The sequence below is a fragment of the Prionailurus viverrinus genome, chromosome B1 (genome assembly GCF_022837055.1).
Source record: "Prionailurus viverrinus isolate Anna chromosome B1, UM_Priviv_1.0, whole genome shotgun sequence".
NCBI classification, from domain to species: domain Eukaryota; kingdom Metazoa; phylum Chordata; class Mammalia; order Carnivora; family Felidae; genus Prionailurus; species Prionailurus viverrinus.
The window spans coordinates 185,668,912-185,813,090 of NC_062564.1; the positions used below are offsets into that span (position 1 = coordinate 185,668,912).

General features: G+C 45.6%; 1 protein-coding gene, 1 long non-coding RNA gene and 1 pseudogene across 5 annotated transcripts; 1 reads left to right on the forward strand and 2 right to left on the reverse strand.

The window, feature by feature from the left end:
• Window positions 1-1,314: 1,314 nt before the first annotated feature.
• LOC125163261 (putative annexin A2-like protein) lies at window positions 1,315-16,189 on the forward strand (annotated as a pseudogene).
• Window positions 16,190-19,639: 3,450 nt separating this feature from the next.
• LOC125164427 (uncharacterized) lies at window positions 19,640-31,301 on the reverse strand. The gene is made up of 4 exons (XR_007151760.1): window positions 31,182-31,301; window positions 29,852-29,918; window positions 28,956-29,097; window positions 19,640-20,192 (listed from the first exon to the last, which is right to left on the reverse strand). It is a non-coding gene; the product is annotated as an uncharacterized LOC125164427 (long non-coding RNA).
• Window positions 31,302-32,273: 972 nt separating this feature from the next.
• SLC34A2 (solute carrier family 34 member 2) lies at window positions 32,274-78,730 on the reverse strand. 4 transcript variants are annotated; one of them, XR_007151759.1, is made up of 14 exons: window positions 65,853-66,203; window positions 49,654-49,768; window positions 49,430-49,564; window positions 47,776-47,904; window positions 46,157-46,300; window positions 44,897-45,008; window positions 42,304-42,499; window positions 41,423-41,518; window positions 40,875-40,995; window positions 39,567-39,734; window positions 38,010-38,126; window positions 37,800-37,924; window positions 33,299-35,881; window positions 32,274-32,632 (listed from the first exon to the last, which is right to left on the reverse strand). XR_007151759.1 is itself a non-coding variant. In XM_047857135.1 (13 exons), the coding sequence occupies exons 2-13, from the start codon at window positions 49,763-49,765 to the stop codon at window positions 35,255-35,257; spliced, it is 2,082 nt and encodes a 693-aa protein (XP_047713091.1). In that variant the 5' UTR covers window positions 49,766-49,768; window positions 78,611-78,730; the 3' UTR covers window positions 32,902-35,254. The 4 variants fall into 4 exon arrangements, 3 of the variants coding, with proteins under 3 accessions (XP_047713091.1, XP_047713089.1, XP_047713090.1); XM_047857135.1 differs by lacking the exons at window positions 32,274-32,632; window positions 65,853-66,203 and adding an exon at window positions 78,611-78,730 and having other exon boundaries at window positions 32,902-35,881; XM_047857133.1 differs by lacking the exon at window positions 32,274-32,632 and having other exon boundaries at window positions 32,902-35,881.
• Window positions 78,731-144,179: the final 65,449 nt, after the last annotated feature.

Below are 144,179 nucleotides of genomic sequence, written 5' to 3' on the forward strand. Positions count from 1 at the left end.
TTTGAAAGAGGAAACCAGATGCCATGGTTGTCCCTTCCCACATCCTCTCAATATCCTCTGTGCTCCCGCCCCTACACATTCCTAGTCCTCACAAGGACTGACTCTCAAGCTCAGACACAGGGAAGCCCTGGGGCATGGGGACTTCTATCTTCCTTCCATTGGAAGATGCCAGTCTTGCAGACCCTCCGCCCATACGTGAGGTTCAACCAGTGTCTCTGTTTGCCGTAGCCAAGAGGAAGAGCCTGAGGATTCCCTGAATCTTCCCAGCTTTCCGTGTGGTTTGAAGGTGTCCAGAAACACGTGTGTGCCCTGAGGGAGAAATGTGGAAGGAAGCTGAGGGTGCTGGCTGCCTTCTCTAGCAGGGGCTGCCGCTATGGGAATCTTTAAACATCAATGAAAGCAAGAGTGGAGTTCATTGGTGAGTGGTTGTTGGAGAGGATGTCCCTGAAGCACTGCCCAGGCCAAGGGAAGGGACCACAAGTTTGCTGACAGCAGATATTTGCTTCAGAGGCTGGCTCAATGACTAGACAGTCTGAAGACTTTATACCCGTACCACAAGGATCCTGCATGTCCCACCATTACACCATCTTACGAGGGAATTTTGGGGGTGAGGGTGGGGGGTGAATCTGGAAGAGGAGACATTTTACATAATGAATCTGAACATCATCCAAAGACACTGTATTAGTTTATTACTTTGGGCTAAATAGTTCCCTCACTCCACTTCCCACCCATCCCCACCAATACCCATGGGATGCACACTCAAAAGTAAGTCTAGATTATAGACAAACTAAAGAAAATATATTTCCAATGCACATCTGAGTGTAATGTACATACCCTTACAACCCATTACCAAGAAAACGCAAGATGTTCAAGGCATTCTATGATGGAGAGCAACAGTGGTAGTTAGGAAGTGAGGGATGGTCACAGAGGTGGGGACTGAGTCCTGCCAGCTGGGCAGGATTTTGGCCAGGCAGATTAGAGAAGCATATCTGATGGGGAGAGCTGCCTGAACAAGGGTCTGGAGGAGAGGATGTGCACAGTGGGGGAGAGAGTGGAGCAGAGAGCTCCTGTTGACGGAGGAACTCTGATGCCCCACTTTGTTAGCATGACCAAGGAACTCAGCAGTGAGTGAGCTCAGAAAATGTCAGCTTTCAGCAGGCATGGGCTTGTCTTCTGGAAACTTTGCAGAGAGAAAGCCAGAGAACGTGGCCACCCAAATGTCAGTTGGTCTCTCAATAGGTCAAGAAGCTGAACGTGGCTATCTGATGGTTCCTGGTGCTCACAGAGTGACAAACTGCTTCAACATGTCACTTAGAGAGACTGAGGTAATTGTTTTTTTTTTTAATTTTTTTTTAATGTTTATTCGTTTTTGAGAGAGACAGAGCGTGAGGAGGGGAGGGGCAGAGAGAGAGGGAGACACAGAATCCGAAGCAGGCTCCAGGCTCTGAGCTGTCAGCACAGAGCCCGACACGGGGCTTGAACTCATGAACCGCAAGATCATGACCTGAGCTGAAGTTGGATGCTTAACCGACTGAGCCACCCAGGTGCCCCAGAGACTAGGATGATTCTTTACAGGGCAAGTCTAAAGCACTAGAAACACCAAGGGTCATCCTCCTGGTAAGTCGACCTACGGACACCAGGGAGTCAGAATGAAGGCTGGCTGATACCTAGTAAGAAGAGCTCTTATTTTCTAGTTTTAATTCAGTCCATGAAGAATATGTGCTGGATCGATCACTGAGAACTGGCCTGGTTCATATTTCATGTCACTTCCTGTAGCCAGGCTGCTCAGCCAGGCAGAACTTGCTGAGAGGTCATGGAGTAGGAAGGGTGTTATTGTATGAAGCTCTGATGGCTGGACACAGCTTACCCCCACATACACCTCCAACTCCCTGCCTAATGTGTTTTTAATTAATTGTCACTCTCAAGCACCCTTGTCCCTTTCCTTCTCTGACCTTGGCTTCCTGCAGCAGGACATGTTGTCATGGGACCCACACCAGGCCTCCTGTCTGCACCTGGAGTGCCCACATGCCTCAGGTGAGTGCTGGTTTGAGAAGCCCACCTACTGCTTCCCTCCACGTGGCATGAAAAAGAGATTGTATCTGGAGTGGCTCACGGCTCTGGACAGGAAGAACAGAGTTGTTTGGGCAAGACCACAGGCGAGGTTGGTCGGGACAGACCCAGGGGACTGTCGGGTGGTTCCCAAACTGATTGTATATAAGGGACCCACATTGACTCCAAAATAAAAGAAAGCAATAGAAAGCTTATACCTATTAGACAGGCCCCAACCGGGAACACCGACCACACTAAACACTGGCAAAGGTGAGGAGCAACAGGAACTCTCGTTCACTGCCGATGGGAACGCAAAATGGGACCGCCATGTTGGAAGACATTTTGGTGGTTTCTCACAAAACTGAACGTACTCTTAACATACGCTCCAGCAATTGCACTCCTTGGTATTTACCAAATGAGTTGAGAACTTCTGTCTACACAAAAAAACGTGCACGTGGATGTTTATGGCAGCTTTATTAGTAATTACCAAAATATGGACGCAAGATGCCCTTCAGTAGGTGAATAGATAAATAATAAGCTGTAGTACTTCCAGACAGTGGAATATTATTCAGAGTGAAAAAGAAATGCACTGTCAAGCCATGAGAAAACATGGAAGAAAATTAAATGCATATTACTGAGTGAAAGAAACCAATCTGAAAAGGTCACATACTATATGATTGCAGCTATATGACAGTCTGGAAAAGACAAAGCTATGGAGACCGTAAAAAGTTCAGTGGTTGCCAGAGTGTGTGACGGGTAAGGACAGAGATGAATAGTGGATCATGGAAGATTTTTAGGGCAGCGAAAATACTCTTCATGATACCATAATGATGGATACGTGTCTTTATACATTTGTCCCAACCCACAGACCATACGGCACCATGAGTAAGCCATAATGTAAACTATGGTCTTAGAGTGATAATGACATGTCAATACAGGTTCTTCAAATGTAGCAAATATACCACTCTGGTGTTGTTGATGATGGGAAAGTCTACTCAGTGTGGGGGCAAGGGGTAAATGGGAAATCTCTGTATCTTTGCTTGAATTTTACTGTGAACCTCAAACTGCTCTAAAAAACGAAAGTCTTAGTGAAAAAAAAATTAAAAAATAAAGCTAATAGGGGATTAGTAACCATTTTAAATAAATAATGTTCACATTTGAAGAAGAGTCACAAGTGTAAGAAAAATAGTGCTCATTAGGACTTTAGGAAATATTTATAGCATTTCTGGGAGGCCTTATAATAATCTCACCGCCAAAAGGGTGTCTGGGACCCACAGGTCTGCAATCACCCAGAGCAGGCACACCTGGTGAGTATTACTTGCTAATGACCCTGAGTAATCAGAGACCACCTGGGCTCAGTTCACTGGTCTCATTCTGTCATCTTGGAGCTGACTCCAAGGTCTGATATTTGAGGACTGGACTTTTTTACTCCTCCCGGGCACCCTTCTTTTTTTATTCCAACTATTCGACAAACCAGCTCACGTTTCTAGTCCTCCAGGAAGTGGAAGAGAATGAACCCTTCTTGGCTACTGACCATTTACTTGGTACTTTCTGTCCATTATATCTGTAAGCAGGGATCCTCGCAGCACCTGATCTATCCATCGAGAGCAGACGAAGGGTACCCCACCTCTCAAGAAACTGTTTGCATGCTCGGATTTGCATGGAGGCCAGAATGTCTCCTGGGAGTGTATCTTGATTGCTGTTCGTGGTTGAGGTTCAGACAAGCCTGACAGACTCGAGGGCCACGGATTGGCAAAGTCTTACAGAGGGCAGGGAGGAAATTGACCCTAGGGACTCAGACTCAGCAACGGGCCCCAAGGGCTGTGCGGGAGAACTGAACTGGGTTTACTGTGGTACCTGTCAGAGGGTGTCTCCTGAACCCTGCCATTCTGGAAGCATTTCCACATTTGAAAGAGCTGTTTCACTAAATTCTGACCAGGCTGTGGAGTTCACCAGCTGATTATAAATGAGGGAGAGCATGTTTTCTATCCGCATTTCCCTCTTCCAAGCAATTACCCCAAGTCATGAATCTAGCCCAGGGTACCACTGACATAGATATTTGTTAAGCGAGGGAGTCAGGCTGCCCGGCATCACGATGTTCAAGCCCTCTGCTGTTTGTGAGTGAATCTCTATTGCAGCCCCACCAAATGGCCAGCTGATCAGACGTAGGGGGACCGGGGGCTGGTGGGTGGAGGGGAACACCCAACACTGGGAAACATCAGGACTATTTATAGCCTGTTTTCCAAGAGGGGAATTTCTTCATGAGAAGAGGAGCTATTGTAAATCAGGTATCAATATTAATGTCAGCTCAGCGGGATTCTCAGGGTGTTGAAATCTGAGACATTTGGTTTATATGGCACTCAATTCTCACAATACCTCTGAAAGTAAATACATATTTTCCCCACTTTACAGATGAACAAACTACTGTTGCAGGCATACTGAGTCACAAACCACTATAAAATCTCAGTGGCACATAGCCAGAGGCATTTATTTCTCGCTCAGGCACCTGTAGGTTGGCTGTGGTTCAGCTGATCTAGGCTGGACTCAGCTGGACCTGTTTGCAGGCTCTGGGGCACGTCCGGGCATGCTCAACTTGTCAATCTCATGGCAAAAGGCTCAAAAATCCAACTGTGCCAGCATAGTTAAGGCTTTCATTCACATCATTTCTCCTAACTTCCCATTGGCTAAAGCAAGTCACATGGGTAAGCCATGTGGGCAGAGAAGCCAATGCTTCCTGTGGAGGAGGGTGGGGCATTACTTTGAACTTCTATTTGTCTGCTGCCAAAGCTAGAGAAGCTTTCTTGCAGCCTTTGTTAACCGCTCCGTCCTATGAGTTCCTAGGTTTGTTGTCTTTACCACTCAACAAAGCAATTAATTGCATACTTTTGTCCTATCGTTCGGGTCTTTGTTCTTTGACATTTGCCTTTGTCTCCCCAGGGGGATTGTTGAGGGGACCCAGGGACGCTTCTGGGTCGCCCCAGCCCTGCACAATGCTGATATATAGAAGGACCACGGTAAGTAATTACACAAGAACCGGTCAGGTATATCATTGTACCAAGAAGCCTGCAGTGAATACCACTTTGAGTATTCTGGCAGATTACATGAAAACAAGCCCAAAAGAGCCCGGTGTGTAACTGCAAACCCCCAGTGCTGGGAGAATTTGACAACCCTTTGCTATTTCCGGGGATCTGCCATCAACAGGTACCGCGGGATTAATCAGCACTGTGTCCTCCTTGCAGACTTAATTAGCAGCTCTTGTCGAAACCCAGCTTCTTGTTAAAACCAGACTTTAAAAAAGAAACTGTTCCAAGCTTATATCCTTACTTTCAGTTACGTGTCATCCAGATATGAGACTAAAATCTCGCTTTTTTAAAACTGAGTTATAATTGACATGTAACGGTGTGAAGTTTAAAGTATACAACGTGTTGATTTGATACACTTCTATGTTGCTATGTGATAGCTACCACAGCGTTAGCTAACACTTCCATCACATCACATAATTATCATTTCTTTTCTGTGGTGAGAACAAGTAAGATCTATTCTCTTAGTCACTTCCAAGTATGTAATACAGTATTACTGAAAATTAACAATACAGTATAGTTTAAAATTAAAAACAGACCTACCATATGATCCAGCAATCTCACTTCTGGGTATATATCCAAAGGAAGTGGAAATAGGATATAGAAAAGATGTCTGAACTCCCATGTTTATTGTAGCATTATTCACAATAACCAAGATATAGAAACAATTTAAGTGTCCCTCAATGGGATGGATGAAGACATTGTGTGTGTGTGTGTGTGTGTGTGTGTGTGTGTATACATTCATAATGGAATATTATTCAGCCATGAGAAAGAAGGACATACAGCCATTTGCATCAGTATGGATAGACCTTGCAGGCATTATGCTGAGTGAACTACATCAGATAGAAAAAAACAAATAGTGTGTGATATCACTTATATGTAGAATCTAAAAAGCCTGAACTCCGGGGCACCTGGGTGGCTCAGTTGGTTAAGCATCCAACTCTTGGTTTCAACTCAGGTCATGATCTTACAGTTCGTGAGTTTGAGCCCCACATTGGGCTCTGCGCTGAGAGTGCAGAGCCTGCTTGGGATTCGCTCTCTCTGCCCCCCCTCCACGCCCCCTCAAAATAAATAAATAAACTTAAAAAAAAAAAAGACAACTTCTAGAAAAAAAGAGTAGAATAGTGATTACCAGGTACTTGCAGGTGGAGGAATTTGGGATGTGGGTCAAAGGACACAAATCTGCAGTTCAAAAATGTATATGTTCTGGGAATCTAATGCACACAATCTCATTTTCTTTTTTTAACATTTTTTTTTTAATTTTATAAAGAGAGAGAGAGAGAGAGAGAGCACAATTGGGGGAGGGGGCAGAGGGAGAGAGAGAATCTTAAGCAGGCTCCATGATCATCGTGGATCCCATAACTGTGAGATCATGACCTGTGTGGAAATCAGGAGTTGGGTGTTTAACCAACCGAGCCACCCAGGCACCCCTACAAAATTTCATTTTCAAAAGAGAGTCAGTTATTCAAGAATGCCCTTGCCCTAGTCAAATGGAGATGGTGATAATGTGAGTAAACACTTAACTAAGCACTTACTATGTACAAGGATCACGTATTTATCCCCTTGTTCAATCTTCATCTTACTTAATCTAATAGCTATTGTAATTATCCCTTATAGCTATCGTAATTATCCCTTATAACTATTATAATTATATAATTATTATACTTATCCCCCATTTTGCAGCTGGGTGAAACGAAGTTTAAAGAGATAATGGGACTTTCCCAGGGTCCCAGTGCTTACAAACAGTAGTGCTGGGAAATAAAACACTGACCAGAAAAAAAAATCTGTGTTCTTTCATACTCACCACTAAATCCCTACTGCATTCTTGTTTATGTTAATGAATTATTTCAAACATTATAAAAGTATAGGAAATAATACTAGTATACCTACCAACCAGTTTTGTAAAATGTTACCTTTTTCTTTTTTCTTTCAGTGATTTTTTTAAGTTTATTTATTTTGAAAGAGAGACAGAGAGCAGGGCTCCTGGGTGGCTCCGTCGGTTAAGCGTCCAACTTCGGCTCAGGTCATGATCTCACAGTTCGTGGGTTCGAGCCCCATGTGGAGCTCTGTGCTGACAGCTCAGAGCCTGGAGCCTGCTTGAAATTCTGTGTCTCGCTCTCTCTCTGCCCCTCACCTGCTCATTCTCTGTCTCTGTCTCTCAAAAATAAATAAACATTAAAAAATATTTTTTAAATAAAAAGAGAGAGAGGGAAAGAGCACGTGAATAGGGGAGGAGTAGAGAGAAAGGGAGAGAGACAGAATCCCAAGCAGGCTCTGCACTGTCAGCACAGAGCCCAATGCAGGGCTAGAACCCATGAACTGTGAGATCATGACCTGAGCCTAAATTAAGAGCCAGAATATGACCTACAAGCATCCCTCCTCTATACTCAGGGGTAACCATTACTTGAATTTAGTATTTCTAATTCCAGTGTATTTTTAATGTTTACTATATATATAAATAAACACAAACATTATATAGAATTACTGTGAATTTTTAAAATTTTATTTACATAATATCCTTCCAAAATTTGCTTTTCATCCCACCTGATGTGTTAGAGCTTTATCCGTGTTGATACACATAGGAATATTGCAATATATTTTATTGTGTAATTATACCATTAGTTATTCATTTCCCTGTTAATTTTTGTTAGTACAAACAGTACATCAATGGATATTTTCTGCCCATGTTTCTTCATGCACATTTGCCAGAACTTTTCTGTGAAAAGTACCGAAAAGTGCGACTACTGTGTCGAAGGGTGTGCGTATTTTCTGTGTTGATTGCTGTGCGGTTCTCCAGTGTGGTGATACCCACTTAAACTGCCACCAGCGGGAGATGAGAGTTCCCCATATCTTATATTCTCACCCACACTTGGGATTGGTAGAATTTTCCACCTACTAGCGGTAAAATGGTAGCTCATTTTAATGTATAGTTTTCTGATTGTTAGAAGTGAATGTTAATCTTCAATTGAGCAGGCCTGTTTCTTCTTCTGTGGATGTTTTGGTCTTGTTAGGTGTCCATTTTCATATTGAATTGTTTGTCTTTTTCTTACTGACTTGGAACTCTGGATCCCAATCTTTAGGCAGTTACATGTGTTGAAAATGTATTCATTCCTCCAGTGTATGACTTATCTTTTCGCCTTTTTAATGATGTCTTTAATTGTTAGAAATTTTAAATTTTGGAGTGCCTGGGAGACTCAGTCGGTTGAGTGTCCCACTCTTGATTTCAGCTCAGGTCATGATCTCACAGTTCCTGGGATCCAGCCCTGTGTCAGGCCCCGTGCTGACGGCAAGGAGCCTGCTTGGGATTCTCTCTCTCCCTCTCTCTCTGCCCCTCCCCTGCTCTCTCTCTCTCTCTCTCTCTCAAAATAAATAAATCAACTTAAAAAATATTTTTTGAATCTCAATGTACTTAATTTGGTAAATTTTAAATATATTAATCTTTTTTTAGGATAGTAATAATAATTATTATTTCATTATTTTTTTCTTCAAATTTTTATTTAAATTCTAGTTAGTTAACATATAAGTGTGGGACGCCTGGGTGGTTCAGTAGGTTGAGCATCCGACTTCGGCTCAGGTCAGGATCTCACGGTCCGTGGGTTGGAGCCCGGCATTGGTCTCTGTGCTGACAGCTCAGAGCCTGGAGCCTGAATTCTGTGTCTCCCTCTCTCTCTGCCCCTCCCCTGCTCATGCTCTGTCTCTCTCTGTCTCAAAAATAAATAAACATTAAAAAATTTTTAAAACAAAAAAACTTAGAAGTGGAAGAGTGGTTTCAGGAGTAGAATTTAGTGATCCATCACTTACATATGATACCCCGTACTCATCCCAACAAGTGCCCTCCTCAAGGCCCACCACCATTTAGCCCACCCCCCCGCCTCTCTCCTTCAACCCTCAATTTGTTCTCTATCATTAAGAGCCTCTTATAGTTTGCTTCCCTCTCCTTTTTTCCCCTTTCCCATATGTTCGTCTGTTTTGTTTCTCAGATTCCACATAAATATATTAATATTTTACCTGAAAGACAATACATACATACAGCTTAAAATTCAAGAAGTACAAAGGGCCTATAGTGACAAGCCTCCTCTTGCTTTCTCAGTCACCCTGTTTCCCTTGGCATCCTTCCAAAATTTTTTATGCACATAAAAACAAAGTATAAACATTTTCACCTTTGAACCCCAATATCAACATACTGTATACACTGTTGTATGTGGTGGTTTTAAGGTTTTTTCACCCTTTATATATACCTTGAAGACTATTCTGTATCAGCACTAAAGAGTTTACACTTTACAGCTCCAGTATTCGATAGAAAGAATGTACTATAATTAACATTTAACCAGTTCCTGATGAATATTTGGTAGTTTGCCAACTTTTGTGAATACAAACAATGTTGCACTGAGTAACCTTGTTCTTTTATCATTATTCACATGTGTGTATATATGTCTAGGGAACAAATCCTTAGATATGGAAATGCATGGTCGAAGGGTATATGCAACTGTACTTTTGACAGATTATTGCCAAATTCCTTCTATAGGGTTGTAAAAATTTGCTCTCCACAGCCCTGTAAGAGGGTCTGTTTTCTAGACCACAGATGATATCATAAATCAGACTTCTGGACTTTTACCGACCTGATAAGTACAAAATAGGATCTCAGTGTAGTCATGAAAATGTTGCCATTTACGTTTCCATTGCTATTAGTGAGGTTGACATTTAAAAGTGTAGATTTTTTAAAGACCACTTGTACAAATTTTTCTGTGATCTTTTTGTTGATATCAAATTATTGGTACCGTATTGATTTGCAAGAAGGCTTATATTTCTTAGTGAAATTAGCTCTTTGTGATGTAAGCTGTAAATTTTTTTTCCAGAGGGTTCCTTAATTTTTTGACTACGGTCATGGTTTTTGTCAGTTTGTTTGCTTTTAAGTAATCTATACACTCGACATGGAGCTTGGGCTTGAATTTAAAACCCAGAGATCAAGAGATCATGAGTCACACACTCTGCTGACTGAGCCACCCGGTGTATGTACATATACACACGTATCACTTATTGAATAATCCTTTCTGTCCCAATAGATTAGTAATGGCACTCTTGAAGATAATAAAATTTCCATGTATATGAGGATCTATTTGAGCTCTTTCTAGTCTGCTTGTCTATTCCAGTGCTTCATAGCCTTTTCACAACATGAATACATAAAAAAAGGTCATCTTTGGTTTGCACATTGGTGGTCCCTCCCAGGGCTTCAGTGGCTCCAGGCCACCCCAGGCCTCCCCAGACCACCCCAAGAGTTGAGAGGATCAATATCCCAGGACATTTTTAACACCATGGAAGAGAGTCAAGTCTATTTATCTCATAGTCAAGCTGCTTTATGTCTATAATTACAGTTGACTCTTAACACAGGTTTGAACGGTGCAAGTCCACTTATACATGGATTTTTTTTGATACAGTAGAGTATTGTAAATGTATTTTCTCTTCGTTATGATTTTCTTAATAACATTTTCTTTTCTGTAGATTTTTTCTTCAAAATTTCTTAAGTGACCCATTTCTGTTCCTTGCTTTTCTAAAAGAATTTTTAAAGGAGGTAATTTACAGATTGGAGACCTTGAAATTTTGGAGACTTGAAATGGAGACTCGAAATACAAATTTAGGGGCGCCTGGGTGGCGCAGTCGGTTAAGCGTCCGACTTCAGCCAGGTCATGATCTCGCGGTCCGTGAGTTCGAGCCCCGCGTCGGGCTCTGGGCTGATGGCTCGGAGCCTGGAGCCTGTTTCCGATTCTGTGTCTCCCTCTCTCTCTGCCCCTCCCCCGTTCATGCTCTGTCTCTCTCTGTCCCAAAAATAAATAAACGTTGAAAAAAAAAATTAAAAAAAAAAAAAAAAGAAATACAAATTTATGCCAGTCAGTCTCCCTCTCCATGAACATGGTATACATCATTTATTCGTTATCATCTTCCTTTCAATGAAGGTTTATAATTTTTAATTGAAAAGGTTTAGCAAATCTTTTGTTAGATTTCTTCTTTGGTTTATTATTGTTTTGTGGATATTGTGTGTAAATTGTGCCTTTTTTCTCTTGCTTAAAGTATGAGGAGAATATGATAATGATAACAATAATATTAACACTACTACTACTTATACAGTAGTATATACCTCTTATATAGACAAGCATTATTCTAAGGACTTTACATATTTTAACTTACTCGGTCTTCAGAAAAGCCCTATTAAGTACTTTTACTATTATTCCCATTTTATAAATGAAGGGGCCGAGGCATTGACAAATTATTTAACTTGCCCAAAGTCATCCAGTTGGTGGATGGCAGTCTTGCTTTGGGGGGTTAATTTTTAAAGATTTGAAGACACCACACATTTACTTAAAACAAAGCCTCTGAGAGAGGTCAGGAGGGAAGGAGACATTTAAAAAACAAATGCCCTGAGACAGAGATTGGGGCACATGTTTTCCATCTCCCAGTAATCCTGTAAAATGCAGACACCAAGACCCAGACAGATGAATAATTCACCCAAGATCATCTCATCTTTCAGGTTGGACACAGAGCTTAATACAAGTGTGCATCTGCCCGCCTCCAGACCCCCTGTTGTGTGGTTGGTGTTTTCACATACTAGAGAGCCAATAGTGTCATGAGCTTTCGGGAGTAGGAGGCTTCATAACCCCACGTCAGTGCCAGCTCCCTAATGCCAAGTATGAATATAAACGAAGCATAAAGAAAGAAAATGTCTCATCTTTATGAGTGTTTTCAAAGTATCGTCAGACCTTCACTACTTGAAGTAGTTAATAAAAGTGGGGAGGTTATCAATAGATCTCCTTCCTGGTTATCAGAGGGACCTCTAAAGGGGGTCAAGATGCTCTGTCAATGAACAAACATGTAATAAATGGGAATTCTGTGCAAGGCACTAGATCCTTCCTACACTCACTGAGATGGCTGATTCCTGCTCTTTAGCTACTTAGGGGACATACCAACCACAAGAGCCTGATTCCATAGCAGGTAGCAGTCCTCAGAAAAGGAGTGTCACAGCCAGAATACCATCTGCCCTCAGCTATCTAGACTGATCAGTGAGATAGACTAAATATATTTTTTTTTAAATTTTTTTTAACGTTTATTTATTTTTGAGACAGAGAGAGACAGAGCATGAACGGGGAGGGGCAGAGAGAGAGGGAGACACAGAATCGGAAGCAGGCTCCAGGCTCTGAGCCATCAGCCCAGAGCCCGACGCGGGGCTCGAACTCATGGACCGCGAGATCGTGACCTGGCTGAAGTCGGACGCTTAACCGACTGTGCCACCCAGGCGCCCCCTAAATATATTTTTAAAATCACAAGTCTCATCCTCTGGAAAGCAAATTCTATTAGAGTAATGAGATTTTATATTTTTCTCCAAACAAAGCTCTGAGATTCTGGCTCTATTTTAATTTTTGTTTAAATATGTATTTTTTGGACCAATTACAAAAGTAACATGTAAACTACAAAAAAAAAAATCTGGAGAATATGAGAAAGTACAAAAATCTCCATAATTTCCTTAGTTGAGGACTCCCATTGTTAATAGAGCTTATACTTCGAGACTTTGGAGGTAGATCGATGACAGCTAGATTAGCAGTCAGTACCGCTTTGTAAACGTTTTGACTTAATTCTTGTTTTCACTTAACAAGACATTATTTTTCTTTACCATATTTTTAATAGCTGAATTGTATTACATTACATGGACATATTGTATTTGGCTTATCCAATGCTGCCATATGGGATATTTAGGTTATCTCTGATTTTTGGTTATCACAAAAATTCTGAGAAAAAAAGTCCTTGTAGTCAAATCTGTAGTTTCCATATTAATTTACTTGGGATAAAGTCACAGAAGTAGAATTGTTAGATCATTGAGTGTATACGGTTTAAAACGTGCTGTCTACATCTGTCTCTGTTCGGCATCTCGGGTTGGGGCTGGCATGACCACTCTGCTTAAGATGTTTGGATTTCCAGCAGGAGTCACAGCAACTCTAGCCTCTGGGGGTAAAGCTGCACTGGATAGCTCAGCAGCTGGCTTCTTTCTCACTGCTGGTCTGCTGTACTGGGACCCTTGGTAACCACTCTTCCCCCTGTGGTTCTTGCCCTGAAGAATTAACATCAGAAGCACTCATGGTATCCTCTGAACTCTAGAGGTTCAGAACCTAAAACTTGGTAGAATCTAGAACTTCTAGAACTTGGAGTGAGAACTGTCAGCTCAAGGTTAGAAACAGCTCTGAAAATCTCTTGGGGATCTGGTCAGGGTTAGAAGGAAGATAAAACTGCCTTTTGACCTTGATTTTATTTTATTTATTTTTTTTTTTAATTTTTTAACGTTTATTTATTTTTGAGACAGAGCATGAATGGGGGAGGGTCAGAGAGAGAGGGAGACACAGAATCTGAAACAGGCTCCAGGCTCCGAGTTGTCAGCACAGAGCCCGACGCGGGGCTCGAACTCACGGACCGCGAGATCATGACCTGAGCCGAAGTCGGACACCCAACCGACTGAGCCACCCAGGCGCCCCTTGACCTTGATCTTAGATAAAGGAGTCAAGTGACTCTCCAACAAGCGCTGAAATTCTATAAAATAGAGTTCGGCTATAGTTTACTAAAGGCCCATGTGATGTTTCAGTTCCAGTGGCTAAAACATACAGAGGCAAACGAAGCTCCAGCTTATATTAATTGAGTCATTTTTAACTTGTTTTTATTTTTCATTGCGATTGAATTAAACTTTGTTTCCACTCTTTTTTTTTTTTTTAACGTTTTTTATTTATTTTGGGACAGAGAGAGACAGAGCATGAACGGGGGAGGGGCAGAGAGAGAAGGAGACACAGAATCGGAAACAGGCTCCAGGCTCCGAGCCATCAGCCCAGAGCCCGACGCGGGGCTCGAACTCCCGGACCGCGAGATCGTGACCTGGCTGAAGTCCGACGCTTAACCGACTGCACCACCCAGGCACCCCTGTTTCCACTCTTTAAAAGAGAGTGTGTGGGCTTTGAAGCCGGATGAGCTGGGCTAAAATCCTGGCTTTTACATTTCTTAGAGATCTGCCTTGAGCAAGAGACCTAATTTCTTTTTGCCTCAGTTTTCACATTTGTAAAATGGGCATCAGAATAGCTACTTCATAGGCTATCGCAAGGATTAAATGAGAAGGCAAAGGTTGTGCGCCTGAGTGCACTAGCATACAGAAAATACTTAGGAAACATGAATCCTATTTCCTTCTAAATTCCACAGGAGATCTGGTGTGGCATATACATTATAAATATGGAGTCCTTCCTTAGTGGTTTTATTTACAATTTCACATTCATTGACTATCGCAAATCAGAAGGAGGGCTTATTTCAGTCAAGCATTCGCTTACAATAACCAAGAGGTAGAAACAGCCCAAATCTCCATTGGCGGAGGAAAGGGTAAACAATTTGTGGTGTGTACATACAGTGGAGGGTTATTCAGTCATAAGAAGGTAGTGGTACATATCACAATGTGGATGAACCTTGAAAACATGATACTAAGTGAAAAAAGTCAGCAACAAAAAGTCACATATTCCCCAAAGTTGTGGGAATGTTCCGGAACTAGATCGAGGCAGGTACTAAATGCCACTGAATTGTTCACTTTAAAATGGTTAATTTTATGTGATAGGAATTTCACCTGAATGAATTATTTTTAAAAAATCACGAGAAGACCAAAGCCATTCTTTAATGGACAAAGGAACAATCCAGCAGGAATAAAGAGCACACTCTCTAGAGGAGGTGGGCACCTCTTCTCGTTTGTAAGGTAAGGATGACAGTAGTCTCTAACTCACAGGGACTGGTGGGTAAGTAGATGAGGTAGTCCATGCAAAGAACTTAGAACAGGTCCATGCACACAGTGAATGCTCCATGTATGTTGCCCATCACCATTATTATTAATTCTTGCCCAAGAACCCACTAGAAAGCTTCCTCAAAAAGTCCTAACACAAGCCACTTTCTCCTTCATTCCTATTAAGATGACAAAAAATAAACTATGGACTCCACAACTGAAGACCCTCACGGGTCTTGGTGCCCGGCCCAGCTTCTTTCAAAATGTCTGCTGTTCATGAAATTCGCTGCAAGCTCAGCTTTGACGGTGATCATTCCATGCTCCCAAGTGCATACAGGTTGGTCAAAGTGAACACTAGTTTTGATGCTGTGATGCTCTGAACATTGAAATGGCCGTCAAGACCAAAGGTGTGGATGAGATCACCATTGTCAACATTTTGACCAGCTGCAGCAGTTAACAGAGATAGGATACTACCTTCACCTACCAGAGAAGGACCAAAAAGGAACTTGCATTTGCACTGAAGTCGGCCTTGTCTGGCCACCTGGAGACCATGATTTGGGGCCTATTGAAAACACCTGCTCAGTATGATGCTTCTGACTTGAAAGCCTCCATGTAGGGGCTGGGGACTGAGGAGGCCTCCTTTATTGAGATCATCTGCTCAAGGACCAACCAAGAGCTTCAAGAAATTAGCAAAGTCTACAAGGAAACGTCCAAGACTGATCTGGAGAAGGACATCATTTCTGACACATCTGGTGACTTCCGCAAGCTGACGGTTGCCCTTGCAAAAGGAAGAAGAGCAGAGTATGGCTCTGTCATTGACCATGAACTGATTGACCAAGATGCCCAGGATCGCTCTGATGCTGGAGTGAAGAGGAAAGGAACTGATGTGCCCGAGTGGATCAGTGTCATGACGGAGCAGAGTGTGTCCTCTCCAGAAAGTATTTGACAGGTACAGGAGCTACAGCCTTATGACACGTTGGAGAGCCTCAAGAAGGAGGTCAAAGGAGAAACCTGGAAACTGCTTCCCTGAATCTGGTCCAGCGTATTCAGAACAAGCCCCTCTATTTTGCTGACCGACTGTACGACTCCATGAAGGGCAAGGGAACTCGCGAGACGGTCCTGACTGGAATCATGGTCTCTCGAAGTGAAGTGGACGGTGTTGAAAACCAGGTCCTGTTTCAAGAAGTATGGCAAGTCCCTGTACTACCGCAACCAGCAAGACACAAAGGGCAACTACCAGAAAGTGCTACTGTCCCTGTGTGGTAGGGATGACTGAGCCCCAGGAGGGGTGCGACTTTGTTTCCAGCTAACAGTTCTACAAAATAGCTTGTGACTAACAGTCCCCTCATGCCCATCCCTGAGAGGATGACGTTAGCGTTGTCCCCTCCCATCCTTACTTCAGTTGCCAAACATTGCCTGCCTCTCGTGTCTAGTCTCTCCTTTTAGCCAAAGAAACGAACATTCCAAGGAGTTGGAAGTGAAATCTGTGATGTGAAGCACTTTGCCTCTCATTCGTACCCAGGTGAATAAACTGAATATTTGCTTTATCAACAAAAAATAAAGAAATAAGCTGTGACTCATTTGAAAAAAAAAAAAAATGAGACAGAATTAACTTGAGTGTAACAAGTATCAGTGGAATCTACCGTCAGGCGCTTTGCAAACACTAACACATTTATCCTTGCATCTTCTGGATACGTCAACACGGTCCCCACGTTGCAGCTGAGGAAACTGAGATTCAAAGAGGTTAAGTGACTTGACCGATACCTCATAGATGATCAGTGGTAAATCCAGAATTCAAACCCAGTCTAGCATTTCCCCCAAGCTCATAAGCTCCTAGTCTACTGCGTAGCTTTCCTTCTGCAAAGTCACTCTCTGGGCCAAGCTCTTGAGAGGGACAAAGGGTGAGAGGTGAAAGTTGTTGGTCAGTTGGTGGGGGGAGGGAGAAGAAGAGCCTCAGGGCAGATAGAAAGTCCTTGGGGTGTGAAATCCCTGCCGACTAGTATCCCCACCACCACTGACTTTCTAATTGGTCTCTGGCCACATTCTTGATTTCTTTCATGATACATTAATCCCAAGCACCAGTCTGGGACCAGCCTGATGTGGCCTCGCTGTGCTACGTTAACCCGCTGATTTGAAAGGAGTTCTAAAATACTGGCCAGGAAAGATGCATGGGAAATCTGAGGCCTGTCTCTGCCCTCTTCCTCCACCCCACTCCCACTCCATACCCACTCCATCATCCAGCGCTGTAAGAGAAGCTTCTACTCATGCTGGATGTGAGGGTTTCGTGTCAGAGGTGTCTGCCCCAATCACGCCCTGGTAGGATAGTGCCTTATCCCTGCCCTCTGCCACCCTCCCAAACCCCAATATCCCACTCAGTGGATCCACGGTTGCCTGTGTAATCGGCAATCTATAGCTGCTCGGGACATGGAGAATGACCACAGCTCATCGGCACATATTTTAGTAGTTTAGGGCCAGGGCTAACCAAGAAGTGAAAGAGTGAAAGTGAAAGGCTAACCAAGAAGCTCCCTTGCTGGAAGCTTGAGCTGGGGGTGGGAAGAGTATAGATCCACATTTTAATCCTGAAAGGCTGTGTGTTAGCCAGCCTGTGTCAACTCAGCGTTGATGACAGATCTCTGCACTCAGAGGACAGACTCCCACGGACTCTATCCAAGAGGCCGATGACTAATACCAGGCCCATTTATTCATTTATAGAGTTTGGGTATCTTAGGCAGTCGTAGATTACAGAAGGGAGGTGGAGAGAGGGTTGTAATAATAATACCAAACCCTTATTGAATTTCTACCATGCGCCGTGCAGTAAAGCAAAATGCTTCACTCAGTATCTCACGTAATCTCGGCTACAACCCCTTGAGGCAGATGTCTGAATGCGTTATCTCCGGAGGAGGAAATAAGGACTTAGTAAGAGTAAAGGATTTGCTTGGGACCCTGTAGATTACCTACATTTAAGAAGCCAGGTGTGACCAGTGGGGAGACCCGTGCGGCGCTCACTCCAGAGCCCTGAGGCCAGAGATGCAAACAGTTTGAACTGCAAGGACAGAGGGAGCCGAGAAGGGACGAGATTTGATCAGTATTGGAAAAGGGAAACTGACAGGCCTGTCGCCCCTGGTTGTGGAGGGTGCATGGAGAAAGGGTTAATTGCAGACAGCTCCCGGTTTCCTGGCTTTCACCACCAGGTAAGTGAAGGACCACTGACAGCCATAGCTTTTCAGGACAGTAGAAGCTGATAGCGGAAACAAAGTGCTCATTTCTGCCGAAATAAACTAATAAATAGCTGCCATATGGGCTGCATTGTTTGAAAGCACCCATGAGTGAATGAAGGCATGGGAGGGTGAGAGGTATTTTTGCAGATTTATCAGGCAACCTTGGTGCACCCAGCCTGTGGAGGCCCCTGCGCTGAGCCACCCTGAACATTCTCGGAGATCTTCTTGGGCTGGAAATGGGAACGCGTGACTTCTCAGCAAGTTTCCTTATAGCCATCAGGATCGAGTCCAAACTCCTCAGAGAGCATGCATGTCCTCCTATATCTTTATCTGAGCTGCCTTATCTATCTCTCCAGGCTCATCTTTTACAGCAGGCCAGCAGCAATTCCTTGAAGTTCTAAGGTCCCATTCTGATCCTGGCCTTTGTTCCCTTTTCCTGGAAAGCACCTCCCTTTCCCCCTCCCCCTCTCCTCAAGCCCTCTCTTGCTGTCCGTGTCCGGTGGCGGAGGGCTCAGCCTTTAGTGCTATTTCAGATATCACCCTGTTCTCTCCCCCACGCCCCACCTCCAAGACACGGGGTCCTCTCACCTCCTCAGAATCCACAGAATTGTGTGCATTTAAGCCTTACTGCGCACCAAACAACGTGCTAGGGGCTTTAATTATGAAGCTCAATATTGTCCTAAGTGTAGTATTTGTATCCCTGGGGGCACAGGAAATGTTTCTGACCCACAGGAACTTTAAAAATATTAACAGCTGTGCATTTGCTTTTTTTGTTTTTAGGTTTTTTTTTACTTTTTTTTTTTAATGTGAAATTTATTGTCCAATTGGTTTCCATACAACACCCAGTGCTCATCCCAAAAGGAGCCCTCCTCAATACCCATCACCCACCCTCCCCTCCCTCCCACCCCCCATCAACCCTCAGTTTGTTCTCAGTTTTTAGGAGTCTCTTATGCTTTGGGTCCCTCCCTCTCTAACTTTTTTTTTCCTTCCCCTCCCCCATGGTCTTCTGTTAAATTTCTCAGGATCCACATAAGAGTGAAAACATATGGTATCTGTCTTTCTCTGTATGGTTTATTTCACTTAACATAACACTCTCCAGTTCCATCCATGTTGCTACTAAGGGCCATATTTCATTCTTTCTCATTGCCATTTAGTATTCCCTTGTGTATATAAACCACAATTTCTTTATCCATTCATCAGTTGATGGACATTTAGGCTCTTTCCACAATTTGGTTATTGTTGAGAGTGCTGCTATAAACACTGGGGTACAAGTGCCCCTATGCATCAGCACTCCTGTATCCCTTGGGTAAATTCCTACCAGTGCTCTTGCTGGGTCCTAGGGTAGGTCTATTTCTAATTTTTTGAGGAACCTCCACACTGCTTTCCAGAGCGGCTGCACCAGTTTGCATTCCCACCAGCAGTGCAAGAGGGTTCCCCTTTCTCCACATCCTCACCAGCATCTATAGTCTCCTGATTTGTTCATTTTGGCCATTCTGGCGTGAGGTGATATCTGAGTGTGGTTTTGATTTGTATTTCCCTGATGAGGAGCGACGTAGAGCATCTTTTCATGTGCCTGTGGCCATGTGCATTTGCTTTAGTGTCCATTAGGAAACCAAAAAATAGGACTCACACACCAAACCCGAGATTTCACAGATATTGCCACTTAGGAGGAAGCGAAAGTGGGTGGTGATGTGAATGAACTGATTGCCCACGTTGCGGGGAGATGAAGCAAACATTTTAAAGGGGAGGTGCCAATACCTGAGGTTTGGGAAAATCTCATTTAATCCTTACAACAACCCTGTGAAAATGGCATCTTCCCATTCCTGAGATAGAAGGCCGTGGGTCACCAAGGTTAAATAACTTGCCTCTGGTCACAGAGCCCTGAAGGAGGGGACAGGGTTAGCTCTCCGTCTGGCCTGGCTCCTGCCCTAGCAAAGCTTCCGCGCTGACTTCGTCTCCCTCTCTGGATGGTTGAAGCTTCTTGGAAGTAGGAACACACGTCTGTCGTCCGTGCATCGGGTGCCCAAGGCGCCTCCCGACGCAGCAGAATTTCCTAAGGTTCTGTGGAAGGAAGAAATGACTGCCTGAACGACTGGCATATGGTTTGCAAGATACAGCATTTTCATTCACTTCTCCCAACACTCCTGTGAAGAAAGGTTTATTAGCCCCCTTTCCTGCTTCCCAGGTGAGGGCACCATGATCAGAGTCACGCCTTCAAGCTGGAGCATCGGAGAGGGACCACACTCACCAGGGTGCCACAGAGGCCCCAGACACCCAGCGGGGCAAGAAGGTGGGAGGTGGAGAGGGAAAGAGGAAAAAAATGATCTAGGTCCTACCCTGCACATCCGAGGCAGGTGACCTCTCGCCTTGAGCACTTTTTCCCCTTTCCAAGCTCAGAGCTCAGCAGACCAGAGTCATAAGAACTTCCTGTCCTTGGTCAGCACTGACAGTCACTTGGGACTTAGATAAGATATTAAGAGACGAAGCCTTGTGCTTGAGCAAGGGGACACTCCTGGGGCAAATTCAGTTTCCCAGTTGACACACTTCCTGGGGGTCATTTGAGGTTTCCTTTTGTTTATTGCATTTTCTTACTTGTGACCACACAGTGTAAACCTAAGGTCAAAAATTAGGTGGAGGGATAAATATACACGTATTTTATCATGTTAACAAATTCTTATATGTGACTATATAATTATAAATACATAATAGAAATAAATATATAGCATATATAATTGCACATAATTTTCTTTATCTATATTTCTTTTCACCCAGAAATGACTAACATTGGTGTGTGTAGACAAGGGAAGGAGGAGGAGGAAGAGGAGAGGAGGGAAGGGAGGGAGTGAAGGAAGGAAGATGAGAAGGTCTAGCAAGTTGTGTTTAAAAAGAGTCTTCATTTTTGTACTTTGCTGGGGGCAGAGATCTTATAAACTTTTTTTTTTAAGTTTACTTATTTATTTTGAGAGAGAGAGAGAGTACAAGCAGGGGAGAGGCAGAGAGAGAGAGAGAGGGAGGGAGGGAGAGAATCCCAAGCAGGCTCTGCACTGTCAGCACAGAGCCTGACGCGGGGCTTGAATGCACAGACTGAGAGATCACAACCTCAGCCGAAATCAAGAGTCGGACTCTTAACTGACTGAGCCACCCAGGCCCCCCCGGCAGAGGTCTTATAAATATGATTTGAGGATCATCTGCATCAGAGTTACTTGGGGGATTTTCTAAACATGCAGATTCCAGGACTTCACCCCACTGAATTGTCATCACGGGCACGGGGTCTGGTGCTATTCTTTGGACTGGTCCTGCAGAGTTGAAAACATTCCTGCAGTAAGCAACCCACAGAAGTCATCCAAGAAATAAGGGACTGCAGGGGACCGCTTTCTGTGGAGAAGAACATTATGTTTATGCCAAGGCCTAGCCTGGACACTGCAATGTTGAAAAAAGAGCTGCACCATTCTGCCCGGTGAAGGTCGAGCGTGCCCGCCTTGGCTTGCTAAGGTGTTCATTGATTGGGGGCTTCCTCTATGGACACCGCGGGCAGAGGGAGTTGGAGGTCCCTGGCTTTAGGGGGAAGGAGAAATGAATGGAGACTGAGGTCTGCGAGGAAGGAGCTGGCTGAGCCCCAGGGGGGTAAGCCAAGGAGAAAGCCGGACCAGAAGGCCCTCCAGGTGATCCTATGTGGTTCAGGGACGGAATTGAGATTAAAGTTTTTCTTCTTTCACTGTCCACCCAATGGCATTTTCACATTTTCAGGAAAGCCTGGGACCTTAAACAGCTGGTCTTGGCGCTTTGGAGACATAAATGAAAGGGTAAGGTGGCACCAAATTAGTAAGCAGTGATGCGCTGAGCAGGAGTTTTGGATAGGAGACAGAAGGTGCAGTTCAGGGAAAGACAAGGACAACCCATCACGACCAGAGGTGCAAGCCCTCCAAGAGACCCTCGGAAGTTAACAGGAGCGGGGCGCCTAGGTGGCTCAGTCAGTGAAGCGTTCTACTCTTGATTTCAGCTCAGGGTACGATCTCATAGTTCGTGAGTTCAAGCCCTGCATCGGGCTGTGCACTGACAGTGCAGAGCCTCCTTGGGATTCTCTTTCTCCCTCTCTCTCTTTGCCCCTCCCCCACTTGCACTTTCTTTCTCTCTCTGAAAATAAATAAACATTAAAAAAAAAACAAAGAAGAAGAAGTTAACGGGAGTGAGCGAGAGTTCCTGTTACCCTGGACAGAGGGTGAATTTTATTTCATGGAAGTGAGACCCAAAATAACCTTCCATGCTGTTCCGCCATCTTGGCTCCTCCCCCCAAAAGAGGGTGAATTTTAAAGGAAATGTCTGGAAAATGTAGTGACTTTTTGTATACACTCACACGTAAACACGCACACACACACACACACACACACACACACACACACAATCTCTTTTTCCCTGTCTCCAAATTGACACTAGGAAACCAGAAGTAAAAAATAAAGTTGGCCAGAAGAGACTCATTCTTGCCCTGGGCTGGGACCAGGTCTCACTAAGCCATGAGAAGGCTTAGGGCCCAGAAGCCCATCATCTTGCTTTCTGGGATTGAGGACTTCACCCAGTTGGGAAAATGTTATCACGCCGCATGCTGTCCTCTGCTTTTATAGCCGTCTAATTGCCGGCAGGTTTCAGCCTGACTCACTGAGGAATTTGATCTGCAATATACTGAGAGACAGTCACCTTCATCTCTGGATGAACAGAGACATATTCCAGGAAGTAGGATTTTCTAAGAAGTCCTTGAAAGAGGAGGGTGTGCACCTTGGTTTCAAGTCATTCCTTTCCCAACATTCCCCTCCCGACACCACAAACTTCCCACAGTTCCTTCTCGGGCCCGCGCTCTCTCTCTCTCTCTCTCTCTCTCTCTAGGAACTTTTATCTTCGTTGTTATTTACCTTTTCCTGATTGTAAAATTTAGCTGATGCTAAATCGAAAGTTTAAGAAACTATTTAAAAAGTTGCTCACTGTCTCTACTAAAATTTAGTAAAGATTATATGGTATATATCATTTTGATTCCTGGGGCACCTGGGTGGCTCAGCCGATTAGGTGACAGACTCCAGGTCAGGTCATGATCTCGCAGTGTGTGGGTTCCAGCCCGCATTGGGCTCTGTGCTGACAGCTCAGAGCCTGGAGTCTGCTTTGGATTCTGTGTCTCCCAATCTCTCTGTCCCTCCCATGCTCAGGTGCGCTCTCTCTCTACCTCTCTCTCTCTCTCTCTCTCTCTCAAAAATAAATAAACATTAATTTTGATTCCTTCTCTTTTCACATTTCTTCCCAGGTTTATTCCTGGATAGCTAAGAACGTTGGTACTATTGTAAATGGGAATTTTTTTCCTCTTGCATTATTTAGGAATGGCTAAAACTTCTGGAATAATGGTAAATAATTGTGGCAGTAACTTGAATCTGTCTTTCTCCTGATTTTAATGGGAGTGCCTTTACTGTGTCACTTTTAAGTATGATGTCGACTCTCGTTTATACCAGTCAGATGTTGGGTGTTGAGACAGAGTTTTTTACCATGAAAAAGAAAGCGTATTGTTTTAATTTATTTTTTTTTAAATTTTCTGACCATTTTAGGTTTTCTTTTTCTTTTCCTTTTAACTTACATCCAAATTAGTTAGCATATAGTGCAATAATGATTTCAGGAGTAGATTCCTTAGTGCCCCTTACCCATTTAGCCCATCTCCCCTCCCACAACCCCTCCAGTAACCCTCAGTTCGTTCTCCATATTTATGAGTCTCCTCTGTTCTGTCCCCCGCCCTGTTTTTGTATTATTTTTGTTTCCCTTCCCTTATGTTTATGTTTTGTCTCTTAAAGTCCTCATATGAGTGAAGTCATATGATTTTTGTCTTTCTCTGACTGACTAATTTCACTTAGCATAATACCCTCCAGTTCCATCCACATAGTTGCAAATGGCCAGATTTCATTCTTTTTGATTGCCGAGTAATACTCCATTGTATATATATACCACATCATCTTTATCCACTCATCCATCAGTGGACATTTGGGCTCTTTCCATACTTTGGCTATTGTTGATAGTGCTGCTATAAACATGGGGGTGCATGTGTCCCTTCGAAACAGCACACCTGTATCGCTTGGATAAATGCCTAGTAGTGCAATTGCTGGGTCGTAGGGTAGTTCTATTTTTAGTTTTTTGAGGAACCTCCATACTGCTTTCCAGAGTGGCTGCACCAGCTTGCATTCCCAAGAAAGCATATTTTTTAAAATCAAAGTTTACTATTTGAAAATAAATCAGAAATGGACATTGAAATTTATCAAAGTTTTCAACAGTATCTTTCAAGAAGACAGTGATGTGAATTTTATGAGTAGATTTTTCATATAAAACCTTCCTTATATTTCTGATGTAACATCACTCGATACTTCATTTACTACTGGGCTTATTTACTGGAATTTTTATTTAACATTTTTGTTTTAATAGACATAAGTAAAAGGCATCTATACTTTTTTTTAAAAAACTTTGTTTCTGTAAGCCTTATAAACTGAATTGTGACACATATCCATAGTGGCCGGTCCCTTGTCCTAGAATAAGCTCTTTATCATGAGAATTATCTATTCTTTGAAAGTCTTTTTTTAAAAGAGTTTTCTCTTATAATCACAGCCCAGCATTTTTGTGAAGGCAATCAACTTTTCCTTCATATTATTGGATTGTTTAGATTATTATCCATTTCTTAAAAAAAATAAAAAAAATTATTATCCATTTCTTGATTCAAGTTTGGTAATTTACATTTTACTGGAGAATCATACTTTTTGTGAGGATTTTCAAATGTGTTGCTGAGTTGCACACAGAATTTAAAAATTTTTGTATCTGTAATTTTCTCCACTTCTCAGTACAAATGGAGAAATTTAAAATGGCAGGACCTAAGGTCCAGTGGACCTGAGTTCAAATCTCCATTTTCCCTATGAGGAGCTTCCTTAGATAAGTTGTTGGCTCCTGACATGGAGAAAATGAAAAATAGAGATAATAGAACTTTGTACCTCACAAGGAAACATGGAGGTGAAAGAGGGCAGGTAAGGTGCTTAGCATAATGGCTAGAACATGGAAATATTCAGTAAATGTGGGCTGTTTTTATGTATCTAATACTGGATGTTTGTGGGGTTTTTTCACATTTTTTCTTTATATTAGCAAAACATTACCTATTTTATTGTTTTTTAAAAATCTAAGACTGTTGGGGCACCTGGGTGGCTTAGTCGGTTGAGCGCCAACTTCGGCTCAGGTCATGATCTCACACTCCGTGAGTTCGAGCCCTGCGTCAGGCTCTGTGCTGACAGCTCAGAGCCTGGAGCCTGCTTCAGATCCTGTGTCTCCCTCTCTGCCCCTTTCCCACTTGTGCTCTGTCTGTCTGTCTGTCTCTCTCTCTCTCTCACAAGTAATAATAATAATAAATAAAAATCTAAGACTGTTTACTTCTACTTTGCAATGAAAAAAATTTTTTCTGTTATTTTCATAGGGCTGAGTCTTGTTGATTATAGTTGTGTTATTAAATTAGAGAGTGCTCTGAATAATTTGTGCTTTGGGGAATTTATTGAAATTTTCTTTGTTGAACAATATATAATCACTTTCAAAGTGACCTATAAGTCCTAGAAAAGTGTTATGTTTGTAGAAAAAGGGAATACAATATTAATCTATTAAATTGACTTTATTGATTATATCATTCAGACTTTCTATCCCAATGCTATTCAATAGAAATATACTGTAGAAAACATATGGGATTTAAAATTTTCTAGCAGCCGTGTTCAAAAGTAAAAAGAAATAGGTGAAATTAATTTTAATTAGCATATTTATGTAGCTCCCTATATCCAAAATATTATCATTTCAACATGTAGTCAATATAAAGTATCTTAATGAAATATTTTATATTTTTCTCGACTCAGTCTTCAAGTCAATGTACCCTTTATATTTACAGCACATCTCAATTCGGATGCTAAGCTGTCATCAGGAACACTTGATCTATGTTTAGATTCCATAAAATTTACAGTTGAAAAAATAGATTCACATACTTGTGTTGTTCTCAACATCCTTAAAAATTTGCCAATAGTGAATCAAGTATCATTTTTAAAAGTTACATTAAAATTAAGTAAAATTAAATCCAATTAAAAATTCAGTTTCCCAGTTCCACTAGCCACATTTCAAATACTCAGCAGCCACACACAGTTACATCTCTGCGATACTGGGCAATGCAGTTTTATATCTTCATTCATTTCTGCCTGCTAGACCTGTCCAATAAAAATGTATTAAAATGTCCAACTACTTTTAAGGAATTCTTGTTAATTTTTTTTTTTTTTACATGTGATAATGGTATTTGGGTATGTTTTTTTTTTAATTTTATTGAGATATAACTAACATAACATTATATTAGCTTCAGGTATACAACTTAATGATTTGAATGTATGTATTGTGAAACTATGATCACTATAAATCTGTTAACATTTGTCACCATGTGAGTATTTTTATTTTTTTATTTTTTATTTTATTATTATTTTTTTAATTTTTTTAACGTTTATTTATTTATTTATTTATTTATTTATTTATTTTTTTATTTTTGGGACAGAGAGAGACAGAGCATGAACGGGGGAGGGGCAGAGAGAGAGGGAGACACAGAATTGGAAACAGGCTCCAGGCTCCGAGCCATCAGCCCAGAGCCTGACGCGGGGCTCGAACTCACGGACCGCGAGATCGTGACCTGGCTGAAGTCGGACGCTTAACCGACTGCGCCACCCAGGCGCCCCAACGTTTATTTATTTTTAAGACAGAGAGAGACAGAGCATGAATGGGGGAGGGTCAGAGAGAGGGAGACACAGAATCCAAAACAGGCTCCAGGCTCCGAGCTGTCAGCACAGAGCCTGATGCGGGGCTCGAACTCACGGACCACGAGATCGTGACCTGAGCCGAAGTCGGCTGCTCAACCGACTGAGCCACCCAGGCGCCCCACCATGTGAGTATTTTTAAAATGGCTTTTTAATGTTTATTTTCGAGACAGAGAGAGACAGAGCACGAGCGGGGGAGGGGTAGAGAGACAGAGAGAGAGACACAGAATCCGAAGCAGGCTCCAGGCTCTGAGCTGTCAGCACAGAGCCCGATGTGGGGCTCAAACTCACGAGCCATGAGATCATGACGTGAGCTGAAGTCGGACGCTCAGCCAACCGAGCCACGCAGGCACCCTTTCCGTGTGACTGCTTTTTAAAGCATTCCTATCTTTTACAAGGACATGTTGAAATATTTATGAATAAAATGATCGGATCTTTGAGCCTGGTTTTCAAAGCAATATAGAGAAAGCGGAAGTAGGTTTTGGTGTAAGTGGAAAACTACTGGCCCTGAGTTGGTAACTGTCGAAACTTAGGTGCACAGGTACATGGGGGGTCGTTATGCTTTTCTGTTTACTTTTTTATATGTTTGAAATTTTTCAAAATAAAAAGATAAAATTCTTTTAAAATTTGGATGGCACCGTTTCCACTTATCAATTCCTTCTATCAAAATTTCCAGTATGTTGTTGTATGTATTTCAATCCTATTATTTTGTTATTCTTATAACTGAAAAATTGAATTTATATGACTAGTTATATATAAACAGTATGCGACTTTATTTCTTTTCTCTCTGTTCTTTTTTTTTTAATGTTTATTTTTGAGAACAGAAGGAGACAGAGCATGAGCAGGGGAGGGGCAGAGAGAGAGAGAGGAAGACACAGAGCCGAAGTTAGAAGCTTAACCGACTGAGCCGCCCAGGCCCCCCTTCTCTCTGGTCTATTAAAGTTTTTCAGTGGGAAGTTCTTTGCTTCCTCATAAAAATTCAGAATTTTTCTAGTCACTCTCAGGTGAAAAAAAAAATAAAAGCCTTAGGGTCACTTTAAGTCACAAATTTAGTGTGGTGGTTAAAGATGGCTACAAATTCTCTGCCATTCTTCCTGTGGACTGGCGGAGTCTATTCGTCCCCCCTTAATTGGGACTGCCCTTGCTTTGACCAATGGAATGCGGCAAACGTGATGCTGTGTAACTTCTGAAGCTAAGCTTCAAGAGCCTCACAGCCTCTTTCTCACTCTTGGTACACTCCCTTTTTTAATCCAGTCGCCATGCTCTGTGAAGCCTATACTGCATGCAGCGGCCACATGAAAGAGAACCAAGGCGCCTGGTCGACAGTTCCAGCTGAGCTCCCAGCCGGCAGCTATGTGAAGGAGCCATCTTGGACATCATTCAACTGGCTGTCAGCGTGGAGTGGAGTTGTTTCTCAAATGCAGCCTTTTTGTCTGCTGCCACCGCCACTTTTTCTGAGACACAAGTCAGGTAGCACCTGATCAAGTCCCCAGTTGCAGAGTGCTCCCGTCTTACTCTGAGGGGCTCGTTGACGCTTCCTCACTAGACCTGAGTAAGAGAGGCAGCATGCCCATGTTGGATTGATGTTGAGACAGAAACAGGTGGAAGTGGCGGGGAGCAGGAGCCAACGGTCACAGCCAACATTCCATAGCATCAGCCTGGTCTGTCACCAACTAAGCTTGCTTCTGCCCAAACTTCCTGCTCTGTTTTGTTTGTGTGTTTTTAAAGAAAAGATGTCTTCCTTCCACCACACCTAGATTCTTAGTATCTTCCTTTTATCTTGGGGAGCAAAAGTGAGGGTGTTAGGAAGATCAAGGGAGGAACAAGCTTCCCTCTTTCCAGACAGAACGGCGGAGGCCACGGGTAAGATCATGGCAAGGGGTGCAAATGGTTCTCTGAGTAAAGCTTCCCTGTTGGCTACTCGGGACTAAAACTTCAGAGGGAAGAAAAGTGAGACTTTCTCCCCCCCACCAGTAAATCTCAAGGTTCTCACCTGGTTCTGAAGTGGCGTGTGGTGAGAACATGTTGCTCCTTTTCCCTCGGCCCTGGATGTTTGGGCAGTGACTTGTTGGCTTTGATTTGGGTTGTGTCCCACACATACTTCACTGGGTGGTGGGGAGCCAAACCCAGGGCACCTGTGAGGACGAGGGAGTTTGGCCTTGGGAGGTTGATACAGAAAGTGGTACATATTCAGCACATGTTTATCGCCTTGGATAAGACTTGAGTCCCAGACCCTTTATTCCTTATTTCTAGACTGTCCCACCTCCTCTCTCTAAGCTTCTTCATTCCACAATGGCTTGATACTTCAACTCCAATATAACTATAACCTGTCCTATAATCTGGAGATCATTGAGTCACAAGGCAGCATGGTTCATCAGATGGGACACTGGGCTCTGTATTCAAACCTATCATCCTGAACCACCAGCTAAGTTCTCTGAATCTGCTTCACTAAATGTGCATAAATAACTCCTGTCTCTTAAGGCTCCAGTGACAGTCAATGAGGTGATGCATAGGAAAACACCTATCTAGGGGTCTCAAGCGCTGTTAGTTGTGGAAGGTGGCCTTCCAACTCCATCTATGGTGTTAGTGGGGACCCTCAACTGCCCTGGAACCTCCATGGCAGTCACAATCTGGGCCTCCCAGTTATCTGATGGGTCAGTCTGGGAGAAGAAATGGACCATGCTCAGCTTTAGAACACACAGGGTCCCATTCAGTTTGGTCAGCTGTGGTAGTAATCTCAGGGCTCTCTTTGCCGCATTGGGGAGGCCTGCAGTATTCTGCCTGTGACTGGCTAAGCAATTGGTTCAATTCAATAGTGGAATGTTAAGAAGCTTTCTCCCACCCCTGAAGAGATAAAAGCCTCCCTAGTAATAAAATGGATATTTTCACCTCCATTAGTTAGTCTTCTATGTCTTCTTTTTCAATTGATTCCAAATTTTTCAATCGATTCCAAATTCTGTAAGGAAATAAAAAAACGTTATTTTATTATTTACTGACTCCCTAAGACTTCAGTCAAGCCTTCTTTAGAATGTAAAACTGCAACCTCAATATCACCAGCAGATCCCAGATCCCCTTTGGAGCTTATGTAATTAAATTGAGCCAAATGCAAAGGCGTAATTTTACTAGCCGACAGGTGTAATTTATACTCTATTCACAGGCCATACATTAGCCAGTACCTGAGGATGATTTTTTCTGCTAATATGACACACCAGTGACATTAAGCTGAAACTAAAAATTAAATAATGCACCCTGGCGGACCTGTAGATCTGCTCCGACCACTCTAGGCAACAGGAGATTTATTCTCTCAAGGAATTAAGCCAAAGAAGTGATGATCAGAAGGACAGGTGGTAGGAAATGTGATGCAGGAGAAAACATTAGACTTAAGTAAAATGCTGTGCTTTGAACAGTTGGTTCTGTATCAGTTATCTAGTGCTGTGTAACAAACAACATCAAAACTTAGTGCCTTATAAATGACCACCATTTTATTTGCTCACACTATAGCCCAGTAATTTGGGATGGGCTTTCTTGGGCTGTGAGGATAAAGTAAACTTCCATACATGCATGGACACAAAAATTTCATTTCCTTTGTACCCTTTCTCGGGTAATTCACGCAAACTAGAGAGTAAAATAATAAAATATGAACTTGAGAAAACAGGGTTTCAATCCAAAGAGCATGGCAAACTACAGATGACAGACAACTATTCAAAAAGCAGACAAAACACTCTTCTATACTGGATCAAGAGGATAAGGGTTAAAAAAAAAAAAAAAAAAAGAAAAAAAAAAGATAAAGATAAAGAAAGAAACCAAAAGGTTGTCACACGCTTTGAAGCAATTGGGAAAAAAATATTTATGACATCACTGATGAAAGAAATTAAAGAAAGAAAATAATGTTCTGCATGATCATAATACTGTAAATCATATTAATCGTAATAATGTGAATATTGACTACTGATTTTGAAAATAGGTGGTGGTGGGGGGAGTGTTAGATAAACCTCATTTAGTAAAGAACAGGTGAATAGATACATAAAGAAAACCCATTACAATCATCTGATGGTTATGGACCAAAATACCAGAAGAGAGCGTCCAAGGAGTGGGAAAGGTTGTTTCTGGAAAACCAGACGGGAGGAGTATGGGGAAGGCTGGAGCCAATGACAAGGGCAACTTGTGAACTCTCTACACCTATTGGATATTTAACCTTAGACAAAAATAATGTCAAAACCTGGTTGGGACTAGGAAGGGAGCCTCTCCATAGAAAACAGCAAACGGTTTCCGAAATGCTAAGTGCTCTTTGCATCCTGTCTCCTGGCTGCAGACTCTTAGTGTAGTCTTCCAAGTGGCTCAGGTCCATTTGGAAGTGAGTCACATGACACCTGTCCACCTCATCCTGATAATGAATCCAAGGCCCGTTCTGGCCTCTGTGTCTTGGGTCGATAGCAGCTTTTGTGGCTTGGCATTTCACTGTGGAAACACTCAGAGGAGGAAAATGCACACAAGCATCAGAAGTGGATCTGGTACAGCTATCATGTTACGTCCCTTATAGTTGGAGGCATGACTGTATATACCAAACACAGTAACCAACCGTGGGCTAAATATTTACATACGTTACCTAGTTTTAATCATCTTAAGAAGCCATGCGTTACCGTCCCCATAGTCCAAGTGAGGACACTGACATTGAGGAATGTTAACAGTTTAGCTAGTAAATGACGTAGACCGGAGTGGGACCCAGCTCCCCAAGCAATCCCAACCCTGAATTTATTGTCACTCTCTAGCACCAACTCAGCTCTCTGCCCGTGCTCCAGCTGTCCTAGAGAGATGCTACCAATTTATAGTCCTTCTGCACACATTTCTTAATTTAAATCAACTTTCTCTGAACACCGTGACTGGCATGGGGTGGTGAGCATGGCCAGCTTTGCGAGCATGCAGTCACATGGCACCCCACACTGAGAAGGGAAATACTCTGCCATCAGGGTCCTGAAAATCTTAATCTTGGGGCGCCTGGGTGGCGCAGTCGGTTAAGCGTCCGACTTCAGCCAGGTCACGATCTCGCGGTCCGTGAGTTCGAGCCCCGCGTCAGGCTCTGGGCTGATGGCTCAGAGCCTGGAGCCTGTTTCCGATTCTGTGTCTCCCTCTCTCTCTGCCCCTCCCCCGTTCATGCTCTGTCTCTGTCCGAAAAATAAATAAACGTTGAAAAAAAAAATGAAAAAAAAAGAAAATCTTAATCTTCATTTTGTAAGCGAAGTCCTATGGGGCAATGGAGCGCGGGAGTGAGCGGGATGGGCAGGACACGTGTCCACGGTCCCCCGCACCCCACTAACACAGAGTATTGGCCGTGCCCCAGGAAGACAGAACTCTGGTAGATCCACAGCAAGCCTAAGGGCAGCAAGGCTCAATGTCAACTACAGGTGCGTGATATCTGCAACCGAGTACCCGGGGGTACTGACAGCCTCGGGAGGACCTGCTTCCCATTCAAACCAGAACTTTCTTCGAACACAGCAAAAGAAAGGACTGAGGAACCCCACCTCCACCTTTTTCACTCGTGTTACTTGCCTGTGTTAGCCGCCCACTTAGGCTGGAGTGATGAGATAGAAGGAAAGGTCAGCTCCTCGTACGTCTCTTCTTTTCACTGCCTCCTTACTCATCAGTAAGGTACGGTATTGGCAGAATGTGCATCTGTCAAGAAGAGACAGGAAAAATGAGTTTTATGCATCATTCTTGCTGTTGTGGCAGGACAGACGACACATGTATGCGCTACAAAATAGGAGTTGTGTAATTTCAGCAGTCCCCCATGTGAGTTAGAAGCTCTTATGTTTACATTTAAAACTGACATTGCATAACGTAAGGATGAACCATAAAATTGATGCTAACAATTTAAATTTATTTAAACTGTAACTTAGCATAGCGCTACACGAAACAGAACAAACTGAGGGGTTGATGGGGTGGGGGGCAGGGGAGAGGTGAAAACGGGTGATGGGCATTGAGGAGGGCACTTGTTGGGAGGAGCACTGGGTGTTGCATGTAAGTGATGAATCATGGGAATCTACCCCCAAGACCAAGAGCACGCTGTATACAATGTACGTTAGCCAACTTGACAATAAATTATATTAAAAAAAAAAAAAACGGAGGGAAATTCTGACATACGCTACAACATGGATGAACTTGAGGGCATTATGCTAAGTGAAATAAAGCAATTGCAAAAAGAAAAAAAAGATAGCACTACACAGCAACATTTTAAAAAGCCCTAAGTCAAGAGAGAGACCATTGAAGGAAAGCTTTATATTTAGTACCTTATAATGGCCTTTTCCCTCTGCTTCCTGAACAAGGGACCCTACAAATTACCTGGTGATGGGGAGGTGGGTAGTGATGTTAACTGAGGAAAGAGACCCCACATTTTCAGGAACTAGATCCAGGAAGCCTCTGTTTCTCTGTAATTGAAAACAGCGCACTCCTTTGGGGTTTGATTGTCTCCTTTATTGCTCTCTTCCCACAACCAGTAAAAAAAAAAAAAAAAAAAAAACAAATCAAGGCTGGTACAAGGATCCAATTAAAAAAAAAAAATCGGTGTGCAAAGAGGGCCACAGCCCTGCCCAGGTTTCACTTACATATTTACAGGGGGTGTGGCATGTGCGCAGCTACAGAAACACGTTGAAAAGACGGCGGTATAAAATATACAAAGGTGCTCTTTCTTTATATTTCATAGTAGAACCCGGCCTCATTTCCCAATGAGAGCACTATAAAACACAAATCACACTACCACCTATATAACTTATGAAAAATGCTGTGCACCCGTGCGACTATAAATACAGAGTATAAATGGTTCTGTCTCGGAACCAGTATCTACATGGGTAAGGGTCAGGGGAGGGCTCAGTCTGGTATCCCGACCTGCTAAGAGAAGAATAAGCCAAGAGGGGGGCGAACCGGGTCTTGGAGTGTGGCTGCACTGAATCCCCTTCCCCAGACTCCGTTGAAGCTCTCTCCCTCTCCGGGGTGGCCTGGGATTGCTCAGGGTGAGAAGCAGCGGAGGGAGGAGGTATAAACACAAGAGGCCGCTCTGGAAGGCACAGAGAAGGTATCTGAGGCAAGAGAGAGGACACCCCTCGGACCCACAGCCACGCACGGACCTCTACTTCTACCTGATGACCACTGTTCTGTGGGAAGTCCAGCCACGCCTGGTTTCTGCCCTCTGAGAAAAGTGGGGATCTCCACAGGCAGGGAGAGAGGGCAGAAAAGTCAAAGCTCACCTATCTATGGGAACGTGAGAGAAGTTTTGGAAAGCGTTTCTGGCTTGGATGGATGAATGGACTCAGCGACGCAGAGGGGCCGCCTTATCTTCCTCCAGAAGACTCATCGGGGATGATTTTATCAGACCAAGAGAGCGGCGCTAGGCTTTGGCCGCAACTGTCAATTTGGCTTCCAAAGTAGCCAAATCAAGAAGAGCCCTAGGTCCTTTTAGCAGACAAACCGTCTCCCCACCCCAGCCCCTCCAGGTCTCGCCATTCCCTGGCTCATCCTCCAACTGCTCAGCTCAGGAACAGAACACTCTCTTCTCAGAAAGGTGGAGCCAACAGGTGGGCCAAAGTGCACCCCGAACCTCTCTCTCGGTAGCTCAGATGCAGCTCCCGCCCTGAAAACTCGGACAAGGACACAGCAGGGAAGCTCAGATCGGCCAGAACTGCCCAGGTGAGGTCCCCCTAACAAGGAGTTTGGGGAGCTCCGCGAAGGGGAAAGACGCACCCCTGTGGTCTTCAAGTCTCCAAACAATGACACTATTTCCCCCTCCACATGGGTCCGGTCTGGGCCAAGGACCCCCGGGGGCGACTGATCTTGGCTGAAGCAAGTCTTTGGTAAAAGAGAGAGCTGTCTGAGCTTAACCGCAATAACATACACTTAACATAGGCATCTTTGAGAACCTTCCGTCAATCCCTTCCCTCGAGGCTCTTCCTTTGGAAGAAGATGGTTTGAGTCTGAAAGTAGGTCGTGTGGACCCACCCTGCTGTTGCAGGGGGTGGGCGAGTGTGACCGTCTCCAGCCATTGTCTTTCATCGTCTTTTGGGGTTGCTCTGCCAGTTCCCGCGAGCGGGAGCCCAGTTTGGGGGGAGGCGGGTGCGGTGGGGAGGGGGGAGGGGGGCGGGCTGAGATGAAGCCACTGTGCGGGCTGATACACCGGGACAAAGGGGGTCAGGGTGGGGGCTGATGTCAACTCCACTTCTCAGCAGGGAAGGCGTCCCGGCCGGGCAGAGAAGGGCCCGCGGAGCCATGGGGGAGGTGGCTCCCCTTCCCACCTCCAGGAAGCCCCTACAAGGCTGTGCTGCTGGAGGTGACCTCTGTGTCCGGGCCATCCACCTGAGACCTGGGGACGCCGTCCTGGGCCTCTGTGCTCATGGCCATGTTATCAAAGGCCTTGGGGGCCTTGATGGGCGTATCCTGCTCCTCCTCCAGGATCCGGCAGCACCCGCTGCAGCGGCAGCAGGCCGGGCAGCCGCACAGCAGGCAGCAGGCGCGGCAGCAGACCCGGCAGCAGAAGCAGCAGCGCGTCTGGCAACAGCCGGTGAGCAGGAAGATCAGTTCGTCCCAGGGCTTCAGCGAGTGCATCCACAGCGGCAGGAAGTCCCAGCTCTGGAGCTTTCTGGGCAGGATGCGCGGGTAGCGGGACTGCAGGAACCTGAGGACCACCACCAGGAGGATCACGAGGATGATGGGCGCCCCCACGCCCACCAGCACCGGCCAGCCCGCCAGCGAGAGGCCAAACACGGCCAGCGGGGTCAGGAAGAAGAAGAAGATCAGGTAGAAGATGGCAAACCAGCGGTACTTGGCGGAGATGTTGCCCAGCCCCTTGGCCAGGCGGATGGGCAGGCGGGTGAATGGGATTGGGTACCACAGCAGGATGCCCGAGATGTTGAAGAAAAAGTGGCACAGGGCGATCTGAAACACAAGAGGTTGGACAGGTGCATGGGTGTTGTGCGCGGTGGAGTTCGGTGGGGGGGGGGGGGGGGGGGGAGGGAAGGGTCATCTAGCAGCCATCCTGAGTCAGGGGTCTTCCCTGTCCTCACAGGGCTATTCAGAAAGGGGCCAGCATTACCTGAGGACCGCGTGTGTGTGTGTGTGTGTGTGTGTGTGTGTGAGTGTCGGGGGAGCGCAAGGGAGGTGACCAAATGAATCTGTTTTCAGGACCTCAACTCCTGAAGGCCAAATCTAATAATGAACTTCATTAATATGCCTGCCGCTACCCAAGGTCTTGACCCTGCTGTTTCCAGCTGAGCAGTTAAGAGCTGGTGCGGCCAAAGGAGAGGCTTGCTGGAGAGCTGGCTTCCTTGGCTCAATGGCCCCATTCTATGGAGGGGAGAGAGATGATTACAGTTAATAAAAATAATAGCACCAGCAGCTGATTTTAGTGCCTCCTAAATGTAGGAGGCAACCGTTCTAAGCACTTGATGTGGATTACCACAATCCTCAAAAAAATAGCCCATGACATGGCAAACCATCATTATCTCTATTTGATGGAGGAGGCGATTGAGGAAGAGCTTTGACTCTTCCCAAAGTCACACGGGTTGGAGATGGTAGAGGTGGGATTCACACCCAAGTAGCCTGGCTCCAGAGGCCACACACACTTGGCCACTTTCCTGTGTGCCCAGGCATCACGCTAGGGGCTTTGGACCTGCCTGTCCAATACGTTAGCCACCAGCCACGTGTGGCAAATGAGCACTTGAGACGTGGCTCGCCCACGTTGAGATGTGCTGTCAGTGTAAAATACAGAGTTGATTTCAAAATCTTAATCAAAAAATATAAAACATCACCAATTTTTAAATCAATTACATGTGCAATGATAAGGAGTTAAATCAAATATATTATTAAAATTGATGTCCCCGTTTTGCTTTAAAAAAATGCGGCTCTTGGGGCGCCTGGGTGGCGCAGTCGGTTAAGCGTCCGACTTCAGCCAGGTCACGATCTCGCGGTCCGTGAGTTCGAGCCTCGCGCCGGGCTCTGGGCTGATGGCTCGGAGCCTGGAGCCTGCTTCCGATTCTGTGTCTCCCTCTCTCTCTGCCCCTCCCCCGCTCATGCTCTGTCTCTCTCTGTCCCAAAATAAATAAACGTTGAAAAAAAAAAAATTTAAAAATGCGGCTCTATTGAGGAGGGCACCTTTTGGGATGAGCACTGGGTGTTGTATGGAAAGCAATTTGACGATAAATTTCATATATTGAAAAAAAATGCGGCTCCTGAAAATTTCAAATTACGTGGGCGGCTCAAATTGATATTCTACACTCAGATTTCTGTTGGACAGCCTGGCTTTAGACAGAGCCTCATCAGATCCTTAGAATAATCTTAGTGAGATCTGGTTCACAGTTTTCAGATGAGGGAATTGATGTTCAAAGTTCAGGTCACCTGTCTAAGGTCATTTAGCGTGTAAAGGCGGGACAAGAATTCAAATGCCAAAGGTCTTCTTGCCCAAGATCACTTAGTCGATCGGGGCAAGGCAGGTCCTCCTGATTCTTCTCGATTCCAGGTCCAGAACAGAGGTCACCTCCTAATATCCAGGCAGAGTCCCCCAAGAGGGGGGCGAGGAGATGGGAAGTGGTGTCTCTATGCTCCTTGAATACCCTTTCCATCTCCATCAAAGTGGTTACCGCGCCTCTGTTTAACAAGCACCAGTGGTGGGGGTCTCTCACTGCCTCTCTCAGGAACAGAGAGACACGTCTCAGATCTGTCTTCCTGTGGCTTCTCCTCACATCACAGTTTTGAACACAGAGAAAAACTTGGCTCTTGTTCACAAACCGTCGGCTTGCAAGACCACGAATGGGGCTGCATCTCACCAGAGCCCCTGCCCCACAGAACATTTCCTAACCTGCAGCGAGCTCCTGAGAGTATTGCCTGGGCTGGCTAAGGCGGCCAGAATGGCGGTGGTGGTGGTGCCGATGTTGGAGCCGAGCGTGAGTGGATATGCCCTCTCAATGGTGATCACACCAATACCTGGCAGGAAAATACAAAAACTATAGTATCAGCCTCAGGGGATGATGGGAGACGGTAATAGGGGAAAAGCCAGGGAGAAACTCACCAATCAGTGGGGTCATAGCAGATGTGAACACAGAGCTGCTCTGCACGATGAAGGTCATACCTGCTCCCACAAGGATGGCCAGGTAGCCAGTCAGCCAGGCAAAAGGAAAGGGAAAATCTAGAAGACAGAAGGAAAAGAGATCTGTCACAGGCCTGCTAAAGAAGGCAGGGGTTGGAGGCCCAGCTGGCACCTCCACAGGACCTGGGGTGGGTGGGGGGGGGGATGGTCTGAGCTAGAGGGTCAGGCTGTACGGAAGCCTCCTCACCCCACACCACGGTCGGAAATTACAAACTGGATTTTCAGAATCCTTTCACCTTGCATATTCGGATGGTGGAACCAAGGATGTTGGCATGTGTCACAGAAACAAACAAACAAACACATATTCACTGAAATCCAGAAGTAGAAATGCTGAACCCACATGTTATGGAGTGGATGTCTTGTTTCCCCCAAATTAATGTTGAAACCGAAATCCCCAGTGTGAGTGTATCAGGAACGGGAGCCTTTGGGAGGTAATTAGATCATCAGGGTGGAGTCCTCATGAATGACGCATTAGTGCCCTTACACAAGAAGAGGGAGCGTGTTTCCTCTGTACTCTTTCTGTGTGAGGGCACAGCGGCCACCTGAAAATCAGGGAGTGGGACGTCACCAAAGCCCAACTATGCTGGCATCCTAACGCCGGACTTCCCAGCCCCCAGGACTGTGAGATATAAACGTCTCTTGTTTAAGCCACCCCAGTCTAGGATAATTTGTTAGAGCAGCGGAACTAAGACACCACCCAAACAACCACCTTCCTCCCACAAAGCATTTGAGCCTCCTTCCTTCTGCCTGTCCTGGTCTCCCCAGGCTGCGGATCCTCCACCTTTGTGGCATTGCCTGGAAGCAGTGCCGCGGCTCAGAAGTCCTACACACCGGTCCCTCGGCACAGGATCAAGACCTGCACATCCAGCAGGCACCCAGAGTCACCCAGCTCAGCCGCATGACAACCTTGTGACAACCCTGGGAGGCAGACCATTCTCGGCCCCATTTCCCTGAGGTTTCATGGGGAGGCAACGTCCTCAGCTTTGCACCCTCCCGGGGGCCAGGATGCCATCAGCAAGAGAACTGGCTGCCTCAAGATGCTGATGTATTATCCAGACCCACATTTTCTTCCCAAGAGTGGAGAGAAGTAGGGAGCAGGGAGGGCATCTGTTACCCTTTTCCTATGGGATCCTGACAAGACCCGAGAGTCCTGGGCATAGGAAACCTGCCAGGAAGGAAGGCCTATCTCACAGATCGCTGCATTTGAGCCAGCTCTTCCGCAGGACCTTGCAACTATGTGATAGAAGCTTGTGCCCACTCCCCAGCCTCCACCCAAGACACCAAGGGAGATTTCAAGGGCAAAAGGCATCTTAACTTCTTCAGCTTGTCAGACCCAAGAGAGAAACTCCATGCAGGAGTTTATTTAACAAGAGGCCATTGCTAAATTAAAATATAAAGGAGCCCCCCCCACCGACTACCCGGGATGGCCACAGTGATGCCACACCCTAGAAAGCCCAGAATGAGGGGCAGTGTGCCTACCAGTGTTGAGGGTCTTCTTGATGACAACGGCTACCTGTCCCCGGAGCACGGAGCCCAGGAGCTTGACGATCATGATCAGGCAGCCACAGAGGACCAGCAGGGAGGCTAACAGCAGGATTATGCCAACAGCAACATCTGGGAGGCTGGAATTCACAAAGATGTGCTGGCCTGAAGAGATAATGGAAAGCCCTTGTTAGGAGGGAAATGGGTGCCACCCCCCCAAGGCCACAGACTGTTATTCATTTCCCAACATCTTTCTGTATCACAGTAACAGAATCTTGGTTGTTAGCTCGACGTATGGCAACCCAGAATAAAGACCACACTTCCCAGCTTCCCTTGCAGCTAAGTGTAAGCCTGAGGCTATGTTTTGGCCAGGGGACCTCACGAAGCTAGAACATGATGATGTGAAATCATTACAGTCACAGAGCTAGTCAGGGGCTTCCTTCTACCTCTAAATCCCAGGCTGTGTTTTACTCACGATATTGAGGATACTTACAACAAAGAGTTTGAGGAACCAAGTGGCATAGGATGGGTAAGTCAGAGTAGGAACTATTGCTAATTATAAACCTCCTTGTTTTTTAGAAGTCCCTGTGTGGTCCCATGATTATATGGTTTTGTTGATGGATGAAAAGCACCTAGAGCATGGGAGGTGGCAAACTCATTGATTCTGTGAGGTAAACCACATTTGACTATTTACTGCTCAGAATTAATGTGGGTGGTATGGAGAGGATGAAGAGAAGCAGAAATACACACATGGCTATATAAAGAATAGTTAGCAGAGTTAAGGATGTCTGGGCTGGAAGAGATTCCTGGGGCAACAGTCTAGCTTCTTAAAGACAGGGAGCATCAGGTAGGCTCACTGCATTGTTTAGTGCATAGCTCCAGGCCCTTGAATGGGGCCTGCCGTATAGCAGGGACTCGTGGCTTCAGGGTGAATGCATTTGTTCTGTTCTGTGTGGGACCCGCATCTCCTGCAAATATGGCTGGCATCTCCCTGGAGCCCAAGGGATACCAAAGCATATGGAGGGAGCACTCTGTAATCTGTTGACGAGTTCTGATGCAGTATGGAACTGCCAGAGAAGCTGGGCTTCAAGTCCTACTTCGTCCCCTTACCGGGGGACCTTGGGCATAGCACCTGTCCCTCTGCTGCGAAAGTTCATACTCATTACTGGGTATGATACCAGTGCTCTGTGAATCCTAGTGCCCTTCTTTCCCTCACTTACTGAGCCTCACACAGATAATGAATGCCAACTGCAACCCCCAGACAGCCCAGCCTGGTGGGCTGATGTTCTTTCGAGTTCCACTCACACTTGGCAATGTTCTCCTTGTAGGTCACGTTCTTGATGGTCCAGGTGTAGGAACCGTCCGACCAACAAAGGGAAGGGGAGGTGCAGTTCTCAGGCGAGGGGACAGTGACATTCATCTGAGTCTGGATGACAAACATTGGGAAATGGGATGCATAGTCCATAATACTCACTTTTGGTAGCACTGGCAGGCGACGTGGCAAGTAGGAGGGAGACACGCATGAGTGTGTGTGTCTGTAAGGGTAACGCACTGTTTCCACGGGTCTCTCCATAAATGGGAACACAGGCAGCCAGAGGTGAGCCAAGAGGCATGAAAATAACGAGCCAGGAATAATGTATCCATGGTGCGGAATGAAGCAAAATGGGGTCAGTCTGTCCTACTGCATTGTCTGTCCATCCGGCATTCAGAGACTTGCTTTCTTAATTTCTTAATTGGCTCACGGGCCAATTTTTCCTTCTCCGTACCTTTCATTTGCCCACATTGAATTAAAGGTTTTGCTTAAGGCATGGATGCTGGAGTCTGCCAACCCAGCAACATTCTTAGAAACTTACCACGTTGGTAAAAGTTTCACACCAAATCTTGATCAGACTCTTGTTTTTGGCTGCTTCATCATTCATTGCAATTTGGTTGATAACTTTCTTATCCAGCTGAAGAAAGCAACAGACAGGAGAGAGTCAGCACGTCCTCAGCACTGATGAGGGATGGACCGTAGGAGGTGCTGTTAAGGGGGCTTCGAGAACTTGAACCCAACTGGGAGCTCCTGCAGGAGTGAGTCAGGACTCACTCCATCTGTACTCCCAGGATGGAGCACAGCACCTGGATGTTACTTAGCAGGTGCTTGGCAAATAAACAAATGATTGTATAAACAATGGGCTGGTAACTTGGAAGCATGCAGTAGATAGTCATTGAGTGATAGTAAAAACCAGAAGATAAAGGTAATAAAGGACAAAGTCCAAGTTGACCCATTCTACCTAAGGTAAGAGCCCCAAAACCTTCTTTCATTTATTTCAATAATATGGACAGACCCCAGTGAGCAGAGGGCTGAGACGGAAGGAAAGACAGTAACCTTCCTCTTTGGCTAGAGGCAGGATAATATTTTATTAGCGAGCCCAAGGATGCTGAGGTCAGTGGGGGGAATACAATGGCTCCAAGCATCCAATGAAGTCCTTGAGTCTTGAGAAGCACCTGCCATTCCCTTGCTCCCACCCCAATAAGGAGGACACATGTTGAAGTCAAGGAAACAAAAAAAAAAGCCAACTGCTCTATCAGGTGTCCCTGAAGTCTTGCCTCCCTTGGCCTTTTTCAAAGGCAACCAAAGAACAGTGTTTATAGACCATCATCCTTCACCATCTCTGCCCAGTTGGGTGGGGTGTGGGGGGAAAGGGGAAGGAGTTAGTTCCTTCCTTTCCCTCTCTGAAGGAAGATGGGTTACCTGGATAATGAGTTTCGTGAAGGGATCTGTGATAACTTTCAGAAGTGCCGGGGCGTCTTCTCCATTCTTGAAGTTAAAGGTCTCTACCACCAAGTTGGTCAGGATCTCCAGGTAATGGGTAGCTGCCTCCAGGGGCAAGAGCACCAACACAGAGAGCCAGTTGAAGAAGTCATGGACAGTAGCCCCTGCAAAAGCCCTATAAGAAGGTAATCCCACCCCAAGCCAACAGTAAGATTGGTCAACAAGCAAGTGGGCACCAGTCTAGGCTGCTCATTGATTGCATTGGCTGCAAGGGAGTCACCTATCTATGCCCACACGTGTACAATCTCATTTACATGCTCACAGCAATGCCCAAGTGGGTGGGATTAATATCCCCATTTGATAGATGAGGAAGTTGGGGGCCACCAAGCAGAGGGGAATTGACTGAAGACCACTGCATGGGTGTTGGGGCCAGGACCCTTGTCTCCCACTGCCCAGCAGAACATTTCCCACCAAGACAGACAGCACTCAGTTCTTTCTGCTGAGCAAAAGGGAGGTAGACAGGTTATGGCTACAGTAATTAGCTCAAGGACCACTGTTTGGAAGAATTGAATCAAGGCTACTTTTGAATCATGCACATTGAAGACAACCTTCCTTTGGAAAGGTGGAGGCCAGTGGTCTGATGGTAATCAAACCCCAGAACTGAATTCTTAACTTTTTGTGTTAAGATCTCGGGACTCTGATAAAACATCTGAACAACCTGCACAGAAAACAAGGCCAATATATACCACAGTTTATATCTGATAAGGTTTGCAGGTTCTCCTGAATTCCATCCTGTCTCCACACTATGACACTTGAGATCTTTTTTTGCTCAATGAAAAACATTTTTCTTCAAAACACATCTGCATGGGGTACTTGGGTGGCTCAGTCGGTTAAGCGTCAGACTCTTAGTTTCGGCTCATGGCTTGTGAGTTCAAGCCCTGAGTCGGGCTCTGAGCTGACAGTGTGGAACCTGCTTGGGATTCTCTCTCTCCCTCTCTCTCTCTCTGACCCTCCCTTGCTGGAGTGCTCTCTCTCTCTCTCTCTCTCTCTCTCTCTCTCAAAATAAATAAACTAAAAAAGTTCCCAGGTGATCCTAAAAAAATTAAAAATAATTAAAAAAAACATCTGCATGTCAAAAAACACCTAAAACCCAAAGGGACATGTATAGAAGCTAATATACTTGTGGAGAAAATGCTTAACTTCACTTCACTACACTTAAGGAAACTTATTTATAATTCATTTACTTGCAACTACAAATTTTCACCTATCATATTAGCCAATGTTTTTCAAAGTAACTTATTCTTCCTAAAGAGAGTAATTTAAGACATCTTCATACACGTCTGATGTAAAGTGATGTAAATATTTCTTAGTAGTTTGGCAAAATGTTTTAGGAGCCTTATAGGGGTTGGATATAGTCATTATTTTCCTAGAAATCTAAGGAGGTATTCCAAATCACCAGGAAAGAATGATACACATCTCCAAAGATGTGACTGAAGGCAATCTATTTAAATAATCTGAACAAGGGGTGAGCTATATACTGCTATGTGCAGGCACTTTCATAGATCATGTTTATATTTCATAGGTAGCAGTGAAAAGAACCCAGAATCTGGAAGAAACCTAGATTGAGTCCGAGCTATGCCCCTCGGTGAAGTTACTTAACCTCTTTGTGCTTCTATATTAATAAAACGAGGCAAAGAAAGTCTACTCAGCTTCTTGAGAAGATCAAATTAACAACCTTCCCCCTGGATCATGTGTATTATTATTGCAAACCTCAGGACATTTCATCAGGGACCAAGGAAGGTTAGCCGTGTCTGAGTGGAAATGAGCAGCTCTGAGGCCCTCTGCCACCTGCCAGTTCACCCACAGAAGAGGGATGACATTTGCTGACTCCCCAGCCAGCCTGTTTAATGCTGTCTGCCTGACCCACATGGCGATTACATCATGCAGACAAACTGCCTTCTCTATTTTATGAACTTCTGGGAAAAGCCCATCAGTTAGAAGACAGGCCAGAGAACGTGGTTAATTTTCACATTAACCTTTGCCTGTTTTAACCTGTCCCGTTTTCAGATCTTATGCATCCACAAAAGCTACAGTTTGCCTTTTACCGGCAAGTGGAGAACAAAGGAAAGGTAACTGGGGTTGAGCTCACCCAAAGAGGAAGCTTTAGGAGGTTATAATTATTTCTGACTAAGCGGGATGGTAAATCCTATCCTAACTGGCCTTGTTTTAACTACGCCACACAGCAAGTAAGCTTCTAGCTAGGGCTTGCATTTAGGGAGCTCTGGTTATGTGCCAGGTACCTTGCTAAGCATTTACCTGTTTGGCTGGGTTTACTCCTTTGGACAACAGTGGTGATAGACGACACAATTATCCTGGCTTTGCATACCAGGGAGCTGAGTTAAATCAACCGGTAAGTATGTGATTCCAACCCCCAGCTGTACTCCACAATGGCTACTTCAAACTGTTCTAGGAATGACCAGAAGGTTCTCATTGGCTAGTTTAAGGCAGTTATGACAACCTGGCCGAAACCGATGAGCCTCGTGGCAGCAAAGGCTGATTCTGGGCCTCCTACCTTCTGAACTCACTCCGGTCTCCTGCCTGCATGAGCGCCACAATGGTGTTGGTGACTGAGGTCCCAATGTTGGCCCCCATGATGATGGGGATGGCGGCACGCACAGTCAGCACTGGGGGGGGGGGGGTGGAAAAGAGAAAGTTGGTGAGAGTTAGCAAGTTTAGGAAGGCAGCCTGGCCATGTTCCCGATGTGGCCCAAGGCAGGCAGACCTCATTCAAGCTGGTAAGTAACAAAGCAGCATTTCCTAACCCATTCTGGGGTCTGCACCAGGCTATGAATCTGATTCAAGCTAGGATAGCCCACCACAGAAATATGCACATGTACCGAGCAAAAAGTCCCGGCACATAATTTCAGGGAATCCACACGCTCCATGAAGAAGCCCTTCTGTGGATTCCAGTTTCAAAGTGCCTTTCTAAATTTCTCTGTCCTCCCTATTACAGATGCAAGGCCAGCTTACGGGAGAACAGGAAACAATGTGTAAGGACTTGTGTATTTATTATGGCAAATTCCCAGCAGTATAATTTCTCTAACAAAATTAGTACGCTGCCACAGTGTTCTAACATGTGAAAGTAATTTTAAAGAATATCTTTTTCTAATTTAGCCCAAGAAAGTTCTAGTTAACTTTGCTAACATGCTGGTTTGTACTGAAAATTAATCTGTTCAATTTGGTCCAGTGGTATCTGGAGAAGGCAACCCCCACCGGTGCCGGAGTATCTGTCCTGATTCAGCCAGAGCAAATATCAGCAGGTTCATGTTTGGAATGCCAGCTTCCCAAGCTTGGTTGTCCCCAAGCCAATGTGTGGATTTATTTATAATTTATTCTTAGCACTGAGCAGTGACGGAAATGTTCTTGAAAGGACCATGTAGATACATGGTCCAATATGGCAGCCACAGGCCACGTGTGACTATTGATCCCCTGAAATACAGTCAGTGCAACCAAGCAACTCACTTTTATATGTTAAGTGAAAATAAATTAAGGTTAAATAAAATTAAATAGCCACATGTGGCTAGTGCCTGATGGACTGGGCAACACAGTTCTAGAGATTCAGAGCTGGGTCTTCAAGCATCGGGGACGATTTTCAGACTCAGCCATGGCAATGGAAACAGGAGACTGCCTGGGATAAAGCAGAGCACATCACAGCTGCACGAGATAGGAAGACCATGGTGACAAGCCTGGACACATTCAGAGTAAATCCTGGGTTCCTCAGCCGGGCGGGGGAATGCCTGGAATGTCTGGGCCCACGGGTGCCTGGACTCACGCGAGGAGGCCACCATGCTGACGATGATGGACGAGGAGGTGCTGGAACTCTGCACAAGGACAGTCACCAGCACTCCGATCACCAGCCCAGCCACGGGGTTGGACATAATAGAGTTGTTGCTGAAAAACTGCCCGGCCACCTTTCCTGAAAAACAAGCCCAAAGCCACCAGATGGAAAGTTAGGTGGGCAACTGAATACACAGACATCTCATCTCCAGCCACGACCAGCTGGCTGTGGGTCAGGGAGGCCAGCCTCCAGCCCAGCTGGTACCCCTGGGATCTTCCCAGTGCATCTGCCACGTGCTTCTTCCCAGTGCTGCCCTGGGGCCATGTCTCCACTTCTGTGACCTCGCTCCCCACTCATGCCGCACCCCTTGTTCCTCTTGTCCCTTCACCCTACAGCCTCCATACATCCACTACTCCTTCATCAGCAAGCCCTCCCCCAGCCTTCTCTGACCGCCAACCTGGCCTCAATTCCGCACTTGGCCCAATAGGTGTTGGTGAGTCTCCAGATGCGCTAATTCCTGTCTCTGGGGATATATTCCCGACTCAGAAAATCCCCCCCCCCCCCCCACGAATGGATATTCTCATTCTTCTCTATCAATCCTACCCAACCCCCATTCTCTAGCTCCAGCCTAGCCTCAGATGCCTGAGACGATCCATCCATTCCCCAATCCATTCACTGAAGATGACCAAGGCCCAAGAGGGTAGAAGCAATTCATCTGAGACACTTGGAGAGCAAAATCCCTTGCTTACGCTGGGATTCCTGGGGGTGGCTTCCAGGAAGTCAGTCTGCCCTTCATACACCCTCACAAGTGCCCCCTCTCCCAATTCTCCCAGGTCACAACGATGAGTTCCCAAGAAGGCACCCAGGGGAATAGAAATCCATGGTCTTCTGTGCCTCTGGGATCCGAGTTTGGATCCCACCATGCCAACTCAAGGCTGTGAAACTAAGTGCTGACCTCTTTCAACTTTGAGTGCTCTCCATAAATGGGAAGGGTTTGGGGAAGAAACGTTTAGGACTTCAGGAGGCATCCAACGTGCTGGCTATCACTGTTGTCACCCATCAGGGGAACACAGGTGGCCAAGTATGTGGTGATTTAACTTCTGGGACCCCCTCACACTGCTTAGCTACTCCCAGTCCTGCAAGACGTGTAGGCAACTGCTAAGGATAAGGACCCACCAGCTCTGGGAACCTTGTCCTTCTCCAACAAAGGCCCAGCCCTGATTTTCTATAGTTGCTTTAGCTTGAGAGCATTCCTATCTAATAATCTCTGCAGGTCGGGAGGCCCCAAGACAGCAGGGATCCCTTAGATAAGTCCTTATATCAAACAGCTTCCTGCCTAGGGTCGGTGGACAAACACGGGAAGCTGACCGCTTGGAAATGGCCCCAGCCTGGGCTGCCGGCCTAAGCCATCTCAGCCAGTCATAGCTCCTTTAAAGACCTCAGTTTTCTCTTCTGTAAAACGGGAGCATGACTTCACGAGAAGGTGTGCGGTGCCCTTCTGTCCTAAAACCCGCCAGGAGGCTGCAGCTGGAGAGGGCTTGCTGCCTTGTGACCATCTGAACCAAACTGCATGAAAATACCCCACCCCAGATCTCTGTCCCTTTCACCCATACCTCCAACCAGCTGGAAGGCACTGCTGAGGACATCCAGCGAGCACACGAAGAAGTAGAGAAATGCCAGAAGCAAAATAAATTTCCCGATTCCTTGGAAGACACAGAGAATCTTCCCTTTGGTGTCTCTCTCTGGGGTAAGGGAGAAAGGACACAGGCTTTTAGTGCCCGAAACTCTGAGGAGTTTGGCAATGAGCTCAGAGTGCTCATCTCCCCTCCCCCACCAATCCTCCCCCCCCCTCCCCCCCAATCACCAGGTGGCTGTAAGCTCTTATGTATGGCAAGGCTTAGAGATGGGATGCATCCGTGAGTAGAGTTTTCAAAGCAATTACCACTCTAGTCCATTTAGTTGAAATCTGTGGTGAAGCGTCTCTAAAGGACTGGCTTCAGGGAGGAGGGGTTTGGTGTGGTCTGGGGCACTGACAGGCAAACCAGACTCCATGCTCAGCTGAAGCAGTGTCGCTGAGGGAGGCAGTTAAGGGCACTTGACACCTGCTAAGTGCGGGGTCAGAGATAATGGCTCTCCTAAGCACCTTCAAAACAGCACAGACTATTTTCTAAAATGTGGCCACAAGGTAGCAATCACAGCCTCCATTTGGGGAGGGCTTGGGCGCTCATACATCCTGGAATGTTATGTCCTTGGATGCTATTTTCTCTGCTCGATTTTATAGTGGTTCTCACCTCCTCCCTCCCAGCTGTCTGATCTGCAGACAGACCTTACACCCTGCACCCGGAAAAGAAATGCAGCATTTGTTTGCACGCCAGCCATCCTGGCTGTATATTCTGTCTTCTGGAAGCTTTCCTCGATGCCCACATTTAGGTGAGGAGAGCCCTCCATCCAGGGGCTCTCAGAGCAGGGGTCTCGTCTGTTCAATGCTGTACCCACAGCACAGTTCCTGGGACCAGTCAGCACACAGTGGGTTATAAGGAGCAGCATGGCGCCCGGCCTGGTTACTACCCCCATGCTGGCACATTTGTTGAGTGCATGAGAGAACAAAAGATCCCCCAATTATCGCATTACGCTTTGACTCCAAGCCTCCAAGACTGCAGGCGGTATCCCTAGCCAGGACCTTTTTATGAGAGGCATCAGAGGGGTGCTGGGTGGCTCAGGCGGTTGAGCCTCCGACTTCGGCTCAGACCATGATCTTGGGGTTTGTGAGTTTGAGCCCCGCTTCAAGCTCTGTGCTGACAGCTCAGAGCCTGGAGCCTGCTTGGGATTCTGTGTCTCCCTCTCTCTCTACCCCTCTCCCACTCGTGCTCGCTCTCTCTCTCTCTCTCTCCCTCTCAAAAATAAACATTTTGGGGCGCCTGGGTGGCACCGTCGGTTAAGCGTCCGACTTCAGCCAGGTCACGATCTCGCGGTCCGTGAGTTCGAGCCCCGCGTCAGGCTCTGGGCTGATGGCTCGGAGCCTGGAGCCTGTTTCCGATTCTGTGTCTCCCTCTCTCTCTGCCCCTCCCCCGTTCATGCTCTGTCTCTCTCTGTCCCAAAAATAAATTTAAAAAAAAAATAAATAAAAAATAAACATTTAAAAATTAATAAAAAGAAAGAAAGACCTCAGAGCGATGGAACGGAAGAGGGTAACACAAAGGAGATGATCCTGTGGAGGCAGTGAACCCAATCCCTCACGCATGGGAAGTCCCGCCTGCCTGCTTTCACCTGACCACTTGATCCCCGTGTCCCGGAGCTCGGGCAGGTCCCAGGGGTCTTCCACTGCTGTGGGCTCCTCTATCAGTGCCACGGTGGAATAGGACGGCAGAAGCTCGATCTTGGTGACTGGGGTCCCGCTGTCATCTACTCAAACAAGCAACAGAGGCCATGAGGAATGAGGGTCAGACCCGAGCCACAGGAGGCCAGTCTGGGGCGGGATGATCGGCACTTACTTTGGCTAGTGTCCTTGCCTTTCCCGGGTGTGGTGGACTGCTGGCTAGTGTCCCCTTCCATGTATTTATTGGGGTCGGGCTGGGCATTTTCCAGCTCAGGCCAGGGAGCCATGATCTGCAGACGGAAAACAGAGCTTAAAGAAGCAGCCACTGAAGGGAGGCCCACTCAGGTGCTATGGCGGGAAGAACTAGGTTGCAGAGATTCGGGAGAGAATCTACCTTCCAAGGCGGGGGCTCTTCCGTGCCATATTTCTCCTCTGGGTCTCCCTCAACCGCTCACCTAGGCTGTCACCAAATCAAACCACTTCTTACAGTGTTTCTTTCCATTCTAGCCTCAAGTCTGTCCACTGAACTTCCTTTGATGTCTCCAACTTCCTTCTGGCTCAGCCTCTGTCTTGACTCTCTCCTTTAGTCAGAAAGGGGGTGCAAAGCCACCCCTCTTCATCAACTCACGGCACGCCACGTCCTCTCGGTCCTCCAATGGTTCCCTCCTGCTTTTATTCTAGACTGCACATCCACACCGAACCTCACACAGCGGACTTAACGTATACGTAAATGCTAACACACGTTCTGCCTGCTTTACCTACCACCCAGTCTTCTGTGGGCAGCATGACACAATGAAGCCAGTTCGAATCCCAGTAGTGCCACTTATCAGCGGCTGTGTGCTTAGGCAGGTCCTTTTATACCTCTGAGCATAAAGGCATCAATGTTTCCCCATCTATAAAATGTGGACAAGTCCAGGTTATGTGTGCAGGGTTATGAGACTGACAGTGACCCCTAGAAAGTTCCTGGAACCAAGCAGCCATCCGCCAAATGGTAGCTATTATTCCTATGCCATGCCGCCTGGCTTAATGACCCTTTGTCAGAACCACATGCTTTCTAACCTTTGGTAGACACTTCCTCATAAGCCATTGTTTCAACAAAGCCTTTCTTGGTTACACAAAGGGTGGCTCTTGACACACTTGGAAGTCCCCTCCTCGTGGTGCTTGTCCTCTGACACACGTTAGTGCCGTACAAACAGTTCACAGAAGAGGAAAATACAAGTGGCTAAAATACTGCAAAGAATTGGGCCCCATTAACAACCCAAGATATGCAAATTAGAACAGTGAGATAAATTTCAACTATCAAATCAGCAGAAAAAAATACTTGTAAGTATAATATTCTGGGCTGGAGAGACTGCAGTGAGATAGACGAGTACTGGTGGAAAACCAGCGGCAACAGGTCTAAAGTCCTTTACGTTTTCAATACATCTCTGACCCAGTCACTTCACTTCTAGGAATCCAGTATCTAGGAATGTTTCCTCTCAGAAAACCCAAAGTACCTCCCTGTTCTGATCACTTCTTTGAAGAGGTTTTCCCAGAATCTGTGGCAGTCTAACTCCTTTCCTATTTTTCTTCTTTCCCCCTTTCCTAATTTTCTTAAATGGATCTACTTCCTGCCTACCGAAATGCAAGCTCTACCCAAAAAAGAGGCTTTGCCTGGTTCAACATGGCATCCTTAGGGTCTACAGCTATGCCTGGCACACTGACAATGCCCAATACGTGGTGGTTGATGGAATGAATGGGATGCAAGCCAAAGAAGATGCTGCCACGCTGTCGCTTAAAGAGGTGAATAGTAAAAATAGGAAAATTGTTGTACTAGCCATGGTACATCCATGCAATGCAATAGCACGCCATTAAAAAAGCTTATAGGGGCGCCTGGGTGGCGCAGTCGGTTAAGCGTCCGACTTCAGCCAGGTCACGATCTCGCGGTCCGTGAGTTCGAGCCCCGCGTCGGGCTCTGGGCTGATGGCTCAGAGCCTGGAGCCTGTTTCCGATTCTGTGTCTCCCTCTCTCTCTGCCCCTCCCCCGTTCATGCTCTGTCTCTCTCTGTCCCAAAAATGAATAAACGTTGAAAAAAAAATTTAAAAAAAAAAAAAAAAAAAAAAAAAAAAGCTTATAAAGAATTAGAAAAGGGGCACCGGGGTGGCTCGGTCGGTTAAGTGGCTGACTCTTGATCTCCACGCAGGTCATGATCTCACGGTTCGTGAGTTCAAGCCCTGCGTCAGCTCCACACTGACAGCACAGAGCCTGCTTGGGATTCCGTCTCTGTCCCTCCCCGACTCGCTCGCTCTCTGTCTCTCTCAAAATAAATAAGCCTTAAGAAAAGAATCAGAAGCAATGCCTTAGATAAATTGTGAATAAAAGGCACTATTTTTTGCCCTACTCACAGCACGTTCTCGCAGGACCTGGAAATGTCCCGTGGGATTCACAGTGGGTGATGGGATTGTGGGTGACTTATTTTTCTACTCTATGAAATTTCCAAAATTCTTTTAAGAGCTGTAGCCCCACCCCAGACCCACAACGTAAGATGGTTCAGGGATACCCAGTGTTGTGACTGTTAGGCGTACCTGTAAAGCTAGGACTTAAGCTGATTCGGTGTGTCCTCATCACGAAGGGCTTTTCATCGGTTTGTTTAGCCTAAGGAATTTCTTGACTTTGCCCAGGCAACTGCAGAACCCATGATCACAGGGGACATCCTGCAGTCATTGGCTTCCATGAAAGTACAAGCCGTGCCTTTCATTTCAACTTAACAAGCATCCAGCACAGGGCCTGGCACACAACAGGCCTCACGTGCTTTCTGAGCAGGATGCCGGGGCCTGCCTGGCCAGCGAGAGCCAGTATTTAGTAAGCCAGGCTGTGCTCAAACCTTGCGGTGGGGGGGGGGGGGGGGGTGTTGTTATTCTCCCATTATACAGATGAAAACACTGAGGCATAAGGAGGCTAAGTAACTTGCCCAAGGCCCCAAGTGGTAGAGCCTTGAGCCCAGGTCAGCCTTTTCTGGCAGCTGCTCTAGGGCTCTGTGTTCTCTGTAAGCCACTCTGTTGGCTTCTGGGAGTGGGGCTGCTTCTAGGGTCCGGCCTCCTGGAGTTGCTATGCCTGTCACAGGCTGGACTCCTCCCTCGGGCTCAATGAAAAGCCTTCTTATAGCTGACAGTCAAAGGTGGGGCAAAGCCTGCTGCTCAAGGTGTGTTGGATTTGGGGGGGCCCCTTCCCAGGGTGTGCTGGGAGGCAGCTACAAGGTTGGGGCCCGGGCAGGGGAGGTGGGGCAGGGCTGAACGGTTGGGGAGGAGACCGAGGCTGGCCTGGGACAGCCCCAAGTTCAACTCAAGGCCACCATGCAGGTGAACGGGCTCGGCTTGGAAACAGCACGGAGGTTAAAAAGAAAAGACAAGGCCAGGCCTATGGGTTTGGGGGAGTAAGCTCAAGTGTCTACCTGGTGACTCTTCCAATGCAGGGATCCGTAGCCACAGTGTGTTGGGGGAAAGAAACGAACAATCTTGGAGCTCTGAATTTCAGTCAGGCACGAGGCTGGGTACCTTACATAGCACAGAGGCTCAGAACCAAACTCCAGCTCTGCCCCAGATACACTGAGACCTGAGCAAATCACGCGACTGCTTTGTGCCTCAGTTTCCCGTGTGTAGAATCGAGCTTATAACAGTCTATATAGCCCACTGGGTTGTTAGACAGCTTCAATGAGTTAATTTCTGCAAAGTGCTTGGAACAGTAACCTGTCCAATTGGTTCGTGTTCCTCCTCTGAGCAACCCTGAGGGGTTAGTGTTCTTCCCATTTTACAGATGAGAAAACCAAAGCATTTCAGAGGGGTAAAGCCACTTGGCCCAAGGCCGCAGTGCGACTTGAGAGTCTCTGACTCCAGAATCTGTGTTTGCCTCAACTACAACATGACTGGAACACTCCTAGAAGGGATGAGTCATGTCATAATAGCATCAGAAGCGCAACGCACCTGATTAAAGGCCCATTGCCAGGCAAATGGAGAAGATGCCTTAAGACCCGAGTGGCAGAAGCCAGCGCCTCACCTCCGTATGCAGCGTCCTGGGAGGAAGCGAGGGCTCCATGAGCTGGGTCTTGGAAGCACCTGCCGCCCAGGTATTGGCACAAAAGCACTCCCCCTGCCTTGGAACATCAACCTTCCGTCGTCACTGCCACAGGCCGCTTAACGGCAGTCCACGCTTCGACCTCACCCCGACTGAAGTCCAACTTACTTCCCCATCACCCCGGACGCTCCCCTCCGTGGAAGTTTGCTGTTTGTCATTCCTGCTACCATCCCCAAGAACCGCAAGGTCATCTCCCACAGCCCCCCAACCCAGCACCTCTGCTCTTGCCTAGGTAGCACACCCCCCCCCCAGAAGACCCACTTCTCATCTGTGGGCCCCCCCGGGTCCTCTCTCCTCCCCTGCCACAGTTCCGCAGGCCTCTCTGATCCGCCCTTGCCCACGCGCCCGACATACAGCACATATGCACACGGCACTCCACCACATACGGTGTAATTGACTCTAATAACAACAAGTACCATTTAATGAGCACCAGCGAGGTGCCAGGTGCTGTGCTGGGCCCTGACACATATTATCTGATTCAATCTTTATGCAGGAAAGGGGTCATGCTCATCCCCACTGGCAGATAGAAAAACCTGGAGTGCCAAGAGACGAAGCAACTTGTGCAAACTCACCCAGCAGGGGAGGGACAGAGACGGTTTTTAAACACAGCTCAACCTGTCAGTGAGGTTGGGACCCTTATTTACAACATCCTTGGTCAGGACATAAACTTATTTTCCTGGAGCACGGATTTCACTCACCTAACTGGGGAGAGGGGACGTTAAATAGAGTGACTGGTAGATGATTTACGCTGGAGAGGTGATATTTACACGGAGCACATTGTTTCTCAGCCTTGGCACTGTTGACATTTGGGGCCAGATAATGCTTTGTTGGGTGAGTTGTCCCGCGCATTGTAGGATATTTAGCAAGACCCCTGGTCTCTACTCACTACGTGCCAGGAGCACCCCCTCACCCTTAGTTTTGGCAACCAAAAACGTCTCCAGACGTTGACAGATATCCCTCGGGGACTGAGAACCACCGGTCTACAGGTTAAGAGACCAGACCTTCGATCCCCCCTGCCTGGGTTCAAGTCTCAGCCAAGCCATCTGCTGTGTGACTTTGGGCTAATTCCTTTGCTCCTCTGTTTCCCCTACATGTCAAACTGAGATAATATCCCGGACGAAGAATTCTTATGATGAAGCGCATTATGTTTTAAAAGTTCTCAGAATAGCATTTGACACATCGTAAACCCTGTGCGGTTTTCAGCTATCACACTAAAACAAGCAGGGACGTGTAGCACAAAGTGCAAGACTTACATGAATTTTGAGCTCGCAGTGGGCTGCTCTGGGCTAGTCACGGACAACTGGAATTTAAGTTTTAGAGGGCAAGACCCGTATATTATGCGTTTCCTCCCAACACTCAGTAGACTATACCTAGTAGGCCCTTCGTATTTGTGAAGGGAAGAGTCAACATACAGGGTTTGCTGAAGGAATGAACTGGACCCACGCCTAGGAAACAAATCAAGCCCGAATCTTACTAATGAGCGGCTGCCCCTCCTCATGATAAGCAGGTTGGGTTGGACAAGATCTGTTAGATGGGGCCAGTGTACCAAGAAACTGCGCCCTCAATGTCACAACAGCTCCACTTGGGCTCTCATCAGCAGTAAGGTGTAAGAAGGGTGATTGTTTGCCTATTCAAATTATGTTTTCGGTGACTGGATTTCTCTGGCTGATCGGGATAATTGCCTGGAGTGAACACAAAGTATGTAGCAAGTACAGAAACAGACGCTTCCGTGGGCCGATGTGCAGGTGGCTTAGGACACTGCCGGCAATAGAACAGGAGGACGCTCGTTTGCACTGACCCGAGCGGAAAGGAATAGCATATCGTGGCGGGGGGCTCAATGCGCTAAACTGTCTTGAATACTTACTCTCTGTGAGGCCAGTGCTGGCTTCACTCACCTGCAGGCCCTCACTGCACTGTCAGTACCACCAAAAGCAAAAGAAAATTTCTATGGAATGTCTCCACTCCTCCTTCTTGGAAGTCCTTTCTTCCCTATTCCAAGTCCAGCCATGTGGGCAAGCCCATGCCCTCTTTACAAACACTTCCCTGATGAAGCAATTACTTCCCCTCATGCAATACTTCATTTTCTGGTACATGCATGTGCTCCACTATCGTTGGGGGAAGTTCACTGCGTTAGACCCCTGGCAGGTAAGAAAAGCAAGCTCAGGTACTGAGCGAGCCCCGGGGCAGGCAGCCAGGAGAGCCATCCGGTCAAGCCCAGAGCACTCTGCAACTGCCGGCCACTCCCCTCCTGGCCCTCTCCACCTCCACAGCTCCGGCTGCTCCTCTCAGGACCTGGGAAGTGGGGAAATGCAGGACACCTGGGACACCAGTCACTGTCCTCAGCAGCGTGGGTACACAGGCCCCGCTCGCCTGGCCTTCCCAGGCAGCAGAGCCCCAGCTCTTGTGCAGGTGGACCCCACGGATCTGGAGTAAAGGGATGACTCGGAGCAACCCCCCCCATGATCGGCCCTGGGCAGATGCTCCTCGAGGCCCCTGGATCTTCCAAGGCTGCTGACATCATAGCCCCTGGCACACAGCGCCGAGAGAGAACCACACAGCGCGTGCCCCCGAACCTCAGTTTCAACATCTCAAAAGTGGGGATAATACCATCTCCCTCACTCAACTGTGGTAGGACTGACTGACTGATGAGCAAAGGTGAGGCCCCGCGCAGAGTGCCCGGCAGAGTAAGCGCACAGAATTTTGTGGAACGAATTGCATCGCAAACAATGCACAGCCCAAACTCCACTGTGCCCTAGACCACCAGCTCCTTATCTCAGTGCTCAGCACAGCCGGGGATTCTCTGTAAATATTTGTGCGCTAAAGGAACCCAAAGCACAGGAGAGAAAGGCACTAACGTGTATGCATGTGTGTGTGTGTGTGTGTGTGTGTGTGTGTGTCTTGAGGGGAGTGCCCTACAGGATCCATGACCTCATTAAATTTTACAGCAACGAAGTTCTTTCCAGTTTACAGAAGTTCTTTCCGGTTTCCAAAGAAACTGAGACCCAGAGAAATTAACGAAGTCCCACAGCTACCTGTAGACGGAGTCAGGATTTGAACCCAGAAATGCTGGTTCCAAAGCTGGGGGCCCTTCCATAGACCTTTCGGCCAGACGCCGCGACAGAGGGAGGAGGAATCCTCTGGGCCCCATCAAAGCAGCATGGAAACCAAGGGGCCAAGGGGCCCCACCCGGTCCAGGCTCAGTGGGAACTCTAGCGGCTTCTGGGAGAGCTGGCGGGGCTTGTCCCTCTGCAGGGGTCTGCAGACTCACTCAAGCAGCTAGAAGAGCCAGCCAAGAACACCGTGATGACAGGCTACCCGGTTCCCACAAAGGCTCTGGCATACCAGAGATTTGGATTTGGCATATGTCAGGCCTTTTTAGGAGTCTCAGCTAAGCAGGAGAGGCAGACACTGAATGAGCCGGACAGAGGCCCCAATCCGAATCTGACGCCACTTTCCCAGCGGCAGGCACACACTGGCCTGTCTGGAACTCGCTTCTCTAGAAAGGGGCTTTGGGGATCAGCAGAGGCCTTCGGGGCCTTTGAGCCCCTCCATAGGCATTCTCCCCAGAGCATCCTCTGACCTACTGTTCCCTCTCCCCACCTTCCCAAGGGCGCACTCCGGCACACTCTTGCCACCTGCCAGAAAAAAGCAGAGAAGAAAGGATAAAGTCATCCATTTTGACCGTTTGGTACTAATACCCACAAAGATTTTTTTTTTTTTTTAATGCCTAGGTATGAGGTTCGTGGCTATGATCACACATTCGCTTCCTTGCTCCCCTCCACTCATCCTTACAACTGACCTGGCTATGTCAATAACCCTTTTGGCTCAACTTCCTGCATCCATATGTGTATCCCATGCCAGCAGGAACTCTTATAGGCCAATGAGAGGAGACTTCTCAGCTCTTCTCAGACCCGGGAACAGGAAAATGTAGGGCACCTGGCGGTCGCCCAACCCTTACGCTCTGCATTGTTTGAGCTTCTCCAACCAGGACCTGTGCCGGGGCCACCTGTACTCTGAACAGCAGCAGCCATCTGACGACGGGGGGCAGAGGAGGCGGGGGACAGGCACACGTTCTGGCCTCCTGGGCCCAGGGAGGATGACCTGTGCGGCCCCGGCACGCACGACAGTGTTTGGCACACAGGCGCCACCCAAATGGCTCTTGAGCATTTCGAATCAGGTACTGAGCGAGCCCCGGACACAAAGTAACCCGTTTAACCTCACAAGCACTTTACTTCTGTGAATTTACTTTTCAGTATTCATGCCTCAGTACTAATCCTACCGCGGAGGAAACCAAGGCACAAAGAAATTCATGGCCTCAAGTTATAAAGACACTGCACCTTCAGAAACAATTCGGACTCAGGTAGTCTGATGTCGAAGTTCAAGACGCGTAAGAAATCTTTTCCTACTCTGAAAGAATGCCCAAGACTTCAAAAATTCCCAAGAGGGGAATAAACCCCAAGAGGGCTACTTAATTTTCCATCTTCCCTCAACCACCACAAGGCAAACTAATCCCCCCAAGGACATGGCAATGGCAGGAAGGGGGCGCGCGGGGCAGGACACAAAAGCAGTCGGCCTGGGTTTTGCATTGATGAGTGGCTTCAGTTTAGACTTTTGACTACATGTACTGACAGTCTTTTAAAAAGACATTTTACTCTCTCTTTAAACTAGGGCCATATTACCAGACCACGCCCTCATAATTTACACTTATGATATTTTAAAATTAAATCCTGCAGTTAACTTATATCTATATCAATTATTTTGCATTGCGTTGGGTGGTTAAAAGAGCCAATTCACAAAAACACTTTGGACATATTGCAGTCTGTTTGCAGCCCTCTTTTTTACACTCTTGTGTATTTTTAAGTTCCGTGGGATATCCTGACTACTTCCTGCTGATGTTGCCATTCTGTCCCTAGGGTGGTGGTTGGGTGGGCGGGGGAGGGTGGGGAGAAGGAGGGAAGGCCGGGAGGAAGGCGGCTAAAAATGGTATTAAAAGTTTATTCCAAATCACTGATCCCAAGAAGCTGTTTTCTTCATTAAACTGAATTCAGGCTATTTATATGTCAGCTTTGTGCCTAACAGCTCTAATCCAGACGTCCATCCTCCCACCAAGGGGGACTTGTTTCAATGAGACGGTTGAGTGATTTGGGGGTGGACTTTGGAGGGGGCAATTTGTTAAACATCCAAACCTTGTACAAGCACGATCTTCTTACCACCAGTCCCCAAAGTTACAAAAACAGAGATCCTTATCAGCTGGTTGGCTGGCAGGAGCAGAGACATTCAAACACTCCTACCAACCAGAAACAATCGTTGTTCCTATGAGGCACAACCTTTTCAAGAACACCGGGCCCAGAACAACTTAAAAAACTCTGGCTCGGGAGAGGGGGAAGCAAGACAAACAGGACTGTCGCAAGCAGGGCGAACACAGAAATCACTTGTGAATAGAAACAGGGAGGGAGAGGGGATTCTAAGTGCAGAAATCCACAAGCTGCCTCCAGGAAATCGACACGGTTCAGACAGCTGCCATCTCCTTATGGAAAATGAGTGCTTCTAACTCTCTCCAGCTTCGTGCCAGCTACCCACCGCAGGCAACTGCCTCTGGGGATCTGAGGACTGAATGTAAGCCCATTCCATGTGCCACCCCCTCTCTGGCTTGGAGATGCGGGGTGCTCCCACCCCGCCCCCACCTGAGCACATTTCCTTGCAAGCCATTTCCAGCCCCCCCCCCCCCCCCCGACTGCTCACCTGATACCCTCTGACTCTGTTCCCCCCGGGGCAAGCTGGAAGACCAGCCCTGTGCGGACCCCCACCAGCAAACTAGACTGCACCCTGCAGTCACTTTAGATGAATAACTCGGCAAACAAGAATGGCAGCACGTGGAAGTCACACTCGTGGGCACTGCGTTATACTGGACAGCCACGCACACCTAGAATTTTCAGCGCAGGAAAGCCTGTGGGAGGGTTCCCTTCCCCCTCTTGCAAAGAGGGGTAAACTGAGGTCCAGGGGCTCACAGCAACCTGCTTTAGGTCACACAGCTAGTTCGTGACCCAGTCGTCCCAGTCCCTATGTGGCACCTCTTATTCCCCCATTTTTCCTCCCTGACCTACGAATGCCAGAACATCCACAGTCTCAGAACCCCCAACAGTGGCTCATTAATAACATGGCCAGGGGTAAGCAGTGTAGTCATGGGAATTGTAATAACAGCCACGGCAGCAGCATCGAAAAAAATATAATCTGAAAGTTTAGAGAAGGTTTATTTTTTTGTCTTCCGCAGTCCAAAGCCAGCCAAGCTCTTTGAGGTCAACATCGAGGGATGTCTAAAAGAATTAAGTGAATTAAAAGTAAATGAAGCTTCTTTGGAGAGCGAGAGGGGAGAAGGAAGAGCCCTCGCCCCGGCGGCGGTACTCACCAGCGCTCCCAGCGCAGGTAATGGACCCAAGGAGGAACCAGGTAGAGTTCAGCCGCTGGGGTATATATAGCGAAGGTGTTGCGCAAAGACCCGGCGGCAGCTGCTGTCATCACGCCCCTCGCACATTCCAGGACCGCCTGCCGCCGCCGCCGCCGGGGCACTGCCTACCTGCCGACTTAATGAGCCCATCGTGACCTCGCCGGCTGCGGAGGGAAGACAGACAGGCGGCCCGGCTGCTGCGGGAGATCCCCACACGGTCCCCGAGCCCCAAAGCCACCGCCCGTCCCGCGCCCTGCGCGCCCTGCGCGCCCTCCCACGCGACACCGGGCCAAGTGGGGGACTAGCCCGGCTCCCCCCCCCCCCCCACCGCCCCGTCCCCATTCTGTCCTCCCCAAGACAGTTTAGCGCCTGTGAGGCTGAAGAGGTCAGAGACGCTGAGACACAGATAAAAGCCAACTGGAAACTCAGGGACAAATCCTTCCAAAACAAAGCCGGGATTGTTTGGCCTTATCAGGCGTTGGGGTGCTTTCTGCCCCAGAAGCCTGGACTCTGCAGTTAAAACAGCTGCGGCTGGAGCCCTGGGTCGGCCAAGGGATGGGGCTGGATTAGCCGGGCTGAGCATGGGGAGAGGGGCTGCTCTTCTCTCCAGAAGGGCACCCCTGCCAGCTCGTCCAGCTCTAGCAGACCGTGTCCCTTATTTCACCGGCTGCCCTGCCCTGTGTGTTCCTGGTGAAACCACCACACATCTTTCTCCATCCACACCTGTCCCAGGGAGAGCCCATGGTCACGCTTATCCTTAAGAGCTGCGGGGTTATGGGCGGGCAGTCATTCTCCAAAGCCCCCCCCCCACACACACACACCTTCCCACGGGTACAGCGGCTTCCATTTTAGCTGAGACTTCTAGAAGGGTTAGGGGGCATGGCATAGGATTACTCGGGATTTGCTGAGCAGGGATCAAACTTCAATCTTATTCCAAATCCCAGACCCTTCCCTCCACCGCATGGTCCTGTTTTATAGTGGAGGAAAAGTTTTACTGAGCACGACGAGAGAGTAGAAGGGCCCATAGGAACGAGGCTGGTTTCATCCCCAAGCCAAGAGCTCTCTCCTCCATCAGGGGGAAGATGTCAGGAGCGCTGCTTCCTAGAAGCTACTGAGCAGGGCTCTCCCCGGGGCTGAGAAGTCAGTGGCTACACACGTAAACTCAGTTCCCTGTTTTAACCCTTGCTTTGCCTGCCTTCATTTGCTCCTGTATAAAATGGGAATAATGGTCCCTATCAGAGTAAGTGAGCTCAACTATTTACAGCACACAGCATGGTACCTGATGTGCACACGAGTACTCAGTCCCTATCAACCATTGTAGTCTTCACTGGGAACACCCGGTGTTGGGACAAGATTGAGTGGGAAGATTTGATTAGTCTCATCTGGAACCTTGGGGCCCTGAGGTCACTACTCCACAGCTCAGATGCTGGGCACATCAGTCCAAGGGTCAGGACATATTGCTTGGAGAGTGGACACGGAAATCAAATCAGCCCAGGCTGTTTTTATTAGAGGGACAATGGTTTTGCTAAGTGCGTCCCAGACTTCAAAGCCAGCCCTTGGAGATAGTGATCAGCTAGCACCTTTCCTCGGAGTGACCTCCAAAGCAGAACACCTGGTGTTGGGAACCGTTGGCACCTATTCATTGAGCTCAGCCACACCTCCGTCCCTGGGCATGTGGGCTGCAGACGGGAACAGCCTCATTTGGACATTCATCCCGACAAGCCTCCCCCCAGTAACTGTGGGCTTTGATGTGGGGCACAGAGCAAACCCCTCGCACTTCCTATCACTCCCAACAAGGAGCTAATAGATCAAAATTTCAAAAACATTGGAAAGGGAAAGTTCACTGCTGAGAACTTAACACATAATTTAAACAGCCTATGTTTACACACAAACATCGAGAAAGTACTTTCAGCTCACTTGTTGGGTGCCTACAGTTGGCCTGTAAGTTAAAACCGATTGGATTCATGGTGTCATTAATGCAAATTCATGGCCCACGTAGAGTCTGGCCCAAGGCTACAAAACTTTGAGCTAATATCAGCCCACAACGGTTACCAAGCCTCTGGGGCCAGATGTGTTTCAGAATGTAGAACTTTCCAGTTTTAGAAAAGAAGAGGTGAGACACTCTAGTGGGATCTAGACAGCACCCTATAATCAGACCTACGGATATTGTTTGCTGTAAAAATGTACGAATATTATACCAAATGGCATAACTTTCGATTTTATATATCAATTCAGTTTAGGGTTTGGTGCTAAGGGAGTTTTAATTTTTTTTAATTTTTTATTTTTTTTTCAACGTTTATTTATTTTTGGGACAGAGAGAGACAGAGCATGAACGGGGGAGGGGCAGAGAGAGAGGGAGACACAGAATCGGAAACAGGCTCCAGGCTCTGAGCCATCAGCCCAGAGCCCGACGCGGGGCTCGAACTCACGGACCGCGAGATCGTGACCTGGCTGAAGTCGGACGCTTAACCGACTGCGCCACCCAGGCGCCCCTCTAAGGGAGTTTTTAAATTGCAGATTAAGGATCATGACTGCTATTCATTGAGTGCTTCACGTGTACTAACCATTTTACATATATCAAGTCATTAATCCTTGTAGTACTAAGAGCCAGGTATAAAATCCAGGAAACGAGGCCCCAGAGAAGTTAAACAGCTTATCCCAATGTTGCAGGACTAGTTGGTGGCCGAGGTAAAATCTTAGCCCAGTTACCGAGTTCACCCACATAATCACCAAGAAATTTTCGCTGATTTCTTCCCTCCTTTTCCTTATAGGGATATTTGGTCACCGAAAGAATGTGTCTGAGTAGAGAGAAGAATAGAGAGCTCAGAAACGTATATGGACACTTGATTTGTAGCCAAATTATGGCTGAGCAGCAGGGTAAGCACAAACAGCAATAAATGGATATCCGAATGACAAGTGAAACTTGACCATCTACCTAACACGCTGCATAAAAGAATGTACCTAAATGTAGAAGTCAAAATAATAGGACTGCTAGAAAACAATATAGACAAATATTCATGAACTCCAGGTGGGGACAGATTTCTTCAATAGCATACAAGATGCATTAACCATCAAGGAAACAGAATTTGCCTGAGAGGTGAGGCCAGGGGGGAGGAAGAGGGTTGGAACACTCAGAACTGACCAAGAACGGACTTCCGAATACATAAAGAATGTTCATATATCAAGAAAAAAATCCAATTAAAAAATGGTCAAGGGACTAGAACAGGCACTTCACAAAGAGGATAATTAACAAGCACATTAAAAGATGCTCTATATCACAACTGAAGGAAATGCAAATTAGAGCACGGTTAGATTTAAACCCGGTGTATACATCTCGCAGCGTAAGCCCAAGAGAAATGTACCCTCTGTTCAACAAAAGACATACACAAAGTTGCCCATGGCAACACAGCCCACACAATCGCTCAAATGTCCATTTCCATAGAATGAAACATTAACCACAAAGCCCGCAGACCAGGAAACACTATTATGAAATCCCCGTTTGGGGAGTCAAAAGTGGCCAGATAACATGTGATGACAAGGAACAATTTATTGTTACGTGGAACAATTTATTGTTACGTGGAACAAAATGGATAGGTGTTATCTCACAAACAATGCTAAGTTAAAGAAGCGTTCATACTCTTTGATTTCCCTTGTATAAAATTCCCGATCCAGGGGCGCCTGGGTGGCGCCGTCGGTTAAGCGTCCGACTTCAGCCAGGTCACGATCTCGCGGTCCGTGAGTTCGAGCCCCGCGTCGGGCTCTGGGCTGATGGCTCGGAGCCTGGAGCCTGTTTCCGATTCTGTGTCTCCCTCTCTCTCTGCCCCTCCCCCGTTCATGCTCTGTCTCTCTCTGTCCCCAAAATAAATAAACGTTGAAAAAAAAAAAAATTCCCGATCCAGCCCAAACTAAATCTTGGTGTTCAGGAATGCACGCTTAAGTGGTAAAACTATGAAGAAAAGAAGCAAGGACTTCCCAGAGAAGTCATGTGGAGGTCCCTGTGTTGGGAAGCAAGTGGGTAAGACTGAGGGAACATGCAGGGATTCCTGAGGGGTTGACAGTGTCCTCCTTTTGGGTTGTGGTCATTTGCTGTGTGATAAATCCTTGAGCTGTACTAATCCCACGTATTTTATTTTTCCCATGAATATCTCACAATTAAAAAGTTAAACTAAACAAACCTAGTGGTCCTGGAGAAGGGTACAGGGAAGAGAGGAGGCGCTGGGTTATATCACTGATTTTGAAATCCTTTGAAGCCAGTAGGTTTGAGCCATTTACTGGCTGAGTCACGTAATGTTTACCATAATCTTCGGCATAGCTAGCACTTGTATACATGGCTTGCTGTGTCCCAGATGTTTAACCAATTATGTGACACACTTTTAAAAGAGAACACACGGAGGGGCGCCTGGGTGGCTCAGTCGGTTGAATGTGTGATTTCAGCTCAGGTCATGATCTCGTGGTTCATGAGTTCGAGCCCCGTGTTGGGCTCTGTGCTGACAGCTCAGAGCCTGGAGCCTGCTTCGGATTCTGTGTCTCCCTCTCTCTCTCTCTCTGCCCCTCCCTGGCTCGTGCTTTGTCTCTCTCTCTCTCTTTCAAAAATAAACATTAAAAAACACACACACACACACACACATAAACCGCAGACTTTTCCTGCCAGGAGCAAACTGAATCTTCACAACTTCCGATGACTTATGATCATTTTACAGAATCCAGTGACAATCTCATAATTTCTTAAGCATCTCAGAGCTGTTTTTCTACCGTAAATAGGCCCAGACAGCTAAGTATTAAGTTTTTTTCTGTGTGTGCACACGTGTGTATTATGTGTGCATGTGCATGTATGAATGTGTGCGTCTATGTTTGGGGAGGTTTTTGGTGATTTTTCTGCTTCTTTCCTTGCTGCATAGTATTAGCAGTCAGGCCATTACACGCTCTTTCTGACGTGTCACTATAAGTATATGTAGCAATAACCTCCCTGCTTTATCATCAGCAGCCATCATTATAGTGCTATTTCTAACCTGTTGTGGATTAAGCAAATAGCTCACCTCATTCATTTTAATTAACAGTCTCATTAAACTTGTGTGTGAAGCAGGACTAAGGAACCCCGAAAGGCCTAATGGTTCTATTCACGTGCATCTTTACTGCACAGACTTAACGTTTACTTTAGATCATCAGCAAGCATTTTCTTATGCTTGCTGTACTTACGCAGTACTGAGCTAGATCCTAAACAGTTGAGGCCACCAACACTAAAATCCCGTTTTAAAAGGACATACCACAGAGGAATAAGAGTAACAAGTCAGTGCCATACAGAGGGTCTGGGGCAACCAGTGCAGATCGGGTCATCGGGCCCCACAGCCTGGATGGTGGCCAGGAGTTCAGTGCAGAGAAAGAGACAGTTTCCCTGCCCTTCTGGTGTTCTTTTTGCTTCTATCACTCATTCCCATCCCAGGGTTGATGCTCTGGCCATCCCCGCTGCCCAGAACATTTTTCTAGATTTTCGCAGGGACATTCCTCCTTATCATTCATGTCTCAGAGATTTTCACTGAGCATTTCCTTTGTCCATAGCCATTGTCACCCTCATTTTTTCCTTCGTTCACAGATTGTGATATGGCCTCTTTTCCCCAACAATAGATCTCCAAAGAAATGGTCTGGGTTGAGGGACTGGAATGTGAGGTTCAAATTGCATCCCAAACATTTTACTTGGCTTAAATTTTTAAAGGGGACCTAAAGTTATGAGGATGTATAACTTTTGATTGAATTATTTAAAATTAATTTTTGATTAATTACAATAAAAAAAGATAAAATAACAAAGTTAAGGAGGAACTCACAGCTCTGAACTTAAGGCTGAATGCCATCCTGGAGGCTCGAATCTCCCTTTTGTTCTCTGTTGAGTCTGGATCCCACAGGCCTGGTTGGAGATGCCAGAGGAAGAGAAGTAAATGATTCCTGAGCACCCGCTCACACAGAAAGATCTCCCACAGCCTGTTAGGGCATCTCATATTCCCACTATGTGCATCTACCAAACAAAAGTGAAAGTTATAGAACCCAGTGTGGGTGGAGCTATAGGAAAAAAAGGGATGTGTGTATTATCTTAGGAGATGATGCTAACAATGACAGTGGTGTTTTAAAATGGTCTTGGGGCACCTGGGTGGCTCAGTCTGTTAGGTGTCTGACTCTTGATTTCGGCTCAAGTCATGATCTTACAATTCACAAGTTCGAGCCCCACACTGGGACTGACAGTGTGGAGCCTGCTTGGTATTTTCTCTCTCTCTCTGTCCACCCCCTGCACCCACAGTGCTCTCTCTCTCAGAATAAGTAAATAAACTTTAAAAAATAAAAAGAAATGGTCTTTATGCTGCAATACTCCTAGATTGTCTAATGACCCTCCCCCGGAAGTATTTTGTTTTTAGGTGTCCCTAAAGGTAATGCTTATGGTGGCAAAACAATTGCAAACCACATAAATGAATGTATCACATTTTTTTCACATTGACACATTATAATGATGCGATGTAGGCAAAAAATATATTTATTGCTACCGCTTAACGCAGAAGTAACAGAACTCCCTGTTAAGCCAGCCATGAACCAATGGGGTACCGCTGAAAAATAGCTATGGAAAGAAAAAGATTGAAAGCTATATGCCAACCTTAACAGGGATAATCTGAGGGTACGATCAAGTAATTTCCTGTCATGGATAGAACTATCCATACATACTAATTTAAAAACTAGGAAAAAAATTAGATTTTGTATCCATCCATCCATCCATCCATCCATCAGGAGAAGTCACCTAATCGGGGCCACCGTTTTCTCACCCTTTAAATGTGGGATGCATTTAAACCTACCCTCCCTGACTCAGAATGAACTTTTAGTAAGATTACGTAAGGAAAGGGCTTTACAGTGGTAAAGAGTTACACAGATATATGATAGCTGGGCTATTATTGACATACTATGCATACACACACATCGTCATGTTACACATGTGGAAAACAAGATGGCCCATCCATGTCCCCACTACCTTCTACCAAACTGTATGTGTGCATTGGCGAAGATTAGAATTGCATGTAAACATCTTTATCAGTTACATATATGTCCATTCGCTTTGCCTGAAAAGCTGCCAAAATGCAGAGTAAATTTAAAATAACGCAAACTCTAGCTCTTTGGCTACCTATTGTCGCACGAATAACAATCTAGAAGGAATACGCTTGAGGTGAGGTTCAGGGGAGGCCGGGCCTCTACCAGGATGACTGTCCTCTCTCTTTCTCCCCAAGTGCTTCCTGCATGAACCCACCCAATTACCCACCCCACACGCTGAGACTTCTTGCCCATAAAAATGTCCTCTCACTTTTTCCTTCGTGAAAGATCTATTTCCTGGATATCCAGCAGCCTGAGAGAGCCTCCCCTAGGGTCCCCGCCTTCCTACCGCCTCCGGCCCCACGTTGCTGCCTTTGGAGTGATAAGACACCCTATGGCGGGGGGAGGGAAACATCTTCTCTTTACACAGGGCTGTTGCTTCTAGAGCCCGTCAGTCCTGCTTAGCAGATGAGGAAACAGATAAAGTGCCTGAAGAGCAGGGCAGGAGTCACTCGTCAAGGGCAGGTTGCAAGCAGGAAGTGCACACGGGGAAGCCAGGCAAGTAGAAGACAGGTGCATTCTGAGTTGGTCCAGGGACGCACCCTGTTCAGGGCTCTGCTTCGGGTATTGCAAGAGAAGACCTGAGCCACGCTGCCAGATCTTTGGACTTTTCTGGAGAAGCCTGATAACCGGTTTTGTGAAAGTTACCACTAAAAACAAAACAAACAAGCAAAAAAAACCCCCAAAATTGGACAGGCCAAACAAAGCAGGACGGTGCACTGCTGATTTTCATCCTGACACCAGAATACATTCTCAGGTGTGCAGGCCGTGGCCCAGTGCCCTTTTGACCAGCACACATAGCTTGTCCTCTGGACCCCCTGGTGCTTCCTTCCACCAGTCTCCTAATGCACTCGGTGGGGCTAGCACTCTTTGCAAAGCAGAAGAGACAGAGAGACGCCAGAGGGAAGGATGGCACTTGTCCCCGGGAGATGGCTGTGTGGGGAGAGAAGGGCACTCAGGAGCCTGGCTCTCATTACTCCTCCTCGGCTCAGTGCTCTGCCCAGAGTCACCAGGCCTGGGAAAACCAAGGTACCCAGACTGATGGGAAAAACTCCAGCCTTGCCCCGGCCATTCCAAACTCTTCAGCAGCAAGAAGCACTCAGTGACTGGAGCAAGAAAAGGGACTTGCTGGACTGCTGGACTCTGAGCTGTCCAGGCAGGGCTTGGAGAGGCGGCAGGTGTTCAGGTCCCCCTCCCCGCCCCCCGGGGCCAGCGGGCAGCAGCTTGGCGCTCTCCCGAAGGCAGCCGCTACTGAGGTGGATTGTACCGTAAAAGCCTGAAAAAGTGGCTCCAAAAATAACACCTGCACAAAACCACTTTGAACTTTCGCATTCATTAGGAGCTTCTTTGAGGGCCCTCTGACAGTGCTGATAATTTTAGAATTGTTCAGTCAGGCCCGCTGACAGGGAGTCTATCCCCGTGGAGGCTGCCAGAATTCGGGAAATGTCAAATAATGTGTTACATGGCTGTGAGAAAGCACTAGACTTCAAAGGATCAGATTTAAGTGGAGAACTGCTAACGGAACACGGGCTGGCATAATTACAGGCTGTTTTCAGCCTTGCTTAAATGTGCACATAAATGTGCAGAGAAAAACCTCTGGAAACTGATACACAAAAATCTTCCTAGCGGTTATCTCTGATGGTGGGGATAGGTGACTTTATTTTCTATTTAAGATTTTTTTTTTTATTTTTTTTAATGTTTTATTTATTTTTGACAGAGAGAGAGAGAGACAGAGCATGAGCGGGGGAGGGGCAGAGAGAGAGAGGGAGACACAGAATCCGAAGCAGGCTCCAGGCTCTGAGCGGTCAGCCCAGAGCCCGACACTCACAGGGGCTCGAACTCACAGACCGCGAGATCATGACCTGAGCCAAAGTCGGATGCTCAACCGCCTGAGCCACCCAGGAGCCCCTCTATTTAAGATTTAAGGCAGCTTATGAACAGACCAAGGAAGCTTGTTTCAAAATAAGTGAAAAAAGAGGCAGCAGCTACATAGGAAGTTGAGCTGTATGAAATTGCCGTTTTGTAGGCCAGTGTCATGTGGCTGAACTTCATACCCAATGCAGATCGACACTTGCTGGAGCTAAGACTACTTCTCTGTTGTCTGGGCACCAACTGGAAGAAGGAAAAAGCTCCAGGTAAAAACCTTCAGTGTCCGTGAGGTGAAAACTGGCTGCTCACGCCTTTCCTTCTGTGTTTCCTAAGACCATAGTCTTCCTTTGTAACCAGAGATTGTTTAAATAAATACTTTTTAAGGAAGCTGTGAGGCCCCTATCCCCGAGTCCTCAGATTTGGGGCAATTTCACCCCATTTCTCAAACAAGAAGAAAATCTCTGCTCAACCCACCTCCAAATGTGGCTTTGAATACTCAAATTAGACAACGGTTTGTGAAATTAACTAGACTTACAACGGCACCATTTACTAAGTGTGTACAATAGTCAAACAGTGTGCTGGTGTCTGGTAACAAATAAGCCACAGAAGGTCACAGTCACAGATATAACAAACTCACGTATGAAACCGGTAAGTCTGAAGGCAGTAGGTCAAGTGCCTTTTGTGATGTCTGACACCTAGATCAATCACAGTAATGCTCGTTAATACTAGAGTAAGAGACATGAATGCTTTGCCCAAGTCAAAATTAATAGATTCTAGGGGCGCCTGGGTGACTCAGTCGGTTAAGCATCCGACTTTGGCTCAGGTGGCGATCTCGCGGTTCGTGGTTTCGAGCCCCGCGTCGGGCTTGCTGCTGACAGCCTATCAGCACGGAACCTGCTTCGGATCCTCTGTCCTCCTCTCTCTCTGACCCTCCCCTGCCCCCACTCTCTCTCAAAAAAAAATAGATAAAAACATTTAAAAATTTTAAAAAACTAATAGATCCTAATTAAGTTTGCAAAACTTTGTAAATATCATAAGTAATTTACTAAGTCGAGGAATATAAAGTATTATAGTGCCTGGTACATAGTAGGGACTCGGTAAATAGCTATAATGCCATCTATTCCTTTTGTTTTGGGCCTGTTATAATTAGAGGCACAGCCAGGATCTCAAACCCTGGCTTCTCTGGCTCTCAAACCTTTCCCACCACACTACATACATATTTTGAACACATAGTAGGGATAATATATAATTATCAATTTAATGAATCAGGCCTCAGAACCCTGAACTTTTTTTTTTTACCTCAAATTTGTTTTTTTTTTTTTTAAGTTTAAAGTTTCTCTTTTTTTTTTTTTTTAATTTTTTTTTTTTTCAACGTTTATTTATTTTTGGGACAGAGAGAGACAGAGCATGAACGGGCGAGGGGCAGAGAGAGAGGGAGACACAGAATCGGAAACAGGCTCCAGGCTCTGAGCCATCAGCCCAGAGCCCGACGCGGGGCTCGAACTCACGGACCGCGAGATCGTGACCTGGCTGAAGTCGGACGCTTAACCGACTGCGCCACCCAGGTGCCCCTAAAGTTTCTCTTAAAATTCCCTGCTATCCTCTTTCGTTGCACCGCCACTGGCTTCATTTATCCTCACAAACTCCTCCTCCCACTTCTGCTGGAGCAAAACGTCATTCCTGTTTATTGTCCCCCGGACGCTGTGGTCTCCCCTGTTCCTTCTCCCTGAAGGCCAGCAGCGGCATCCTCGTTCTGGAGATAGGGACCTTCCACAGCCGTCGGTCAAGAAGCCTCATGGAGCATCTGCTGAGGGTCCGGCTATATGTGAAGGCCTGGTCCCTGCCCTCATAGTGCTGCAGTAGACGGCTGTCAGAGCAATTTAACTGATGTTCGCACGGTGCGAAATATAAGGCTCGACACATAGCAGGTACCCAGTTGTGGATCTGACCACTAGTTCCGGGTCAGGATCCTCTCTGCTCCCGGCACTAACTCTTAGCTCCTCAGGCATTACCTCACTTCATCCTCCGTGACTCGTGAAAATGACCCGATTATTGTTTACGTTCCAGACACAAGAAATCCAGACCACAGAGGTCACGACTTCCCCAGCCCGTTGGGACTCACTCAAGCCTGCCTAACTCCAAAGCTTATGCTTCTGTTCAGATCCAGGCACAGGCTCGGGCAAGAGGCACCCAAAGGGCAAAACTCAAAATGTTCACGCTCCATTTCCTACAGGACCCCCAAAATTGGCTGATACTGCATCATTTCCCACCTGGAAAAGATTTTAGCTCGGAGGTTTTCTGTTAAACATATCCTTTCCCCCACCTGTATACTCTTTCATATTTTTTCCTGCCCCAACCCAGCTCGGAGCTCCAAAACCATAGCTGGGTGGCTATTCCTGGCTTCCTGGGGGCACAAATCTCCGGGCCAGTGACCCCCAAGGAGAAAGTATGCTCTGTGTGCTGGCATAATTTGCCAGGTAACCTGAACTGAAATCAGGGCCGAGCGGTCTAGCAGGACTGGACCAGCTCAAATGGCCAAGGATGTTTTGTACTTGCCCAGGCACTTGTCCAGCCGGGCCAAGCCAAGCCAGGAGCTGAGAGGGAAAGCCAGAGAACTCACAACAGCTCTTCGTCCTCTAAACAGCAGCTCCTAGTGTGGTTCCCAGACCAGTAGCACCAGCAACACTCGCCCAGGACATTGTTGGCAACACAGCTTCCTCGTCCACCCCACCCACCCCCGATCTTCCGAATGGAAAGTCTAGAGATGTGGCCCAGCAACCATGCAGGGAATGCTGACGTGCACTTAACTTTGAGACCTGCTGACCTGTGTAACATAGAATCCCAGCTCTGCTCTAGCAGAGCCTCCGTGGCCTCTGTCCACGCCTCCAGCCTCGTCTCTCCCCTCTCCCTGCATCACCTCCTCCAGGAAGCCCTCCCCAGGGCCTTATTAATCTTGTCCCGGGTCCTCAGGAGCTGCTCAGTCAATGTTTGTTGAATCGCAATGAAACCAAGCAGGACGTTTGAAAGTGGGGCTCAGGGCGTGGTTACCATGGGGAAGGGCAACCCCCACCGGAACCAGAACTCTGGCTGATAGCCTCCGGCCGGCCGCAGTCACAAGTCTTTGAGTAACAAAGGGCCAGGTGCCACAGAAGGTCTCGGAATAGTGAACCGACCCACTTACCTCCCCCTAAAAGGGGCAGTCACTACTTGGTTTCAGCCGGCTCTTACTGTGGGGTGGGCAGCAAGGTTGCTTTTTTCACTCACATTTCAGAAGCCAAGATCAGGACCTTCAGGCAAAATGTCAGGACCTTTAGATGTTGGCTCAAAGCAAACAAATAAAAAACAAACAAAACAGAATTCCCGAAACCCAGCTCTAGGAGCCAAACAAAGCACATGTCGAACGACTCGCAGCATCCTCTCTGTTTGCAACCTTGCTACCTCTGCCTGGCACCAATTTCACTCTTCCTAGAACTCGAGTTCTCGGCCACAATAGAGCACGTGCCGCTCGAAGGCCCGGGGTCTGTCTCGTACTCGATACTGTGCTCCCCAGACCTAGGAGGGTGCCGGGCTCAGAGCAGAGCCCATTGGCATTTGAGGCATGACTTAATGACAGAGGATAGCCTTCCACCATCAACATCACGGCCCCTCTTTGTACCAGATCCCCCCTTATCCGAACTTGGCTCATCTAAGGAAGGCAGGCCCCCCAGGAGCCCACCTGCTGTCACTCTCCAGAACACCCCGTGCTGTCCCACTGCTAACGACAATGCGGTGGCCTCTTTGGCTCTCTCCACTGAGCAGGTATCCAGAGGGCTGTACAGTGGGAACCACAGATGGTTACCAGGAACGCTACAAGCGCTTTGTCCTCACAGGAACCCATTAGAATTAAGACATTTTCCCCCTCCATGGCTAGAGGCTTTATAATCCCTGAGAAAGGGCAAGGAGGTTTGTCATTCTTCACTGCTACCCATAACTTCTTTCATTCTTTCTGATCTGCAGGGGGTAGAAGCCCTGAATGTGACTCAGAAAAGCAGTGAACAGCCCCAGTGGGGCAATCCCAACCTGGGTTCATCTTATTTCAGGAAGTGGGCCTTTCCCAACCCAGGGTCACTGCACAAGTCACATCGTGTCTCTCCTTTATGGTATGTCTGGCCAAATTTCGCTGCTTTCCCAGAAGCTTCCAGAGGTACCTTCTGATCCAGGCACTGTGGTATCCACTGACCCCCTCTCACCTGTCAGAACACGCTCCCCTTTCCCCGAAATTGAAGGGACCGTCCTGTGTATAATTCCGTGGAAAACTCTGCTCAGATAAAATCACATTGTTGCTATCACCTGAACTTACAAGGAAGAGAAGCACAGAATGTTTAAGTTGGAATAAACCTTAGAAAGCATCTCAGCCCAGTGATGTTTCAGGGCAAACAGATAAGACAGATAACAGGATCGATTGTTTGATCTGATCCTCCCCCCCCCCCCCCCCCCGCCCCTAGTTCCCCGTGCTGTGTCCTCTTTCCCATCTCCTTCCAGTCTCAGGATAACCCCGGGGGCAGGGTGTGCACTAAGGGGGAGCTCACGTAGTCCCGAGTTGCAGTTTGAAAACCTGACCCCCCAGGGGGGAAAGAAGAAAAATTTACCAAAGATCTCTATTGTAAAAAGAATCTATAGTTACTGTGGAAATCGTGAAATTTCCAAAAAGAGGGGTGAGGGGCAAGTTACTATTGATGAATAGCCACCATGGCAATTTGGGTCCGTTCATTTCCTTCCACTTCTTTATTTTTCTACACATAGGAGTTTGTCTTGCTTTTGGTTTTCACCTAGGGCTTGCGTCCAGCCAGAGAGGGCACCTTTCCCCGATTCCTACAAAAGTGTGGACCGGGCAGGGGACTTCGGCTCATACCAGGCTGACTCCACGGACCTGACTTCGTTCTGTTCAGAACCACAGTTGCCCTTTCTGGTGACCTCACTCTTCAGCGTAGATGAGCACAGTGGCAGATGCAGGGCCTTTGGGAGATATTTTGACAGGCAAGTGGGTAGACTTAGCCCCAAGTGAGGCCGGAGTTCAGCCACCACGTGGTCACCCAAGCATTCTGCAGCAGGTCAGAGGGAGGAAGGAGGGCAGGCAGGAGTGCTCCAGGGTCAGGCTGCACACCGCTGGAGGTCTTACGGATTAACGTTGAGCAGTAAGCAGGGGTCACTACCTCCCCGTTCCCTGCCCTCAGCGGATGAACTGTTTCTAATCTTGCCCAGAGAACAGAAGTCCTTAGAAGACACTGTCCCCCCTCCCTCCCCCAAATTAACTGAACTTCCTGACTTTGTACTCATAGCCTCTGCATTCCTTCTTAGTACCTGGGTCCTCTCAAAAACATTCCTTCCTGGGGCGCCTGAGTGGCTCAGTCGGTTAAGCTAAGCGTCCGACTTCGGCTCGGGTCATGATCTCATGGTTCGTGAGTTCCAGCCCCGCGTTGGGCTCTGGGCTGACAGCTTGGAGCCTGGAGCCCGTTTCGGGTTCTGTGTCTCCCTCTCTGCCCCTCCGCCGCTTGCACTCTGTCTCTTGCGTTGTCTCAAAAATAAAGAAACGTTTAAAAAAGTTAAAAAAAGAAGAACACTCCTTCCTGGATCCTCTTCCCTCTCACCTGCTCCAGGACAACTTCCCTCACCTTCTCTCTCTTGCATCATTTAGTTCTCCCTTCAGTGGGAATTTTTCCCACTGGCTTACAAATGCCAGGTTTCCACCGTCTTTAGAAACCACTCCTCGCCCTTGACCTCACAGCCCCCTCTTAGCTACTTTGTCTTTATAGCAATACTCCTTGAAAGAATCACCCACACTCCCCCTCCCCCTCTTTCCTCCATTTCATTCTCTCTTGAACCTGTTCTTACCAGGGTTTTGCCCCGAATATGCCGCCACTAAGAGTTCTTATCAAGGTCACTGATGCCCTCCATGTTGCTAACCCACAGTCAGTACTCAGTTATCTTTCTCAACCTTGTGCATGCTCGCTCTCCTGACCTGAAATGGTTTCATCACTCAGCTTCTCTTGATATTCCTCCTACATCATGAGCCAGCCACTCCTTGCCTCGCTTGTTGGAGTCCCTTCCTGACTTCTAGACACCCCAGTGTCTCATACCAGCACTCAGTCCATAGCTGTCTTCCACTCACTCCTTACGTCAATGACATTCAAACTCTGATTATGACCCACAGTAAGAAACACATTTTACATCCTATCTCAGGATGTCTATGCCCATACACAAACACAGATGAAATAAAATGGTTTCTCAGAACAATGACCAACCTTACTATGTACAACACACGAAAGTTTTCTATTTTCTTTTTTTTTTTTTTTTTAACACGCTGCTCAGGACCACCATTGGGTCATGACCTAGTCTTTTTTTTTTTTTAATTTTTTTTTTTTAACGTTTATTCATTTCTGAGACAGAGAGAGACAGAGCATGAACAGGGGAGGGGCAGAGAGAGAGGGAGACACAGAATCGGAAACAGGCTCCAGGCTCTGAGCTGTCAGCACAGAGCCCGACACAGGGCTCGAACTCACGGACCGTGAGATCATGACCTGAGCCGAAGTCGGACGCTTAACCGACCAGGCCACCCAGGCGCCCCCATGACTTAGTCTTTAAATGCCATCTATATGCTGAAAGTTCCCAAGTGTATCATCTTCAGCTGAACCTGACCTTCAGACATGAATTTCCAACTGCCTACACAACAGTCCCTTCATAGGCACGTCCCACCAGCCTTTCAAACTTGACATGCCCCAAACTCCTGACTCCCCAGCCTTCCCCAGCTGAGGAATGACTTACCCAGTTGCTTAGATCGAAAACTTTATAGAGCCTGCATTTGTGCCCTTTTGACTTCTTCCTTTCTCACCCTACATCCAATATATCAGAAAATCCTTCTAAATGGATCTGCCTTCAAAATACATCCCAGTGCAATCGCTTCTCACAAACTGTTGCCATGCTAGTCTAGCTACTACCTCTTGCCTGGATTATTTTTAGTGTCTTAACTGTTCTGTCCACTTCCACTCCGACCCCTCTACAGTCTATTCTTCAAAATATCAGCCAAGGGGATCGTCAGTATAAACTAACTCATGTTCTTTACTCAAGCCTTCCCACAGGTCCCCATCCCACTTAAAACATGATCTCTAAAGTCTTTCCAGACCCTCAACAGATGGCTGGTCTAACCTTATTTCCTTCCACTCCAGCCACATCAGCCTTCCTGCTATTGTTCAAACTTGACAAGTATATTCCTAACCCAGGGTCATTGGCTTCATTGGTCCCTCCTGGCTGGCACAGGTATTAAACAACTTGCTTCCTTCCTTCACTCAAAAAAGAACTCTGAAAGGTCTATTTAGCCTCTTACTGTGTCTTGTTTTCCTGTTCCTGACACTCATCATCACATAACATTGTTACATATTTTTTACTTTTTCCATTGTCTGTAGACCTTAAGTTCCATGAGGGAGGGTTTATTTTGTTCGCTGGACCTAGTAGGTGCCTGATACACAATGGGTATTCAGTAAATACTTGTTGAATTAATAAATGCTATTCAAATGTCTTCATTTCAAGCAGGTCAATGCAAGAATAACCAGACAGAGATAAGGGGCAGTGGGGCTTGAGGCAAAAACGGATAGAGCATGACCTACCCTAAAGCATTCAGATTCACATGCAAAACAAAACTAATCTAAACGTGACCAGGAGACTTTGACTTTAAAAATGCAGAACACTAGAATTGGAATCTTCAAGTTATTTGAGACCTTCCTTATTAAACAAGTTGCCAACGTGAGCTTCAAAGCTTTAGTGACTTCCCAGGGGTAACTCTACAACTTGGAGCAAAGCCAAGGCAGGTCAAGGGTCTTCTGAATGTAGTATAGGGGTCATCTTTCTACCTGAAACGGGAATTCTCTGTGAGGCATTACAGAGGCCACAGGGACTAGCTGAATTGTCGAAACACAGAAAAGTAGTTGGCAGTCCATCCTGTCAAGGAGTACTTGCCAGTCGGGGGACTATGGAGAAGATCAGATCTAGAGGAAACTTCAGTCGTGAATGACAAGGTTATGGAACTTGGCTTACCTACCCCACCCCAACCAGATGGCACGCTAGTATAAATTCTCTACTTTGAACCAAACTGGCTTTTGCTAATATTTATGTACTCAAAGGTAAGTCGATTTTATAACTCCAGATTCAAGGAGGCTTCCTGTTCTCAGGCTGCCCTCTGTAAACTGGGAGAATCTGAGCTGATAAATAAACTTAAGGCACTGGACTAGGAGACCTCGCAAACAAAGGTTACTTGGGCACCACTGGCACAGAAATGAGATAGCTTAAGGAGGCGTTGATAGAATTGTTATTCTATATGTAAGGTTTGATTTCCTTATTTCCCCATCTATTGTCTTGTGACCATTTTTATTTGTCACTAAATTTTCTTGAAGTTACTGAGTCCACAAATTGCAAACATCTCTTCCCAATTCTAGTGAGAGCTGTTCCAAGAGAAATGGGCGGGCAACTTCGCTCTCGTCCTTCTCCACCTGTCCTACATATTGCAAAGATAGCTGCTTATAGGAACTCCTGAACTAGGTGGTTCCCTCCTGCATTCATAAGGTCCTGTGGGTACTTGCCTAAGGAGGAGGTGGCCCCATCCACCCTCAGGGGTACTACCCTCCCCTCTCACCCTAAATTCCCCAGAAGCAAGAGAGGAAAGTAAGTCCACATAATTTAGCCTGAAAGCAATACCAAGGGTATTCTCAAGGCCCCAACTCCTCCTCCCCAGTTTTCCCAGGTAGGTGGTGGTGCAGGAACCTCTGGTGAGTAAGTAATGGATTACTGCCAGGGCTCTAGAAGTCGTCATATGTCATATTTGTCATATGTCATATTTGCAGTTCGTTGCCCGGAGTGGAGTGACATGACAGTCCATGGCTAAACCTTTATGGGTTTGGGTTTATCTCATTTAATCCTCATCATCGCTTCATAAGCTTGATCCCACCATTATCCACATTCCGCAGATTACCCAATATCTCACAGCTAGTAAGTGGCAAACCATGGCGAACCTACTGTACCAAAAGCTATTGCTTTTCACTTCTAAACGTGTGTTGCGAACCACAAGACTCATTGCTTAATTCTCACAAGAAACCTAAGCCAACTGGTCATTTAATCTCCGTGTTACAGATGAAGAGCTTAGGCTCAGAGAAGTTCCCATATTTTGCCCAAAGGCGCCAAGTTAGTTTCTGATCCAATCAGGACTCAAACCCAGATTAACTACCACTCCACACAACCCCTTACACGCCTATGCATGAATCTGTGAACCCAAACTCTCCAACAGGGGTCCCCCAGTGGGGAGCTCAGTGACACACAAGAACACCACTGTTACTCAGGCATAGCCATTCACCCCGACCCCCACTCCCAACACCAAACCTGTTGCAACTGGAAAATGGAGACCTCTTGATGGATCACTCAGACTTCTGTTGTCACTCCCTGCCAATCAGGAGCATGTGACAACCCCACATTCCACCACCTTCCCAGAGACCAGCTCTGTTCACCCAGAGGAAAACGAATATAATGTGGCAAAGACTCCAGGTCCTTCACACCCCAATCTTCATACCTGGGAAGGATTCAGTCAGGAAGAGCTGGAAACCACTGCTGCTGAAAGAGGAAGACACCAGACTTTATCCAGGGTAAGCCAAGATACAGCCTTTCACTCTCGAGATATAGCCTACTGCCTCCCTTAATCTCATCTACCCAGTTTAGGGTGGAACAGCCCCATCCCTGCCAGCTCCCTCCCTAAACCCATTCATTGCTGCTTCCTCTCTAGGATTGGTTTCATCCTCTCTTGTTCAGCTTAGAGACCCAGTTTTGGGGCTGGCTCCTTGGTTCTGCTCAGACTCACCACAGGCCTCTTGTTCTGATGACCTGTCTGGGCAGCCTAGTCTGGTTGTGCTATGGGAGCATTAGAAACACAGGACACTTGGGCCAACCCATGCTGACATCCCCACTGGGAAAGAAGGTATAAACATTGGCAAGAGAATCCTAAAACTCATCTGGAAGAACAGAAAAGGAAAGAATATGGAAGAACATTCAGAAGAAAGTAAAGAAATGACATGAAAACGCCTTATAAGATATCAAAACATGCTAAAAGACTACAGTTATCAAACAGACTGGTAATAGCCTAGACAATGGATTAAATTGAATAGGGCCTAGAAACAAATCCCTGCCAAGATCTGATAAAGGAGACATTTCAAATTAACTTAAAAGTCAAGGCATATTAGTAAATTTTCTACAGTAACTATTAGTAAATTGAAAAAAAAAAGTTAACTCAGGCACACCCATATCAAAATTAATTCCAGAGAGACCATAAAACTCAGACCACAGAAAAATGATGAATGAGACAGACAAAAAGAGTTATAGATTTAACTGAATAGATGAAAAGTAGAGTGAGAAAAAATATCCCTGCTCAATAATAAGCATTGAATTCATACCTTTTTTATTGTTCAAGCTCATTCATATTAGTAAACCAAACACTGAGACTTCCATAAATAAATAAAAGTAAGCAGAACATCTACCACAAAAGATATAGATCTACTAATCCAAAAAAAGTGCTAGTAATCTTTTGAAGTATATATTAAGACTAAAAAGCAAAAAAAAAAAAAAAAAAAAAAAAAAAAAAAGAAAAGAAAAAGAAAGAAAAAAGGAAAAAAAAGACTAAAGAGCCCTTTTCCCTACTTGTATGATTTGTTTGAAACATTAATTCTGTCATGGTGAACAATGGCATAGATATTCTCTTGTTTGACTCGTAATTCAAGTTGATATAGCCTCTAGGGGAAAGTTGGAAACATGTGTTAAGAAACATAACATGATTACCCTTTGACCTAGTAATTATACTCAGAGAAACCCACATTAGGAAAAGATCCAAAACATGTAAACTTATGTATCATAGTGTAAGGAGAAAGAAGGAACCACACCACATGTCCAAAATGGGAATATGATAAATAAATTATAATGCTTCCACTGGGTAAATGAGACTATTTGCACTTTTAAAAATAGCATCAGTGAGTCAAAGCAATCTTAAGAAAGAACAAATCCCAGATTCCAAAACATCCCACAAAGCAACAGTAATCAAAACAGTATGGTACATGCACAAAAATAGACACATTGATCAATGGGACAGGATAAAGAGCCCAGAAATAAACTCACACTTCTATAGTTAATTAATTTATAATAAAAGAGGCAAAAATATTCAATGGCAGGAAAGACAGTCTCTTTAATAAATCGTGCTGGGAAAACTGGTAGCTACATGCAAAAGAATGAAATTGGATCACTTTCTTACACCATACACAAAACAAATTCAAAATGGATTAAAGACCTAAATTTGAGACCTGAAACCATAAAACTCCCCAAAGTAAACAGGAAGTATTCTCTTAGACATTAACCTTAGCAATATTTTTCTGGATTTATCTCCTCAGGCAAGGGAAAGAAAAGCAAAAATAAACAATGGGGTCTACATCAACCTAAAAAGCACAGTGAAGGAAATGATCAACAAAATAAAAAGTTAACCTGTTGAATGGGAGAAGATATTTATAAATGATACACCCAATAAACAGGTTAATATCTAAAATATGTAAAGAACTCATAAAACTCAACATCAAACAACAAATAATCCAATTAAAGAAATGGGCAGAGGACCCAAACACATGTTTCTCCAAAGAAGACATACAGATGATCAACAGACACATGGAAAGATGCTCAACATCGCTAGTCATCAGGAAAATGCAAATCAAAACCACAATGAGATCACCTCACATGTGCCATAATGGCTAGTAACAAAAGACAAAAAATAGCATGTATTGGTGAGGATGTGGAGAAAAGGAAGCCGTTGTTCACTCTTGGTGGGAATGTAAATTGGGGCAGCCACTATGAAAAACAGTATGAAGGTTCCTCAAAAATTAGAAATATTATATAACCCAGAAATTCCACTTGTGGGTACTTTCTTCAGATATATGCACACCTATGTTCATTTACAATGAATACCCCTACGTTCATTATAAAAATAGCCAAGATATGGAAGCAACTACTGTGTCCATCGACAGATGAATGGATAAAGAAGTGGTGTGTGTGTGTGTGTGTGTGTGTGTGTGTGTGTGTAATGGAATATTACTCAACCATGAAAAAAAGAAGTCTTGTGATTCACAACAACATGAATGGGCTTAGAGGGTATTATGCTCAGTGATATATGTCAGATAGGGAAAAACAAATACCATATGATTTCACATATATGTGGAATCTAAAAAACAAAAGAAACAAACAAACAACAGAAACAGACTCATAAATACAAAAAACAAACTATTGATTGCCAGAGGGTACAGGGATGGGGAAGTGAGTAAAATAGGTGAATGGGATTAAGAGGCACGAATTTGCAATTATACAATCAGTCACCGGGATGAAAAATATGGCATAGGGAATATAGTCAATAATATTGTAATAGTTTTGTATGATGACAGAGGGTAGCCACACTTACCATGATGAGCATTTAATAATGTCTATAATTGTCAAATCACTATATGGTACACCTGAAACCAATATAATACTATATGTCAACTATACTTAAATTTTAAATAAAAAAAAAAATTTAAAGGGGGCCTGGGTGACTCAGTTGATTGAGTGTCCAACTCTTGATTTCGGCTCAGGTCATGATCCCAGGGTCATGGGATTGAGCCCTGCATTCGGCTCTGTGCTGAGTGTGGAGCCTGCTTGGGATTCTCTCTCTATCTTCCTCTGCCCCTCTCTCTTTTTCACGCCCTTTCTCTATCTCTCTCAAAATCAATAAATATTTTTAAAACTTTTAAATACAGGGGCGCCTGGGTGGCGCAGTCAGTTAAGCGTCCGACTTCAGCCAGGTCACAATCTCGCGGTCCGTGAGTTCGAGTCCCGCGTCGGGCTCTGGGCTGATGGCTCAGAGCCTGGAGCCTGTTTCCGATTCTGTGTCTCCCTCTCTCTCTGCCCCTCCCCGGTTCATGCTCTGTCTCCCGCTGTCCCAAAAATGAAATAAAAACGTTGAAAAAAAAATGTTAAAAAAAAAAACTTTTAAATACAAAAATAAAATAAAAATAGCATTTATGAAAACAATGTCACAAGATAAAAAATGTTTGTGATACGACATAACAAAGAAACTCAAAACGGAAATAGGCTGGGAAGTCTCCAGTCGTGAGTTTGAGCCCCACACTGGGCATAAAGATTATTTTAAAAATCAATAAATAAAAATAAAATAAATTTAAGAAATAGGTTAGGAAGGAAAAAAAAACAGAAAAAAAACAGCAAAGCAAAACAGACAAGATGCATCCAGGTTTATAGGCATTATGGTATGAGGGTAATAAGATTAAAGGCAACTTTTTAAATGCTCCTCAACTTTCCAGATTTTCTTTGATGGAGTTGCTGTTTTACAATCGGATGTCTTTTAAGGAACACATCATAATGATGAAGCACTAAATTCTACTCCTGAAAACAATATTATACTATATGTTAACGAACCAGAATGTAAATTGAAATTTGAAAGAAAAAGAACGCATCATCACATCTTTTATTTGGTAAGTGTACTTCAGCAGTTCAAGGAAAGACACAGGAGGAAAAAAAAAAGATGGCAAGGAAAACAGAAGACCGAGAAGAAAGAAACAGGGACTGAGATGCTAAGGGACAGAAACAGGTGGAGAGGGCATGCAAGCAGAGGAGGTTGCCCAGACTGCCGGAAGGAGCGTGGCCACGTTGCAGAGCAAGGGAGTGCATCAGACAGTGAGAGTGGGGGAGACAAGTGGGATCCAGGAGGGAGATTAGAAGAGACAGAAACAAGGGGGAAAAGAGCCAGTTCACCTAGTCCATTTGTTAACACGGCGTTTTCCAAAAACACAATCTTCCATATTACAAAAAAAAAAAAAATGGGGGAGGTGTAGTTGCTGTCAAATTTTAGACATACTAATATATTCGTTCCTATATAAAGTTTAACAGCACTTGGGTTCTTTATAACTCCTTGTTTCTTCAGCTTCCCTGGAGACCATGCTAAGTTTCTGGTCTGAAAAGTAAGAGGCATTACATTTCTTCTTGCAGAAGGAGAAAAGAGAAAAGCTACTTTTAAGAATCAGCACCAGCAAAACTCTGTATCTTGGCGTCTCGGCTATAAGCATACTTGTTTCACGCCTGCCTTGCCATCTGGCTGAAATCAAGAGGAGGACCAGATGTGTCCCATGGCTGGACACCGCGTCTTTAAAATTCTTTCCCTAAGAAGCCAGTCCTTGCTGTTGGCCCTTGGATATACTTCTACTAACAATACCTTTCTTTCTCATTCACCTGCGTTGTGCCTCACTGTACTCATTCTCTGCCAATGCTATCATGAAATCTTGACAGTAATAAAAATAACCCAGATGGGGCGCCTGGGCGGCGCAGTCGGTTAAGCGTCCGACTTCAGCTCAGGTCACGATCTCGCGGTCCGTGAGTTCGAGCCCCGCGTCGGGCTCTGGGCGGATGGCTCGGAGCCTGGAGCCTGTTTCCGATGCTGTGTCTCCCTCTGTCTCTGCCCCTCCCCCGTTCATGCTCTGTCTCTCTCTGTCCCAAAAATAAATAAACGTTGAAAAAAAAAATTAAAAAAAAATAAATAAATAACCCAGCAAGGCCCTGTAGCGTGGGACCCAGCTGCAAGGTCTTTAAGTGTATTTACTGTTTCATCCTCACAGTGGCCCCTACAATTAGTATCCCTATTTTAGGGCGTGGAGTTAAGTAACTGGTCCAAATAGGTATTCACCATTTCCAAGAGCGGAAAAATCAAAGCTCAGAGAAATGAAATAACTGGTTCAAGGGCGCCCACTGGCAAGGGGCGGAACCAAGGATTTGCAGATAGTTCTACCTGACATTGACGCATAATCGAAGCCCTCCAATGTGGTTCTAAAAGCACCCCATTCCTTGAATTAAACCCCTCTCTGATTGAAATAGCTAGAGCAAGTGTTCTCTGCCAGGGACAGCTTTCCCTCCGAGAGACATTTGGCAAAGTCTGAGACACTTTTAGTTGCCGCAACTGGAAGTGGGGGTCCCACTAGCATCTAGTGGGACCAGGAATGCTGCTAAACGTCCTATACTGCACAGGACAACCCTTCCCCCGGCCCCCAATAAAGAATGATCCAGCAAAAAATTCCATTAGGGCCGAGATTGAGAAATCCTGGGCTGGCAAGTTTCTCTGTTTTCTTCAATACTGATAGAGGCTGCACTTTAGCCATTTATGTCCTAAATCTGTGTTCTGTCTACCGTACGGCACTGTTCTCCTCTCGTGCTTAGGAGGTCCACAGTGTCAAGAATAATTCCTCTCTCCGAGAGACACAGGAAAGTGACCTGAAGGAAAGTCAGATGATCGATTTCTTCTTCCAGTTCCTAGAATAAGAGATTAAGGGTATTTGACACAAGTTTCAAATACTGGGCCGGTAATATGGAGCCTGAGGAAAAAGCCATCGCTGCCTCTTTGAATCTAGTGTAGTGGCGGAAGGACCTAGAAGTCCTAACACAGTTTAGGAAAAGGGAACGTTCCTTGAAACAATGCCAGCCTTTGTGCCGGGTATCAGAGAAGCTTCGGCTGACAGTCAGGTTCAGAAACCAAGTCTTTGGCATCCAAGTGATTTCTGGTCTCTCTTAAGCCCTCATCCACCTCCATTTTTTCCGTAGTTTTGATATTCTTGATAATATGTTGCTTTCTTTAGACTCCTTATACCCTTGGCTTCTGTGATATTGCATTGCCTTGCGTGCCTTGTGCGGGTTCCCCTCCCTGCCCTGGGCTTAGTATCTACTGCCTCTGACAGGTTGTCACTCCTTCCCATGATTCCCCTCAACCCCTACACAAGTTCTCTACTTTCTCTAAATTCAACTAACACATCGCAGGGGTCATAACTTGGGATCTGAAGGTCTCCTACAGCTTCGATGCTGTCATGGGCGTGGCCGGAGATTGATGACTCAGGCAAAGCCTTGAGAGATCCCATCACACATGGTGCCCTGTGAGCTGGGCGGGGGGGGGGGGGGGGACCACCAGTTGTGAAGTACATAAAATTATAAAGAATTTGGGGCGCCTGGGTGGCGCAGTCGGTTAAGCGTCCGACTTCAGCCAGGTCACGATCTCGCGGTCCGTGAGTTCGAGCCCCGCGTCGGGCTCTGTGCTGGCAGCTCAGAGCCTGGAGCCTGTTTCTGATTCTGTGTCTCCCTCTCTCTCTGCCCCTCCCCCGTTCATGCTCTGTCTCTCTCTGTCCCAAAAATAAATAAACGTTGAAAAAAAAAATTAAAAAAAAAATTATAAAGAATTCCATCAAGTCTAAGGTAAAAGACCCTTAAATATCCTAAGAACAAAAACAAAAGCTCACAAAATCAAATCTAATTAAAAATTATCATTGGGGCTCCTGGGTGGCTCAGTAGGTTAAGCATTTGATTCCAGCTCAGGTCACGATCTCACGGTTCATGAGTTCGAGCCCTGCACAGGGCTCTCTGCATTCAGCTCAGGACCCACTTTGGAACCTCCATCCCCTTTCTCTCTGCCCCTCCCCTGCTTGTGTTCTCTCTCTCTCTCTCTCTCTCTCTCTCTCTCTCTCAAAAATAAGTAAAACATTTAGAAAAAAAGAATAAACGGCTGCTGAGGTTCTTTAAAAAAAATTATAATCTTATAGCAGCCCGGGTGGAGGTGTAGACTTCTGTGATTAGATTGGAAATGTCCCTTTCTGAGTTCAACTATGACAACAGACTGTACTGAAGTGACAGGAGTTTTTCCCTTGATGGATCTCCAAAATGAACCCCAGGGGAGATTCAGGACTAAGAAGATCTACTAAGCAAATCCAACCTAGACTATCAACATTTTTGTGATAAATTTAGAAATAATCTCTATATGTCTGTTATTTTCATTACTTGAAATGTTAGGGACGATTTAGCATATTAGTATTTTTTAAAAGATCAACCCAGCGATCTTAATTTAAAATAGAGCATGGCACAATTGATTTGGACTTATGACTTAAATGGAAATTTTAATAAGTTTGTAAGCAATATTGGAACACTTAAGAGAACCTAAAATCCAACACTTTAATATTTTAGATTTATAAAAATTATTCGGGTACCTTGCAATGTTTGTTACATTTGGTGATGGCAAGAACAAAGAAACCAAAACGAATGTGTTTAAAGTATAAATGAAGTGGAAAGTGTAAACAAAGTACCCTTAAAATTAGTTGTTGAGGGGTGTCTGGGTGGTTCAGTCAGTTAAGTGTCTGACTTCAGCTCAGGTCCTGATCTCCCAATTGGTGAGTTCAAGCCCCACACCAGGCTCACTGCTGTCAGCCTGTCAGCTCAGAGCCTGCTTCAGATCTTCTGTCCCCCTCTCTCTGCTCTCAAAAATAAACATTTTTTTTAATTGGTTGCTTAAACTTGGGTAGGTTTCTTTTTTAAACTGAATTAAGGTATTTTAAAACTAAATTTAAGAAGATGAAGAGAGAAGACTTTTTAAAAACTGAAAGCTCGAACAAATTTAAAATATTGGAAATGCTGACCTTTTTCCGGAATCAACCTTTCCATGCACAAAAGCCAATCTCAAGGGCGCACAAAAGGTAAGAACAGACAAACGAATAAAAATACACCCATTTGGGGCGCCTGGGTGGCGCAGTCGGTTAAGCGTCCGACTTCAGCCAGGTCACGATCTTGCAGTCCGTGACTTCGAGCCCCGCGTCAGGCTCTGGGCTGATGGCTCAGAGCCTGGAGCCTGTTTCCGATTCTGTGTCTCCCTCTCTCTCTGCCCCCCCCCCCCCCCCCCCGTTCATGCTCTGTCTCTCTCTGTCCCAAAAATAAATAAACGTTGAAAAAAAAATTAAAAAAAAAATACACCCATTTGACCACCGGGCTGAACTTGAAATGCAAGTTTTCCAGAGGCATGTGTATTTGGGGGTGGGGGGAAGGCAGGGGCAGGGATACAGAGCTTCTTCATATCCAGGAGGGTCCTCGACCCAAAGAAGCTTAAGAACCACACTTTGTGGCAAGAGTAACCTGTACACCCCTCCCACCCTAAAAGTCCTCATGGAGCGTCACTTGGATGTCCTGTCTGCACCCCATGCCCAACGGTCTGCAAAACCATCTTTTTGGAGTGGCTCACCCAAACCGCTCCCTCCCGCAGAGACCTTTTTCTGCCTGGCACTCTGGCAGCTTTCCTGCACCCTCTCCTTTGCTCCAAATATCCAACGAATGACCTGTTTCTATTGATCTCTCTATTGAATTTCCCAATTCTATTGATGTCTGCAATGACATAAGTCTTTTTTTTTTTTTTAAGTTTATTTATTTATTTATTTTGGGAGACAGAGATAGAAAGACAAAGAGAGCGTGGTGGGGAGGAGCAGAGAGAGAGCAGGATTCCAAGCAGGCTCCACACTGTCAGTGTAGAGCCTGACATGGGGCTCGATCCTATGAACCGTGAGATCATGACCTGAGCCGAGATCATGACCTGAGCCGAGATCAAGAGTTGGATGCTCAGCCGACTGAGCCACCCAGACGCCCCCACAATGGCATAATTCTATTGATCGATTCTAATTGGTTCCCCTGAAAATTAATAGAATTAGGAAGTCGGTTGGATATTTCCTTTCCTTTTGCCACGAAGATGTAAATTGTCACAAAACCCTAGTAAATCTTCCCTTGGAACATGCCTTGCCTATTTCCTTTCTCCCAGTCCCGCCTTCTTCCCTTTACCCCTCACACTAACAACAGTTCTGTAGGGGACCCAAGATTCTTTCTGCCACCCTGAACGACTAGATGTGTGGCTCCAAAGCTCTCCGTGACTCTTTGCTACTCCTGTGGCAGATTTCACCCCCCAGGGATTGATGACAGTCATGCCCAATGCAAACCCCTGAGTTCACTGCTCACTCCTGCCTCCATCCTCTATATATGGGAAATGTCCTTAAAATACCCTTAGCTCTGCCTCTGGAAATCCCATTTTCCTTGAGGACTCACAACCTCCAGGAAGACTCTCTTTTACTCCGAATGACTCAAATAGCGCCTAATCACATGTCCCCTTCTGCTGCAGGACCCTCCAGCCCTTAAGTACTCAAAGCTCCTGAAGGGTGGAAACCATTTCTTCTGCAGTTTTGAATCCTGTGAAGGGAGGCTTTGCTTCCACTCATTTGTTAAGCACCAGGCACCAGTGCGTTCCAGGCACTATTCTAGGTGCTGGGGGTTTAGTGGAGAGTGAGAGAAAGAAAGTTCCTGCTCTCAAGTTTATACTCTGGAGGAGCAGAGAAGAAATAAGGCAATAAATAAACAAAATGCACAGTTGCCTTAGCAGTGACTCAGACGTAAGAATAAACTGGAATTATAGCGGAAAGAGCGACAGTTCTGGGGAGGCTAATTTAGATCTGGATTATAGGAAACCCTTTCTGAGATGGTGAAATCTGTGCTGAGACCTGAATGATGAGAAGCAGGCCCACGTGGGGATCTGGGGACAGCGTTCCGGGAGGAGGGAGACAGCAAGAGCAGATGTGGGGGAGGGGATGGGGCATGTTAAGGAGCTGCTCCAGTGTGGAGACTGAGGAAGTTTGTGTGAGGCCAGAGACTATCAGAAAGGCCTTGAGAGGTTGTACTGAGGGCTGGTGTAGGTTCAAGTGTGCTGGAGGGTCTCAAGCAGAGAAAGGCGTAAGCCCCTGACTCCAGGGTCTATGAGCTCACTCTGCTGCTGTGTGGGGAATGGCTACAGGTCTAGAGTGAAGCAAGGAGGCCAACGCAGAGTCCACAGATTGGACAAGTGTGGTCACAGCACATTAGGGTGACCAGCCACCCCCAGTTTTCCTGGGACTAAGAGGCTCCCTGAGATGTGGGCCTTTGGTGCTGAAGTGGGAAAGCCCTGACAAGCCTGGACAGTTGGTCATCCTAGACCATCATGGGTGAAGGCCAAGTCCACCTGATTTGCTGCTGATGAATGAGATGGAAGCAGAAGAAAGTTCTATGGTGACGTCCAGGAATTTAGTTGGAATAGCTGGGTGGATGGCAGTGCCATTTACAGAGATTGGGGGAAAGGGAGAGAAACAAGTTCAGGGGCAAAATTTAGAGTTTGGCTTTCTGAGACACCCAAAATGAGCTCCCCAGATCTCTGCCAAGTGCCAAAGCCACTATAAAAACACTTGGGAGATGGGAATACAAACTGGTGCAGCCACTCTGGAAAACAGTGTGGAGGTTCCTCAAAAAACTAAAAATAGAACTACCTTGTGACCCAGCAATTGCACGACTAGGTATTTATCCAAGGGATACAGGTGTACTGTTTCAAAGGGACGCATGCACCCTTATGTTTATAGCAGGACTATCAACAATAGCCAAAGTATGGAAAAAGCCCAAATGTCCATCGATGGATGAATGGAGAAAGAAGATGTGGTGTATATATATATATATATATATATATATATACACAATGGAGTATTACTTGGCAATCAAAAAGAGTGAAATCTTGCCATTCACAACTACATGGATGGAACTGGAGGGTATTCTGCTAAGTGAAATTAGTCAGAGAAAGACAAATATCATATGACTTCATTCATATGAGGACTTTAAGATACAAAACAGATGAACATAAGGGAAGGGAAACAAAAATAATATAAAAACAGGGAGGGGGACAATACATAAGAGACTTATAAATATGGAGAACAGAGGGTTACCGGAGGGGTTGTGGGAGGGGGGATGAGCTAAATGGGTAAGGGGCATTAAGGAATCTCCTCCTGAAATCATTGTTGCACTATATGCTAACTAATTTGGATGTAAATTAAAATAATAATAATAAAATTAATAAAAATTAAAAAAAAAAAACACTTGGGAGAGGGTGCCTGGGTGACTCAGTCCACTGAGCATCTAACTCTTGATTTCCCAGGGTCATGGGATCAAGCCCTGCGTCGGGCTCTGCAGTGGGCATGCAACCTGCTTAATAGTCTCTCTCTTTCTCTCTCTCTCTCTCCCTCTGCCCCTCTCCCCGACTCGTGTGCTATCTCTGTAAAGTAAAAAAAATAAATAAAAATTAAAAAACACTTGGAGATACCTATTGCTATCCCAGATCTACAGAGATAAAGTGGATACAGAAATAGGCTTCTAATCAACAATGAAATCACTCTGAAATCTGTTAATTGCTGGCCCACAGTCACAAACGAGCCATCCTTCCCAGAAATAGGTGATGCATCCATTTCCTGCAGTTAACGATGATGTTCCAGAAATCCACAAGTGGATGGGAGCCGTGCCAAGCGTGGCCTCTATAGCCCTGTTAGATCTCACCCCAGCAACCTGCGACACCTGCAAATGAAGTTCAAGAGGGAGATGAGAGGTCTTAGGGAGAAGTCACATCACGTCACTGTAGTGGCGCCCTTCTCCGAGATCCTCCACCCCTGCTGCAATTCTGTTTTCGTTCTTCCCTTAAACAATAGCTTCTCCTTCCTCTGATCCTGGCTGCCTGTGAAGCCCTGGGACTGCAGCCTCTACTGCTAATGGGCTTCTCGAAGCATTCTCTCACACAGTTGGTCCTCTCTCCTTCTAACTCTAAGAGAAAGCAGTCTTGTCTCCCGTTATGTCCTTTCTCCTGCGGCCTTCCTCTTGTTAGCTGCACGCTCTCCCTGGAGGCAATACCGTTTCCTCCAACAAGCACAACCCACTCCTTCTTCTGCTTTGCATCAGCTGCTCCCAGGGCTCCCAGAGACCCACTGCCCCCTGCCTGAAGCTAAGAAAGACCAGAAGGCCCGAGCACCGGAGCCCTATCTGGAAGGAGAGGAGCAACAGAGGTTGGCCTCCCTGTCTCCACTGATCTGCCCGAGGCCGGTCATGCTTTCCCTCACTGTGTCTGGCCTCGCTTCTCCCACCCAAACATGTTCTCACATCAGGCGTAGGGATTCTCACTGGCCCAGATCTTTTCTTTATTTAAATTTTGTTATTTTGCTCATCATAGATTTTTTCGCATTGACTTTGATTCTTTTTTTCTTTAAATACTGCCTTAACATATTATTTCCTCTGATTGCTGAGTTTTGTGGCACTCCTTTAAATTTTGTGCCCGATGCGACTGCCTTACTCACATCACCCTAGCCCTGGACCTTCTGGTTTGCCCATTTTGATTTGCCCAGGATAGTCCTGGGAAAATCAGGAAGAGTTGGTCATCCTCAGAGTGCCCTAGGTACTAAAGCCAGACTTCCAGAAATCAAGTGCTGGTGTTGCTATTCTCTAGCTAAGGGACAATCTCTCTGTGCCTCTATGTCCTCGTCTATGCTGTGACAGTAGTAACAACTTCAGAGGGTGGCTACTATGGATTAGTCGGTAGTAAGGTTGGTACAATGCCCGGCACATAACAAGTGCTTCGAAACATTAGTCGTGATGCTGACTTATGAGGATCTGCCATATGCTGGCCACTGTGCCAGGAAGATGGTGTACAATGGTGCTCCTGATGGACACAGCCTTGCCCTTGTGCTTGTCCTTGCCTTTGTGTGCTCATGGAGAAGTCAGACTGAGAACAGGTAATATTAAGAATTATCTGTGCAGTGCACATGCCTGAGAATGTGCCAGGAACGTGTGTGGTCTCGTGCAATCCCCCAACCAGCCTACCGAGAAGGTTCTTTCATCCTCCCCCATTTTGCAGACAGGACCAGTCAGCGAGAGACTGGGACTTGCCTGGAATCCTAGAAGGAGCAAGAGAGAGATTCAGAATCTTTCACCGGCCCTCAGAGGTGATCTTCAGCCCCATACCTCTGGGCGGCTCTAGAAGGTGGATTCGGGAGAAACACACTCCAGCTAAGTTTACCTTACAAAACCCTTTGTACCCACAATAACTTGTATTCATCAGTGAGGTTCTTCCCCAAGAGGAAAGTTGGCCAAAAAAAAAGAAAAAAATTACCAATCGCCACTGGCTACTTTCACATGAGGGAGCTGCCTGCCTGGGGAACATGGGGTGAGAGGAAGGCTTTTTTTTTTAATGCTTGTTTAATTTTTGAGAGAGAGAGAGAGAGAGAGAGAGAGAGAGCTGGGGAGGGTCAGAGACAGAAGGAGACAGAAGATTCAAAGCAGGCTCTGCACTGAGAGCACAGAGCCCCATGCGGGGCTCAAACTCACAAACAATGAGATCATGACCTGAGCCCAAGTTGGGCACTTAACCAACTGAGCCACCCGGGGGCCCGAGAGGAAGACTTTTTACACATACTATTTTGCACTTTGAGCCATCTGCACATAATTACTACCTATTCAAAAATAAATGCTAATATTAAAGTTCAAAAATTTAAAAAGAAAAACTTACAAATTACCATCAGGAGAACGCTGGAGTGAATAGGCCCTTCTTGAAACACATTTGGTTTCAAGAAAATCTTGGCAGGTCCTCCAGAGTGGTCTTCCCTGACTGGGGGGCGGGGGGGAGGCATGCGCCAGCCTCTCCAACATTAATTCACTCCTTGGGCCCACAGTCCAGATTCCCCAGATATATGACTTTCCACTAATCTCAGATAGGCCTGGAGCAACACTGGGCCTAGAAGTTCCTCCTTGGGGCCCTAAGCGGTCCAGAGTTACGAACAAGCTTCACAGGACATCTCCCAGAGAATGCAGAGGAGTTATAACTGGCCTGACCACCCTCTTGGTTCATTGGAAGGAAAAAAGGAATATCACAGCCAACAGCTCACATTTGCGGTTAACTATGAAATCCAAGGTGACGCCAAACCCCCAGCCATTCAGAGGAAAGCTCAAATTCTGCACAAGCCACCTGCCCTCCACCCACCTCCTCCAACATCTCCTGGGCTGCCTCAACCAGTGATGTTCACTTCTGGCCTCACAGTGACAAGTATGTTGTCATCTCCGTCCTGCTGAGATTTGAGGGTCTCTGAAGATTGTTGATACAGGGATCACCCCAGGCTAGAGACCTTTCTGGAAACCCAGAGTGTTGAACCGTTATTGAAAGGCAGTTTAGTACAGCCAGGGATTTATAAACCCCACAGACTGTGGCTCATGGTCTATGAGAAGTCCCCAGGCTAGTTCTGTCAAGTGCTCCCTTCCTCCAGTCCCTATCTGGAGCGTGTTCAAGTTGTCTCTGACCCCCTGGCCTCAACTGATTGGACCGGATATAGACACCTGACCTGAGCTGGACCAATCAGTTCCCTGCCTGGAAATTTAAAGCTGGACTAAGAGATTCAGTTGCACTGGGGCTGGGCCTGTCAGGAAATCTACCTCGGATGCAGAGAAAGTCAGTTTCCAGGGAAATAAAGATGAATAAAGTAGAAATATAAAAAGAGCTCAGAATGGGACTTGGGGGACAGTCTCATGGGCATTCCTGTCCCTGGTCAGTTCATGGTCAAGAGCTGGTAAGGTGCAGGTTTGTGTGGCTTTGGCTGCCCAGCCCTCACTGTAAAACCATGCCCTCCTTTCCTTTTGGGGAGTTATGTCTCTCCGTGAGTTGCCTTGTGGGGATGCGTCATTCCAGACAACTGCCCACCTCTCTGAGGGGGATCCAGACCCTTCTTCCCACCCCAGGGCCTGCCACATGCAGGCACGTGTCCTGAGCTGCATGAACACAGTGACCACTCCCAGAATGGGCAAGTGACTGACAGGGACCATTCACCCCGGTGGCCAAAGTGGCGGTTGCCTGGAATGACCAAGCAGTCCCTGCTTGACCTCCAGGTTTCTCCCCCTCCAGGCAGCCTTGGCCCCTCAGCCATAAGCTCTATGTGCCAGATCATCCTCCCACAAATTTCCTTTTGTTTTAGCAAAACTGGAGTTGCTTTCTCTTGTCTGCAACTAAGAGGTCCTGACTGATAGTCACAGTTACATCATCTGCATGGGTTCCATCAGACTGCTCATATATGTCCCCCCTGAAGTGAGCCCGAGTGGATTTCCATTTCTCATGACCAAGAGTCCTTATGGGGCACCTGGGTGGCTCAGTCAGCTGAACATCCAACTTCAACTCAGGTCATGATCTCGCAGCTCATGAGTTGGAGCCCCGTGTCGGACTCTGTGCTGACAGCTCAGAGCCTGGACCCTGCTTCAGATTCTGTGTCTTCCTCTCTCTGCTCCTCCCTCAATCGTGCTCTGTCTCTCTGTCTGTCTCCATCTCTGTCTCTCTCTCAATGAATAAATAAACATTAAAAAAAATGTTTTTTAAAAAGAGTCCTTATAGCGTAGGGATGGGCCCTGGACGAGTTACTTTACTTCTCCGAGACTTTGTTTCCTCCTCCTGAAGATGATGCTACTGATTCTGACTGTACAGAGAAAGTGGAAGGATGAAAAAGCACAACAATGATAAAAGTGATCAAGAGTACACGTTGGATAGTGCTTAAGATGCTCCGCCAACCTTTCCAAGAGCCTACCCAGAGTAACTCACTCAACCCTCACAGCCACTCTATGAAGTAAGTGCTTTCAGCCTCATTTGAACGGCTAGGAAACTGAGAGACAGAGAGGCCAAGTATTTTCCCCCAAAGCCACAGAGCTATCAGGTACCAGGATGCCTCCTGCGTGTTTTATTGTTCAGTAGATGGTGGCTATTATTTATACTAGTCAAACAAGCCCCCAAAGTCAGTTTGTGATTTGGCTCGTGTCCCACCTGGGAAGGGTGGGGGGGGAGGGGCAGGGCTCCACCAGAACAATAGCTGATTGATCATGGCCAAGGCAGTTGGAAACTGCGAAATAGCTTTGTCTCTCTTCCTCTCCCTTTACGGAGCCCTTCCAGTGATCCTGCCCCTCCCGGGGCTGCAGCTGTCCCCTCTCTGTACAGTTGTCCTGCAACTCTGCCTCCCGCTCAGGCCTCTCCACTGATTTCCCAGCACTCCCAGTCAACTGCCATGGGCACCCGAAACTCAGCATGGTTTAAGATCAACCCTGCACCTCTACCCCAGGCCTGCACCGCCTCCAGGGCTGTCTGGTTCAGGGAACGGTGTCATCTCCCCGTAAACTTCCTAAACCAGCTCACCCCAAATCCAGTCAATCAACCCTACACCCAGTCTGTTCTGGCTGGAGAATGCTCATCTCCCCACTCCCTAGAAGGGACCACCAGCACTCTGACCCCATCACACAGCTGCCGTTCTCCTGTGCCCCCCACGCCTTCCCAGCCAAACCTACACGGCAGCAGTCGAAGTGATGCTTCCAAAATGCAAACCTAGCCAGTTGCCTTTCTGCCAAATTTTCAGGGGCTTCCTCTTGACCTCAAGAGATGAAGTCCTCCCTCCTTTTTATGGTTTATGAGACTTCCTGATCTAGCCTCTGCCTACCCCTCCAGTCATAAACCTTGAGATTTTCCCTCTGACACTCCCTGCTTCAGACACGCTGAACTTTCCCCTGGATTTTTCCACCATTCATTCGCTTATTCATTCAATAGAAACTTACTGAGCCCCTACTGTGAGCGGGGCGCGGGGAGTGCAATAAAGCAAACTGGGTTCCTGTTCTTATGAGGCCTATGCTGATCTGGTTGGCTTCTTTTCATTTTTAAGGATTCAGCTTAAGTATCTGTTCCTCAAGGAAATTCTCCCTCTCCCCTAAATTAGGTTATGTCTCTTGGTGTGTGTCCCTAGATTACCCTGTTCGTCTTTGTCATAGCTTCACCACACCCTCTCTTTCCTGCCAGTCAACCCCATGGACATAGACACTGGATCTCTTGCTCACCTCTGTATCTTCAATCCTGGTACCTAAGAGACAATAAACAGATGATGAATGAATGAATGAGTGAATGAATGTATGAATGAATAGCATCAAACTCAGTAAATACATTTCTAGTTTTCCTATAAGATTGCCAAATTTCTTTTATTATTATTATTTTTTTTTTAACAGGAAAGACCCTGTTTATATTTTTATCCTGGAAGCTCCCGCATTAGTACTCCATGAGTCTTGGCTGAATGGATGGATGAGTGTGTTTCCATGTAGGAGAATGAGCATTAGTAAGGATGGTCAAAGCAGGAAGGCAGTATCTTTAGGAGACTGAGGTGTGTGCAGACCCCTGGAATTTACAATTATGTGATCTGCTTATTCTCCAGGGAGACACAGAGTTCCTGGGTTCTCCATGCTTGCTCTACAGTGGAAGCATGTGGGAAGGTTGACAAAATACTGATGCCCAGGCCTCTCCCCAACAGATTCCAATTCAGTCCATCTGGATTGAGGCATGGGCAATGGGGAAAATTTTTTAAAGCTTCTCAGGTGATTTGAACACAAAGACAGGGCTGAGAAGGTGTGGGGCCTCCTAGAATTTATAAGACCTTGGCCAGATGTAAGTCTACAGATGTGGAGATAATCTGTCATGGATTCCTGGTATTGGATGTGAACCAAGATTTATGATATAATCCGAGGTGAAACCCAGGAGATGAAAACTGAGAAAGAAACCAGGACCGATTAACCATCCCTCATAGTTACACACTTATTGAATGGATGGATGGTTGGATGGATGGATGAATGGATGCATGGATGAGTCTTTAATAGGCAAGAGCATGTTCTTTGTACTTCTGTGAACTCACTGGAATAACTAATGGACAGTCAAGCTAGAATCTACTCATGAAAAACCATGAAATATATTTCTGAAAAGACAAAACAATATGAAACTACTAGAATCTTTTGCTATCATAGATACCCAAGAGTCATCTACTTATTCTCCCATTCACTCAGTCAACAAACATTTACTAAGCAGCAATTATGTGTGCAGCATTATTCTAGATGCTAGAAAGGGTACAGCTTGTTCTTGTGTCTACCCAAAATTCATGTGTTGAAATTCTAACCACCAGTTCCTCAGAAATATATTTGGAGACAGAGTTTTTAAAGAGGTAATTCAGTTAAAATGAGGCCATTAACGTTGACCCTAATCCAATGTAACTGGTGTCCTTATATGAAGAAGAAATTTGGACATAGACACAGAGTGAAGACCATGTAAAGATACGAGTGGAAACTGGCCACCTACAAGCCAAGGAGAGAGTCCTAGAGGAAACCAATCTGCCAACACCTTGAGCTCAGACTTCCAGCCTCCAGAATTGTGAGAAATAAATGACTGTTATTGACAGCTCTGGAAGTCTAACAGACAGTGTGAACAAGACTAAGCCCTTGTTTTCTAATGCAGATAGTTATCAAACATTTATTTTCTGAGGTCTGTCTGACTTATCTACTGCTGTTTTTCAAAGCTATGTGATCATAGTTGTTTTTAATAAAATCCACATTCATTGAAAGAGTTCCTTCATTCAAAGTAGCATTTTGTCATGGGATATATTTTGTACTAAAGTCTCAGTTGGGTCCTAACGTGTCTTCAACACTTCTCCAACACTTGCTAAAATCTGTGGTCTAAAACAATAGAAAGGAGGCCTCAGGCCAGAACTTCCCTAAACAAGAATTAAATAACATCACTGTTTTATTGTTCCCATATGTATTTTCAGGATTACTTCTGTGTAATAGCAAGTGATGATGATTTTCCATTTGTGGTGGTAATAGAATGTTTTTGTTTCAAAAAAATTGTTTAGGAAGAAAACAAGTGATTAGACTTTAAGAATAAATATTCAGAGGGGAGGGGCTCCTGGGTGGCTCAGTTGGTTAAGTGTCCGACTTCAGCTCAGGTCAAGATCTCCCAGTTTGTGGGTTCGGGCCCTGCGTCCGGCTCTGTGCTGACAGCTCAGAGCCTGGAGCCTGCTTCAGATTCTGTGTCTCCCTATCTCTCTGCCCTCTCCAGCTCATGCTCTGTCTCTGTCTCTGTCTCAAAAATAAATAAACATTTTTTAAAATAAATAAACAAATAAATAAATATTCAGAGGGGAAAGTGGGTGATAGGCATTGAGGAGAGCACCTGTTGGGATGAGCACTGCGTGTTGTATGGAAACCAATTTGACAATAAATTTCATATTTAAAAAATGAAAAAAAAAGAATAAATATTCAATGGATAACAGCAATGCAGTTTGTGTATAAGGAAAAAATCATGATGCTGGTATGCGAATGACAAAAGACTGGAAAACACCAAATGAAATGATTCATTTCAGAAATCGCTAGTTTATGATTGTCATTCATTCACTCACTTTTTAATTTTACCGGCACTGATTGAACCGTTACTTGCTAAGCTGGCATCATGCTAAGTATTTTCTCGTGAAGTGTCTTATTTAATTTCAGAATGTATGAGAGAGGAGCCACCTCTGTCCCATTCATTGCTTTAGCCTCAGAACCTAGCGTAATGCAGGAGCACTCTACACTTTGCCTTTGAATGATACATGCACTTTTTTGAGTTGAGATCCAATATATCACATGATGAATATTCAAATCCAAAGTATAGGCCACTAAGAAGTAGTTGATTGATTTTCTCCACTTCCCTGGGCTATAACCTCTTAAAAAATTTTTTTCTGTAGTGAGAAAGGTGTTTGTGATTCAATGAGAGTATGATGCTTTCCTGAGACATTACATGAACTACCCTGGAACCTGAAATGTGCTCATCTTCCCATCTGTCCATCAGCCATCCATCCATCCATCTGTCTGTCCATACATTTATCCATCATCCATCCATCCATCCAGTGAAGAAAAATAGAAACCTACATCTGTCTCTTGAGAAGACTCAGTTGGCATTTGCAAAGCAATTGATAGAATTTTCCAAGCCAGGCTCTAGGGAGAGGTGACCCTTTTCTATCTCCAGGGAACAGTTCCACTTATCTCACACCCCTCAGGCTTGGTGAGACCAGCCCTGGTGATTAAGAGTTTGGAATTTGTGACAGGATTTTGGGTTGGGTTCAGCTATTATTATTGTTATTCTTATCTGGAATGACTAGCTTGTGTTAAACAACAAAAACTCCTGCTCTTCAAGGTCAAGCTCACTTTGTCTGGGATTTAGGATTTAGGCATATTCCAAACTGGGTAATAGGTTTTAAAACAAGATTATGGCATTCTGGTGAAGAAATAACAACACACCTGTCTGTGGTCACTTTCTATTTGGGATATTAGCAAGTCACACTTTCAAGGCCAGTGTATAAATATCCTACCTATGGAAGAGACTGCAGGGATTGGTTAAGCATAACGGATTGTTTCCGCTCTGTTTTACCAGGTCAATTGCTCAGCTGTGGATGTCACCCCAAGTTCTTAGCTTGGCAATGCAAAGCCCCATCTAATTTGCCCTGACCTAGCTTTCCAGCTTTGCCTCCCACTACTCCTCTTCTGGAAACTTCCACTCCAGCAGATTGGTTTACCTGCTTGCTCCTAAAAATGTCCCATACGGACATTCTTTTGCTCTTGCTAGAACTTGAGCCTTGACCACTCACATTCCTCTCTACTTAGATAAGTTATAACCTCCTTTGGATTCCAAATCCTATCACACCTTTTCCTTAAAGCCTAATGTGACCTCAGTGTACAGGGATCCCTTCTTCCTCAAAATCCCTAGATCCCATGGAGTGTCTAATTAATTTGGAGATTCAATAGAAAGAACATTATGATGTTTGAGGTTTTTTGCCATTATTGCCTGTGATGGTTATTCTTGTCTTCTGCCCATTTCTTCACTGGATTAATTGTTTTTCAGGTGTGGAGTTTGGTGAGTTCTTTATAGATTTTAGATACTAGCCCTTTATTCAATATGTCATTTGCAAATATCTTTTCCCATCCCATTGGCCTTTTAGTTTTGTTGATTGTTTCCTTTGCAGTGCAGAAGCTTTTTATCTTGATGAGGTCCCAATAGTTTATTTTTGCTTTTAATTCTCTCGCCTTTGGAGATGTGTCAAGTAAGAAATTTCTGCGGCTGAGGTCAGAGAGGTTGTTGCCTGCTTTCTCCTCTAGGGTTTTGATGGTTTCCTGTCTCACATTCAGGTCCTTCATCCATTTTGAGTTTATTTTTGTGAATGGTATAAGAAAGTGGTCTAGTTTCATTCTTCTGCATGTTGCTGTCCAGTTCTCCCAGCACCATTTTTTTAAAGAGACTGTCTCTTTTCCATTGGATATTCTTTCCTGCTTTGTCAAAGATTAGTTGGCCATACTTTTGTGGGTCCAATTCTGGAGTCTGTATTCTATCGGTCTATGTGTCTGTTTTTGTGCCAATACCATGCTCTCTTGATGATTGCAGCTTTGTAGTAGAGGCTAAAGCCTGGGATTGTGATGCCTCCTGCTTTGGTCTTCTTCTTCAATATTGCTTTGGCTATTCAGGGTCTTTTGTGGTTCCATACAAATTTTAGGATTTCTTGTTCTAGCTTCGAGAAGAATGATGGTGCCATTTTGATTGGGATTGCACTGAATGTGTAGATTGCTTTGGGTAGTATTGACATTTTAACAATATTTATTCTTCCAATCCATGAGCATGGAATGTTTTTCCATTTCTTTGCATCTTCTTCAATTTCCATCATAAGCTTTCTATAGTTTCCACATACAGATCTCTTACATCTTTGGTTAGGTTTATTCCTAGGTATTTTATGGTTATTGGTGCAATTGTAAATGGGATCAGTGTATTTATTTCTCTTTCTGTTGTTTCATTATTGGTGTATAAAAATGCAACCAATTTCTGTATATTGATTTTGTACCCTGCGACTTTGCTGAATTCACGTTCAGTTCTAGCAGACTTTTGGTGGAGTCTGTCGGGTTTTCCATGTAGAGTATCATGTCACCTGTGAAAAGTGAAAGTTTGACGTCTTTGCCAATTTTGATGTTTTTTATTTCATTTTTTTGTCTGATTACTGATGCTAGGACTTTCAACACTGCGTTAAACAACAGTGATGAGAGTGGGCATCCCTGTCGTGTTCTTGATCTCGGGGAGAAAGCTCTCAGTTTTTCCCCATTGAGGATAATATGTTCCTTCTATCCAGACTTTGAGGGTTTTTATTAAGAAAGGATGCTGTATTTTTCAAATGCTTTTTCTGCATCTATTGACAGATCATATGGTTCTCATCCTTTCTTTTATTAATGTGATATATCACATTGAGATTGATTTGCAAATATTGTGCCAGCCCTACAGCCCAGGAATGAATCCCACTTGATCATGGTGAATAATTCTTTTTATATGCTGTTGAATTTGATTTGCTAGTATCTTGTTGAGAATTTTTGCATCCATGTTCATCAGGGATATTGGCTTGTAGTTCTCCTTTTTTGTTGGGTCTCTGTCTGGTTTGGGAATCAAAGTAATTCTCGCTTTGTAGAATGAGTCCAGAAGTTTTCCTTCCATTTCTATTTTTTGGAACAGCTTGAGAAAGATAGGTGGGTATTAACTCTACTTTAAATGTCTGGTAGAATTCCTCAGGGAAGCCATCTGGTCCTGGACTCTTATTTGTTGGGAGGTTTTTTGATAACGGATTCCATTTCTTCACTAGTTATGGGTCTGTTCAAATTTTCTATTTCTTCCTGTTTGAGTTTTGGTACTGTGTGGGTGTTTAGGAATTTGTCCATTTCTTCCAGATTGTCCAGTGTGTTGGCATATAATTTTTCATAGTATTCCCTGATAAGTGCTTGTATTTCTAAAGTATTGGTTGTAATAAATCCATTTTCATTCATGATTTTATCTATTTGGGTCCTCTCTCTTTTCTTTTTTAGAAGCCTGTCTAGAGGTTTATCAATTTTGTTTATTTTTTTTCAAAAAAAAAAGCTCTTAGTTCCATTAATCTGTTCTACTGGGTCGTTTTGTTTTTTGTTTTTTGTTTTGGATTCTATATTGTTTATTTCTGCTCTGATCTTTATTATTTCCCTTCTTCTGCTGGGTTTGGGGTTTCTCTGCCGTTCTGCTATGCTGTTAGATTTTGTATTGGGGATTATTTATGTGTCAACTTGATTGGACAAGTGGTTGCCCAGATAGCTAGTAAAACATTATTTCTGAGTGTTTCTCCGAGGATGTTTCCAGGAGAGATTAGCATTTGAATCCACAGACTGAGTAAAGAAGATCATCTTCACTAATGTGGGTGGGCATCATCCAGTCACCTGGGGGTTTGAACAAAACAAAAAGGTAGAGGGAGGGTGAATTCATTCTCTCTGCCTGAGCTTGGAAATCCGCTTTCTGCCCCTGGACCTCAGCTCTCCTGGCTCTCAGGCCTTCAGACTTGGACTGAATTACACCACCAGCTTTTCTGGTTCTCCAGCTCGTAGATGGCAGATCCTGGGTCTTCTCCACCTCCATAATCACATGAACCAATTCCTATAATAAATCTCCTCTTAGGCTTATCTGTCTCTCTCAGTGTAGATCATAGAGATATTGTGATGCAAATATAGGTATATTCTATTGGTTCTGTTTCTCTGACTAACATTTCTATGACTAACACATTGTCTCTAACCTTATCTAATGTCCTAGTATAAACTGTAAGCTCCTTGGTGACATAGAATCCTTTCAATTCTATGAGCTTCAATTCATTGGGCTTCAAAATGTCCTCTTTTCTCATGAAATAACCAACATCAGTTTCTGTTACAACCAAAATAACCTCTAATCTGTTCTCCATAAAGTAGGGATGGGAAAAATATATTGAATTAAGTTAAAGAAACACCACCAAGATGTTTTAACATTTACATAGGTAGCCAAGAGATTCCCTTACTTCTCAGAGAGGAACTGTTTACTTGCTTTTTTATAGTCATCTCTCCCAAGTCCAACTATCTTGTTCATAAAAATTATAAATGAATAGTAGGAGAATGGTTATTATAGATGATAGAGAAAAAAGAGCTGATAGCCCAGCCAAAATTAAGAGAGAAATGCCATAAAAGGCAGAGCCAAAAATTCAACACTCAAAATGATTTGTATAGAGGCAAAATAAATAAACAAACAAACAAATAAATTCATGTGCTCAATACGATTAAATGATAATCCAGTATAATAACCAACATTCAGGATAATGCCCTGGGTCATTCAGAGTAGGTTTAATTTTCTGGTATCTTCTATCTACAGAAGGCATGAAATAGTTCATTTCAGTAACATTTCTAACCCAAATGTCTATTTTTTTTTAAAGTATGAGGCTCTATAGAATGTTTGCACCCAATACATTCACACGTCCATTCAAAAAGTGTTTATCGAGTACCTGTCATAGAGCAGGCACTGTCCAATTAGTGGGGACAGAAGGGTGAACATGACAGATGAGATCCTTATTCAACTGGAGTTTATATTCTATGTGGGGAAGCGATCTTAGGGAAATACTTAAATGAACAAGATAATTTCTGACAATAATAAGAGCTATGAAATATAGAAATACATCAGAATGATGTATCAGAGTGATGTAGTAGATAATGCCTGTGGTGGGAGATAAATTATATTGGGTGACCATGAACAGTTTCACTGAGGAAGGGACACTTGGGGTCATGCCCATCTGCCCTTCCTGCATTTGCCTCCCACCCTCCTGACCTCCAGAGATGTCCCTCTCTAGCTGGAAGACTCCTTGCCTCAGGGAGCTACTGAGCAGCTTCCCTGAGGTGGGGAGAAAAAAAAAACAAAATAACCACATTCCTTTGCCAGAGAGGCATTTGAGTTAACTCCAGTCCTGGTTTCTAGAAGGACGTTTTTGCAATACCTAGATGAAACACATCCTACATCAGTCTGAAGGCTGTCCAGAAAATACGTCAGCAATGGATCATTGACTCTCAGTGGACAAGGCAGGTCTATTCCTCCTGGCTTAACAATCAAGACTCTACCCAATGCCTAGAGGTTGATAACGAAACTGTCACTAGTTTATCAGAAAGTTTGAAGCTGGTTTATCCCTGATGTGCTCTACACTCAAGGCATCCAGAAATTACCTAGGGCCGAGTGAGGCTTTTCATGGCCTGATATTTTGACTCAAAGCCACGTGACAAGCAGACTCTCAGTGGTTCCTCCAGAGCCAACAACCCTCCCACTCTGGCTCCAAAGTACAATCTGTAACTCCATTCATGCCCTCTGACTGCCAACTCTCCCAGGAAGGTTCCTTCTTTGCCCATCTGGGCATCTGGCATCTTCCCCTGAAGGCTGGTTAAAATACTTCCACCTGCTTCCAGCAAAAATGTTGGAGCAGATTCCAGTTTCGCTTCACATGCCTCAGGAATGTGAGTAATCCCATTTAAGAAGATGCTTGATTAAGTTTTTAGAACCCAAATCAATTCGGTCATTCTTCAATCCCTAGAGCATGGCCCATTGTGAGATGGAAACATTCCTAATCAAATATTGTCCTAGAGAGAAGTCTGGTTTGGCTGGTTCAAAGCACAGAGATGGATTCCTACAAAAAAACAATAACAGTAATTTCTACATATAAAGTCTCTCAGGCCAACTCTGACCTTTTGGCCAAAGGGGACACATGTGCCACTGGATATCTGGCCTCTGAGAGAAGCCAACAGGTGTAAGGCAGAGAGAAGGGCCGAGCTGTATTGGGAGGTCTCATTGTGTCATTCAGCTTCCTAGCTGCCCAGCCTTGCGGGTGGCGGTACCTCAAGACCAAATTCACTGAGCAATTACTTCTGTGAAAAGTGTGCTATCACGTCATTTAACAGGTCAGTAGGAATATCGCTCTCTTGCTCTCCCCCTGCCAATGCCACAGCAGCATCGTCCCGCAGAACCTGGGGAAGAATGCGGAGATGCAGTAGCTCTGAGAAAGAGATGCTTAGTGCCTGTCCTCCAAAGCCATACCAAGAAAAGCACATGGCTTTGGACATGGCGACTCAAGATGTCGGAATCCTCGCCACAACTTGGAAGGAAAGAAAAGGACTCCCTTTCTAGACCAACTTGAAAACAGACAAGAATTCACTCGCTGAGTTCTAGCGAAGGACTATTTTTCCCCTGGGAGTATTGGTGTGCTATGGCATATATAAATACCTGAATAGCTTCCCTCCATTACTGCTGAGGTGGAACTCAAGGGTCTATAAAGTGTGAAATGAGAAGTGGACGCACTATAGCTTAATGCTAATTACTGCTCAGGTGATGTGCCTTGGGGGCTTCCATATTTTTACAGCTCCCCAAATCAGAGTCTGATTAGCAACTATTTTAAGACTGCATTATAGAGTCTGCCTCAAATGCTTTCTAAATCAGGGGAATGTTATGGACTACCACCAATCTTTTCGTCCTGTTAATCATTTCAAGGACTCATGTTGTGCACACAAGGTGACTATTAAGCAATTAACCCATTAAAGGTTTTTTTTTTTTTTTAATTTAAAGATCTGGCTGAACTTAAGAAGGATCCTCCTTCTCCCTCCCCCAACCCCCATACCTTTTAATTAAATACCTGAGTTCATCTATTATAGTCTTAAAGGTGTAAATAAATATGTTACTAACTAGTCTGGTGATGAAAGCCAGGGAACTTATTTCTGTTTGTCAAAAACATATTTGTATTAGGATGATTGCCCTTGATTACAGAACTAAAGACAATCATAAAGTCACAATTTTCTTTTCTCAAATTATATTTTCGTTGCTTCCAAGGTGGAATAAACAATCTGCTCACTGCATTCCACTTGCTAGTTTTCAAACTGCATATTTCCACTAAAGACTGGTGATTCTTTTGTGTTCTGTGTGACAGTTTTTGTGGAGGAGGATTGTGGTGGGGAGGAAGGAGAGGAGTGATGTGTAAGTCAGAAAAGCATTTAGTGATATGTAGCTCTCCCAATATCTTATCTTCTACTTGCAGAATTATTAATAATATGGATAATCTTACCCTCTATACTGGCTTTCTTTCTTATGGTGCCAGTAAATCTGCTCAAAGTCAGAAGCCAAGAAGTCATTTTAGTATTTTCTTTCAACTTTAATACCCACCCCCCCCCACCTACAATCAATCACCAAACTCAATGGCATTGATGTCTGAACTAACTCATGAATCCACCCCCTCCTTTCCAGGAGTTCCAGGTATCACTGCTGTTGTCAGGACCCAGTTATGTCTCACATGGGCAGTGAGCAGTCCCACACTGGGCTCCCTAGTACCAACATGGCCTTCCCCAAATCCAGTCTCCACCCTGTGCCAGTGCAACTTTCCTTTTTTGTTCTTTTTGGGGGGGTTTGTTTTGTTTTGTTCTAAGTTTTTATTAAAATTCCAGTTAGTTAACATATAGTGTAATATTAGTTTCAGGTGCAGGATTTAGTGATTCATTACTTACATACAAGACCCAGTGCTCGTCACAAGTGTCCTCCTTAATACCCATATCCCGTTTAACCCATCCCCCCGCCCACTTCCCCTCCAGAAACCCTCAGTTTGTTCTCTATAGTTAAGAATCTGTTTTCTGGTTTGCATTTCTCTTTTTTCCCCCCACTGTGTTCATCTGTTTTGTTTCTTAAATTCCACATATGAGTGAAATCATATGGTATTTGTCTTTCTCTGACTGATTTCACTTAGCATAATACTTTCTAGCTCCATCCATGTCATTTCATTCTTTTTTATGGCTAAGTAATATTCCATTGTGTATATGTGTGTGACTTTCTAAAACACAATTGGAACCCTGGCTCCTCAGGTCCACAAAGAATTGGAAGGGCCCCTTGAGGACCCTTTGTTGTCTTCTAGACAACAAAGTGAGTGCCCTCAAGGTTGCAATGAAGTCTTTCCTAGTGCCCCACACGGGGACAATGCTCAATGCTCATAGGTAAAAGGAAGGAAAGAAGGACAATGGAAAGTTCTTTGAGCTTCATGTGTTGTGTGTGAAATCACTTGTCATCTTGCTCAGCTAACTTCGTAGAAAGAAAAAGGGCACCTCAGTAGAGGGCCCATTGTCCAACATCGAAACTACGCTTTCATTTGGGGAGAATCCCTAGTGGTGGGGCCAGTTTCATGTGCGTGTGATCTGTGCAGTCTCAGAGGACCCCACGCTGAGAGGGTCTCCACACTTGGTTTAATGTTCTACTGTTGGTATGTTGAAATTGTTAATACATTTTTAATGAGGGGCTCCCATTTTCCTTTTACACTGGGCCTTGCAAACTGTGTAGCCACTCCTGCCTGGTGAGTATGGAAGTCATGGGGACAGTAGGCTCAGATCCTCCCATTTCCCATGCTCTGGAGACAAAGACCAAGTCCCTGTCCTCTAACCCGAGTATCCACCTAGCATTCCTTACCCGAAGGCTAAGTACTTTTTACGTATCTACCATCTACTGTTTTTCGAAGCTATGTGGTCATTGATGAATTTCATAATATACGCATTTGTTTGAAAGACCTCCTTAATCCACAGTGGCATTTTAGCAGTATATATAGTTTGTGGAAGAGGAAAGTCTCGGTTGGGTTCTAGCATGTCTTTAGCACTCTTCTAACATTCGCCATATTCCCTTTGTCAACAATAGAGAGGAAGCCACAAGCACAGAACCTTCCCCAAGCAGAAATATCTGGCTAGATTAAACACCCCTGGTACTTCTCGCTCCCAGGAGCCAGGCGCCCAGGCACACCTAAGCGTATCACTCACGGGATGACGTAGTAGTACGTAGTAGTAGTACGTACGAAGTACGTACTTCGTAGTAGTAGTACGAAGCTCTCATGGGACGGCCATGGCAGTGAATGTCAGCAGGAGAAGCAAAGGATACTGGCCATCCCTTACAAGTTCCCTCCTCTGCTCCTGCCCATGTTCCCATCTTGCACCCACTAACTGTGAGAGCCCCTACCTACAGACTTCCAAGGGTGGGTAGCTGCCTCTTGAAATAGGGAGGCTTTCTCCCAGAGGTCTATAAAAATCACAGCTGCTTCTGCTAAGCCTCTCTCTTTACCACTTTGGAGGTGGGGACATACAGTGAGGGATAGCACACCTACCTGCCTTCAGGGGTACTCAACCTAGCTGTGCCCCAGCCCTGGACCCACAGGCAGCACATTTTTTCCACTTGACAGAATTCAGTGTTGTGATTCCCATGCTCACCTCTCTCTACCTGATCTTCCAGGTAATGAGTACTAAGGATTCAGTCTCACCAGGTACTCAATCTGTCCTGAGCCCTTCATGTATCCTGAGAGAAGCATCATGGAATGATCATGAGCACAGAGCGTGATGCGCGACCACCGGGTTCAAACCTCAGTTTCCACACCTGGGAGACGCGAACAACGAAAGTTCCCACTTCTAGCACCGCTGTGAAGTTAAAGGAGTTAAAGTATGTGCTCTGCTCGGCCCAAGGCTTTGTCAACATTGCTTGCGTTTGCCATTTATCATTATCACATATCATCTAATCATCCCAACAGTTGGTGAGGGAGGTTTTATCATTATTATCAGCAGCAGGAACATCATCCCCATTTTGCAGATAACAGAAGGGCAGAGAGATTAAGGCGCTTGCCCAAGGTAACCCTTAAGCAAATGTAAGGCCGTCAAAACCGGCCTGAGATGGTCTGAGTCCAGAGCTGCGCTCCTTCACCACCAAACACTAAACCTTCCCCTTGGGACCACCTAGCTGACTAGGATCCTCTGTGACCCCAGATATTTTTCCAGGTCAAGTGCATTCTTTGCAATCCTGTGGCTGGTCCTAAATGCATGAACCCACCATCCAGTAACAGTGCTTACTGAATCGCTTCTTGTTTTTCACCGAGTCCTCTGACCACTGGTCCCCAATTGATTGTGGAGGCTGAGGGCAGAAGTTCAGAATGGGACTGAAGGTAGGAGTTGAAGGTGGGGCCAGGTGGTTATCAGGGCAGAAAGAGATTATAGGATGGAGCAGTCCAGTTTGTGTGAGAAATGTGGCAGATGAACATTTCCTCCCTTCTCACGTGTCTTCCCCCACTGCAAAGGCTGGAAAGTTCAGAATTACACTTCCCAGGTGCACGTGAGCTCTTGCCACCAAGAAGGAAGCAGTGAGGGGGCAGCCACACCTCTGTTGCCCCCACTGTCTCTCCTGGCACTGCTATAGAGTCTGGTCTTACGATCTTGAAAGACACCAGTGTTCTTGGTGTCTCCTGCTTTGGCAGCATGGTTCTCAAAGCTATTCATAAAAGCTCAGCATGGTGCCTTCATCGTCCTGAAGAATTCTGTAAACACTATTAAATCCTCTCCCTCCTAAACTAGCTAGGGACCCAGAATAGATTATGTCTCTGCTATTGAGCCCTGACCAATACAGCATCTGAGAAGTAGAAATTTAACCATGACCCAGGTGGAACATGTCCCATTATCAAATACTCTCAAATATTTTATTTTATTTTTCATGTTTTATTTATTTTTGAGGGAGAAAGATCACAAGCAGGGGAGGGACAAAGAGAGGGGGGACAGAGGATCAGAAGTGGGCTCTGTACTGAGAGCAGGAAGCCACTGTGGGACTCAAACCCATGAAGCATGAGATCATGACCTGAGCTGAAGTTGGGTGCTCAACCGACTGAGCCACCCAGGAGCCCCTCAATTATTTTATTTAAAAAACAAAGTAGAGAGAATAAGGTGAGAAACAATCCTGTGTCCACCACTCAACCTAACAAATAAAACATTACCAATAAAATTGATGATTTTTCATTTCCGTTTTACCCCATTTCCCCATGCAAAGCCCCTTCCTCTTGCCCCAGTGGCCTACCATCTTGAAATGTCTGTGCACGTGTTTGTATTTTTACTCCTTATGTAACCCTACACCACATACAGCATGCTTTTGCGTGTAACCTTCTATAGTTTTGTTGTTGTTGTTGTTCTTCAACGTTATGTTTTTGAGCTTTGCCAGTACTGATATTTGGTCACCTCATTTTATTCTTTTTAATGACTGGCTGGTATTCCATGTGTGCATATATTTCATGCATGACTCCATATAGATTTATTCTGCTCTTAATAAGAGATACAGTTTAACTTCCTAAGGTCTATTGTGGGTAGCATTTCAAACATCTTCAGAACAGACAGATTAACGTATAATATGCTTTTTTGGTAATAAGGGCTAGTGCCCATGGTGACCAAGGCATTCACATTTATGCCTTAAAACAGTGTGCTAACCAAATAAATCTCATCCTTGGAACAGGATCATCACAGGGTTCCGCTCTGGTATCCCCAAACATACCATTAAGGCTGTCCGTAACAAACAAGGGCCCATGACAGACAGTCGTCAACTTGCTACCAGGAAATGAAAATCAAGAGGAAGAGGATGACTAACTTCTAAGGTCCCAGCAGCCACGGACCCCAGGTTCTGGGAAAATGCTGATGAGCTCACTGACCAATCATGGAGAAATTCTAACACCTTTGCCAGGAATTCTGGATGAAATGTGTAGCTTAGCTTAAATGATTCAGGAGAGTTTATCAACCAGGGATTAAAATTAGTTACTTTGTCACCTAAAGTTACTGAATCAGAAAAAGTGGAGATACACTTGTTCTGGTTCAGTTCGGGCCAGCAGAAGTACCCTTGTTGGCTTTGCAGCCACTCCCACATAATTTCCCATTCTGCACTTTCTGCATATGTGACCTTGGACAAACAGCTTCCTGTCTCTGAGCTCTGGATCCCTTGTCTCTAAATGGGAGATTAAAATAATAGTAAGTGTAATAGTAAGTGGACATGGCTGCCTTGGTGCTTCATTCCACTCCTTTGGGTAACAGCAGCCACTCTTCCTTCTGGGGAACCACCCCTCCCCCATTCGTAGTCCACACATTTGGGGTGGAGGCTCCACTCTTAGCTTCAGAAGTCAACGTGGGTCTCAGGCCTAGGTAACAAGATCACCCACTTCCCTGCCCCAACCATTGGTTCAAAGGCAGGTGTATGATGCAGTCAACGTCAAAGAGATGCAATGAGACTTTTATTGGAACCCCAGGGGCTCTTTCCTGCTAAACTAGAATTTGGGAGGATGTGAACCTGGAGTGACAAGGAGTCGCCAAATTTTGGACCAAGAATGAAGCCCATTCAGCAGACTGCATTGCTGGGAGATGAAAAGAAGCATTATTTGAGTTCTTGGATCAAATTATAATGAAGGCCAAGATCAACTCTTGGGATTCTCAGTTCCTTATTAATCCACTGAAGCCAGTTTGAGTTGGTTTCCGGTCACTTGCAGAAGAGTTGGTCTTGCCCAACACTGTCTCACTGGGAGCTGTGGAGATTGATTGAGATGACATGGGAGGCACCTGCTGTAGCCCAGATTCCCTCCCTCTGCCTGTTCTTGCTCTGAGCCAAAGCTATCTTCATTCGACTCCTTTAATTGTATGCAACCCCGAAATCATTCTGAGTTTCTAGAAACATCTAGAGGCTATGGTATATTAGAAACTCAAACAAATTAAAGATGCTTCACTTAGGAAAAACTGCTTGGCAAAATAACACTTTCTTGAAACACTCAAAGGCTGCCATATGGAAAAGAACTGAATTTCCACTCGAAGAGCGGAACTGGGTGACTGGGTGGCAGTTGGCAGAAGAAGCTCGGCGTTAGCGGGGGGAAGAAGCATTTGGTGATAAGCTCTGGGGTCCTAGGTCTCCCCTCACAAGAGACTTTCGTTCCAAGAACGGACAATCACTGGTTGTGATTTGTGGAGGGGACTCATACTTCGAGAAGACAGCTAGCCGGATGACCATAAAAGCCCTCTCACTTACAGGATGCTGGGATTCTCAATACAGTGCCAAACGGTGACTATGTATGCCCCGAATCTAAGAGTGTCTCCAATTTTTCCAGTGTAAGAGGGTTTTGAAGATATGAACTTTTAGGAATATAGATGAAATCTTCAAATGTCTGCTTCTACTCATATCAGCCACATAAATCTCTACACTTATGTATTATGTAACACTATCAAATGTGAATTGAGAAAAGTTGCATTTTTCCATTCTCACATTTAATGAAATCACCTTCAAGTCCTTCATATGCACTTTGACTTTTTTTTTATTACAATCCTTTTTGAACCATGTAATGTTGGAGTTGTTCAACTGTTTAACTTTTAGAGCTGTGCCCGTATCACTGTGGAAAGCAACTCAAAGACAGCTAATTCGGGCAGGAAAAATACCCTTTTTATTGTGAGTCTAAAACTTTCTAGCCCCTGACCTCTCTGGTCTCATTGTAACTGATTTTTAAGAAAATGAGTTTTCTTAGAAACTCAGCTATTGGGGCGCCTGGGTGGCGCAGTCGGTTAAGCGTCCGACTTCAGCCAGGTCACGATCTCGCGGTCCGTGAGTTCGAGCCCCGCGTCGGGCTCTGGGCTGATGGCTCAGAGCCTGGAGCCTGTTTCCGATTCTGTGTCTCCCTCTCTCTCTGCCCCTCCCCCGTTCATGCTCTGTCTCTCTCTGTCCCAAAAATAAATAAACGTTGAAAAAAAAAATTTTTTTTTAAAAAAGAAAAAAAGAAAAAAGAGAGAAAAAAAAAGAAACTCAGCTATTACAATAGAGCAGAATAAACCATACTTAGTAACTAATAGAATGCCCTCTGAATAAGGGAAGATGTAGGGTGTAATCCAACATGAGAAAAATACGAGAAGGAATATACCAGGAGATTAACGGTTCTGGTTAGCATCTGAGTTTGGGATATGATGCACACACACCATAGTTTTATTTTTCACATTTTTCTATATTCCCAAGTTTTCTACGGCCAGCAGGAGTAACTTTTACAATGAGAATAAACGTGGCAGTTATAGAGTGTAAACCCCTGTTCCAGATTCTGTGAGGCTTACACAATGCAGTTGGATCAGGGGTCTCGCACGCAAACACTTCATGTAACATAAATAATGGAAGTGGGCCAACCGCAATAGAACCGGGGGTCGGGAGGACGGTAGCAAATTGAAGACCGTTTTCCTAATTGAAACAGGGTGACCAGCTGTTGTCATGTAAGAATGTGAGCCCAGTGTTATCAAATGCTCTGAACCTGGATGGTTATTTAAATCTGCCCCACAACAAAATCCACGTTCAGTTTGCCCTTGTCTCTGACCTCTAGCTAGATAGGATTTCTGGTTTTTTTCTCTCTGAACGAGGTACTCAAACTTCAGTCTTCCTAGCCCTCTATTAATCTATTGCACCATCAGCAGCAGTTCCCAAAGTGTGTTCCATGGAACACGAGTCCTGTGAGACGTTCTGTGAAAAGAAAAGGGAGGGTTCCATGGTGAAATGTGTCTGAGAAACCCTGCTCTTAAATTTTCCACCCAGAAATTCACAGTGTACCCTAGCATTTTAAAGTCCCTGAAAATAAATAAATAAATAAATAAAGTCCCTGAGATGCCCTGCAGTTTACTAAACAAGTCGACTTTACTTAGCTTAGCATTTTCCAAACTCACTTGGCCACGGAATCCTCTAAGGGCATAACATGTTACTGCTACAGAGGTAGTGGACCATGGAACACTGTTTGAGTAACACAGATCCAGGTTATCTGGAGATCTTGATGGAGAACATGATCTAAACTAAATGAATGCCAATTTTTTTTTTCTTCAGATGTGGAAATACTTGGAGTGTTGCAAAAAAAATAAGCAGAAAAAGATGCTGAGTGTATCACGATTGGCCCATGTACCACATAGTGACAAGTGTGGTCCACAAAGCCAGCCTTCCTGGGTTCCTAGGCCAAGCTCTGCCACTTTTTACTGGTGTGACCTTGGGCAAGTGACTTAACTTCTCTGCGCGTCAGCTCCGTTGACATAAAACAGAGATTCGTTATAGAGCCCATCTTAAGAACATGTAAGGAGTGAACTCTGTGCAACATAGAAATGTTCGCGGCATATTGTAGGCGCTTAGTAAATGTTAGTTACTGTTATGCTCACTTCCCTGCCCACCACATTGGCTAGTGCATAGCTAACAATAATGGCTACTATTAATATATTATGATCATATTTTAATAGTTAACATGTCTTAAGAGCTTACTATGTGCCAGACACTAAGCTAAGTCAATTATCTCCTTACAAAAACTGCATTAGGTAGATATTACTGTTGATCCCATGGGGAACTGAGGCTCGGAGGGTTGGCGTGACTTGTCCTCGATTAAAGAGCTGGCAACGGGGGAGCCAGGATAAAAGCCCACTGGATGGACTTAAAAGCCCACCTTTGTAATTGCAGCACTCTGCTTTTTTAAAGGCCCGGTCTTCACATTTTAGAAAAGGAAGAGATCTCGACAGTGAGCTCCAGAAAATTCACTGGTGCTTCCGTTTTACTGAAACTAAGATCCAGAGGGGTTGTGTGATCCACGAGAGGTCAAGTAGATGGGTGCAGAGTTGGGATTATTGGGCAGGAAAGAAGCAAAGGAAGAGGGATGGGGAGGGCGGCCCAGATGGGAGGGAGGAGGATAAGATCAAGCCTTCTGTACTGGCCCCGTAAGGGGATCAGAATATGCCACCCCCAAATATGCCACTTCGGCATAAGGATTATTTTGAGCTGAAGGCAAGTGAGAAACAGCAGTGGCAAGAAAAGCCCTTTACCCTCCCCCTTTCCATGTAAAAGCAGGGCATAAACTTCCCTTTGTAAAGACGTACCCACCCTCCTTTCCTGGACTAGGAGGAGGAGAATACTCTTATCCCTAGAGATGCTACCAACTTGAATCTGCACCAACAACCCTTTCTGGAAGAACCCTTATCTTCCATGAGTTTATGCCATATGCTCACCTTTCCACAATTTACCACCCCAGAAGTCCCAACGCTTTCCCTTTGTCTTATCACTTCCGCACAGATTTTTCACTCTTTGTTAAAATGGTATATAAGCTCTCAGGCTTAACTGCCTTCCCTTTCTGTGAGATCCTTGCGTACATGCAAAAATTAAAATATTAACAACAAACAAAATGTGTACCCCTTTCCTCCTCCTAATCTGTCTTGTCAGTTTAATTTGCAGAGTTCTGGCCACAACACCTAAGAGGGTAGAGGAAAAAATTTTTCCTCCCTTAAAGCCACATCCAGGAAAAGCCTATTAGTCATCCATAAGGATCGGTAAGACGTCAGTTACGTCTTCAAGCCCGGAGCTTAGGAGCCAGTTTGGGTCTGGAGATGTATCTCCTATTCCAGACAACTGTGCTGCTAGATGCAGCTCCCATGTAGGAGCTTTACTAGACACTGCCCCTTACCCCTTACCCCTCACTTTCCCTTCATGTCCAATGGAATCTCCAAGTCCTGTAGGCCCTACCTCTATGAAGCTTCTGTAGCATAGCCACCTCTTCCCACCCTCTTGCCCTCCACCTTAAGCAGGTCCCCCATCATCTCTCACATGGATGCCTCCACCAGCCTTCAACTTGGTCTCCCCAACTCCAGGCTTATCCCTTCCAACCCAACCTCCATATCTAGTCAGGACAATTTTGCTTATATGCTTTGTCTGCCTAAATACCTCTCCGTGACTTTCTTTTGCGTCAAACTCCATGCTTACGAATGCTTTCTTTGGCCCTTGCTCAGCTCCCCAGTCTCATAGCCTCTAGCTCTACCCCCAACTTGCGGTTCCCTGAGGAAGCCATATTCTCTCCCCTCTCCTAGCTTTGGCACATGCTGTTCCCTCTGCTCGGAGTACACCTTTCTATCCCACTAATTCGTATCTGTGTTTCAGATCTTCCTCCAGAGACCCTCTCCTGCACCCCCTTCCCGCCACGTCTGGGTAAGTTTCCTCCAGGGACCCTCATAGCAGCTTGTATTGAACCCTCCTCAAAGCAGTCACCGTGTTGCATTGCCATCGCCTTCCTTCCTCTGTCTCCCCCAACAGAACGGGAACAACTTGAGTGATGTGGTGCATTTTTGCACAGCCAACGCCTGGCACATAGTAGGTGGGCAAGAACTTTTTTTTAATTTTTTATATTTATTTTAGTTTTAGTGTTTTTTTTTTAAAGCTTATTTATTTTTGAGACAGTGAGTGCGAGTGGGGCAGAGAGAGAGAGGAGAGAGAGAATTCGAAGCAGCCTCTGTGCTATTAGTGTAGACAGAGCCTGACGTGGCTCGAACCCACCGACTGTGAGATCATGACCTAAGCCAACATCAAAGTCGGGTGCTCAAACGACTGAGCCACCCAGATGGCTCAAGAAAATTTTTTTTAAATAAATTAATAAATGAGCAGGCAATTTACAGTCATTTATACCACTGCAGTTTAGAGCCTCATCACCCTGACTTCACTCGGCAATTATTTTTATTGGATAGTATTACTTCTAGACCGATAGTGTGAGTGCCAGCTGCATATGATAGTCACATTTCTTAGAATGTGCTATCTACGACATTTCTACCAAACTTTATATTTAGCTGTTTGGCTCATGTTACTTGGTTCCAGGGGGGGGGGGAAAAAAAAAGTCTTTCCTCGTTCAAATTCTGGGTTTCCAGCTTCTAGATGGGCTGTGTCATGGGCCAACACTGCCGGGTGCCAGGGAGAGGAGAAACTAGTTTGCTCATTCACGTGGAACATATTCATGGAAAGCCAATTCTACAGCCAAGACAAGGGGGGTGTTGTGTCTGTCCATCTGGGGCAGTTTTAATAAAGGAACCTGAAAACCAATCCTTCTTAACAGCCTCATCTGATAAAACTGGATGCCCCAAGCCAGGCCCAGACACCCTCACCTCAGATACTCTCCCTTCGGAAGGCCCGACTGCTAGGAATGAGAATCTGGGTTAGCAGATAGATGACAGAACACCCGGTTACATTTGCATTCCAGATAAGTAATGAAAGAATTTGTAGTATAAGTATGCCCCACATATTGCCTGGGGCATACTTATACAGAAAAAATTACTCTTGGGGCGCCGGGGTGGCTCAGTCGGTTAAGCGTCCGACTTTGACTCAGGCCATGATCTCACCATTTGTGAGTTCGAGCCCTGCGTCGGGCTCTGTGCTGACAGCTCGGAGCCCGGAGCCTGCTTCGGATTCTGGGTCTGCCTCTCTTCTCTGCCCCTCCCCCACTTGTGTTCGGTCTCTCAAAAATAAATAAACGTGAAAAAAAATTTTTTTTTTTTAATTACTCTGTTTATCTGGAAATCAAATTTAACTAGCTGCCCTATATTTTTATTTCCTAAATCTGGCAACCCTAAATGAGGTTGTAGGTTGGGATTCTGGAAGGGCATGTTTTCCTAGCGGGCACCCTCTACTGCTAGGCTGCTCAGGGGTAATGCACAGACTTCACAGGCTGGGAGGAGGGATTTAGTAGTCAGAGGCTGTCTCTGTTCAGGGTACAGGGCAGTGTCATGTGGTGTGGGAGACGGAAAGAGGTTCCCAGACTCAGCTGCACATTAGAATCACCAGGTGGCTCTAAAAACATCTCAAAGCACAGGCCACATCCAGATCAGTTAAATCAGAATCTCCGGGGCTGGGACACAGGCTTGGGTATTTTTTAAGCTCCTGTAGAAGATTCCATTGTATAGCCAAGGTTGAGAACCACTGACCTATGCCTCTTTCTTCCCCCACCCCCCCAACCACAAGTCACATGCTAATCTTCTCCCTTCACAGGGTATACTAACTTGTCATTCAAGTAGCAACTAGTCACAGGAGGCTTGAGACCCTAACTGATGTAGAGTGTGTACTTGTAAAGCTCCAGGAACTGTGCCTGGCACTCAGGGAAGGCTCTGAAATGTCTGTCATCATTGGGAGACATGATTTTCCCCTCATCAAACTTGTCACTTGCAGTGCTTAATGCTTCTGCATACATTTCTTTATGGCATCTGCTCAGTGATGCTCTAAACTAACAATACATGTTGACCCATTTGATAGATAAGGACATTAAGGCTTGGGGAGGTAAGTTGGAAGATGCAGAACCAGAGCCCTCATCTTGGACCTCCAGGTCAGGGCTTCCTCCCTCAGCTCCCTGGACCAGAGTGGCTATTTCTCAGGCAGATATGGTCCTCCAAGGTCAGCCCCTTCCCCACACTCTGGCATCTTCTACATTGCTCTGTCCTCCCAGGCAAGTGGCCAGGTCCAGGGATGAACTTGTCTTTCCCCCCAAACAGTAGAAGCAAGAGGGCCCAGCAACAACCAGTAGCAGAGGATGACTGGCGAACCGTAGGGGGCCCTGGGAGCCAGGAGCAGGTTTCAAGTTTTTCTAAGCTACAACCATCCATCTAGGTCAGTGTTTCTCCAAATGTGTCCTATGGATGTCTGTTTCAGAGCCACCAGGGGCTCTCATTAAAGTGCGGATGTCAGGATGCCTGGATGGCTCAGTCGGTTAAGCATCTGACTCTTGATTTGGGCTCAAATCATGATCTCATGGTTTGTGGGATCGAGCCCTGCGTTGGGCTCTGTGCTGACAGCACAGAGCCTGCTTGGGATTCTCTCTCTCCTTCCCATCTTCTCTCTCTCTCTCTCTCAAAATAAGTAAATGAACATTTAAAACATGCAGATGTCTTCATCCCCAAAGTATTAATCTCAATTTCAAGAGAAGAAGCCCAGGAATCTGAATTTAACAAGCACCCCAGGGGATTCCAAAAACTGAGACCCCTACGTTCAGGCCCTGGGCAGGGTGGGGATGGGGACACAATAGTTCACCTGAACTTCTCTCTGTATCTTCTGCCCCAGACCCGAGGCAGGGCCCCCTCTCCTGGAACCCTGGCCCCAGAGCGGTGAACCTTTCCCAGCCAGGCCCCAAGCCCACCTCCCTTTGCAAAACTCGGCCTGACGTGAATAGGCACTCAGGCCCCATGAGGCCCCTGAGACCTCCTGAGCTACTCAGCTGCATCAGCCTGTCCTGGGTTCGGGTCCTGCCTCTACCTCGCCTGCTCCTGCAGGTCATTTTTCCTCCCCTCTCCCTCTTGGCAGGTGCGCCCCCTTCTCCCCCATCCTACCGTGACCACCCTTTTCTCATTTGTAAAATGTAGTCCTTGGCTTTATGTGATTCGGAGATCCCTTTTTGCAAAATATTGAGGCAGCTGGGCCCCAGCACCTGCTAGCCCCCCTTCTGGATGTGACACCCTAATCCCCTCCCACACACACATATTTTCATAAAGTGATTATGGATGAGGACCCACAGGTGTCCACTGAAGGGGCATTTCCGGGAACCACACTGTGGCTCTCTTCCCGCCCCCATCCCCCAGGAGGGTACCATGACCCTGAAAGAACAAGGCGAGAAGGTAATTCCTTAGGAAGTGTGAAGAATGTAAGATATGAGAGGACTTTGTGGAGAGGTGGTTTGTAAAACCTGAGACTACGGAGACGACCCTCATTCAGTAATCTGTTGTGCCGGTCCTGGGTAAGAGAGGAAAGTAGAATACAACATAATCCAGGTGGAAGCCGGGGGAGTTCCTTGAGGAATGAGCAGGATGCGGTGGGAGGAGTGAGCAAGGGCCGGGGCTTTGGTGTTGGATTCATCTGGGGCCGGCTGCAGGCCCACTGCAAGCTGTGCGGCCTCGGGCAAATTACTTAACCTCTCTGGGCCTCGTGCCCCCATTTATACATGGTGACAGTCCCAACAACCCCTCCTGGGTTTGTGGGGAAGACCAAACAAGATCATGTGTGTAGCGTGCTTAGCCCAGAGGAGTGGCACCTACTGCGTGTCTGATAACGTATCCCAGAGACCGTGATTCCTAGTCTCTCAAAACTGAAAGCTCAGGGAGGGACGGGACTTCTAGACTGAGTCATTGATCAAAAGACAATTACAGGTTCTCGTCTCCAGGTATGAAGAAGGGAAGGAAGCCATGTGACTATGAACAACGATGATGTATTAAATACCTTGTAATCATGCATAATAAATAAGTGTTCATAGCCCGAGCCTAGACGCCTCCCCAACAAAGCAGCAGCTTTGATTCTGTTCAAATGTTCAAGCCTGTTCTCCCGGGAGGCCACGAAAGCTTGGAGGCTTTCTCGCTACCTGCCAATCTTCTGGAGGGAAATTCAGCTGTTTCACTAACAATAGTATCAACCACACCAGCAGCAATGGCAGTGCCCTGGTCTCATCGATGGGTAGGCACTCATTTAATCCTCCAAGGCCCTCCGGAGGGTGGGCTGGGATTCCTCATCTCCACCTTCGAACGCTGGGGTTTGAAGGACGTCTGTCCCAGAGTCACACATCAGGTGTGTGGCCAGGCCAGGACTCGAACCTGGGCTGCTGAGTACTCTGTCATGTTGCCTCCTGACATCAGTCACAGAGCCAATGGGAGAAATGTTGCTAGGACAGGGAGAGGAGGAGTCTAGAAAACTCTAAGGAGGGGATAACAAAAAGCTACTTCCTGAATCATCTATTCTGTGTCCGAAATTAAGAGCAAGAGGGATGAGGAGAACAGACAAGGAGCTTTGCATCGGGCTCTGGGTGGGGGCGTAATCTCTTGCTGACATCCTCCTTTCTCACATGACCCCTGTGATCTCCAGATCTCTTAAGATGTTAAAACACTTTGCAAACAGATTAAAAACCAAACCACACCTCACTGGCTAGGAGAAGGGGGTGGGGGCGGGGGGTGGGGTTAAAGGCAAACTTCCAGAGCAGAGCTTGACCATGACAGCCTGTTTGTCCAGGGCTGTTGGTATGAGGCCACCATGTGGTGCTAGGGTAGGGGTGTTAATGCACCTTCTCAGGCCACTGCCCTGGGGGTTCTACGTGCTACACCCGCCCCAACCCGAGCGGGGAGGGTGTGAGGGGAAGAAGATGCCAGCAACGAACCGGAAGCACAAGGGTGACAGATGACTGAAGTACCAGAAAGGAAGGGAAGGCCTTGCCCCGGCTGACAGTGGTAAGGCATGAAGGAAGCATGGCCGGACTTTCTGCACAGGATGCAGGAATCAGCAGTGGGCTAGGAACCAAGCTTCTCCGGAGGCACCTCAGCCTGGGTGCCTGGCCCCCTCACCCGTGTGGCACCTCTCCTCCGCCTCGGAGCCCAGAGACCTCTTCTCAGGCCACAGTGAAGAAGGAGACTTTCACGCCATCACATAGGAAGTGGAAGAAAGCACTGCACAATGAGATCGCCCACAATTCTGGAAACCAGAGTTTAGAAGACTGGAAGGGAGGGAGGGATGGTGGAAGAAAGGAAGGAGCGAGGGGGGAGGAAGGATGGTTGGTTTCAAGCTCAGAAATAAGTTATTAGTTGTTTTCTACCAAAAAGAAAAAAAGTATTCAGATCTAAGTCTAGCACAACTTTCTTTAGTTAGAAACTACTCTGTTCCACTTAAGCATATGTTTAGAGCTCATTAACTACGTTAGAGAGGGGCAAAAGGGCAAACGGGAAGGGGGAAAACCCTTAAAATTCCAGGCATTTGGTCATCCACAAAAGACTGCTAAATTCCAAACCAGCATACTGATGGTGTAGGTTAATAAAAAGTGGGAAAGCTTCCTGATGGTGTAACCAACGGAAATTTTATTTTAGGGCCAATGTAAAGGACTCACCCATACACACCCCAAAAGGGTGATCAGAACCAAAAGCATAAATATGATAAGAAAGACAAAGACTCACAAGAAGTTATCAATGTATCCTGGAATCTTTTATGACTCTGGGAGCAACTATCTTTCCACAACACAATCCTCAGAGCCACTTGATAGACAGACCGTCACATACTTGCCAATAAACACCGACTCTGCGGTCAGATAGCTCCAGGTACAAATTCCAGCTCTGCCTTACCCCTACCCTAGCTGACCTTGTGCAAGGCCCTTGATCTCTCTAAGGTTCAGTGCTCTGAGCTGTAAAACAGGGTTCACAGAGTTGTAAGAAGTAAAAGACATTTAAATAATTATCGAGCACCTGTTATGTGCCAAGCCCTATTCTAGGCAATAGGGATACACAATGAACAAAGCAAAGGTCTGCCTTTGTGAAGCTCACAACAAGAGGGGCAAGATGAACAACAAACATGTAAACAAATAAAGGCAGGGTAGATCAGATGGTGATGCTGGGTGGGGGGCAGGAAGGAGTGGGAGCGAGGCTGTTCTTTTGTTTAGGAGATCAGGAATGGTGCATGGTAAGGAGACACGAGGCAGTGAGTCATACATATGTCTGGGGGAAGAAGGTTCCTACAGAAGGAGCAGCAGGACAGAGATCCTGGGGCAGGAGCCTGCTTGTTGCCTTCATGTAACTCGGAGAACACCATGGCTGGAACAGAGTGAGCCAGGTGGGGCAAAGAAGATCAAGTCGGACAGGTGTTGGAGTGGGAGGAGGCAGAAAAGAAGATCTGGATTTGACGCTGACTGAGCTGGGAAGCCAATGGAAGGGTATGTTTGGCTTCCATTTCGAAAGGATCTCACCTTGTCTGTTGCAAGAAGAAGAAGCTGGAAGGGGCAAGAGCAGAGAGACCAGTCAGAGGCCATTGAAAACACCTCAGGTAAGCAGTGATGGTTGCTTCAGGTATTTGGGCTGAGCACCTGGAGGCACGGAGTTGCAACTAAATGAACAGAGGGAACTTGCAGGAGGGGAGGCTTGCAGAGAAGAAATCAGGCTGGTGTTGGACGTGTTGAAGTTTGAGAAGTCTACTAGACGAGCAAGTGGAGATTCAGAGTCAACAGTTGGGTATATGTGCCCACGGGCTTGGCTCTGCTCAGCCAGGGACTAAGTATAGACAAAGAAGAGAAGAGTTCAAGGACTCCAGGTCTTAAAGGTCAAGGAGATGAGGACAAGAAGCAAAGGAGACTAGGAGTGGCAGGTAAGGTCAGAGGAAAACCAAAGTCCCCAAGGCGTCTATGCCAGGGGTCAGCAAGCTTTTTCCATAAAGGGCCACATAATAAATATGTTCAGCTTTATCTGGTCTCCGTGGCCACCACTCAACTCTGCCACTGTACCGTGAAAGCAGCCATAAGTGATATGCAAATGAATGGGCATGGTTGTGCTCCAATAAAGTTTTATTTACAAAAAAAAAAAAAAAAAAGTGGCAACCTGGATTTGGCCCAGAAGCTCTAGTTTGCCAAACTCTGATCGAGGCAAATGGCACGCCAGGAGTCGTGGAGAGTGGAGACAGAACTGAAGTTGTGGTGTTCTGGAAGCCGAGTAGAACATTAAGTGGGACCAGATGCTGCTGACAGGTTGAATCCCAGGAAGGAAGAGAAGCAGCCATTGGCTGTGGGAACACACTGGCCGTGGAAGACCTCAACCGGAGCAGTTTCTCTGGCATGATGAGGGTGAAAACCGGACTGAAAAGGGTTCGAAAGAGGATGGTAGGAGAGCATGGGGGTTAACAACTCTTTGGGAAAGTTTTAGTTCCCAGCAAAAAGGAGGCACTCAATAAACGGAAATTCCTCTTCCATAAATGGACCCCTAGTAGAGCGGCTATAATTTATATAGAACTGCAGAGTTCCAAGGCACGTGCACAAAGTAGGGGACTTTCAGCGATGGCAACTGGGCATTTTCATGTTGCTTCAACTAACTCAAGTCAGTTATTTGGATTCACAAGAAAAACAGAACCTTGACACCCGAAGTTGAGTTGGAAGCCATTCTGAACTTGATGGTATGATCCCCAGGCATCATGCAGACAGGCCACTGTATCACAGATCCCAAACATGGGTGACTGTCATTTATTTATGTCCTGCCCTGAGACTTGAGACAAGTATCTGGACCATGGTTAGGTCAAGTCCACACCCGGCCAGAATATTCCATTCTGAACTCAGAGAGCAGCCTTCACAGTCTGTATGGCCAAGTGAGTTTTTCATTAACTGGGGTGAGTTATTGGCATGGGGGACATCTAGTGAAAAAGGCTAAATTTATGCCACATGTTGTTTCCCTGGGAGCCCAAACTATTTCATACAGATTACCTCATTGATCTCCAAAGCCCTCGTGTGAGATTTAGAATTATTATTTCTTTTTCATCTTGACACCCAGTCTGTAGGAAGGCAATAAATACTACATTCTGATGTTTATGATGTGGGACTGAGGACTATGTGGGTAAAATTTGTATTGCAGCTCTAGCCTCAGAGAGGAACCCGGAGCAGGGAGATGAGTAAAAGTTTGGTCTAACCAACTATACTGGGCATGTTTCCTGAGCCCATCTACCTTCAGCATCTGCTGGCATGGGGGAACCACATTTTTTTACCTTATGGCCCTGCTTCCTTCTGTGTTCCCCTGCCCTCACCAAACTACAACTCACGGGACCCAGAATGGATCCTACCCTCAGGATAGTCAATCTGTTAGCTGACCTGAAGCCTACGTCTATGCTTGGCATGACCTGATGATCTGGACCAATGCTTGCCTCTCTTGGGAAAGCGTATCCCCGATCAGACACAGGGAGACGGAGAGGAATGGGCACACAGGGAGAGCCCCATCACTGACCGTGCAACTCTAAAGTGAAGATCCATGAATTTCTAAATGCAAGAGGTCCCAGGCACCATCTTGGATACAGATGCCCGGCAGATCTATTCTTAGGGAGCCTGGACCCCGCTGCCATTCCAGTTCTCAACTTTCCAGGAGATTCTGTCTCCATCAATCACTGCACATATAGACCTGAGATTAGGTCTTCTTCCTTTTTTTTTTTTGAGGGGGGAGTGGTTTTGGGGGGGGGGGCAGGTGAGGAATAGAGGACTCCAAAGGATCTTTGCTCCTTGTAGCCGAAAGTGGTCAACACAAACCCTGATAAAGCCGACCCACAATGTCCAAGGCTTGGGAACCCCAAATAAGAAACTGCTTAAAAACAAACACCAGGTAGAGGGGACAGAGTCAGGGTGTTCTGGACCCTGTCCTTTTGTCTGTCCTCTCCCCAAAGTTCTGCACTGTTCTAGGGCACCTCTATTGCTTCAAGCCCAGAGACTCAACCTGCACCCGCTCCTCATTTGTTTCAACAAGAATTCACTGGGCACCTACTATGAGCCCACCAGTCTAGGCACTAGGGCTACTGGAGTGAACAAGACGGACTCAGTCTCTGTCCTCCAGGGCTACAGTCTGGAAGGAGAAACAGACCACTAAGTAAGCAAGTACATTATGATGTTGTGTGGCCTAACAGACGAAATTGTGGGTAGAGGGAACCACAGAGCAGGTGAAGCAAATCCCGTCTTGAGGAAATCATGGAGAGCTTCCTGGAGAAAGTGGTGCCTAAGCCAAGGCTTAAAGGAAGGGTTGTGATCACTCAAGGAGGAAGCAGAAGGGTGTGTGAGGCAGAGGAAGCCGCACTTGCAAAGGCCAAGCCAAACCAGAGTCCTTTGAGCAATCAGTCAGTCAGGTTAAGGTAACATAATCCAGGGTCCTTCACAGGGGTGCCCCAGTGGGTGACTGAACTAGACACACTCCTAAGTTCATTGTCACCCAGAGAGTCCTGATTCTTCGTGGAGCCTGGGATTCAGTCTGGGTCCTCCTCAGAGCTGACCCAAATTTCCAACCTGGGCCCAGAGAATTTTTCAGTCCGAACAGCAGAGGAAAGCAACGCAGCCCCACTCACAGGGCCCCAGTCAACCAGCCCTACAGCAGAACGCAGGGGCTGTGGCCAGAAACTCTGGCCTATCTGCTGCCGGTGCAGGAGAGAACACACCCGGGCATGGCTTCCTGGAGGGGCAGGGACACCGAGAGATGCCCAGAAGAGGGATAACGGCACATTTTCCCTAAGGGTCTACCTTCCACCGTAGAACGTTGCCCTGAGGTATGTCTAGGGATTGATTCCACACATCTGGCCAGCCCAGAATAGATAGGGAAACATAAGATCTGGACTTCTTGTGTCCAGAATTCAGCTTTCTAGCCTGCTCTGCTGTAGAGACTTGCACCTGCACACACGCACACACGCACACACACACACACACACACACACACCCTCCTTTTCCGTCATGGTGCTATGAGTGAAGTGGACTGAGTCTGCGGTGTAAAAGTCGTTAAGTTCCTACTGCAGGTTAGCGTGGGGAAGATAGCCCAGGAACCACCCTAGGCTATCGGCCACGGAATTCAGCTCATGCCCCAAAATAAGTGTTCACACACAACAGGGAGGTACTTTTTTTTTTTTTACCCCCTTTTACAGGTGAGGAAACTGAGGCCCAGAGTAACTTGCCCTACCTCACCCGGCCAGGAAGTAGAGAGCTCTGATTCTGCTAATCTGCTACTAGAGGTCAAGGGCTAGAGGTCAACAACTACATCTATTTAACTTCCTCTGTGTAGCCCTTATCTCGGCACCACCGGAGGCCCCATATGCACACCCTGTAAGTGGGCTTTAATGCTGACCTGCGTATCAGAGAGCTCTTTACTTCGGCTCCCACCGCTTCACCCTCTGCAGCTGAGGCTCCGGACCAGAGAGAGCAGCTTAAACTGCAAATGTTTGTTGAATGAAATAACGACTAAAGGACCGTTCCTTTTGGCTTCAGTGCCCTTCGCTTTCCACCTCTGCCCCGGGGTCCTCTCCCAAAGCGTCCTACCTCCCGAGACACGCTTGCCGCCACAGAAGATAGTCCTTTCCACTTTCTGCCCATCTCCACTGCCGACACTTGTTCCTCCCCCACGTCTCCAGAGCTCCCGTTCTTGGTTGGACTCAGGGTTAACACTGCTGCTCTGCCCCTCACTAGCTCTGCGGCTTTGTGCAAAATTCCTTAACCTCTCTGAGTCTCCGCCAAGCTACTAGCCCTAACTTCTAATGGTAGTGGATCAAAAAAAACCAAAAAACAAAAAGCAAACCAAGGTAGAAATTCATGTGACAGTGCCCAGCCCATAGTAGGTGCTTAAAGTGTGTTTGTACTCTTCCCCTTTCCCCTCCAAGCATAGACCTTTGGACTTTCACACTTCCACTCCCTCTATTCACACATAATTCCTTTTCTCAAAATATCGGGAAGGCACATGATTTTCTTTTATCTTAGAACTGCTTCTAAGCCACCACACAGAGTTGCAAAGCCATAAAACAATTAGCAATAACTCTGCTATCAATTAATTATCAGGGAGTATAAATGTGTGCCCAAGGCTCCAATTTACAGACTAATAAGAGGGCTTAGAAGCTTGCAGTTCTCTGAAGGCTTGAACCAGATGGTTTCCTGGAAACTCAAATGGGAGAGACACGCAGCTGGAGGCCACTTCTGCCTGGAGGCCACGCTGCCGGGAAGTGGCCAACGGGACTCAGGCCTGAAAAAGCTGGCACCAAATTGCAGCGATTGAAGTCTGAGGCTGCTGGTTTCTCACCAGGGATGGATAAGAGGTCTGGGACAAGGGCTTGTAAATGGGCTAGTGGAAATCTGGAAAGGTTAAGAGCCCAGTGCAAAATCAGGGTGGTCCTAAGGGGTGAAATTCATGAGTGTGGTTTTTCCACCTTGGGCCGAAGCTACATGACCACAGTAGAAGTCAATGAGTCTGAGTTCTTGGAACTGTCTTACCGGTCAGTAGGCAAGCTCTCCAGTTCTTCCTTCATTTCTCTGCCAACTAAGATTTTTAGATCAGTTGTAGAAATATCCCAAGGGCCCTCTCCTCTCTGTCTTTAAGTCCTTCAGAGTACTTCAGCAAATGCTTGGACCCGGATGACTTACCAAGAAGGACTCTTTACTTAGGGTTTCCCGAACACTAAACGTTCTATGGAACCCGAAGAGAAATGTTGGGAAAGTTAAAAGTTAAGATGTTTCAGTTCTGTCCAATTTCTCTTGAGGGTCTACTCCTTGAATTTTAAAGCAAATACATCTATAGTTTGTAATATGTTATTCTTATGTAATCTCTCCAGACTTCTAACCTTTAAGAAAAAAGGCTGGAGATAAGTCAAATGGTTTCTTTCTACTATAACTTAATAACACAAAGTTTGACTTGAGAGAGAGTGACTTTTGGGGCAAACACTCCAAAACTTTCATAACAGAATGAGTGTTGTCTTCACAGTGGTTACCTTCAGAGATAGGTTTCAGCTTGGAAGGGGTTGCAAGAGCCCAACCACATTCTGCAAGCCCTTCTTGAAGACTCCCTTCAAGGCCAGTTTTACAAGACACTCCTCAAAATCTACTTGGGATTCCAAACAGCATTGCAAGACTTGTCTACTCTGTACTAGTCTCCAGATTCGACCACAAATGGTTTTTGTCTATTTCCAAACATCAAATCCACCTCCAGAAGATTAAGATTTTCCATCTTCAAGGGTGTGCTGACATCAGAAATGCACCGTGGGCTCTGAAGGTCATTCCCGAGAAAGAGTCCTTAAATGTGAACAGTGGGAGCATTGTTTGAAAGTGAAGCTTTCCCGGGTGGTAACTTGTAAGACCACATACCTCATTTGTATGCACCGAGTCACAAAACACCAGACCTGGAAGCAGCTGGATGGCCGGGCTGGGACGAGGGTGACAGGCAGCTCCACGGAGTCTGGGCCCCAAGTGCTTCACTGTCCACACTCTAGTCCCAGCCCTGCATCGAGACTTTCCAGCTCAAGTATAGGCCGTTCCTTGCTGCCCCATGGCTTTGCTAAAAGTATCAATCACGTTATTTTATATGCACATCTTCGGAATGGGGTTCTAAACAGTGATAATAGCAACAGAAAGAGAAAGCCACTGTGCAGGCTTATGTTGGGTTGACCTCCTCCCACAACCTGGCAAGATGCTCAATGATCCTGATGAAATGAACTAGACTTGAGACACAATACTGCAAAATGTATTGTAACTGAGAAATATATTATTCCTGTTATCGTGGCCAGGGTTAGCCACTGGTGCAACCCTTCTGCCTTGCAGACAGTGCTGAGAATCACCAGTGCACTGCTATTTTTTTAAATTTAAACTGTTACTAGTATTGATTTGTCTGAATACTAGCCTACTATTAAACACTGTAAAGTACTCTGCTTAGTAGATTACCATTAAAATTCAATCCCTGCCAAGTCAGAGGGAGAAGAAATGAGAAATGTATTTAAAAAAATTTTTTTAAGTGCATTTATTGAGAGAAGAGAGGAGGAGCAGAGAGGGGGAGGAGAGAGAGAATCCCAAGCAGGCTCTGCAGTGCCGGACAAAGTTCAATGTGGGGCTCAAACTCATGAACCATGAGATCATGATCTGAGCTGAAACCAAGAGTCGGACGCTTAACTGACTGAGCCACCCAAGTGCCCCAAGAAAATGTGCTTTGCCAGAGATTGGTGGAAGTCAAAAAGAAGGAAGAGTTTGGGGCAAATCTGAGAGCTGAACTGATCGAAAGCAAAATTGCCTACCTCATGTGACAGTAAATTGGCCGCCATGCAGGCATTCAAGTAGAGGTGGGATGGCTTTTGGGGGGATGGTGTAAGGGTTTCTACAATGAGCTACAGACCACCTCCCGCCACCCCGTCCCTCTCCATAATTGTGTTTCCAGAATTCTATGACATCAGCTTATAGGATGAATATCTTCATAACATAGAGGTTACCACATTCTCTAAATAAGCCATTAGCCTCTGCCTTTTTGCCTGTTTTAATAGAGCACATTTTCTTAGGTTTTTTTGGTTGGTTGTTTGTTTGTTTTGTTTTGTTTTTTATCAAAACTTTAAGCCCTGTTGATGCATGGAGCCTTCCTGATTCCCCAGGGGAGGTACTGACTTCATATCCAGTTCCCACCTCCATAAGGACAGGCTTTGCCTTCGCATCAGGATTTCTGAACAGCGATGGGCACTGATGGGGCAAAGAAGGGGCATCTCGGTAAATCTTCATGAATAGTCTATAACGCAAAAATTCAGATTTGTGTTTTATAAAAGAGGAAACTGGAGTCCTGGAAGGTCTGGTTGTTCAGGATCGAACGGCTTGCTGGTGACAAGCGGGCATTCTTCCCCAGGTCCGATGGCCCCAAAGCGCCTGCTCTTTGCAATCTACCCCGGTATATGGGGTGTCCCCGTGTGTACAGATACCGCTCTGAGCCATCAATCTGCATGCTGTTATTTCACTTTCCACTGTACAACCCAACAAGACAGCTAAAGCTTATCACGCGGTAGCCACGTGCCAAGCTCGCCCATCATAAACTCGTGTTACCCTAGAAAGGAAGTACTGTCATCACCTCCACTTTTTGGATAAAGAAACTGAGGCATGGGGAGTTTAAGTGACTTGTGCAAGTCACAGAGCTGGGGAGTAGTAAACGCGGGGCTTAAATCCAGACTTTCTATCATCAGGAAACAGTCCCCTGCAACCTTACCCACGAGGCCACTCTGCTTCTATTTTACTTAAGGGCGAAGAGTCACTTTTCATTTCTCTAAATCGTCCAGAGCTGCTGGCGTCGTTCTAGGCTCACAGTAGGGAATTAATAAGTGTGGTATTAATTGGCAAATATGGGAAGGATCGCGGAGGGGAGGAGATGGCTGATGACTGAATGGAAAGTTAACTAGAACAGCCTTGTGGGATGGTCAGAGATTAGAGATGTCATAGAGCCATGCAAAACTGATGCAGAGTCAACACCCTTGGAGGACAAGCTGTGATTGTCCAAATGCAGTGCTGCCTTCTCATTCCAGAAACCTAGACACAAGGGTTCGAAGGAGGAGACAGCTTCTAAGCAACCCCGCCAGATCCGAAAAACTGGCCCTGCCTGTCTGCTCTGATGCTGCTGAAGTAAGATTAAATCAGCTCCTTTGTCTCTTCCATCCATTTAGTAAATATTTCCTGAGAAATAACTCCATGCCAGGCACTGGGGACAAGTGCAGGCCCTAATGGAGCTTACATTCTGGGGAAAGGATTGGAGTAATGAGTAATATATGATGTGTTAGGTGGAGCTAAATGCTATAAATTCTAGGGGCGCCTGGGTGGCGCAGTCGGTTAAGCGTCCGACTTCAGCCAGGTCACGATCTCGCGGTCCGTGAGTTCGAGCCCCGCGTCGGGCTCTGGGCTGATGGCTCAGAGCCTGGAGCCTGTTTCCGATTCTGTGTCTCCCTCTCTCTCTGCCCCTCCCCCATTCATGCTCTGTCTCTCTCTGTCCCAAAAATAAATAAACGTTAAAAAAAAATTAAAAAAAAATAATAAATGCTATAAATTCTGAGTTAAAACGATGGGTGGGCAGTGGGGTGGGGTGGTGGGGTGTATATTAAATAAGTCAGAGATTCCTCTGTTCAGGTTGAGCAGAACCTGAATGAAGTGAGAGGGCAAGCAATGCTAATGGGAAAAGGGTGTTCGGGCAGCCATGCAAAGGCCCTGGGGTTTGTTCAAGCAAGAGAAAAGAGGCCCTGTGAACCTGCAGCAGGAGCACAACTTGCTCTCCTGGGATCAAAACCAGAGTCAAAAGGGATCTGAAAGTTCCGATGTGGCTCTCCGAACTTGGTCAAGTCACACCTGGGTGATTTGTCTGCATCACAGAAAAAAAAGAAGGTACATGATTAAGAACAGCTCATATCTCAGGGCACCTGGGTGGCTCAGTCGGTTGAGCCTCTGACTTTAGCCCAGGTCACGATCTCATGGTTCCTGAGTTTGAGCCCCACATCAGGCTCACTGCTATTAGTGCATAGCCCGCTTTGGATCCTCTGTCCCCCTCTCTCTGCCCCTCCCCTCTTTGTGCACGCACATACACGCTCCTTCTCTCTCTCTCAAAGATAAACAAAACAAAGCAAAAAAGAACAGCTTGTATCTTTATTTTATAGTCTTAAAGTGCTCCTACACACACAATCCCTCGGGACCTCACAACCTGGAAAGGTGGCCACTGTGCTCTTCTCACACGTTAATGAAAGGTTAAGTGATGAAAGGTATACAAGGCAGGTTCAAATCCGTACTCCTGTCTGCATTATCCTCTCCTCAAAGCCAGGCTTCATCTTCTCTCACTGCAACCACCCTCTGGCCCAGAGCCTGCCAGAGCCTTCTAGATCCACAATAAATGCCACTTGATGCTGTTGACGAAGACTGTCACAAAGGGGGCTTCCCAGAACAGGTGAAGTGGCAAAAGCAATCAGAATCGGTCCCGGGCTAAGCAGGGTGTTGAGTCTATTCTTGGCATCCTACAGATGGAAATTCTAAGACCCAAAGAGGAAAATGACCTCCCCACGTTCCCAGAATGAACAGAGATCTCGAGAGTTTATGCCCAGTTCCTCCGTACAACTTCCCTGGAAAAGAATACCTATCTGTATTTCACTTCTTTGAAGAGACATGAAGCAAAGCAACTAAGAAATTAGGAACTTGGTTCCAGAGTCAGGCAACCAGCCCTTGATCTGAAACCTTCCTACTTTTTCTCAATGCGGCTTAGGTAGAAACATATTCTTTGAAGACTCAGGTGGGGCTTTTTTTGTTTGTTTTTGTTTTTAAGACTATTTTTTTTTAGGACAGTGTTAGCTTCACAACGAAACTGAGAGGGATATACAGAGATGTGCCACATACTCCTTATGCCCACACATGTATCGCCTCCCCATTATCAGCATCACCGGCCCCCTTGGTGTGTATATATATATATATATATATATTTTTTTTTTTTTTTTACCAAGGATGAACCTACAATGACACGTCGTAATTGCTCCAAGTCCATGGTTTACCCTACAATTCATTTTTGGTGTTAGTACATTCTATAGGTCTTGACAAATATATAATGGCACATATTTGTCATAATAGTAGCATACAAAATAGTTTGAGTGGGGGCGCCTGGGTGGCTCAGTCGGTTTTAATGGCCGACTTTGGCTCAGGTCACGATCTCGCGGTCCATGAGTTCGAGCCCCGCGTGGGGCTCTGTGCTGACAGCTCAGAGCCCGGAGCCTGTTTCAGATTCTGTGTCTCCCTCTCTCTGACCCTCCCCCGTTCATGTTCTGTCTCTCTCTGTCTCAAAAATAAATAAACGTTAAAAAAAAATTTTTTTTAAAAAAACAAAATAGTTTGAGTGCTCTAAAATCTCTGTGTGCTTTACCGGTTCACCTCCCCCTCTACACCTCTATCCCATCCCTGGCAGTCATTGACCTTTTTACTGTCTCCATAGTTTTGCCTTTTCCAGAATGTCATATGGTATGGAATCATATGGGATATAGCTTTTTCAGATTGACCTCTTTCACTTAAGTAACAATGCCCTTAAGTGTCGTCCATATCTTTTCATGGCTTGAGAGCTCCTCTCTTCTTAACACGGAATCATCCGCCGCCTGGATGTGCCACGGCTCCCTTACCCATTTACTTACCAAAGGACATCTTGGCTGCTTTCAAGTTTTGGCAATTATGAATAAGGCTGTGCTATCAACATCCATATGCAAGTTTTTGTGTGGACATAAGTTTTCAACTCATTTGGGTAAATACTAAGGATAATGATTGCTGGATGGAATGGTAAGAGTATATTTAGTTCTGGAAGAAACTGTCAAACTGTCACCCAAAGTGCCTATTCCATTTTGTACTCTTTCCAGCAGTGACGGAGAGGTCCCCTTGCTCCGCAACCTTGTCAGCATTTAGTGTTGCCAGTGTTCCAGATTTTGGCCATTTTAATGGGTCCAAACTTGGTTTTCACATATGTAAAATGGAACTATTTTACAGTGCTTGTGGAATGGAATTGCTGTATTCAATAAGGGCATGCAGATAGCAAGTGCAGCACGGCACTCGGCACAGAGTAGCTGGTTAGTAACTGGTAGCTGCTGTGCTCTTATTATCCTTATTATTAATATGAAATGCCTACTCTCTGCCCAACATTTCATATCTTACCTCCTCCTGTTGCAAGAGCCGTGAAAGGTAAATATCATTATCACCAAATGCAGATGGAAACAATTGTCTCAACAGCAGAGCTCAAGGAACTTGTCCGGGGGTATGGGCAGCTCTCAGAAAAATCTCCTAATGGCTGTGATTTCCCATGACCGCACCCACAGTGACTTTGCTCCTCTAGGGGAGCCTGTGTGGGGAACAGCCAAAGACTATGCTGTCTTTTGTTCTCAGACAAGGTGTGTTGAGGTCTCAGTGTGCCTCTAGAAGGGAGAGGCCACATTCTGTGGCAACGGGAAAGAACATGAGCTGCCAGCACATTCCATGTTAGGACTTCCTCTTTGTTTAGAAATCATTCTGCCTTGATTTGTTTGTTTCTTTTAAAGAATAGGGAGACCCTTCTCCTTGACATCTGAATGAGATAAGAGAACGTTGTTCTTGATGGGCCCCATGGTACCATTACTTCTGCCCCATGATCAGCAATGAAGGGAATCAGAGCCACTGTCCCCATGGCAGCAATAAGCCACCGAGTGTTTTGTTGTGTTTTGTTGAAAAACAGTGAGAGAGAAAGGGTGCAAGTGAGTGAGGGGCAGAGAAAGAGGAAGAGAGAGAATCCCATGAGGGGCAGAGAGAGAGAGAGAGAGAAGTGGGGTTCATTCAAAGGGGAGCTTGAGCTCACCCATTGTGAGACTCGAACTCATGAACCATGAGATCATGACCTGAGCCGAAGTCTGATACTTAACCGACTGAGCCACCCAGGTACCCATAACCTACCGAGTCTTCACAGGAAAGCAAGGTCCCCTCTGTCATCACCCCAGAGGTTGATGAGTGATGGTAGATGAAAGGTGTTGCAGGTGGAAGTTCGAATGAGTGGGTGTGAGAAGGAATAAAAGGCAAAGGAAACCCCTCTCGGTCTCCTAGGGCCATCTTTTGAAATGCAGAAAATGAAAGAACAGTCTGACTGAAGGGATGAGAGCCCTGGTTTGACAGAGCTTCACAAGCCAAGGCTACAGGGTCGTAAAGTGGTGGAACAAGGACAACCCTCTGCACCACATTGCACTGCCACTTAATCTCAACATTCTGGAATAGTCTTTTCCAAAAGATGAGCCAAGTTCAAATGACAAACCCAATCATATCTCTTAGACGTGATCTGATTTACTGGGGTAAAATACACATAAGATACAATTTACCATCGTAACCATTTTTAAGTGTAGAGGTCAATGGGATTAGATACATTCATAATATTGGGCCAACATCACCGCTATCTATCTCCATAACTCTTTTCACTTTGTGAAACTCAAATGCCACACCTGTTACACAACAACCCCCCATTCTTCCCTTCCCCTGCCTAGCCCCTGGCAACCACCATTCTACTTTCTGTCTCTGTGAATTTCACCACTCTAGGGACCTCATATAAGTGGGATCACAAAGTACCTATCCTTCTGTGCCTGGCTTATTTCACTTAACATAATGTCCCCAAGGTTCATCCATGTTGTACCATGTGTCAGAATCTCCTTCCTTCTTAAGGCTAAATAATATTTCATTACATGTACCAAATATATGTGTGTGTGTGTGTGTGTGTGTGTATGTATATTTACATACATATATATACACATATTCACCAAATTATTTTTTCATTCATCTGTCAACAAACCCAGGGGTTGTTTCTAACCTTTTGGTTATCATGAATAATGCTGCTATGAACATGAGTGTACAAATATCCCTGAATCTTTGCTTTTAATTCTTTTGGATATATGCCCAGAAGTGGAATTACCAGGTCTTATGGTAGTTCTAATTTTAATTTCTTGAGGAGCCTCTATACTGTTCCTCATCGCAGCTGTTACATTTTACATGCCTACCAACAGCACACAAGGATTACAATTTCTCCACATCCTCTCTAATATTTGTTATTTTTTGTGTTTTTGAGAGCAGCCATCCTCGTGGGTGTGAAGTTCTAGGATATTCTTCCATTTATTTATTTACTATAAGACTTTATTTGTTTTTAGAGCAGTTTCAGTTCATGGCAATGCTGAGAAGAAAGCACAGAGGGCCTGGGGGGCTATGGAAGAATACAGAAGGCCGAAGAGATAAGACAACAAAATGCAATGTGTGGTCCTTCATTGGATCCTGGATTTAAAATGTTTAAACACTGAAACAGCTAGGGGCACCTGGGGGGCTCAGTCAGTTGAGCATCTGGCTCTTGACTTCGGCTCAGGTCATGATCTCAAGGTTCATGAGTTCGAGCCCCGTGTTGGTCTCTGCACTGTCGGTACAGAGCCTGCTTCGGATTCTCTCTCCCTCTCTCTCTCTGCCCCTCTCCTACACTCTCTCTCTCAAAATAAATAAATAAACTTTAAAAAAATGAAACAGCTATAAAAGACATCACTGGGACAACTGGAGAAAGGAGAGCATGGCCGGATCACACGTTGATAACAATGGCTCTCTATCCATGCTATATTCACTAAGTGTGACAATCGTATGATGGTTGTAAAGGAGACGCTTGCTAAAGCAGTCAGGCTGCAGGTAATTCTCACATGCTTCAGCAAAAATAAACAAATAAATAAGGGTTGGACACACACGCACACACACACACACACACAGAGCACAAACACGGCAAAAGTGTTACCAGTTCATAAACCTAGGTGAAGGGCATAAGGGGACCCATTGACCTATTCTTGCAATTTATTTGAAGATCTGAACTTTTTTTTTTTAAATGAGGGGAAGGAGATTCCTAGAGCAAGTCTACTCTCTGCCTGTCCTTATGGTGATTTTTCTCACTGTGTGATTTGTGACTTTATTACTGCCTTATATCCACTTTGGGTCAAGAGTGTGGAATATAAATAATTAAAAAAATTTTTTATGTTTATTTATTTTTGAGACAACGCAAGAGACAGAGTGCAAGCAGCGGAGGGGCAGACAGAGGGAGACACGGAATCTGAAGCGGGCTCCAGGCTCTGAGCTGTCAGCCCGGAGCTGGACACGGGGCTCAAACTCACAAACCATGAGATCATGACCTGAGATGAAGTCAGACATTTAACCGACTAAGCCACTCAGGCGCCCCCATTAAATAGCAGCTTCTTTCCAGACACTTCTAGCGGAGGCAGTGGAAGGTGTGATTAAAAACAAAAACAGAGGCATCTGGGTGGCTCTGTCAGTTCAGCGTCCGACTTCGGCTCAGGTCATGATCTCACAGTTTGTGGGTTTGAGCCCCGCATCAGGCACTGTGCTGACAGCTCAGAGCCTGGAGCCTGCTTCTGATTCTGTGTCTCCCTCTCTCTCTGTCCTTCCCCCATGTGCTCTGTGTCTCTTTCTCTCAAAAATAAATAATACATTAAAAATTTTTTAGCAAAACAAAAACAAAAACCACAGTTGTCTTGTCACTTAAAAATAAGAATACCTACTCTATAAAAGACAAAACTATAGGGGCAAAAGCCTGAACGGTGGTTGCCAGGACCTGAGGGCAGGGGAGGAGACTCGCCACAAAGGGGCATAAGGGGAACTTTTTGAGATGGTGAAAATCTTCTAGACCTTAATTATGGCGGTAGTGACACAACTATCTACACTTGTCAAGGCCATTGTAGGAATGCTTTCTGGAGGCAGGATGCATCTCCTTCTGTTCGTGAGTCCCTGCAGGGACCTGGGTTTCTGTAGGCGATGGGCTAGCGCCTCCAGGGAAGGGAGAGGGGAAGGCTTCCTCCCAGGCCTCCAACTTCTGTCCCATCAACTGCCATTGGGGTCACCCTTCTCCGTCACCATTGACCACATGTTTGAATTGGACACAAAACTGAGGGCCCATTGTCAGGAAACCCTCAGTGGGAGTGTGCATGTTTTTAGCGGAAGAAAACATCGTGGCTTTTTTTCTTATACACATTCAGTAAACATTTCTCACGGCAGTACACTCGACATTGGAGGTTAAAGAACAGGATCTCTATCATAATAGATTCAGATTCAGCAGAATCATAGCATTTTCGATCTAGAGGACTTTGGGGATTGCCATTTGATATCTTCATTTCATAAGCAGGGAAATCGAGTGTTCTGGATTGAATGTTTGTGTTTCCCCCACACATTCGTGTGCTAAATCCCCACCCCCAATGTGATGGTGTTAGGAAGTGGGGCCTTTGGGAGGTGACTGGCTCATCCGGGTGGAGCTTCGTGAACAGGATCCCCATGAATGGGTCTTATAGTCCCTTACAAGAAAAGACATAACAGAGATGATCTGTCTCTCCAGTATGAGGATACAGTGAGAGACAGACATCTATAAACCAGCAAGAAGGTCATCACCAAGAACTTGACCATGCTGCCACCCTGATCTTGGACTTCTTGCCTCCAGAACTATGAGAAATAAATGTTTGCTGTTCAACCACCCAGTCTGTGGTGTTCTAAGAGCCTAAACACACTAAGACACTGAGGTCTAGAGCAAGGGAGAAACTCACCCAAGATTGAGAAGCACGTTAGCTGGTGAGTAAAAGCAGAAGTCAGTGGACTCTTCACAAATTCACAAATTACACTTGGCAGACTTATCCTGAGAGACAGAACCAGCTGATGGCAAGAGCTGGAGCTTCGGGGCTGGATGCATTCAGAACAGAGCTCAGCCTCTCAGTTTGCTGGGTGATGGTGGGCCTCAGTTCCTTATCTGCAAAATGGGGGTGACAGTCCCCTCATTGTAAGGGTCTCTGGTAAGAACAACTTATGTAAGGTCCCTAGTGTAGAGTAGGCTACTCTTATTAGCCATTGTGGGAGACACTGGCAGTAGGGACCAGCCATAGGATAATATCTTTGGTAAAATTCTAGAAAGGAAGTGGGGTAAGCAGGAGCAGAGATTCTGATGAACTTCACCCATGTCACAACTCTGCCTGGAGCCAGTCAATGATAAAACTAGTTCAATGTGTTGGGATGAATCTGTATTAGAAACATGTTCTAAATGAAGTTTTAAAATTAATGCTCTTCTCTGAAAGGCAGAGGAGAGAGGGCAGGCTTTCTGACAGCAAAAACGTTTTCTGAATATTTGAAAACTTCACGCAGCATAGGCAGTACATTATTTAGGACTATTTGGAAACCTAAATTACTGGAAAACTCCAATTCTGACTACATGATGCAGGCAGGGAGGCACCTTCAGGTCCCTAGAGTCACTTACACTGGGTTCCCATGTCAGGTTGAGGTCCTTTAGGAGCCTGCCATAAAGAAGAGGTGAGATCGTGTTATTTACCAAATCGACATGGGCATATGTAAATGAAGTCCTCTGGGGTGGCCCAAAACAGATTATTTTCAAAGAGATCAAAAACCACATTTCCATCCTCCTTATGACAGTCTGGCCTTGCATACTTCTGGAGCAGGTTGGGTTCCAAAACCCATCCCACTTCCTTCAGGGTTAAGCACACAGAATATGCAGACAATTCACTCTTCATCCATGCCGTTGCTCAAAGCTAGAGCAGTTGGTACTGAACTACAGGAATGGCGAAGGGAAATTGGTTCTCTAGAGACTGTGTCCCGAATGGACAGAGACTCATTCTCAGCTCTACACAATATCCTCCCTGGCTGTCGCTGGCCAGGGTCTACAGACCAGCTTAGCAGGTATGGTCCTGGCCTCTCTGAACAGGTCTCCGGTTCCAACCCCTGCTCCCCTACAAACACCTCGCCTTTCCTTCACTGGCCAGGGAAGTGAGCACCATGCCCCACCCCTTCGCATCAAAGTGATGGCCGGCCAGCACCCATTGTAGGTAGGTTGGACTCTGGTCCTTCTGTTGTTCTTTCATAAACATGGAAGGTGGGCAACTTGATGGATCAGAGGCTGGGTTCTAGACACAGTGTCTGGGTTGAGTCCTGGCTTAGCCTTAGCTCAGTTCCTGATGCACAAGCTAATATCCCTATACCCGCCTTCACTTTCCCATCTGTAAAATGGAGATAATGACAATAATAATAGCAACCATTCACATGTGTCTTCTCCCCAGCAGACACAGTTCAGAACACGCCACATATATCAACCATCTAATCCTCACACAGCAATAGAAGTCATTAGTGCTATTCTCCTCTGCCTCCCTACCTCACCATGAGGACTAAACAAATTCATGCCCATGAAGGGACTGGAATAGCTCCTGGCCCACAACACTCAGCATATCTTAGCTATTATTACATGAGATGATTTTAAAGATCATGCAGATATACTTTTTAAAGTTCATAATATGTGAACAAAATACCAGGACATTGATTTTTCCCTGTTGACCTGTTTGGACACTGGTACAAAATTCAGGAAGGGGAGGCATCCTGTGGAATTTGAGTTTAGGATCTCAACATTGGGCCTATTTTTTCCTTCTTTTACCCATTCTTAATGCAACCAACAACCCTCTCTAAGAAAGGAAAAAGAAGAAAGAAAAAAAGAAAGAAAGAAAGAAAGAAAGAAAGAAGAAAAGAAAGTTAGTTCATAGTATGTACTTATTAGAAAGAAACCATATACTTTGTCCACGATTTCACTGATATTATTGCCTAAGAATAGAGATGAGGGGCACCTAGATATCTGTCGATTAAGTGTCCAACTCTTGATTTCAGCTCAGGTTGTGATCTCACGTTTGAGCCCCGCATCGGGCTCTGTGTTGACAGCATGGAGTCTCCTTGGGATTCTCTCTCTCTCCCTCTCTCTGCCCCCATCTCCAAATAAATAAATAAATAAATAAATAAATATTTTTTTAAAAAAGAATAGACATAATATGTAAGTAAAAGTACAGAGTCAGTTTTAAGAAAGATTAAGTAGACATAGACATTAAAGAGATAGCATAGACATGTGTCATAGCATAGACATTAAAGAGATTCAGCAAAAATCACTAAAGTAGAACATAAATGTCCAGACATTGGGCAATACTGCTTTGGTATTGCCCAAGACAGTGCCTATTTTTAGCAGTTGTCTCCCCTGCTCTCCATTTTTTTTTTTTTTTTTTTTTTAACAAATGCCCATCTCTACCTGGTTCAGCAGTCCAGAAAGAAGTGGCTAGGACCCACTTGGACCCATTCCAAACCAGCCTATCCTTGCTGTTTCCTGGGTCAAGGCCATACCCTCAGGGAAAGGCAAAGGGTGTGTTTCCCCCACCCTAAACTAGAGGTGAGCTGGAGGGAGCTCCTCCCAGGCGCCACCTGTCAGGGTGCATAATAACTGTGTGGGTCAGGATCCAGAGCAGAAGATGCCACCTGCCCCGCAAGTGACAAGACCCCGTGGAGCCAGAAGGTCTAATTGCTCCTCTGGCACCTGAAGATCGTTCCCCTCTTTACCATAGACGAGCCCCTTCTTGAGGAATTTGGAAGCCACTTGAGCTGTTGGCGACAGAGGGAAAGGGTTGGCTGGGCCGGCTACACCTGCCCTTGAAAATATTTACAAATAGGTAACTCTTTAGCTTTTCAATAAGATCTTGAATCATGAGGAAGTTGTTGAGGCTCTGGTAGGTCTATAAAAGCCTTGGTCAAGGGTTTTGTTTGCCCCTGCAATAAAGCACGTGGATGTGCCAGTCAGCTCATGCTTCTACTTGTGTTATTGGGAAACCAGGGTGGGCGGCTCTGTTTGCATCCTAGCTGGGCCTCACCTGGCAGCCACCCGGGCTGCTGTCTTTCCAAATCCATTCCACATTCCCCTCTGCAGATTTCATTTCATTCCCGGAGGAAAACATGTATAGAAAAAACAAATAGTTTCCCTTTGAAGGGTTCCAAACCTGTGTCACCAAAACTAGAATTCCCGGTCTCTCGGGTTTGCAGTCTGACCACACTTTGTTATTGTTTTCACTCTTGCCAGGGACACTCACATGAACCCCAAGAGCAACCACTCCGCCTCCATGAATCCCTGCTGCCTCGAGGTTCAGACTCGTTTCTAGGCTGCTCACAAGGTACCCGAGGCTCTGCTAACGGCTTTTCAAGCATCATCTCCTGCAAACCTTATGATGAACTTTGAGTTGGGTTTATTTTTCCTGCATCACACAGGAAATCACTCAACAAGAGTCTGGAGTTCAAGTTCAGGCCTGGTACAATGGCTCCGCCTGTTATCAGCATTTCTGCTCTTCCTTCTTCCCTCCTTGCCCTGCTTCTCCCAGCAAACAGAAGTTCAAAGAACGGAAAGCAACTTGTCCCGATCATGAAGCCAGTTAAAAGAAGGGATGGGATTTGAAGCCAAGACTGTCTGCCTCCCAAACTCTTTCTGCCACTCCAGATACAATCTCTCTGTGGATGGACTATGGCAGCTCAGCCTGAGGCCCCAGCTGTACCTCTGCCACACCTCCTGCCTGATCCCAAACACAGGGAAGGCTTGGACCCATAACTGGCAACCAGGTGGTTGCAGGAGGAAAAGGGCCTGGGACCTTCATCTCCTGGACGTCGGCTCACAGCCTCTGCCTGAGGCAGTTTCTGGTCCTTCCAGCCCCTTCAGACCTTCGCACCCGGGATCTCAAACTCCTGACCCTGCTCCTGCAGGGCTGCCAGAGGTAGACCCAAAAAAAAAAAAAAAAAAAAAAAAAAAAAAAATCAGAATTCCCAGTTAAATGTGACTTTTCAGATACACAACAAGTAATTTTGTGCTGTGTCTGCTGTAAGTGCAGACATCCATTGAATGGGATAACAGGCAAGGTAGCAGAGGTGATTCATTAAAATAGTATTATCACAGTTCTTTGATCTCCCAAGAAACAAACTGTGTAAGCATAAAACATTATGACTTTAGTAGACTGTTATTACTTTATGTTTATAGTTGAGATTGACCTAATCTTAATACACTAAAATGATATAGTTGTTAACCAAAGATATAAATAAACATAAAGCAAGATTTGGAAGACTGTAATGCAGATAAGTTATTTTGCAATACAGCACTAAGAATCGATGTCAGCATATAGGATATATTAATTCTTTTTCTCATATGACTTACTGGAGCTAGAAGGATAAAAGTAAATCTTTTTTTAATGTTTACTTAGAGAGAGAATGTGCATGAGGGAGGGGCAGAGAGAGAGGGAGAGAATCCCAAGAGAATCCCAAGCCCTACGAGGGGCTCAATCTCACGACCATGAGACCATGACCTGAGCCGAAATCAAGAGCCAGATGTTCAACTGACGGAGTCACCCACCCAGGCGCCTCAGGTCTTTGAACTGTCTTAAAAACCTTTAAAAAATATTAAAAACTGAACAAAAAGATGTAAAAAAAAAAGATCAGTCTTAATAACCACAGAAATTAGAATGATAAAACAGTACTTTTCATCTATGAAATGAATATGTGAATTAAATGAAATTTAATAAAGTTGACAATGGCTAGTATTATGATGGACATGGGTAGAACGTGCTAGGGTCCTCACACATGGCACTAGGAGGAAAAACCTCTGCATTTTCCAAGAGCAATTTGGAAAAATATATCAGAAGTCTTGGAAATAGGCAAATTCTCTGACACAAAGATATTTCTCTTAGGAATTTGTCTTAAGGAAATAACTTGGGATAGCTGCAAAGATTTCACGACAAAGGTATCCACTGCAGCATTATTAATGTATATATAATGTAATAATATATGTCATCATAGGTAATTAATACATGTTATTATTAGTAATATATATGTGCATATATGTGTATCTACATTATACATCACATATATACCATACTTAATATATATTTGTTAGGGCACCTGGGTGGCTCAGTCAGTTAAGCATCTGACTGTTGATTTCAGCTCAGATCATGATCTCACTGGTTCGTGGGATCGAGCCCCACGTTGGGCTCTGTGCTGACAGCACAGAGCCTGCTTGGGATTCTCTCTCCCCCTCTCTCTGCCCCTCCCCAACTCATGTTCTCTCTCTTAAAATAAGTAAATAAACTTTTTAAAATAAAAAAAAATAAATGTATATTTGTTTATCTATTTACATAATATACAGCATGTATTTTATATAGTATATATGTATATTATATATATATCATTATATTATAATGATATTATATAACTATATAAATGTATATTATATTTATTAAATTCTATATATGTATACATATATAAAATAAACACACATACTAAAGGGGACAAAGTAAATAAATTTTGGCACACCTATCCAAAGGCAGGCATTTTAAGTGATGTTATAGAGGAATATTCCAAGACATAAAAGTATTCACCTTCCTTCTTCCTTGCATGGACCAGGCTGGAGGTGAACTAACAAGCATCAGGGGATAAGCACAAGGACAAAAGCCACACGCTAAGGAAGGTGCAGAGGAAAGACGGAGGACCGGAAACACAGATAACATTGTGAAACCGCTCCACCAGTGGTGAACTTTAACTCCAGACCTCTTAAGCAACCTGCCTTTTCTCACAGGAAGCTTTTAGAATTCTCCCTTTCAACAAAAAATACAGCACACCTAGGATATTGACAACTTAAAAAATGTATGAGATCTATGTAAAAGAACATTTTTGGTCTTCCCGAAAGAACACAAAACTTGCAGTTGTCTTATCTCCCAGTCTTCACAACGATGCTTCCAGACAGGTATCGTTTTATCTTTTTCACAGGAAGATGAAGTGAGCTGCTCAAATCACAGAGTCCCAGAGCTGAAATTCAAACCTTTGTCCAGCAGTCTCGTATTTGTGCTCTGTATGGTAACATGCTCCCTAAAGGGAACTGATGGAAGTTAATGAAATAACAAAATATGACTTCAAGTGTTCCTTTACCCCAAGATTATTTCTTCATGCACATTCACAATTACAGGAAGTTTCTCTCTGGGTTGTAAGACACAGTGTGAACCTTATATCTGTGGCAAGAACCATCTAACAGTGAAAGGGAATTTAGAGATTTTAGGAGTCAATGTCAAAAAGATCTAAAATGATGACTGATAAGGAAGTACCTCGGTGCCTTTGCACATGCTGTTCCCTCCACCTGGAAAGCTTTTCTTCTACATACTGACATGGCTTAGTTTCTTCACTTCAAGTCTTTGCTTAAATATTACCTTCACAAAGATTTCTTCCCTGATCACCCCATCTAACATAGCCTCCCCTGGCTTTATTTTTCTCCACTGTATTTATCAATCTCTACTATACTATAAAATATAAAGTTTACTTGTTTATTTTAATTATTGTCCAACCCTGCAAAAAAAAAAAAAAAAAGTTAAGTCCAGAATGAGAGCAGAATTTTTGTCTGTTTTGCAATCAGCAACAAGCACGGAGCTGGCACTCAGAACTTGTTGAATGGATGTATAAGTAAGTGGAATCAGAAGCGTACAGTGTGAGCACCACTCAGAGCAGGGCCTGTGCTAGCAA

What these genes read in the sequence shown, in the direction of transcription:
- SLC34A2 (XM_047857133.1), bottom strand. Translation starts at nt 66,023, where the DNA reads ATGAGATGCCCTAACAGGCTGTGGGAGATCTTTCTGTGTGAGCGGGTG. An exon ending in CAAGGAGAACATTGCCAAGT is followed by an intron (nt 39,735 to 40,874) that starts GTGAGTGGAACT and finishes TTATCTCTTCAG; the next exon opens with GCCAGCACATCTTTGTGAAT. An exon ending in CAAGAAGACCCTCAACACTG is followed by an intron (nt 38,127 to 39,566) that starts GTAGGCACACTG and finishes TCTGTCTTCTAG; the next exon opens with ATTTTCCCTTTCCTTTTGCC.